General features: G+C 35.5%; 1 pseudogene; it reads left to right on the top strand.

The window, feature by feature from the left end:
* The first annotated feature begins 40,165 nt into the window (after nucleotides 1-40,165).
* On the top strand, nucleotides 40,166-141,436 carry LOC143383224 (large ribosomal subunit protein uL30-like; annotated as a pseudogene).
* The last annotated feature ends 2,743 nt before the right edge of the window (nucleotides 141,437-144,179 follow it).

Here is a 144,179-nt window from a genome sequence, read left to right as displayed (position 1 = left end):
GGTTCAATCCCTGGTACCAAAAAGTAAAAAAAATAAATTAAAAAAAAATACATGTGTATTTCAATATAAGCAGTGGATTAGTTTCCTAGTGATCCTACAACAAATTTCCACCACAAACTCGGTGGCTTAGAATAATAGGAAGTGTTTCTCTCACAGTTTTGGAAGACAGAAGTCCAAAATCAAGGTGTAGCAGTGTCACACTTCCCCAAGACTTTGAATGGAGTCCTTCCTTATATTTTAATAGTCTCTGGAGTTGACACCCCTTTTTGGTTTTCCGCAGCCTTCGGCTAGAATACCTCCATCTCTGTGTTCCTCTCCATGTGACATTTTTCCCTGATAGATTCCATCATCTTTTAAGGACATCAGTCATATAAGATCAAGGGCCCACTCTACTGAATTATAAATTCTTTTTTTTTAAATGGTACTAGGGATTGAACCTAGGGTTGATTTACCACTGAGTAATATCCATAGACCTTTATGTTTTGAGACAGTTTCTCACTAATTTACTGAGACTGATCTCAAACTCGAAATCCTCCTTCCCTGCTTCAGCCTCTTGAATTACTGAGATCAGAGGCATGAGCCTCTGGAACTGGCATGAAGACCTCATTTTCACTAATAACATCTGCATTGACATCACTTCCATATAAGCTTCCATTCGTAGGACCTCAATTTACCTTTGTGCAGGATACAACGCATATCAAATAGCCATAAATATCTATTATTCATTAACCACGGGTCAGGCATGGTGCAAGGAGTGGCCAACAGATTAGGTAAAGTGAGTCTCACAGACTTCATAGCCGGTGGGCAAGATAGACTTTACACAATTACTATGAAGAATCAGCTTATTAAAGTATGTTTTCTTTGTTTCGGAAAAGCACATGATCCTCTGGGAATTAGTAAGGAGTTCTAACTTGGTCCAGAATTCAGAGAAGGCTTCTCAGAAGAAGTAGCACTTAAGATAAACCCAGAGAGCCAGAGTACATTAGACACAAAGACAGGATAAAGAGTATCTCACAGAGAGAGAAATACATGTAGAAAGGACTGAAAGTTAGAAAGAAAATCATGTTCTAGAAATTCAGCATAAGCGCATGAAGAAAGATGTCAGGACATGTGGACTGAGAGGTTGGCAGGGGGTTGATTACGTAGAGATTTGCAGGCCTGCCTTGGATTTCAGGACACACCTTAATGGTAATATGAAGTCATTGAAAAGGTTTTATCTCACAGAGTGATATGATCCGAAATGCTTTTAAAATGGCCCCTAATCTGTGGAGGATAAATTGAGACTCAACAAATTGGATGCAATGTCATTCAAAAATTAAACATTTAAAACAAGTTATAATAGTCAATTGGATTTGAACAGTGTAAATGGAAATAGGTGAGGCTGAGATTGAGAAATAGGTTGGATACTGATTTGATAGCATTTAGACCCAGTATAACGGTAAGCCACTAGGTGAGTCAAAGCACCTTTTATTGACTTAAGAACCGTTACTGGACATTTGGTTTGCAGTGTGGGATGCACTAGAGTTTCATTTGTAACATACTGGGTTTTAAAAGTCTGGGAAATATTTCAATACTCCTATCAAATCAGGATGTGGTTACAAGAATCTCCATTTAAAAGAGGTGCCTGGACGGAACATAAATGTTTTTGAGTCATTAACATAGATGCTAATTTAAATTAGAGAATGAATGAAACTATCCAGGTAAGGAGGACAGATTTAGAAGTGTTCAAATTGGGCTCCGAGGAACTCCACCATTAGTAAGTCAGGCAAAGAGGAGATGCTGGCAGTGAGTTACAGGAAGGGGACGTTTTTGCTGACAGATACAATACCAGCCATAAGATGGGGGGTGACGACTGATGACAAGCTCTGGATATAGGGAGAACAAAAAAACAAAGGGCAAAGCTACAAGAAAGTTAAATTCAGAACATATTGTCAAGTTGATTAGTTTCCTTGATGAACACCATGTAAGAATTGATGTAGTAGGAAGGAAGCCTTTAAAGTTAGGGAGGAATCAGATGGAGAAAATCTTTAGCTCAAATGTTTGATTTTTTTTTTTATCTCATCAGTTTCATTTAAAGAAAATCACTTTAAAACAGAACGTTAAATAAACTGGCCCTGCAATCAACCCCTGGGGCTGGAGTAGTTAAACTCAGACTATTTTAATAATGTACTTTTATTTCAGTGGTGTAAGACTAGATCCTTTTCAGGAATACATAAGGTATGCCTGCTTCCTAAGCAGATCTTAGAAAGATTTTTATTTACTCACAATTAAATATCTTTATAAATGATAGAAGAAATATGCCTTTTTGCCTCCTAATTATACAAAGGCAATCCTGGGTAAAAACCCAGTTAAAAAATCTTTTGAAAATACAAATGCTGCAATCAACTGGCAGTTTCATTTCTGGCTTAACACACACACTCTAATTCCCTAAGGTGCGGTTTTCTTATTCCATTGAGCCAGTGTAGACCACCGTGGAAATCAGTCAAGAGCTGGAATTGACTCAGTACCCAGCACAGTGACCGGAGACATTAGCTACAGTGGCAACCTAATTGTAATGTAATTCCAGTAATATACGCAGTTAGCACTGAGCACAATTTAGGGTTCCCTGCCTAGAGTCTCAGGAAAGCCATGCTGTTATTGTAATGAGCCCACTGCTTTGCTGCTCCAGTTTTACTCCTTAGTTTTATTACTCAGGATGAGTTCTCAGTTCTTTCAAAAACTTGTCTAAAAGAAAGAATGGTAATAATCTATATGCCATGATCATATTACCTGGGAGGAAGACTTGATACATGTTAGCTATTACTAGTGATTTTGTAACTCAGGACTGTGCTTTTTGTAGAGATTATACAATTTCATATTATAATACATGTACATATGCTATAAGTTGCTTCCATAAGTTGCTAAAATTGCATCTCAAATTCAATGCTTATGACTATATATGTCATATATATGTTTATAAACATGTGTGTATATATATTTATATTTCATATATATATATATATTAAACAGTGATAATAAGATATTATTTCATGATCTTATGAGCAAGCATTCTTGTTAACTCCAAGGTTAGATAACTTGTTCAAAGTCACCCAGCTGTAGAGAGGTAGCAGGATTCAGAGCTTGACCGGACTCATATAGAGCCTAACCTATTATTAATGCCTTCAGATTAATACGCAATAGTAGCTTCATGTTAACTTGCCTCTCAATGAAAGCATACATTTCTCCTACAGTCTTGCTTTTGGCAGGTACTTTTCAGCCGCATTAAATAATTTTGTGTAGAAAAGAAAGAGAAAGAGCTAGAGACAAAGAAAGAAAGAGGGAAGGAAGGGAGGGGGAGGAGAGAGAGAGGGGGATAAAAGGAAGGAAAGGAAAGAGAAGAAAGGAAGGAAGAAAAGGAAGGAAGAAGAGAGGAAAGAAGGAAAGGAAGGGAAAGATATAGAAAGAGAAGGAACAGTCAATACAACAAAAAAGAACTAGCTAAAATTATAGTGAGAAATCTTCATTTCATTCATTTGACAATACATTTATATGATTACTAGGAAAAATGATAGCAATATTTCTTAAAATATTGATTTGGATTAATCCTAGAATATTCATCTAGTGTGTGTGGTATGAAATACATAGGAATAGTATAACCAAGGTTGAGACCTAACTATGCAATCTTCCATAAGTTGCTAAAATTGAATCTCAAATTCAATGCTTATAAAATGGATCTGACAGTATGCAAATTATAGAATTTTGATGCAGATTCTACTCTATAATTTGTGGGGAGGTTGATCAATAAGACAAATGACTTGAGCTTATCCCCTAGGAGAGCCACATATAATTGTCCATTTCTGTTTATCTGGAAGCACATGGAACTTCCTGTCTGCCTTTGTTCATCTATTCCATATGCTGGGAATAGCCTTCCTCAGAAGAGACTGGAAATGATCTCCTCACCACCATGCATTTGGAAATCAAACCCACCATCACAATATAGATTGGTAGGTTTTATGTTCCTATCACATAGATGTAGAAACTGAGGCTCGGTTTCACACCAAAGACTCAGAATATAAAACAAACCCCAAAATTATGGTGAATTATATTTTTTATTTTGTAAAGTACTTTATTTTCATCTCAAAACCTAACTTATGGGTTGCCACATTCAACACACTCTCTCTCTCTCTAGGGCCTGGAATAACATCTGCAACATAGATGATAATAATTATGTGTCTTCTCCTGCCGCCACACTCCCCTTTTTTGGTGTGTGTGTGGTGAGAGTGTAATGGAGATCAACCCAACGCCTAGGACATGCTTAGCACTGAGCTACTCCACCAGCTCAATGGGTATTGCTTTATTTGCCATTTAACAAATATTGCCATCTCTGAAATAGAAATGTACAGGCAAAAGGATACCTTTAATCAGACTGTTATAAAGAGGAATATCAAAATCACATTTTTCTTACCTCAGATATGACAATACTAAGTCTTAATTTACATCTGTAAGATGAAACTACTCTTTTTAAGACTCTGTCCCAAATCACACCCCTCTCTTTCCTGAATTCTTTTTTTTCTAGTCCCTTATCAATGATCTCTGAAATACTTTAATAAATCATTTCTACATAAATTCTGATATGTGGATTCTATTTTGTACTGTGTGATCTCAGATAAGAAAATCAAGACAAGATAAAGTAATGGTGCTTACTAATCCTATCTCATACGATGACTGAGCCAATTAAGAGAGACCAAGTAAGACATCCCTTGCTTAGAAACTGGAATATTCCAAAATGGTAACTAGCTTTAGTAACAGCTTCTCCTTATCACTCTGCACTTACCGTAATGTTTTTATTTATTGGATCTCATTTGACTGTTCTAAAACTCTGGCAGAATAGAGAACACGTTGTATCTTCATGCCTATTTTAGAGAAAAGACTAATAATTTTTAAAAGACAAGTACCAATCACCTCAGTGGTTGCATACAGTTTGACCAGGGTCCTCAGTCACTAAAGCCATGTGTCCCCACACTCCAGTAGACTTTACTCAAATAGATCATTCTTTGTTTTAAAAAATGCCTATATAGGGTCCAAAACTTGAAATTTCTCTAATATCCAGCAGTCCTATAACTCATTTTCCTCTCCAGGATGGACCCCAAAGGACTCCTGTAAATTCCTAAGGCTCTCCTGAACCCAGCTTGAAAATACCTCACTCCATCATGCTCAAGAAACGGCTCTGACAGGAACCCTGTCATCTTACAGCACAATCTAAAGGGGCTCAGCAGCCCAGGATGAAAAAACTCAATCACTTCCATCCATCACTAGTGAAAGGCAGGAAAACAATTGGATGGGTGTCCTGAGCACCTTGGTTTCTGCCAGCTCACTATATTTGATGTCATTACTAATGGAAGGAGGAGGAGTAAATGCCCTACTGTGTATAATATCAAATGCATGAGTCTTGATAGATAAATGTAACTTTTATGAAGTTTATGGATTAGCCATCAGGGAAAGCCTCCACTGTGTTTGCAGACAAGTTTTCAATGCCATGCTAGATAGCTGGGCAGCACAATAAGGAAAGCAAACACCTATGCTCAAGGGAAGAGCTGTAGCTGATCTTCAATGCTCCGGTCAGGGGAGACCTTCAGTTCAAAGGATGAAGAATGAGGTTCTATAGCATTTATGGTTTCCCTGTGCCAGGTACTTTCTATCTGTTATTGCAGGCGAGGCCTTCATTGATCTTTTCTCCCAGCTGTTATTTATTCTCTCCTTTTACCCTCAGCAAAGGAGGAAGATGAAGGGTCCGAGTACTTTGTCATTCTCCCAGTACTTCTGAACAGTGTAGCACTTTCTAAACAAGAAAACCAATAGCTATTTTCTTCAGAGCTGCTCTTTACATTGTGCTATCCTTCCAAATGCAAGGCCTGCCTCTTGGGTAGCAAAAGATTGAGCAGAGTTGGAACTGGGAATATACCTGAGTTTCTTTTTCTTTTTTTTTTTTTCTATTTCCTGTGGGGTCTGCATTCTTCAGTAACTCTGAACTAGTTCAGTTCCCCAAGACACAGCATGCTTTTCAGCTTCATGACTATTCCTTCACTTTTTATGTCTGTATCTCTTTCTTCTTTTCCTGCTCAATTTATTCAGTAGTAGGAAGGGACACCTTTGCAGCAGAGCAATTACAGAAGTACCACTTTGGGCATGAGAAAGGCCCATGTTCTAATCCCAGTTATGCCACTTTCAGCTGTGTGACTCAGGCCCAAGTATATATCTGTCCTGTGCCTCAGAGTCCCCTTCACAGAACAACAGAAACAGCACTCACTTTCTAAGATTCTTGTGAAAGGCAGGATAATAAGTATAAACAACTCAGTACATAGTCATCCCTCAGCAACTCAGTAAATAGTAATAATTATTGAAAGAAATTTAATTTTAATTAGGACTATAGGTTGCGTATTCCTTATCCAAAAGGTGTGGGACTAGAAGTATTTCAGATTTTGGACTTTTTCAGATTTGGGAATATTTGCATAGACTTCACTGGTTGAGCATCCCTAATCCAAAAACTTGAAATCCCAACTACCCCCAAAACCTGAAATCCTTTAAGTATCATGTCAGCGCTCAAAAGGTTTCATAATTTGGAACACTTTGGATTTGGGATTAGGGATGCTTGACTAGTAATAACAATAGCAATGCAGAGTTTGTATCCCCACCACCCCAGGCACCCTTCCTGATCCTACAATAACTTGATTTAGATGTCTTTCTCTAGGCTTGTCTGGTAGGCTGTACTTACCTATATCATGGAGTTCTAACGGTCATAAGGGCAAGACATATACTAGTAATTGTACATGCTCAACTCATAACATAGGACCAGCAACCAGGTCGAATAAATGATTCGTGACATTGTTTTCTTTGCTTCTTTCCAATATATCCATTATTACAAAAAGCATTTAATTTCATCAATGTGGTACAAGCACAGATGTGTTGGAGATCCATGTATAGATTAGACACAAAGTTGTCCAGGTAGAGAATGATTTAAAAACCAATCACTTCACCCTAACATAGTGTACCAAATGGCTGGGTGACGCCCAGGGAGCTCTAGGAATATGAACAGAACTCTAAAGCAGCTGAGGGTGACGAGGTGGATAGAAATGAATCATGAAGACCACCCAGTGAGGTGATGCTCAAATGGAATCTTAGAAGGAGAGGAGTTGTTTAGGCAAGTACCAAGAAGAGTGAGAGGGCTGAATCTTACAGGTAAAGAAAGTGGCTCCTGTGAACGGAACAGAAGTCTAAATTATGGAGCTAATGTAGGGAATATCACATAGTTCAACACTCCCCATCATAAATAACAAGGCAGGAGTAGCTGAGCCTTGAGAGATGATCAGAGGTCAGATCACAGAGGTCCTTAGGTGTCATCATGGTAAAATGCCAAAAGCCCAGAAGTACAATGAGATACATTTTTGAAACAATTCAGCACACAGTCTTGACCAGCTATTTAATATAAGAGGATGACCTATATATTAAAATCCTCCCCCTAAAGTGGCATAGGTAGTATTCAGCCGGGAGAGCAATTGAAGTGTTGGTATTCAAAGTACAGTTCCCATCACGAAACACCTTACAGGTCGGAGCCACAAAGCAGAGGAAATAACAAAGTGCATGGATAGCAAATTGCCTCAGTAGGCAGAGAAAATGGAGCATGAAGTTGGAATTGTTGCTCACCTGTCACAAAGTACATGACTGGGAAGAAAACTTACCTACCGTGAGGTTACAGGAGAATGTCAGCACATAGTAATGAAAATGAAGCTGGCGTGGTCAAACCTGGCATCCCTGCGAACCCCTAATTAAGGAAGTGTGAACTCCGCAGTCTCTTTGTTTAATGTGTGGCTTTCATTTATAATTAGAGACGTGAACTGAATTCTCAGATCTAATTGTTATGATGAATCCACCTACAATAAGGTTTGCTTCCACGTTGCCTCTCCCTAACATATCCATTATGAGTTTAATATTGAGGATTAAAATGGACATTTATAAGTTTACTGTTTATCTGCTTACTTCTGCAGCATCAATAAATATTGTTCATCGTCAAGATTTTTTTTCTAAGCAGTACTTCAATACCTAAAGGTCTTGGAAAGAGTACAGGCAAAATTAGAGTCAGAGAGTAGAGCTAATTGGCCAACTGTTTTCATAATTATAAAATCCAACCAATGTTGAATAACTGTCTATCACATTACCAGGCAGTATGCTTTAATGCATTTTTATTTTATTTTGCCTTATGACTGCAATAAATTCATGACTTAGATCTTAATATCCCCAAGAAGTCTGAGGTAGAGGGAAACTATGTAACTGGTCTGTGCCACAGTTAGAGGTGGAGACACAATTTGAGTTTAGACCTGATTCCAAAATGATGCTTTTCCAATGTACAGTTTTAGATGTTCCTATAGCAGATCCAGAAGGCACAATCAGGAAAAGAAGAGACTTAGAAGAAGTTTTTTTTCTGAAGCTGTGCAAAAACCCATTTCCTACAACATTGACACTGAGATAACCTTCAGCTACCATGCAAGTCCAAGTATCAACTAGACTCCAGGCTGAAGAACCACTGGTCCACTAAGCCATCATTATCTATCACCTTGCCCACTACAGTCGGAGGTGTTTGATCCCCCTGTATTCACTCTTACTCTTTTGTCCCAAAACATCCTCTACAGAAGCCAGTGGACCCCTTAAAATATGATCATGCCAAATATTTCTCACCACATTTAATTATATGTTTAGTAGAATTTATTTTTTAGAGTAGTTTTAGGTTCGCAACAAAATTGAGCAGAAAGTTCAAATTTACATTTGATGAGCCTACACTGACATGTGATTATCACACAAAGTATACTGTTTATATATGGGTTCACTCTTGGTTCTGTGGGTGTTAACAACCGCATCATGGCATATGTCTATCATTGTAGTATCATAGAGAGTCATTTTATGGCCCTAAAAACCTTCTGTGCTTTGCATGCCTGTGCATCTCTCCTTCTCCTTTAGCCCCTGTCAACCACTGTGTCATCCATAGCCCAAATGTGCCCCGGCTGTGAGTGGGTGCACAGAGGCCAATGAAAGTGGCTGGAGACAGCAGGGGAGACATATTCTTTTTGTTTTTTAAAGAGAGAGAGAGAGAATTTTTAAAAATATTTATTTATTATTATTATTTTTTCGTTTTCGGCGGACACATCTTTGTTTGTATGTGGTGCTGAGAATCGAACCCGGGCAGCACGCATGCCAGGCGAGCGTGCTATCCCTTGAGCCACATCCCCAGCCCCGAAACATATTCTTTATTGGGGAAAACTTAGAAGAGTTCAATGATGGCTCCAAGAAGAGTTCAGCGCTGGCAGGATGATAAATAGAACCTCCACCTCTCATTGTGCTTTGCCCAGCAGTGCTTCCTCTCCCTCATGGAGAGAGTGGCAGCTAGCTGGATGAGTGACACTTACCCTTTCCACAGTGCCTCAGTTCCATGCCCATCCCCACTCAGAGTGGTGACATCATCAGCATTAGCTTGCTTTTGTTTGCTTGTATGTCCAGCATCCCAAGGAGCAATTGTCTCAGTGTACATGCAAGAAAGAAGCTTTGTGTAGATAACAATCACTTGTCCTAGTTCCCACTGTGCATATGGGAAAACCTGTGTCCTGCAAGGTAATACATATCTGGACTTTCTGGCCCAGGTTTGCTCTCATTATTTCCTGAACTCACTAGATTTTTGAAGCAGAGAAGGGGCATTTAGGGACATGGTGTCTTACGATCCCCATTTGCTTTGGGGGTGATACGCCCACCATTGTTTATCATCTTCAAAATTCAGTTTTGCCTTTTACAGAATGCCATATTTAGAATCACATAGTATGTAGGCTTTGTTTCTTGTTTTTTTAAATAGTCCTTGCTTTACAGCTGTCATTCTAAAGACCCAAATCCTTAATTAGAAGAGCTCAGGAGATCCTACTACCATCTTTCAGTCACCTCCCCCATGGCAATCGCATGGCAGCACAACTGGTTTTCTTTCAGTTTCTTGGATGAACTTTGTTTCTTCCCACCAAAAGGTCCTAGCACATGCTACTTCACATGTCTGAAAGTGAAGTCGCATTTGCTCTTGAGACCTAAGTTGACTTGTCTCACTCACCTCTCAGACTAGGTCAACAGCTGTGTTATTTGCTTGCATCAACTCTGGCTTCTTCCCTCACTTCACTGTTGTCATTTTTTATTCTCATGCACTGTGAATGATGTGGCTCTTTAATCAGACAGTAAGTCCACATAACAGAGGTCTCGCCCTCACACCTTCCATTTCATCTCAGGCCTCGTAGGAAATCTGGCACGTGTTTGTGAATAAATCAAGAAATAAATGTATTTTTAAAATCAGAAATCTGTGCTTAGAAACAGAGTTGAAGAAGAAGACCAAATTCTTTGGAACCCGATCTTAGTTGCATCACCTTCAACTCTAACTAGCTGTGTGCCACTCGGTACTAGTTTTTGATGGATTACTTTTTTTTTTTTTCGTACAAATATTGAATTATAACTTTTTCTAAGAACTGGGCCAAACAGTCAAGATGCAGCATGGGTGAGGCAGTGCCTGACTCTTGGTTGTTTATATAATGGAGATTCTATTTTTTCTTCTTCTTTTTTTTCCAAATGAAATTTCTATTGATAAAACTGCAGATATACATGAAGTTATAAAAAGTAATAAAGACAGACTGTTTTTCTCTAGTAGTGATATTTTATAAAATTACAGGATAGTCTTACAACCAGAATATTGACATTAATACAAAAATGAAGTTTCTGAACAAATAATTTACATTGAAATGAGCTTTAAGACAGAGAAAGTTCACAGACTGGACGACTTCTAGAATAGCAAGAATAGAAGGATTCAGTGAAGGGAGAAGAATTAATAAATCTGGAGAATGAGACTCATGCTAGTTCATAGAGGCTCTTGTAATAAGACAGATGAAAGATCTGTGACTATATTCAATAGGTAATGGAGAGACATTGTGAGTTTTGAATGAGATAGAGAAATGCAGATGGATGAACATGGTGGGAATCCAGAGGACCACAGCACAATACCCCACTTCTAATTTCATATGATAAAGATCTTTTCACAAGAAAAAGAGAAAGTAGAAGACTCGGATAAGCTTCAACCTGCACTTACTTAATTACACATTTTAGTAACATATTGAGTAAAATCTCAATTACTGTCTGTGATTCACTATTTCTTGAGTTTAATCCCTTTATTCATGTTAAGGAAATCCCACAGCATCCTCTAGGATAGAACATGAGAATGCCACTTCCAAACATTCTCTAAAAATTGATAAAGAGTAGAGATTAAATTCTTGTCTCTATCCACTCCCAATACCTATGCCACTGGTAAAAATTTTTGAAAAATAGTAACATAGAAATTAAACTCTTTAGAACAAGAAAACATTCTTGTTGCATATTTCCAATATTACACTTAAAAATGAGCTGGGAAAATTAATCAGAATTTTTTTTGGGGGGGGATTGGCTGACTTCACTTAGCATTATCTTCTCCAACGCCATCCAATTACCTGCAAATACCATTATTTTGTTCTTTTTTAATGCTGAGTAATATTGCATTGTGTATAAATGCCACATTTTTAAATCCATTCATCCACTGAAGGACATCTAGGTTGGCTCCATAGTTTAGCTATTGAATTGTGCTGCTATAAACTTTGATGTGGCTGTGTCCCTGTAGTATGCTGTTTTTAAGTCCTTTGGGTATAGTCCAAGGAGAGGGATAGCTGGGTCAAATGGTGGTTCCATTCCAAGTTTTCCAAGGAATCTCCATACTGCTTTCCAAATTGGCCACACCAATTTGCAGTACCACCAGCAATGTATGAGTGTACCTTTTTCCCCACATCCTCACCAACATTTGTTGTTGTTTGTCTTCATAATAACTGCCATTCTGATTGGAGTGAGATTTATCTTAGAGTAGTTTTGATTTGCATTTCTCTGATTGCTTGAGATGATAAGCATTTTTTCATATATTTGTTGGTGGATTGTATATCCTCTTCTGAGAAGTGTCTGTTCAGGTCCTTGGCTCATTTATTGACTGGGTTGTTTTTTGTTTTTTGTTTTTTTTAATGCTTAGCTTCTTGAGTTTTCTCTGATATAAGGGGGGTGACTCAAAGTAAGGTAGGGAGAGAGAGCATGGGATGATTAGATTAATTCTAGGTAGGGAAGAGGGGTGGGAGGGAAAGGAAGAGGGAAGGGGATTAGCAAGGATGGTGGAATGTGATGGTCATCATTACACAAAATACATGTATGAAGATTTGAACTGGGTGTCAACATACCTTATATACAAACAGAGATATGAAAAATCGTGGTATATATGTGTATTAAGAATTGCAATGCAAAAAAAAGTACATGTTATACTGGCATAAATTGGCATGAACATACTTTATATACAGAGATACGAAAAACTGGGCTGTATACCTGTAATAAGGATTGTAATGCATTCTACTGTTGTCGTGTGTTTAAAAAAATTTTAAAAATCAATAATAAAATAAAATAAAATTGATATAATACCTGAAAAAAAATAAATAATTTTTTAAATGAAATACTGGTACATGCTGCAACATGGATGAACTTTAAAAACATGCTATGGAAAAAGCACCAAATACAGTAGAAGACATTTTATAGAATTCCACTTACATGTCCAGAAAAGGCAAATGTATAGAGACAGAAAGTAAATTACTATTGTTTAAGGACTAAAGATGGGAATGAAATCTAACAATAAACCAGTTTAAGGGATCCTGCTGGAATGATTAAAATCTAAACTACATTATAGTGATGTTTGACAAAAACTCAGTAAGTATGCCAATTTTTTTTTCAATTGTACACTGAAAATGAATGTTTTGGTAGATAAACTATACTTCAAAAAATCTGTTTAAAAATTTGAAAATTCACAAACTATACAAAAGAAGATAGAAAGTCAGGGAGGCCTTTTTCTCTATTTATTTTTAGTTGTAGATGGACACGATACATTTACTTTATTTATTTATTTTAATGTGGTGCTGAGGATTGAACCCAGTACCTCAAATGTGCTAGACAAGCACTATACTATTGAGCTACAACTCCAGCCCTCAGGGAGTTCTCTTTGATGAAATATAGAACACAATTTGTTTTGCATTCCTTATGTTTAAAAAATGGAAAGATCATTTCTGCTTAAGCTATCTCCAACTCCATTTCCCCCCTTATGGGACATAATGTGTTTCCCACTAGTGTATAAGGCCTGTCTACCTTGTTTGAACTGCTTTTCTTGGGCAATTTCTGAAACATAGATTTTCTGTTGTTTGTCCATTGACTTTTAATTCCTAAGTTCTTGACAATGGGGATTCAATATGTGCTAAAGATTTAAAAATACCAGATGAGACAAACAGAAATTCCTTACTTGTTGAATCTGACGGAGGCAGGTGTGTGGTTAACATTGTTGCCACAAGATAGAATTAAATGAGTGTCATTGAACTTTCTCTCAAACCCAGCTTTGGTTTTATTTCTCAAGCATAGATGACCAAGTGGGATAAAGGCATCATGATAATACTCTGATGCCCCATAAACAACAGCCAGTTTAGCAACTCTAAGCCACAGATAATGAGCCTTTTACAAGGAAGATGGAGAATAAAATTAAGCAGCAACCTCTAAATGAATGGTTCCCAAAGTGCAATCTCCAGAGAACTAGCAGCAGCTAGTTCTGGGAACATAGATATTTTTAGCAACATTTTTTAAAAAGTCATATTCCATACTTATTGAATCAGAAACTTTGGGCACTAGAGCCAGAAATCTGAACATCAGAGACTTCTACATGATTCTGATCCATGCTAAAATTTGAGAACCACTGCTCTGATTACAACAACACAAGTATGGGCATGAGCAGATGCAGGTGTAACTCATGGTACTGGACTCATCTTGCAGGCTGGATTTTTGTGTTATACGTTCAGTTTCTCTGAGCCTCAATTTCTTTGTTCCTTAAATAGTGACGATAGATACTACATTAATTTCCTGTTGCTATTGTTACATTAGCACAAATGAAATTTAAATAACACAGATTTATTATTGAGGTTTCCTTAGGTGAGAAATTCAGGCTCAGTGTAGCTGAGCTCATATCTCTTCTTAGGCCCTCATAGGCCAAAATCAAGATGTTTGCCGTCTAGTTACTACAGAGAAGCTATTCAGGATGAACACCCTTTCACACTCATTGTGGTTATAGACAGTTTTCAATTCCTTATATCATTGGAATTTGATCCTTAACTGCTCAATCTTCAAATCCTTCCTATGTTTTGAATCAAGAAATCCTTCTTATTACTCAATGTCTCTGGTTGACCCTCCGCCTTTCATTTCCATTACAAGTCAGAGAATTGGTCTCTGCTATTAAGAGAGCAAGTGATTACATTAGGGTCACCCAAGATAATTCAGAATAATTACCCTACATTTAAAGCAACTGATTGGTCATCTTAATTATATATGCAAATCCTCTATTGCCATGTAAGATAACATAGTTGTAGGAAGGATATCTCCTCACATGACCAAGGTGGGAACTTCTGGGGGGCCCATAACTCTGCCTACCACACAATTTATTTTGTAAGAACCAAAGGACACCACAAAACTATACAGATGCATTGGATATGTAGGAGTATAAGAACGTTATCAGCTACTAACTTCAATGATTTGATTTAATTCAGTGATTCCTTGAGAGAAGTAGAGACAGACTGGAAGCTGACTCCTCTGAAAGTATTACAAATAAAAACGCTTCCGGTGACAACTAGGAGTCACCTAATTCTTGGGGCTGTAGACCATTTCTGTCTCTATGTAGGCTAATATGTAGACATGGCTGGAGTCAATGCAGTTATCTAAAATAGAACCACAGCAAAGGATAAAATTTATGGTTGAATTGAAGATAAATGTCATTGGATAATGTCATGGATTGGCCTAAAAAGGTTCAGACCCGGTTCTCTCAGAGTTTAGGGTTAGATTCTCAATGGTCTCTAATGAGAGGTGATTCGCACTACCCAATCTCATAGAAAACTTAAGCTGAATCTAAGCAAGAAATTGTGTTGAAATATCAGACATATGAAATTGGAAATAATTTACTCAGTATTCTTCTTTTACAAACATACTTAATCACTGCAGTATACACACAGAGATAAAAGGATGAAAAATAAAAGATAGGATGAAGGACATATTATAAAATACAGAATTTCCTGTATTTTTTTTCAATCTATTATCTAGATAGACTCATTCCCCAGAGGGAATTAATTTTAATTTTTAAAAACTATTCCTTCTGGTGATTACTTTGAACATTCTTTTTCAACCCCCAAGTCAGATACTTTCATCAAGTGAAGGTTAATTTCATTTCTGGGATAATGGTAGAGCCATATGTCCTAAGTTTTTAAACTCCTTTTGCAAACTGTCTTCCTTTGGTCTCTGTCATTATTCCCCAACTGCTTTGAAACATATTTACAGAACACGTTACCAACGAAATGAATGGGGCTTTCTCAATGCTCTCCCAAATATGAAAACACAAAACTGCAAGCTGCCTCCATGCCCCGTGATAGAATGGATTCCCTTTGAAAAGTTTCAGAGATAATAACTTTTAACCATTTTTTATGTAATTTTTCAAGATATGCAAATATATATCTACAAAAAATGCATTCAACTTTGAGGCAAATGTAAAGAACTTGTCCTTAGGGTTATGTTATTTTTCACAACATTCTGCTTCAAAATACTCTTATTTGTGAACTGAACATTTACAATTCTCTTTTCACTGACACTGTGAAATTTTCTGTTTTTAAAGATATCTATTTAGCACTTACTAAATGCTACAGACTTTTGTAGGCATAAGGACTTAGCTGGAAAGGAAAGAAACAAAATTTCTGACCTGATGAGGCTTACATTCAGCATTGAAAGATAACATGGTGTGGGGGGAAATATACAAAATTCTTTTGCAATCTTATATCCCCCAATCATTTATCCAATTTGAGTTCTGGCATCCATCACTGATCTCCCATAGACAAAGTAAAATATCTCTGGTCTTTAATGCTCTGGAAGGCTCCTTTAACTATCTCCTTCGTTCAGGTAAGCATCCCGCAATTGAAAATAAAATAACATTTAAATCAGTTCCTAGAGTATTTTGGAAAGAAGGAGAATTAACACGTAATCTGAGGTCATTAGAAGTTTGCAGAGCTGACCTGCTCCCCTCATAAGTAGAATTAAGGACAAGAATCACATGATCATCTCAATCGATGCCAGAAAATAGATGCCATTTCTTTTATGAAATCCAGGATCTGAGTTACAGGGATAGATGGAGTTTATCTCAACATTCTAAAACCTATATATGACACACATAAAGCCAACTTCATACTGAATGGGGGAAAAATGAAAACATTCTTTCTAAAATCAGAAACAAGACAAGGATGTCCACTCTCACCACTCTTATTCAAGATTGTTCTTCAAAACTCTATCCAGAGCACTTAAGTGAGAGAAAGAAATTAAAGGGATACCAACAGGAAAAGAAAAAAAAAACATATTATCTCTGTCCAAAGATGACATGATCCTATATCTAGAAGACTTCCCAAAAAATCTTTACCAGAAGACTTCTGGAGCTGATAAACTAATTAAGCAAAACAGTAAGATACAAAAATAGTAGGGGTCTTATTTAAGAGGTTTGTACCTGTGCCAAAATGTTAAGTTTTGACCTAATGTTTTCTTTGAACAGTTACAAAGTTTATGGTTTAATTTCCAGTCCCTTAATACCCTTATAGTTGACTTTTGTGCAGGGCAAGACATAGGGATCTAGATTCATTTTTATACATATAGATATCCAGCCTGCTGAGAACCATTTGTTATAAAGACTATCTTTTCTCTGATAAAGATTTTGACACCTTTGTTGAGTATCAAATGACAGTATATAAGTAGGTTTGTCTCTGCGTCTTCTATTCTATTCTGTTGGTCTTCCCGTCTGTTTTGATGCCCATACCATGCTGTTTTTTTGTTGCTCTAAAGTATAGTTTGGGATCAGGTATCATGATGCCTACATTTGTTACGGTTTAGATATGAGGTGTCTCCCAAAAGTTTCCCAATCAATAGCTTTCTCGTAATCCAACAATGACAATGAATCTGTTAAGAAGTCAGAAAAACTATCTCATACACATTATCCTCAAAAAATTGAGAGTAAATCTAACTAAGAAGGCAAAACAGGTCTACAACAAAAAGTCCTGCTGAAGAAAGAAATTGAAGAAGGCCTCCAAAGATGAAAAGACCTCCCATGTTCTTGGATAAGTAGAATTAATATTCTCAAAATGGCCATACTACCAAAAACAATGTAACAATTCAATAAATCCCCACCAAAATACCAATAGCATTCTTCATAGAATTAGAAAAAAAAATCAATGCTAAAATTCATATGGAAGAATAAAAGACCCAGAATAGCTAAAGCAGTATTGAGCAAGAAAAGCAAAGTGACATTTTAATCAGTGTTTTTAGCCACTGTGACTTAAAGATCTCAGAACAGCAATTTTAGAGGAGGAAAACTTTATTTTGGGGTTCACAGTTTCAGAGGTCTCAGTTCATAGAGGGTGACTCCATTTCTTATAGCCTGAGATAAAACAGGACATCATGGCCAAAGAGTGTGGCAGAAGAAATGGGGTTCAGAACATGGCACCAGGAGAAGGGGGAGGTCTCCTCACTACAACAAAATCATATAACCCAAAGGCATATTCCCATTGACCCGTCACCTCCAGTTATGCCTTACTGCATACAGTTACCACCCAATTAATTATGTGTGGTAACTGTATGCAGTAAGGCATAAAAGATTAATTCATTGATTAGGTGAAGGTTCTCATGGTCATTTCATTGCTAAACTTTCTTTCATGGTCTCACACATAAACTTTTGGGGGACACCTCATATCTAAACCATAACAACTGTAGGCATCATGATACCTGATCCCAAACTATACTTTAGAGCAACAAAAACAGCATGATATTGGTATCAAAACAGACATGAAGACCAATGGAATAGAATAGAAGATGCAGAGACAAACCTACATATATACTGTCTGATACTCAAAAAAGGTGTCAAAATCGATATCAGAGAAAAGATAGCCTTTATAACAAATGATTCTCAGCAGGCTGGATATCCATATGTATAAAAATGAATCTAGATTCCTATCTCTTGCCCTGCACAAAAGTCAACTAAAAGGATACCAAGGACCTAGGAATCAGACCATAAACTTTACAACTACTTGAAGAAAACTTTAGGTTAAAACTTAACATTTTGGCACAGGTACCAACCTCATTAACAAGACTCCTAAAGCTCAAGAATTAAAACCAAGAATCCATAAGTGGAATGGCATAAATTTTAAAAGTTTCTACACAGTAAAGGAAACAATTAGAAACGTGAAAAGAAAACCTATAGAATGGGCAAAAAGCTTTTCTATCTAGAGGATTAAAATCCAGAATATATAAAGTACTCAACAAAACCCTCAAACCTCAAATAACCCAACTAATAAGTGGGCAAATGAACTAAATAGAGACTTCAAAAAATAAGAAATAGTCAATAGATATGTGAAAATATGTTCTACATCCTAGCAATCAGGGGAATATAAAGTAAAACTACATTAAGATTTTGTCTCTCTATAGTTAGAGTAGCAATCATCAAGAATCCAAATAATAATAATTGCTGGTAAGTATGTGGGGCAAGAGGTACACTCATACAATGTTGGTGGAGCTGCAAGTTAGTATAACCACTTTGGAAAGCAGTATGAAGACTCATCTAAAACTAGAAATGGAAGCACTACATGAATATCTATACTGGATCTATGCCAATGAATACAGCAGCTGAACTCACAATGCTGTGCTTGTATCTGTTGGTAGTTTTATGATATAGTAGAAACTAAGTGCTGAGAAACTCTTATTCTATAAAACCCTCAATAGGTAAGTCTGGGGCCAGAGTAATCCAGACAGCATTTTCTAGAATGTACATTCTTTCCTTACTGAATGAATGTCTTATTTTCAGAAGTGCTTAGAGAAAGAACAAAATTCCCTAGTGATTCCCCGCCCTCCTGAAAGACACAAATCTGAGACTTGATTGTAGGAAGCTGAGCTCCCTGAGCTCTCTTCTAAAATGCCACCAAAAGAGTAAAGTAAAATCCTGTGACCAATTACTACTATTGATGAGCCTCATTTCTCATATGCATTAAAGCATTGGCAATTGCATTATAGTCTACCAGTGCCTATTGATTATTCCCACAGTAATGTGGGAATTAATATAATCTAGAATATCTAGATAACCCAAAATAGCAAATTTGGGGAACTGATCCTGTGAAATGAGGAAAATGTTCTATTAGATTTTCAGAAACAGTGAAGTGCAAATACTTCATTTACTTTGTCCTCTTTTCGGCTTGCATTTACTATCAGAGAAGCATCCCATCAGAGCTTGAGATCCATGTTGGTGATTGCATAGTTACATTGCGTGCTCTGCTGTTTCTTGATTATAATTGAGTCACTTACACAAATCTGAGCAAAGGCAGGAAATCAACCATTTGTGATGAATAATTCCTGCAAATTGGATGCAAGACTACATTTTATAAATGCAGATTAGGTAATAGTTCAGATTCTTGTGAAGAACCCTACAGGTAGATGTATTATATGATCTCACTCAATATCATATTCATTATACACAGTTAGGGTGACTGCATGTTTCAATTTATCTGGGATAGTCCTGTCTTATGCTTGTTGTCCTACTTAGTAGTTGTCCTAGACAAAAGCATGTGGGTTCAGAAGATGCATTATATGGTCACCCTGTACAAAGTATATATAATATATGTAGCTCTCAAAAGTCAGTGCAACTTTTTAGAAATCATCTAGGTTTTAGAGTCAGGCACTCCAGAGTTTAAAATCTCAGCTTTGCAATTCATCAATTATGTGATCTTGAGCAAGATTTTTAACCTCACAGGAGTTCTGCTTCTTCATAAGTAAAATGTAAAAAAAAAAAAAAAAAAAAAAAAGTTTCTCTGACTTCTACATTAAGACTGTTGTGAAAACTAATTAAAATCTTTCATGCACAATGCCTGAAATATTACCAGGGATATATAGTTATTCATGAAAGATATCTATCTATCTATCTATCTATCTATCTATCTATCTATCTATCTATCTAGAATCCATAGAATTAAACATTAACCCATTCCAAGTCATAATCATCCTGTAATTGTCAATCCAATTCCCACTTCTTTTGTATTCTGTAGAGAAAGATACCCAAATCCACACAATAAAATTTTGAGAAGGAAATTTAGGAGAAAGAGGGCAAATCCTTATAGCCTATAGGTCAAAGTTCCAACACTGGATATAAAAAAGCTGCAGTATGTTCAGAAATTAGATGGGAACAATTTGGTCACACAATTACTGACAACAAAATAATTGATGATGTCCTGAACTATCCTATTAAATTATTTCCCCACAACTGCACAGTCAAACCATCAACAAATCTTGTCATGTCTGTTTGCAAAACAGATGCCAAGAACTTGGTTAAAGTTGCTATCCTCCCTCATTTTCTAATTTGCTTCCCTCCTTCGGTTCTCAATCCCCCACAGACTACTTGCAACAGACCATGGAAAGTGGTCTTTTTAAAATAGGATTCTCAGAATGCTTCCATAGCTCCTTGTCTTTCTCAGGATAGAAGTCAAACCTTTACTGCACGGTAGGCTCCCAAGGAAGAATGCCAGATTTTGTAAGTAAAAACACAGAATGCATAGTTAAGAAAGTACAGAGCACTTATACGGAACTTCAGCAAAACTTTGCTCTTCCTTTAGTCTCTTTTACTCAATGAGTTTTTACTGAAGGCTATGGAGGAGTTATCAGAGAGGTCTTTCCCAACTAGACTTTATCACAGCACTTACCTGATAGATAATCTCTCTCTCCATAAAAAAAAAAAAAAATGTAGCTCTAACAAAGCAGAGCACTTAATTTCCAACTGCCTTGTCAGTAACACCTAGAATACTGCTTGGCACAGAATAGATGCCAGTGACTGATTAATGATCAAATGCTTTCTCAGAAATTCAGATATAAGTAAGGAAAGTATTAAAAGTTTCAGTACATTGTCCAAAAGTTGCATTACTAGGAAAAGGCAAAGCTATAACCAGAAGTTAAATCTATCCTGTTAACTACCATCTTACCTTTGCTGTTATGTTTTAAGTGGGAAATAGAAGGTTCCTCCCTCTCCTGTCTAGCTCTGTGTTCTCTTATTTATGATGAAACACAATTTTTATGGAATAAGGAACTTATGAACTGAATTTTCCATTACTACTCCTTATAAATAAGTTCTCAGTTTTCGAATAATTCAAATGAATTAAAAAATAAGTAAACAATGATGATGGAAATTGAATGAGGGTGCAAACAGCCTTTTAAAATGCAGTTATAATGATTTTATATTATCTAACATAATAAAATTCTCATATATACTGTACCTGCTGCCCCAGATTTGCCTGCTTGGAAATTCATCAGAAGATGAATGTGGGGGTAAAAGTGGAAATAATTAGTATAATTCCATAATCATAATTCCAGGAAGGATGCAGTTATACTGACTTTTAAAGTAGTATTATTTCAAAATATTCTAATATAAAAACAAAAACTAAATTTTCTACTCACAAAATGAAACTAAAGTTTCTATTAACTAACTTTAATATCTCTTTGCCATATCTGTAAAATAGAAAATTATTTACAGTTAAATATACACTAATTCCATAAAGAATCTTAATTGATGGATACATGGTATTTCCTACCTAAAAATATACCTGAGAGCAAGGAGTATTGATTTCCTTATGACCACGTGAATGTGTTTAAATATCATACTCTTTTTACTAATCATTTTTGAATAGTAATGATATAAGAAAAAATTCATAATTTTTTATTTTTCTGAAAAAGTTATTAAAGAATGGGAGGTTTTCCTAACAACTAAAGGATCATCAAGCTGTGGTTTGTACCCCCAAAACACATACTGGAACTGGAGTTCAATCCCCACTGTGAGGTATTAAAAGAGTGCAAAAATTCTGCTGGGTGCAGTGGTATACACCTATAATCCCAGTGGTTTGGGAGGCTAATCCGGGAGAATTGCAAGTTCAAGGACAGCCTTAGCAAAAGTGAGGTGCTAAATAACTCAATGAGACCCTGTCTCAAAATAAAATGTAAACAAAGGGCTGGGGATGTGGCTCAGTGGTTGAGTAACTCTGGGTCAATTCCTAGTACCAAAAACAACAACAACAACAACAAAACTAAGCAGAAAATCCAGCTATGGTCCTTAGAAGTGTAGACTTTGTGAGGTGATTAGCATTAGATAAAATCATCAGTGTGGAGTCCCTGTGATTGAATAATGGTAAATAAATAAGGGAAGGGAGAGAGACCAGATACACACACACCCTCTCTTACCCTTGGTGCCCTGTGCCAACTTGGGAATTTGCTAGCAAGAAGGCCATCATCAAGAAAGCCAGACCCGAAGTGTGTGTTGAAATAAACCTCTTCTCTTCATAATTTATTCCATCTCTTATGTTATTAGCAAAACCAAAAACTAAGACAAGGCAAGACAGCGATTCCAATCTTTCTCTCTCTGTATCTTGTTCAATCTATTATTTGAGCAATATACTATATAAGGAATGCTTCTTAGGATTTCAAAATAAATATATTGAAATTTTAACCTAATTACATCCAAAAGAAGAAAAAAATTCTTCTTAAAAGGAGCCATAATCATCCATAAACAAAAACGTGCATGTACACACACACATACTCCCCCCACACTCACACTCACACACACGTACTTGGCCATCTGTATCTCTGAGTTCAACATCTGTGGGATTAAACCACTCCTGACTGAAAATACTGTATTTGGGGGGAAAATTACACCTCTACTAAGCATGTACAGACTTTTTTTTCCTGTCCTTATTTAATAATTATTATTTGCACGGCCTTTACATTGTATTAGATATGGTGGTTAATCTAGGGATGCTTGAAAGCCCACAGGAGGATGTGAGTAGGTTATGTACAAATACTACAACATTTTACATAAAGGACTGGAGTATTGGCAGATTTGGAATCCATAGGGGTTCCTGAAACCAATTCTTCACATATACTGAAAGACGAAGAGATATACATGGCATGTTTTATGTGCAAGAAGTTGTGGCTGGGAGCTATTGGACTAACGCAAAAATCAAGTGGGGACAGTTGAAGCTGGTGGATACAGCTGTGCAAGCATAGTCATGATGCTGTTGATGCTGCTCTGGTGTTACTTTACTGTGTAAGTGTACCTATCTTGTAATATTATTTTAAATAACATGAAATATAATGAATATAAAGCATTTTGCACTATTCTTGAAATATGTCTCAAACTCCATCATTAATATAGGAGCTTTTTCTTATGTCCAATTTCAACATTTTCTATAATATGGTGTGTTCAGAAACTTGCTCTAAAATTTTTGAGGGCTCAAGGTCTTCTTACGTAAGTCTTTCCTGGATTCTGTGGAAATGTCATCCTATCACCAAACTTTCAGTTTGGCTTCATAAAAGCATGTAGAATTTTTTTTATATCTATCATTTTCACTGACACATAGTATTTGTATATATTTATGGAATACACTATGATAATTTGATAATATATGAAATGCATACAGACGAAATCAGGGTAATTGTTTCCGTATTCTCAAACATTTCTCATTTCTATGTCCTACAAGCATTCTGTTTTTTTCTAGTTGTTTTAAAACATAACATGAATTGTATTGACTACAGAACACAAATTTTTATGCTACAAAACGCTAGAACTAATTTCTCCTATCGAACTATATTTTAGTACCCATTATCCAACCTCCTCCTATGTTTTCAATACCTATTAGTCTTTAGTGGACCACTAGTAAGAATGTGATATTTATCTTTCTTAGTTTACATAACATTACATACCCCAATTCCATCTATGTTGCTTTCAATGATCATATTTCATTCTGTTTTTATGAAGGAGTAACATTCCACTAAGTAAATGTATCAATTTTTCTTTATCCATTCATGCATAGATATACCAGGACTGATTGTATGCCTTTGTTATTATAAATACCAATATAATAAACACAGGAATACAGAGATCTCCTTGGAATAATGATTTAATTTCCTTTCAACACTTACCTAACTGTGGGATAATGATATCATACAATAGTTCTGTTTTCAGGTTTTTGAAGAATTTCCAAACTCTTCTCCACAGTGGCTGCACTAATTTATATTTCCACTCTCGGTGTGTAAGAGTTGCCTTTTTTTTACATCCTTACCACTCATTGATACTTTTTACTTTTAATAATAGCCATTCAATCTAGGATACGATGATCTCATTGCAATTTTGATATGCATTTCTCTGGTGACCAGTGATATTGAATATTTTTCCATAAACTTCTCAGCCATTTTTATGTCTTATTTTGAGAAATGTCTTTTCAGATTGTTCATCCATTTTTAAATGACATTGGTTTTTATTTTGCCATTAAGTTATTTGAGTTTCTGTATATTTTGAATTGTGATCCCTTATAAGTTGAATAGTTTGCAAATCCCTTGGATGTATGAGTGGTACAACATTTGTAGAATGTAATACATGTAATACAGAATGTAATAAATGTAATACAGTACATCAATAGAATGAATAAAAATCACTTGATGAACTAAATTGATGAAGAAAAAACATTTGATAATTTTTATCACAAAGAGGTGTCAAATCTTAACAAATTAGTTGTAGAAGGAACAAACTTCAATGCAAAAAAGACTATATACTGAAAGTGTTTCCTTTATGAAAAAAAATGTTCACGTTCACCATTTTTATTCAGTACATTAGTGGAAGTCTTACAGTAATCAGGCAAGGAAATGAAATAAAGGCCTCCAAGTTAGAAAGAAAAAAAGTCAAATTATCCCTGCTTTCAGATGACATGATTTTTTATATATAAAATCCTAAAGACTCCACTATATAATTGTTAGAATTGAAAAACAAATTCAGTGAAATAAAGCATTTTTATGCATAGATAATGAACTTATTGAAAAAGAAATTTTAAAAAATACCCTTCACAATAGATACAAAAATATCTAGGAATATACTGAAGAGGAGATCTCTAAAATTAAAATTACTAAATAATGATGAAAGAGACTGAAGAGTATAAACAAAAATGAAATGGAAAGACATCCTATATTCATGGATGACAAGAATTAATATTGTAAAAATGTTCACACTTCCCAAAGTTATCCCCAGATTCAGTACAACTCCTATCAAAATACCAGTGGCATTCTTCACAGTACATATAGCCATTTGAATTCTGTTCAAAATATATATTCGGATAATTGGGGTCAGCTTATGATATAATCTATGCATGTAACCAGCAGTGGCTATCCCAATTATGCCAGGTCTCTTCTGGTTGCTACTCCAGTCTCATTCGCTGCTTAAATTCTCTGCCCTGATCTTAGATTATTGGGTACCTTCTGATACACTTGATCTTAAAAAATCACAACAGTTCTCCTCGATTTTAGCTTCCTATTGAATTTGGTTAATGATGTCTTCCTTCAGAGACCCAAGAATGTCATTTAAGCTACTAAAGTCAGGATGTTTATTTCCCAGTGTTTCTCCCTATGGATAACCTTGAACTGACTGTATCCTTTGACCTGGAGTTACTGATTTCCAAGGGGTATTCTCTGTACCAGTATTTGTCAAACATTACCATGCATTCACATTTCCTTGAAAGTTTGTGAAAATGTAGTTCTGTTTCTGCATGTGTAAGGTTGAGCTGGGCATGAAATTTTTCCCTTTCTATTTAACTCCAGGTAAAGTGAATATTGCTATGGTATGGTTTGACTTGGAAGATTTTATATGACTGTCTCCTGATTTCAGATTTCCTCTTTTGTCATTTCCTTTCTATTACAAGGATAACATTACAATGGCACAATCCCTTAGATTCTTTCATACATTTATAGACTTTTTTGGAGTGGGTATTGGGGATTGAACTCAGGGGCACAAAACCATTGAGCCACATCTCCAGCCCTATTAGACACAGGATCTCACAGAAGTGCTTAGTGCCTCACTTTTTGCTGAGGCTGGCTTTGAGCTTGTGATGTTCCTGTCTCAGCCTCCCAAGCTGCTGGGATTAGAGATACGCACCACTGCACCTGGCCATATATAGGACTTTTAAACATTCTTTTTGAAAGGAAACTCAACATTCCTCAATTAGCTTATTGGTACCTTCTCTTACACCTGTAATAGGCACACAATAGAAAGTTAATGGTAATGGTTGACTGTTCATGACTTCAGTCTCACCATTATATAATTAGACTTTGGATATAGAAATCTTTATGCATTCTTCTATATAATGTTTCTGTTACTCCATAATACATGCATATATATGTATACACACACACACATAAATGTATACACACACATATACATACATGTACGTATATGAATACATTATTTAAAGTCATGAAAGAATGACAATATTTAATAGTTAAAAATAGTGGAGAACTAAAGCTATCCAAATCTTCTTATTTTTCTATGATAATCTATAAAATGGCACAGAAAACTGATACAAGGTAAAGTAGGCAGTTGCATAATTGAAATTGCTTAATTTAGGGAGAATATGACATTTTCCCTAGGCATGGGAAGCAAACAGTAGCAAGTCACACCAGTTGGCATCAGATCAGCAGTTTGGGAAACAATATGACATTCCAGAAAGTAGTCATTTAAAAACTTTTATATAATTTTCAAAAATAGCTGAACTGTAACATATGCTATCTAAGGGAATTCCTTTTCCTTCAGAGTATGTATTTAATTAATGTTAACATTTATGAAATTTGGAAATTCTAAACTCTTTTAAAAAGTGTATACACACATTAAGTAAGTTTGGGTATCCAAATTAGTTTCATTAACAACAAAATGTTCAGCAATGACTTAAGTATAGAAAGTCAGCTGAATTTGTTCAGCAAGTTCACTGAAATTTTATTGTATACTTAATCTCTGTCACACTCTATGACAGACTCGTTATCTGAGTTGAATTTTGTATGGTAGTCCATGAGTTCAAACCTCATCTTTATCACATAAGAACTAAGAAACACTTGGAAACCACAACTAATTTTTGGAAAGTACATTTTAAAAGCTAGTATAGGTGAAAATACCATTAACCATAAAGTGTGAGCTAAAACTGAGACTTTATATAAATATATAATATGCATGAGGTGTTTCCTGTGTATCTCATAGAAGATTAAAATTAAAATACTAGATAGAGTAAACTTTTATATGGACATACATCTTGATCTTATATTAACTCCTGCTTCCTGATTTATTTTAAAGAAGAGAGAAACAAGGAGAAATTGCTAAAGGAATACAGGGTTTTTTTTAAATGCCACCTTCAAAACCTGTTCCATCCAATTTTTCTTAATAGACTCTATTTCTTAAGAGCAGCTTTAGTTTTATAGCAAAATTGAGCAGCCAGTTCAAATAATTCCCATGTCCTCTTTGTCCCTATACTTGAGCATTCCCTACTACTACTACCAGACACCAGAGGGGCACATTGGATAAAATCAATAGACCTATACTGGCACATTATTAGCATCATCCAAAGTCCATTGTTTACATTAAGATTCACTCTTTGGGTTATGAATTCTCTGAGTTTGTTAAAAAAATACAGTAACTTGTTTTAATCATTATTGTATCATACAGAATAGTATCACGACCCTAAAATCCCTCCGTGCTGCACCCATATATCCTTCTGTGTCCTCTAGCCCCAACAACCACTGATCTGTTCACTGTCTCCACAGTTCTGCCTTTTCTAGAATGTCATATTGTTGGAATCATACATTAGAGTGTTTTTAAAAATCTCTTCTTTCATTGAGTAATATGCATTTGATTTTCTACCATTTCTTTTCATGACTCAATAACTCATTTCTTTTTAGCAATGAATAATATTCCATGGCCTGGATGTACTAGGTTATCCACTCAACTACCAAAGGTCATCTTGCTTTCTTCCAATTATTTTGGCAATTATGAATAACTCTGCTATCAACATTCCTTTGTAGGTTTTTGTGTAGAAAAATCATATATTAAGAGTATGTTAAGCTTTGTAAGAAACTGCCAAACTATCTTCCAAAGTGACCATACCAAATGAATGACAATTCCTGTTGCTGAATATTTCCTGATATTGTCAGTGTTTATAATTCTGCTGTTCTAGTAGGCATGTATGGGAATCTCATTGTTTTGTTTGCAAATTTTTAATGACATATAATATTGGTCATCTTTTCAAATGTTATTTTTCATTTATATATCTTCTTAGGTAAGGTGTCTATTCAAGTACTGTATCTATTTTTTAACTTGCTTGCTTGCTTTCTTTATGTTAAGTTATAAAAATTCTTTGTATATGATAACAGTGCTTTATCAGGTTTTGAATTTTTTCCCAGTCTGTTTTGATTCTCTCAATAATGTCTTGCATAGAGAAGTAATTTTTGATTTTAGTTAAGTCAATCTTATGTAGTTCCTTCATAGATGATGTCTTTACTATGTTTTCTAAAATGTCATCATCATAATCAAGGTCATCTATATTTTCTCCTTTGTTATCTTCTAAGAGTTTTTTTTTAGTTTCTTTTATTTTTACACTTTGGTCTATGACCCATCATGAATTCATTTTTGTGAAGGGTGAAAATTACGTGTGTACTTGCATTTTTTTTTGTGCATGTGTACAACCAGTTAATCCAACACCATTTGTTGTGTTTCACCCAAATTTTAGAGTTACTAAAAGATATTCTGAAAAAAACCATCAGCAACAACTTGGACTCCCACACATTATCTTAGTGCCTAATGAAACTAGCCCCATTCCATCTCCAAGGAAAATAACATGGTATATAGGAAACTAATATTTTATTCATTTGTTGAAGAAAATTTGAATACAAATGGAGAACATCCAGTAGCAGCAAATGAGTAAAAGAGAGTGATCCCAGATGATTATTACAATCCACACTACCTAACTATATTCATCCCACTCTGTATTTGCTGTGCTTGTAATAAAACTTGCTAATTTGGGATGCCCACAGTCCCTTCCCTAAAGCAGACCATGGTAGGAACTGCCATGGCAACCCATTTACTCATGGGCAACCTGGTCTCCCCATTTCTCTGAGCATGAGTGCTTACATTTTATGGGTTAAGGGTCTAAGCAAGCCAGAATTCCTTCCAGAGCCAATGCAAGATGAGGCTTCCATATAAATACTCAAATACGAATGGTTAAGGGGCAATGAAAATGTAACAATGTGATTTCAGTCAGCAACAAGGTATGATCATGAATTAAAATAGTCAGTATTTTAAAAATGAGATACCTTCAAATTATTTCCTTAGAAGAGTAGCCGGAGGAGACAATTCTTGTGAAAATCATTAATTAAAGATAGACTCCCAAGAAAGTGAGGCAAGCAGGAGAGAATAGAAGTAGCTAAAGAAATAGGTAGTGTCTACTGGAACGTAGTCTCAGCCTCATTCACTGAAAGCTTGGAATCCTAAACAGCTAGATGGTTTTGATCTACTCGAGCAAAGAGGGCTGAGTTGCAGAGTGTCACTCCACTATTCGACTGCAATATGACCTAGAAAAGGACATACACTCTCAGGCATTTTACAGTGATGTGAATTCCAAGGCAGTTCTCTAAAGAAGTAATAGTTTTGAGATGTCAGCAGTGGATGCATATTGCAGCTGAGGTATGAGTACCTTCCCCTATTAAAAGTGACCCTAAATGGGCACCAACAGCTGCAATGAGAGGTCACTTTTGCACCCCTATAAACAGTTCATTTTCTCTTCAGGCATAGCCTGTGATTCTGGTTGGTCACAACTTGGGGAGAAATTTGTAAGAGGAACATTGATGGGACAATTCCCTCTAGTCCTATCATGTTGTTTTTAGCACTTTTCTAATTTACCCTCCACCTTGGCTTGCCCTTCTACTTATCCAGATTGATATTTTTTTGTTTTGTTTTGTTTTTTATTAGTTGCTCAAGATAATACAATGATCTTGACATATCATACATTTGATTCAAATAGGGTATGAATTCTCATTTTTCCACGTGTACAGATTGCAGGATCACACTGGTTATACCTCCATGTGTATACATACAGCAATCCTAGTGTCAGCTGTATTCTGCTACCCTTACTATCCTCCCTCCCCTTCCCTCCCCTCCCCTCTCTTTGCCCATTCTAATGTGACGCTTACCTCTTTTTTTTTCCCTTCCCCTTCACACCATCGTATATGTATTTTGTGAAACCATGAGGGTCTCCTTCCATCTTCTGTGCAATTCCCCTTCTCCCACCCATTCCCTCCCACCTCTTTTCCTTGTTTCATGGTAATCTTCTTCTAATGCTCTTCCTCCCTACTTTTGAGTCACCTCCCGTATATCAGAGAAGACATTTGGCATTTGTTTTTTAGGGATTGGCTAACTTCGCTTAGCATAATCTACTCTAATGCCATCCATTTCCCTGCAAATGCCATGGTTTTGTTATTTTTTAGTGTGCTGAGTAATATTCCACTGTGTATAAATGCCACATTTTTTTTTTTTATCCATTCATCTGTTGAAGGGCATCTAGGTTGGTTCCACAATCTAGCTATTGTGAATTGTGCTGCTATGAACGTTGATGTAGCTGTGGTAGAGCCAATTTGGAGGGCAGTATGGAGATTCCTTGGAAAGCTGGGAATGGAACCACCCTTTGACCAAGCTATTCCCCTTCTCGGACTATATCCAGATTGTTAAGATAAAATACTGAGACTTTGTCCCTGAGGGACCCGAGGTTCTGATTATCATATCCTCACAGGCTATAGTTACATCAGTCCAAAGAGCTCTTACAGATTTTTTTTTTTATATATATAGTTCTATCTGGGCTTAGAAATATCAAGAGAGGGTTGGGGCTGTAGCTCAGGGGAAGAGCACTTGACTAGTACAGGTGAGGCACTAGGTTCAATTCTCAGCACCACATAAAAATAAACAACAAAAAACCCATTCTGTCCATTTATAACTACAAAAATAAAATAGAAATAAATACCAAGATATGCCCTAAGGCATCCCTTGTATACAAAATACATCCTTCCTTTCTAGGATTATATGGTGCATGGTCTTAATGCCTCCTGGCCTCCCAGCTCAAGGTTATCAGGAAGTGGATAGGAGTTGAGGTGCACTCTTACTATGTATTTTGGTAGGAGTCATTTCCATCTGAGAAGCTGGACCACCAGACCCACACAATGTACATTTGGGAAAGGAAAAAGAAGCCCTGCTACTTCAAGGGAACAATAGAAGTGGTTACTTCGACTCCCAAATCTTTTTTTCTCTTAGACTCCCAAATCTTTTCTCTCATAGTCGTTTTTCTACCCGTTGAAGTACCAATTAAAGATACATAGACCAAAAAGATGCAGCACCCTGAGTGTCAAGTTCCTACCTCAGCTATTTATTTCAAAGACAATGCCACTACCCTTTCAGGACAGTGACTTCTGGATGGTGTTGTTTGCCATAGGAACAATGATCTCAAAGTCCTATGCCCAGGGATGGTTCTTTGCCTTTCAGCAGGATCCTTGGTCTAAAGTGAAGTTCTGCAGCATCTCTTATTAACAGATAAGATGTTCTACAATTCCTCAAGCAGTTTCTAGGCACTGAGAGCAAGAAAGAGAAGCACACGTGGAAAATGAATCGCTACCTGTTTGAATGAGTCACTATCCTTAGGAAAAAAGGAGTCCAATGAAATCAACTTCCCACCCAGGGGCTGACTGGTCTTCTGGAAGAATGAAAGTAGGTCAGGAGCTCAGCGTAGCTCTTATCTGCCGATAGATTTAACATTCAGCCACAGCAGGAGCTAGATCAGAGTTGACAAGAGGAACCATGCTATGATGCCTATCTCAGGATTCAAGACCAAAGACTATTCTTTGCCATGATAACTATTCCTTTCAAAAGTCCATTGAACAATCCCTGGGTGGGGGGGGCAAGGAAAGAGGTTAGCTAACTCAGTGGTCTGAGTCACCTTGTATTCCCTTTCTACTGTGGTAGATGCTCTCTCTGGTAGGCAGCAACATGTAATGGAAGATTCTCACACTCTATACCAGCCTATTCATAAAGCGCCACGATCTCCTTACCTCAAGTCTTCTAATCTTGCTCTACACTGGTACTTAATAGGTTTGAGACATACAGAAATTAGGTTACTCTAAATGGAATAATAAAGTGGACCAATCAGAGAGTGGTTGACCCTTCTAATAGAAAAGAAAGAGTCAAAGAGATAATTAAATCAGATCACGAAATGCTGGACATCGACATTTTTATTTTAACTGGATTTATAACAGACATTTGTGTGGGTGTTTAAACCCTTCCTGGGTAATAGCCTAGAAGTGACTTAGTCAAAGATTATCCTGCAATAGGTATTGAATCAGAAGACAGGCAGATGAGTTGCGGGGAGGTGATAGTGTGGTGGCAGATGTCTCAGGTGTGATATAGAGTGAAGATTCATGGAAATAACAAGATGAATCCCAGAGATATTAAGGTGGGTAATCCAGAGCGGTGATAGATTTGGGTGTAATGTTAGTGGAGATTTATCTTTTTAAAAGTCCGAGGAGCTTGGGCACCATGCGATCTTTTGGGCCAACAGGATAATTCTGAATTCGGCATGTTGAAAAGAAAAATACAGATGGTTTCCACACCTGGTATTTAAAAGATCTTTTCTTCTATAATTACCACACTATGGATATTCCCTAATAATATTCTTGATAATTGGTGCAATATTGTTGCATTAGTTTTTGAAATGTGTTTTTTAGCTTCAAATATACTGAAGCACAACTTCATCTGCTTTAATTTTTTTTCTCCCCTTCTGGAAGTTAATAATGCTCCTGAAAAAGCAATTAAACTAAAAAAATAAAGCTTCATTTTGAAGAATAAGCAGCTTGCAACCTGGTTTAACGCTGAGGCTGCACTAATAACACAGCACTTATGATCTAAGGGAGAAAATGAAAAGTCTTTATTATTTCCCCAAATGATGAAACAACCAGGGCCTAAAGACACACTATCATCATTTATTGCTTTAGATAACGTGCATTTTTGTAAATGAAATGCTTACTTCTGAGCATTATATCCTCCACTTTAGTGATTTGGCTAAATAGTTAATTTGATCTCCAAACATAAAGAGCGCTAATGTCATTTCAAGAGTCGGAAGCCAAGTGGAAAGGTGAAAGGAAAACAGAACCAGGCAGAGGCAATGAAGCAGCCTCTACTTGGAGGTAACATGAAGAGACGTGAACACTCATTTGATTTAACCCGAAGAAAACAATCTTTGCATTTTAAGAGACAGCGACTGTAACAAAATCTTTTTTTTCCTCCTAATCCCAGTACAGCTTTTGACAAGACCAAGGGTAAGAAAGGCAAGTTATTTCAGTAAAATAAAAATGAAATTTGGCTTTTAACGGAGGGAATTACACATAGCTTGTCTATTAGCCTCCAAGAAATCAGGGCTGCTCTTGTGGTTGGCATGCTGGGTGGTGGTAGCAAAGAGAAAAGCCTTTCACAGACAGCCCTCCCAGGCCCCAAACAAGCTCTTCCTTTTCCATTTGACTCCCTGAGCCAGAAACTGCTAAAGAGAAAGATCCCTATTAAAGTAAAAGCAATATTAAATGAATGATTTATTATTGAAGTACCAAACATTCCAAAGCTGGCAATAATGTCACTGATGGTAGCAAGACAGTCACTCTGCTGTCCACTTCTGATGGTCAGGAGATGCCTGGATGAGGACCCAGAGGACACGAAGGTATCTCTAGTCATCATAGAAACCCTTATACTACCTTGGAGCCCAGAGTAAAGTATGTAACTCCTGTTTTATTGCTGGACAAACACTGAAACCTGTTGTTGACAGATGAGAAGGAATCCGTGCTTCCTCCCACTCGCACCCACAATTTTTCCCCAGAGACGATGAGGAAGCTTAGTTCTCTTGATAGCCCCTGTCTCATTTCAAATGCTTTCTAAATGTCCTCTCTTCTCTCCCTAAATTGTTCTAGGTATATTTTTAACCAAATAATTCTGACTTCCTTGAAGAACAATTTTTGATATTAAGTTTTCTTTTACTAAAGGTTTACTTTCACCTCTTGCATAGATAAGAGTTTACTTTTACCTTTGGGTTTGAAAGTAGCAATTTTGTGCAAAGCTACCAGAAAGGTTGAAGGAACCAAAGTGGAAATATTTATAGGAATTAAAAAAAAGGGTGAGCGTAGTTTTAATGCAGTTATCGTGTCATGGCTACTATCCCTGGACAGAAGTCTGAGTCCTAGCCAGACTCTTCTTTCTGTATCCAGTAAGCCTAATGGAGCTTAGAAAATTTCAATCACATCCACACAGTCAAGGGCCTATAAAGGAGCATATGTGAAAGTGGGGTAGGTGATGGTCATTTGGCACAGGTAAGAAGTTTTAGAAGAGCTACATGGCAATAACAATATTTTTTAAATGGATATATTTGTCTCCAAAATTTTACTTTTTGAATCTAAATAGGAATATTCCTGTAGGTGCTTAAATTAACGTACAGGGACAGGCACAGCAGACGTTTTCTAACATTTCACCATTCTTAAATAGGGAAAAAAACCCTACAAATAATTGACTGTGAAGTCAATGTTTAAATAATTGCAAGTATATATTTATACTAGGGAAGTTTACATAGAACATATCAGCTATGTAGGAACTGAAAAAAGACCTTCAAAGTATATTCTGAGCCAACCATAGTGGCACATGCCTGTAATACCAGCAGCTTGGGAAGCTGAGGCAAGAGAATCCCATGTTCAAAGGCAGCCTAAGCAACTTAGCAAGACCCTGTCTTAAAATTTTAAAAAGTAGCTGGGTGTGATGGCACACACCTATAATCCCAACCACTGGGGAGGTTGGTGAATTCAAAGCCAGCCTCAGCAAAGTAAGGCACTAAGCAACTCAGTGAGACTCTCTCTCTAAAATTCAAAATAGAGCTGATGATGTGGCCCTGACTTCAATCCCCAGTATCCATGCCCCAAAAAACATTTTTAAAAAATATGAAAGAGGTCTGGAGACGTGGCTCAGGTTCAATCGTGTGTGTGTGTGTGTGTGTGTGTGTGTGTGTGTGTGTGTAATTTTGTTTATAAATATTTACATATATTTTTTGAAAGTAAAAATCACAGAGAAAATAACTATGTTACTTTGGACAAATGTCTCCAAGTAGTTTTAATTATTGTATATATATTTATTTTCAAATTGTAGGCAAATGGAAAAAAAGAATAAGCAAGCAAACCATTTGAGAAGTAGGGAAGGTAACTATTTCATGATGCTAAAGTACCAGATAGTCACAATTTTCAAGCACTCATTATTAGAGTAGATGTCAATTCAGTCAAGTAAATGTCCTCCTGTTTTCTTGTACTTAGGAAGGACCAAGCTTTTTCTTTCTAAACTAAGTGCTAGAGTATTGGCTTCAGATAAGAGAAATTATAATTGTAGTCATATTGTTATTATTTGTAGAATTTATTAAGCACTGACCTGTATCCTGAAAATATGCTATGTGTTAAATTACTGGGGAATATAACGCAAATTCTCACATTGGCCATTTCATGTTGGGAAACTATAATGCCGCTTCCATAAAAGAAAAAAGTGAAAACAGGGTGAAATGTCTTACCTTGGAAAAACAACTTGTAGATTGACCCTATGACCCTTGCATTTGCCACTGTAAAAAACTATTAGAATTAAAGTGTGTTTTAAGTCACTGGGAGTCTTTGACCATCCTATCTGCCATTACCCTCTTGCCTATTAGGAGCTGTTCCTGCAGGAAGTGTTATTCAGGCCTACCACCTATTGACTTCTTGGCCAAGAAGACATCCTTACAGCTTTCTCTGTAGGTGGCTCTACGAGGCCAGCTAGGCCATTTTGTCACCCTTGAGAAGCCAGTGACTATCCTTTAAAAGCAGTATCTTTTACCAGATATTAACCCCAAATTTCCTACCTGAACCTCCCTTAGTTAAATGAATGATATCTTAAGTTTTTCAAACAAGAACTAAGGGCTGATGAAGGGATTCTGTGGCCTGACAATTGTGTGTGGGTGTCCTCATTTCACACTCTTTGCTTTCTCCAGTAGATAAGCCCAGATAACAACAAACCTTGACTTGGACTCCTAGTCATTTCCAAATAAATGGTTACCTTAAGAAATTCATTAAAGTTTCCAAAACAAACCATAAAACCAAAAAACAAACAAAAAATCCATTGTCAATTTGAACACATGGTACTTAGACCAAAAGTAGGGCAGGAAGTAAGACATCGCATAATGTACAACATGCTGATTCATCATAGTTACAGCATGAATATGTAGCTTCTGAATGTGTCCCCCACCCCAATCACAAACACACTGTGCTTAGTAAGATAATTCCCCTGTTCTCATGTGCCACTTCCTTGACACTATTCAAAATGAAGAAGTAGGAAGTTGATAGATTTGGCTCTTCTCAACATAAAAGAATGAAAAACAGGTAGGGGAGGTGATTTGTCCATGGTTAAAAAGGATGGTACTTTTTGTTTTGTTTTTCTCTTGTATCTGTTTCAGGGCTGCTTTTCTGATTCAGCAGAACTCTGACCTGGGACCAATAAGTCCATGAGTGCTATGGCTTCAACCTGCCTCTGACAGGCTCCCATGTCAAACTCCAAAAAAATCTGTTATGGAAAAAGAAATGGAGGTAAGAAATAGATAACTGATTGAGGACATTTAAGAAGTGAAAGGTAAGAAAATAATGCATTTGTAGTTTAACCTGAAACCCCAAATGGTATATAATGTGCTTTAATAATAAAAAAAAAAGATGGAATAATTGAAAGGAAACTGTCAACAACACTCTGTTAATAAGACTAGTGACCTTTTTAGCATACTTGAAGAATAATTATTCTTATTGTTTTAACAAATCAAATGGAACACACTCCTTTTAATTGAAGCTTACATTTAATCCCATCATTTGAATGACTATTGCCTATTTGGAAATGTGCTCATGAGCATTACCAAACCACCTTATTTTCCCCTCATTTCCTCATTTAGATTATAAGCACAATTGGTTCAACATTTTATAAAATAAATATGCCTTCAAGAGTTTTAAAACTAATTTATTGAAATATGATATCTGTAAGTTATAGGCAGATTTAAAATGTTAATTTTCGTGTTCAATGATTTTTTTCTATTGATAGATAATCAACTTTTCTGATATAATGTTTCATGACACTGAAGTGTAAAATTCTACAGTCTTTGGGCATAGAGAATATTTCTTTATTTATCTTTGAAAAGACTTATTTTTTTCAATAGCAAAATCAATTAACTGGACCTCCTATATTCAATACACGGCATTTAGTGTTAAGTTGATGCCAAAATGAAAAAAAAAAAAAAAAAAACACAAGATCTGTATTTTCAGGAGAATTATAGGAGCAAGCATTCTCAAGGTTACATTGGGCATTTCTCTTTTCAGTTTTGATAGCAGTTATAAGCATAATTTAGGTTTCTAGGTACATAATGGTGTAAAGAAGCATTTGTCCTGCCTGCTTTGAAAATAGTAGAAAATAGTACATGATAAAGAGCTTGTGAAGTTGGCATGGGACTATGTCCAGGCAATTTACAACCAGTACAGCAGGGAACAAATTGATATTTTTATTTAACAGAAGATACTTCAACCGCTCTAGATGGCACAGTATTTGTTAAAGAGGAAAAAGAGAACTATTGTAAATTGGCTTATATTACAGATTATGTGTCTATATTTGCCTTCTATACTACATGATTTAAATCGACATACATCTCCTTACATCTGTGAAAGAACTTATTACCTTGTCCTTTCTAGGCACTTTCTTTGAATTTCATTTATAGACATTCAGACAAATTTATGGGAGAGGCTTCTAAGTATAATATGCAGTGATTTTGAAAGTTGTATTTATGATCAAGCGGATGCTAGAGATAGGATTAATAAAGTTCCTGATTTTTTTCTAGTGACTTTTAAATAAAAATTGAGATGTGCCTAATTAATCACCACAATGTTATTTACTCTGTCAGTCAGTATTTTAAAAGTACCCAGAGGATGCATATTATGTGGGAAGAAGATGCGATAATTTCATTTACAATTAAGAATGCCTGGTATGGAAAAGTTTTTTTCATGATCCCCCAATGAAGCAGATGAAGCACAGCTTTGTAGTCATGGAGAGATAGAAATGAAGGAAAGGTTTCATTAACTCCACGTTTTCTCAAGGCTCTGTGGAATACATTATTAAAGAAAAAAAATTATATATAATTATACATTTTATACTGTGTTTTTACTTTGTTGTTACCTTCATTATAGAGATTTCTGGGAAAGATCTGTGTTTGGTAATAATGGATGAATATCCTGAAATATGGGAGAATTTTAAATGGGGAGTACTTTATATGTTTTTTTTTCCCTATCATCTTGGAGGAAAAATAGAAAAAGAATGATAATGTTTCTCAGAGTACTCCCCAGTATTGTCAATTTGCAATATGAGGTATTTTTCCTTAATCTAGTACCATGTTCTAAGTACTTAATAATTCTTGGTAATGCAATAGTTTTATTTTACTTTAAAGATTTTGTATTCTGACAGTGATGAAAATTCTTGTTAATCTAAATGTTTGCAATTTAAAAGAGATGTGGAAAGATTTGACAAGATGGTTTGTGCCTTATGTTGTATGAGATCAATGCAGAGAGTGATAATCCTATATTCCACATGTTTCCTGTCAAGATGTCAACAATCCATGGAATAATTCAGTTCTGATTCAGCTTCACAGCAATGTGTGCCATTTTTCCCTGTTGTGATAGTTGTCATTTAATGAAGATAACTAATTTCTATGCCACAGCTTTCAGCAAAATGAATTACATGAAGAAATTTGAACACAAGTGGTTTCTATAAGGAATTGTGAAGTTGATTTTAAAATCTGATATAACAATTTCTTTGTAAGTCAATGTTCAAAAGATCCTAATTGATTTTAAGTTATTAAAAGAAGCAAACCAAAAAAAATAATAATGCTACCTTGATATAAATGCACATACATGATCAATTAGTTCAGTTATGGTACTTGACATTTAAAGGTGATTTATCATAATTCAGCCAAATTATATTCAGTAATCTTTTTTTTCAGTTGGCTTAAATCAGTACATCAGTATGCATCAAGTTATATAGAACAAGGAAAGTTTAGATAAAGTCTTATAAGAAACCTAGACTAAACTCTTAGTGGTGATTCACTCTTGTTCTAGAAGGGTCCAAGATTCAGAATGAAGTAACAGGAAAAGGAGATATAAGAAACAAATTTAATGTAAAATAAATTTATGCCCTTTGTAACATATTACCTGTACATACATATTGAAAAAAAATACGTGGGCTGGGGCTGTAGCTCATTGGTAGAGCACCCGCCTACACGTGTGAGGCACTGGGATCTATCCTCAGCACCAAATAAAAATAAATAAAGATCTGGTGTCCAACTACAACTAAAAGAAATATTAAAAAAGGAAAGAAAATATGTTTTTAGGATTGCTATTTCTGGATTTTTAAAATCATAATCAAAATGAAATGACTGCCTGCAAATATATTATTCCTTTCAGACATCAACTTTGAGCAAGTTTGAAATACTTAATGATATTTCATTCAAGATTGAATAAAGAAAACTTTGGGCTACATATCTGTGACTCACCAAGTAATAGTTCTTTCTGCTCTTTTTGTTATCTCCGCAATTTTCAAGCTCCCTTTGAATTTCTTTCAGGAAAAACTTTTCTTGTCATCACTCACTACAATTTCCCAACTCTAATCCAAGCTCTTCAACCCTATCAATAACTCAGACCTTTGGACAAGAAAAAATGATTCTCATTCTCAGAGTGATTTGGTACACATCACCAAATGGGTCTTTAATTTTTCCATGCTAAATTTTTGTTTCTTCAATAGGAGGAACAGTGTCCTAATCTCATTTTCATCTCACACAAAGCTGGGCATATTCTTGATGCTTGTTGCACTAATAAATATTTAATAATTGTGGAGTTAGTTCATGTTTCATTCAGAAGCACCTGTTTTAATGGTGATGTCTTTTGAACTGAATGGATTCCATTTTTTAGGTTCCTATAGAGTGATTTAGTTCTGGTTGCTCTTACATACTTGAGTTCTCCCAACAGTATGGAGTTTGTTTCCTCCACAAGGATTGAAATTAATGAAAACCAGTTTTTCTGGCTGCATTATGAGGTAAGCATGCAGTATAATATATGGAAAGCTTTCCCTGGAATCTATTAACCCTCTATCCTTTGTGCTAATTCTCTTATCTGAATTTTAATTTCCTCACCTATACAACAGACATGTGTTGACACGTACTTTGAAAGTAAACTTACTTTTTTAGTACAGTTTTTAATTTCTAGAAAACTTGCAAAGGTAGCACAGAGTTTAATAGACCCTGCACTCAATTTTCTCTATCATTAACATCTTTTATTACTACGGTAAATTTGCAACAATTAATAGCCCAATATTGATGCATTATTTTTAGTTAACATTTCCTGAGCTTTTACCTAATATCCTTCTGCTTTTTTTTTTTAGGATCTTATCAAGGATATCACACTATGCTTATTTGCCATGTCTTCTTGGGCTCCTCTTGATTCTGACATTGTCTTGAGTCTTTCCTGGTTTTGATGACCTTGACAGTTTTCAGGAGTACAAATTGAATATTTTGTATAATATCCTCCTATTAAGCTTTGTCTAATGTTTTTATCATGATTAGACTGATAAGTTTTTAAGAGGAAGACTGTGAAGTGCCATTTCCATCAATCATACTTCATTAATTGTATGTCCTATCAACATGACTTATCATTACTAGTCTTGACTTTTCATTTTTGAGGTAGCCTTCTTCAGGGTGATTTACTGTAAAGCAATCCCTTACCCTGTTTCTGTACCATAGCACTTATAAACATTTCTATGTGCAATTGACCTTAAGGAGTAGGGAGTTATACTCTACTTAATTACATATGAAATAAGTACATAAGTTACTGGGAACAGTTCTATTAGGAATTTCTCTTCCATTTATATTTCAGTAATTCATTTATATCAAAACGGGCTCACGGATACTTTGTACTTTGAGTTACACTTTATGCGTTGAGTTACTTTATTTTATGGCTCATTGGAGCTTTTTTAGGTTGTTTCTGTATCCCTTAAACAAATGTCCTATTAATATTTTTTTTTAAGAATTTCATCACTGTTGGGAACTGTAAGATGCTCTAGGTTCATCCTGTTTATACCTTTCCTAGTGCTAGAAGCAGACCCCTTGTCTCCAGAAGCCCTGGTTGCTCTTATTGGAGAAGAGTATTAGAAAACAAGATTAAGGAATTACGTGCGATTTTTGCTCCTGAGGTGTTCATAGGAATTTTAAAGTTAAAAGTTCTGGTATGCACTCTATTACAAAATATGAAAATAGAAATAACAAGGAAAAACAAAATAAATACATATTTCAATCATCCCATTTTCCTTTATTTCCTCATAGCATTCCTATTGCTAACTCTGTGTACAGCAATATCTCCACACAGCCAAATCCAAGGGACCATTCTCTTATTTTATATTCATAGGCTCTTGCCAGCTTATGATGTGGTGCACCTCTCCTATCCATATGGAAAGTCTTTCTTCTTGTACTGACAACTCCATTTCAAGTTTCTTGCAATACTTTTCCACTTTTGTTCACCTTAAAGTATTCCAATCCTTTGGGATTTAATTAGCTCATGCTTTCCCCTTGACCCTGGCTTTTCATACCATCTATAAATGTATCAACTCAATGAATATCTTTTGTTCAAGACTTTTCCACTAAAGTCTAGACTCATGCATTCAAGTGTCTTCTTAAAACATCAGCTTTAGGTTCTCAAAATCATCTAAGACCCAACATTTCCCAAAGGAATTTTGGATTTTCTCTTTACCCATCCTTTACTATCCTAAAATAGCCTTGCTGTATAAATACAATGATGAGTTGTAGTTTAATTTATTCTCTCCATAAAACTTGTGAGTTTTAAGTGCCATTATATTGCATTTAGAACAAATTACAATTACTCATCCTGCTCCCCCATTTCTTTATTTATTCTCCCATTAAATTGCTTACTTGGATTCGTTTCTGATTTTCACATACTTTTTCCTTGCCATAAGATGTTACCTTACTCTTTGCTGTGCCTGAAACACCATTCCTCATATATCCAATGTCAGCTGTGACTGATTTTTTTTTTTTTCTTAATTTTAGGTCTTACACTGTATACGTCCTCCTCGGAGGGGGGGGGGAACTGCATGATTATTTTCTTCTATCACATCATCTTAGATGTTTCCATTTAATATACAAAAACAGACATTTGGTAATCCTCAGGCCCATTTCCCACTTATTTACGTGTATAATTCTTGGGTACATAAGCAGGTATAGGCTAGGAAGGCTGGAACTCTGACTTTTCTATTGATGAACTTGCCAGTGTCTAGCATAGTACCTGGAACTTATGTCATACCACAGAATATCACTTAACAGCTGAATGAACAGATAAAAGAAGACAGAGGAGAATATCACTGGACAGTTAATCTATGAAAATTAAGTGAAAACATACTAATTTCTAGCAATGAATTTGACACATTCCCTATTTTGAGAAATTCATATTCCATACATCCACTAAAATACATAATACAATAAAAAGAATCACATATTCAAAAAATAAATATATGAAATACATTCCCTAATTAGTATAAGAGAGAATAATTTAAAAATAATTTTTATGTCCTGGAGAAGTAGAGCCCAATTAGTTACCAAGTGTGTAATACTGAATGCAAGGCATTTCTATCAATTCTACCCCCTTACATGGAGACACTAGAGTTCAAGCTCAAATTATTTTAATTATCATCTGGTGTTGGCTTGAGTGAGTTACTATTTCACCAAATCACCATATTTTTATAAAGTGAAAAAAGTATAAAGTGTTCAATGAAGATAAAAATACTTTGAATGTCATATAATCATCTCTGTTAATATTCAAAACAATTCTCTGCACATTGTATTGAAATAAGGGTTTTGTAGATCAACATTCAATGTATGACAGTTTCTATGACCATTCTGTTATCATGTCCACATTTCTGAGGTTTCTAATATGTGAAAGGAAACAGGTTGTGTGTGTGTGTGTGTGTGTGTGTGTGTGTGTGCGCGTGTGCAACATATATTCTAAACATATATGTCATTCATATGTGTGTTCATGTATATATATTCATTCATATATATATGAATACACACACATATATATCACTTGATTCTCTAATTACTTGTCAATGCTATTAATTAACAGCTATGATTTTACACTTATATTGACTGTAACTTTTAGGTCAAATGAATTAAAATATCATTATCCAGTAAATTGTGTGTTGCTGTTGTTACAAGAATAAAATACACATTAGCATATCCCATGCAAATAAGTGCCTTCTCCTCGATTCTACAGAATGATAAATGGTATATTTAAAATAAGAGCAAAATGATTTCTCTTCAGAGATGACATGATGTGACATTGAGAAATTTATATCTAGGTATTTGACTTCCAAAGAAACTGGTGGATATGTAAACTTTTGAACTAGTTAATGCTTGTTTTTAATATTTCTTTTTTTTTAAAGAGAGAGTGAGAGAGGAGAGAGAGAGAGAGAGAGAGAGAGAGAGAGAGAGAGAGAGAGTGTTTTAATATTTATTTTTTTAGTTATCGGCGGACACAACATCTTTGTTTGTACGTGGTGCTGAGAATCGAACCCGGGCCGCATGTATGCCAGGCGAGTGCGCTACCACTTGAGCCACATCCCCAGCCCAATGCTTGTTTTTAAAACAAGCACAAAATATGAGTTACACTTTGCTATCTTAATATAAATATATCTGTTTCTTAGTGTAGTTAAGCACCTTTCTACAGTGTTGCCACTGATACATTTGGGGGGACTTGCCATTTGGGTACACTGGCCATTTTTAGTGGTGGGTTTTCTGTCTGCTTCTTACTGATGGGAAAGGGAAAGAGTGTTGCTTGCTTGCTTGTTGTTTTGTTGAACATTAATACTTTATTTCTTATAAAATATACATACATACTTCTCCCATTATATTGCTTGTCGTTTAACGTCATTTACATTATGTTATGTAGCACAGATTTTTTTTAAAAGCAAATAAACCAAACAACACTAGTTTATCATAAAAATATACAACTCAGAAACAGCCAGAAAGAAAACCCACATGAGATAAGGTACAGGAGTAGAAAAATATAATTTCTATTCCCTTTTGAGGATCCCCAACATCCAGCACCCTGGGATTCACTAATGCAGAAACTTTCTAAATCCAGCTGTTTACTTTTCCATGGATGCTTCATTATATAAGTATGATTGATAAATCATTGGCTATTGATGATCAAGTCAACCTTGAGGTTTTCTCTCTCAATGAAAATTCAAACCCTCTAGTCACAGGATTCTTCTCCTTGACAATGAGCCTGAGTCTCTTCAGGAACCCTCTCAACAGTAATCTCATTTGCATACTAAAAGATACTCACCATTTGGAAATTCTAAGGGTATTACAAGCTGTATGCCAAGAATGAGGGCTGAAACCAAATATATATTTCTTATTATGTCATAGTCTATGCCCTGATCTTTGGCCCCCAATCCTTTATAGCAAAATATCACAAAAATCATAAGATGCTCAGTAAATGCTAGAATCCTATTCAACCATTAATAATTAATCCAATTCATTGTCATATCATATGAAAATGCTGCACTGTGAGTTAAATTCAGTTTGCAAACTTTTACAGGGGATGTTATAATGGTCTATTTTGACCTGAAATTCTTTGCCTCACAAAATTCATATGCTGAAATCTAATGTTCTATGCAATACTGTTAAGAGGTAAGACATTAAGAAAATGATGAGGTCGTAAGGGTGGAGACCTTTTGAATATGATTAATGCCTTTAGAAAAGGGGCTGAGGGAGCTTGTTTGTCTCTTTCAGAATGTGATAATATCACGAGAAGGTACTATCTATGAAGAAAAAAGCAAACATTCTCATGACTCCAAATTCATTGGCACTATGATCTTGAACTTCCCGGGTCTCAAAACTCTGATATAGCTGTCTAAGCAGACTAAGACTCATTCTAAAAGCAGGAATAGTCTCAGTAAACTTATATTTCACCTTTTTGGACATCTAGTATCATGGAGTTAAAAGAAAATATATCTCCTATTCTGGTACACTTTAGAAGATTAATGTAGTATTAGATTTCCATCATTACAGAACTCACTTATTCACTCTTTACCCTAAGCCATTATTGTCCTTCTTTTTTATATTTAAACTTTCCCCCCTTGGAAGGGACATTTTATGGGACTGCTATGTGAGGGTCACAATTACAGGCAGCAATACTATTTAAGAAAGTCCCTCCCTCTAAATCCATTCTCATTCAGATAAGATTAGTTACAGGGCCAATGAGCTATTCTTACCACCAGGCTACATAGCCAAATTCACTGTCAAAAATATATAAATAATGTTTTGCTTAGAATCATACTTGTTTCCAGCATTGTAGTTGGAGCCCTGGCACTATGACCATTACATCCAACAGTAGTAGTAGTAGTAGTAGTAGTAGTAGTAGTAGTAGTAGTAGTAGCAGCAACAATAATAATAATGCTGGGATAACATGTAATCATGGACAAAACAGGAAATAAATGTATAGTCATTGTACCAGCGTCTTTTGGCAAAAATCTGCATAATCATGACACATTCATCTCCATTTCTTCTTCCTCAAATCTACCAGAAATGGAAAAAAATATATTCACAAAGGGCCCAATAGTGTGGCTCCACTTGTATGAATTGTGCACAATAGGAATCTATAATTTGTATTAATTGTGCAGAGTAGGAAACTATATAGAGAAAAGACGTTAGGATTGAGTGGGTTGGAGGAAAATGGGAAGGGAATTGCTAAAGGATATGTAAAAATAAGAGTAAAATTATAAAACTTCTAGAAGAAAACCTAGAGGTAAATATATGTGATTTGAATGGTAATGAATTAGCCATTGTACCATCTTAGGTATGTCATCTTAGACATGACAGGATTTCTTTCTGGGGTGATGAAATGTTTTAAAAATTGAGTATAAAGATGATTGCACAACTATGAATACAATAGTCAACTGTACAACATAGGTTAGCAATTGTATAGTATGTGAAATACATCTCAATAAAGTTTTAAAATGATATTTAAAGAGTTTTATTAAATGCCACATAAATAAAATTCTACCTATTAAATATGAAAGTATGGGGAAATCAATCAAAAATTCTGACTGTAAAACGAATTTCTGAGTATGCTAAGACAACGGTATATTTTATATAATAATAATAAATCAGCCAATTTTGTCAATTTTTAAAAAGTTTCTTTTTCATGGCTTGGTAAGGTAGCATTCACTCCATCTAAACATCATCATTCTCTCTTTTCAAAATATATTGGCCTCTACCCATTTAGTAACATAAACAGAGAACTCCAGAAACTTTGCCTACATAAATAAATCGATTTCAACTCTTGCTAGTAGTAACAATTCCCTTTGATTTACAAGTTAATCTGAACCACTCCTAGAAGAATATCCCCCTGATATTATGTATGTCTACTGGGCCAGCTCTGCTGGCACACCTTGTCTACCCACAGAAAATGAAGAGGAATGAGTGAGTAGGGACAAAAGATTTCAATTTATCACCCATGCCACATTGCATGCCTTCAAATCTCTTTCAAAATTAAAGGTTGTATTTTTTCACCTTTTTTCAGAGATTTCAATCAATACATAGTCATAATTTTACAGAAGAAATCTCTGGTGCTTTTCCAAATTAATTAAAACCTTTGGAATATCTTCTCTGCTTTGGTAATGAGTTCACTTATACTCTTAAAGTTACGCGTGCTAATCTTATACGTTTTCATCATTTGATTCTGCTATTTTCCATGTTCCTGATTTTATATAGAAAGTGGTTTTCTTCCAAGTTATATAATATGTCAATAACTGCTAATGTTTGTAATTGATGCTCAGATTTCCTAAACTTATTAATAGTAATAGATATACATTGGGATGCCATGCCTAAATTCTTGGATCTGGAAACTCCCTCTACCACTGTGAAACTGAATTAAAACAAAGTTAAACTGAAACCTAGCAGAAGCTCTTTCATATAACAGAATGAGCACAGTTTTTGTGATCTGAAAGACTGGTGTTAAAAACCAACAAATAAAAAGTGTTCATTCCTTTGTTATTGGACGACATAAGCAAAGTATTTAAATACCTTAAACCATACATTCATAATTTTTAAGACAAGGGGCCTTATATCTGCCTTGGATGTTTTGTAGGGGATTAAATAAAATTCTAAATAGGGAATTAGCCCTATGCCTTTAGCAGAAGCTCAGAAAATGTTTATTTCCTTCTCTATTTCTCTGTGGGTTTATAATACTGTGTTTCTTGTTTGCATTCAAAACCCACCTTTCAGAAGCTTACGATTCAGTGTGAGAATAGAATGAAAACTAACACTTATAAACCACCACCACCAACAACAACAACAACAAAACACATGGAATTCTATTCCAAGTTGGAGAGTGATGTAGAGATCAGGGTGAAAGACAATGCAGAACAGGTGAGAATTAAGCTCTTCAAAATAATTAACAAAGAGTAGGGAGGGTTACATTTTAAGCAGAGGGAATATAGAAGAAATCAAGAATAAAATGTATAATGAGTGTTCGAGGACAACAGGATCATAACTGAATGGCCTCCTGGTTAATCTGGGAGAGAAAGAAGTAGACTAGAGAGAAATGGAGGACAGAAGCAATTAAGAAAACGATCAAAGGAAAAGGCAATGACCATTTAAAATTTTTGAGTCTGATTAAAAAAGTGATGTTACCACTGAAGGGGAAAAAAACATGGAGGAGAAAAAGGGGCTAGTTTAGAGATGGTTATGTTAGCTTTCTTATCTTCTTAGATATCTAATGAATCCTGTAAAGCATGTCAGGTCAGGATCACATCAACCAAAATTCCTGTTATCTATGTTCTGTCTTATGATAAGCTACGTGTAATTGGGTCCACTTTTAATTTCTCAGAAGTTGTTCCGTTTCCTATACAGAGTGGGGATATAGTTCATTGAAATAGTTATTTGTGACAATCAATTAGTTAACCTAAAATGTTTGTCATAGTTTTGAGCCCTTGGTAGATACTTATCAATGCCAGAAATATTCTGAGTCTTTCAAAACCACGTATTCTTTTCATCTATTAAAGTCTCTTATGGGTAGGATTTGAAAGAAGGTTTAGTTTGTGCCACCCAATTTCATTATTTAAATGTCTGTTTACAGTAGAGTCGCTTTTCAGTTAAGCTCTGGGCAAAACCCCATGATAGCTCCATACAAGGGGAGTTAACCATTCTCTTAAATGGCTCTAAAGCTCTTTTCATCCTTCAAAAGTGCAAAGTTTGGTTTCAGGTACTTGGAGGATTCCAACAATGGTGTCTCCCAGCCAAATGCTCTGCAGCTAAATCACCCCTTGCAGTTTGGCAGTTTCTTTCAGGAAAAAAATATAAAACATCCCTCAAATTGTTAAACAAGATAATTAGAACTGCTAGAACTGGGCTGATAATAGGCATGGGAATTTTTCAAGGGCATCCATGTCAAAAACTGTATTTAATAGACGTCCAGGGTTTGTGAAAAGCTGTACAAAGGGAAATGTTGCCACTTTGGATCCCTGGGGAGTTCAGTCCTTTGCCAACATGAATGAACTGCATTGTGCACCATTCTCTGCTCCATTTCTAAGTCAAACATTGATGTGGTGAGTGTTAGTCTGTTTCTTATATCTTCACAGCTAGCAACTTGAAAAAGAAAAAGGAAAGGAAACGAATTCCGAGGCTTTTAATGTTACACATTCAGAACACTAACATGAGATTGCTCTATTGAAAAGAAAGAAAGATAGTTAAAATATTATGTAAATCAGCACTTCCCAAGGGGAACAAGAAAACATTCCACAATGGCAGCATGTCATAGCAGAATGATCTTTTCTTGTTTGTTTGAAGAAACACATTATTTTTAATTGACAATTATTTCCCCTTACTAAATAGTAAGTACTTTTCAAAATTATGAAATGGACAGAGAAATGAAGATCCCTTAAATAACCTCTCCTTTTTAATTTAAATCAGTGCACCTTCTGATAATGAAAAAATGGCTCAGCGTTTACATATATCTTAGTAGATATGTACAGCAGTGGGGACATTGAACAACCAAACGTTCCTTAGAATCAGACTGATGGGTAACACAGAGGCTTGGAAAACCTCAATTATCTCACTCTTTCTTCTTTGGTGATCAGAGAGTTAAAAGGTACAGCACATTCTTTTAACTATCTCTGAAGGAAAAAGTGCAATGTGTAAAATGAGATGCATTTCAATTAAATTGAGGAGGACACTGCCATTCTTTAGCAACTTCACCCCTTGCTATTCCCTATTATTCTTCAGCCCTAAATACAGCCCAGAAGATTCAGGCTGTGAAAGTGAGTTTTGAAGCTCCAAGGTTTTCATCTTAGATTTGTCTTTTACCCACACTAAATATGTCTTGTGAACCCTGACAAATCATTTAGCAATGCGGAAGTTTCATTTCACCTAATCTAAAGGTTCTTTATACGTTCAAGCTATACAAATATTCGAGACCTGCTGTCACTGATGCTTAGAAGAGAATTTATCTATGTTGGCCAAATAATTCAGTTCTTCTGCTTCTATAAACAAAAGAAGACTCCCTAAAGGAAGACTATTTCTTTAGGAATGCTGAATAGGTTCAACAAAATTTAATGGGAAGTGAATATACCTAAAATGGATTTCCAATTCTGGTGAAGACAGAGTTATGGATAAGCTAACATACAGTCCACCCATAAAACAACTGTATTGATAGATAAAATTTATGAGGCAGCTATTTGCAGGAAAGGGCAAGAGAAAGAATGAAACTGCATGATGTAAATTCTGCATCTCCCCTAGATTCTGGTGTGCTTTACAAATTATGTCATAGAAAAGTGTGGCCACACAGATAGTAATTGTCTGACTGGGCAGAAGAAAGGGATCAGAGCTTGGGACTATTAAACAGGAAGAAACAGGTGGGGCAGAGAAAGCTTAGTGATCTCCTTGAGTCTTTGAAAAATAATTCATCTAGGCAGGATGAGACTCCGTGAGGACTGGCAGAAAAGAGATTTTCTTTATGAAAGCCAAACAGTACCAGGAAGGCTTAAAGAGTTAATCAACCATACAAATAGATATCACTGAATACTCAGTCATTCAATTAAAATTCAGAAAGTCTTCTCATTTATAAATAGATCTGAGGTAGCCTCAGAATGAGTTACTCCATATCATTCCCAACCAAACCCAAAACTAGCTTGAACGTAAGGAAGCAGTTCAAAACAGTAAATTAGATTCAGGACATACAAAAATGAAAGATTTTGAAAAGGAAATACAGATTCTCACAGATATGGTATACACATGGTGCTGCTTAAAATATTACATCCCAGGACCAGGAGAAACAGACAGAATGATGACACTATTCTGGGACTTAGCAGAGTAGTGATTTCAAGTGGCTGTATAAATACATTCAAAGAATTAACAGAAAAGATGGATATAATGTAGGAAAATATATTCATGAAATCCAAAGTGGAAGAAAAGAAAGATATGAAACTTAAAATGTCTCCAAAGTTGATAGAAATATTAACCTAGAAATTAAAAAGCAAAACGAACCCCAAACACATAAATTGCAGCAATACCAGAGAGCAAACCTAAGTATAATATTGCTGAAAACACTAAAAAATAAAGAAAAATATCTTAAAGACAACCCAAACAGGGCTGGGTGGTGGCTCAGTGGTAGAGCACTCGCCTAGCATGGGTGAGGCCCTGGGTTTGATCCTCAGCACCGCATAAAAGAAAGAAATGCATTGTGTCCAACTACAATAAAAAATAAAATATAAAAAAAGAGGAAGGAAAACACAAGACAGTGTTGATAATGATAGGTACTAATGGTTCATTAGAGTGATGCAAATGAGAAGAAAAATATCTTTAACTTGCTAAAAATAAATATTCATTCTTGAGTTCTTTATATGGAGAAAATAGCTTTACCAGTGTAGGAAAATAAGGACATCTCCAGTTTTAAGTCTAGAAAATTTGACACCTGCATAGTGGAAGTAAAAAGAATGTTAAAATGACAATTTCAGTTTAAAAGAAGGTGATTTGTGATACTGTATAGTGTCACAAAAATAAACGAAGAGAGAGAGATACATAATTGAGTGTGCAAATATATAGGACTGACCTTATTTGAAAAATGTTTAGAGTATAATTGACATTAAAGGAAAATAATAACATTATAACTAGGATTTGTAGTAAGTATAGATATAGAGTAGAAAACACCTGAAACAGGAAGATGGTTACAAATTGGGTTTATTACTTTAAAGGTATTTATGTATTAAGTGATAAATCCACATCAAGGTGCAGTGTGGCTATTAAAATAGAATACTCTAATCCATGGATATGCAGCTGAAAATAAAACAAAGCTACAAAAGTGCATACAAGCGAAAATAGAGTGATAAGAATGTACTCAGCTAAGCCAAATGAAATCACAAAGATGAAATAAGGAAAGATATGACAAAACTGTTTTTTAAATGGTATAACGGTAGACAGAAACCAAAGCACAGCAATAGTTGTATTACATGAAAATTCATTAAGAGTCCAATTGAAAGAGATTCTCAGATTAGATCAGAAAGTTAGATGCAACTATCTGGTGTTTATCAGAGGTGCTACTTAATCATCTGTAGGTAGTTTAAAGGAAAGCCACAGAAACAAGAGGACAAAGCACTTGCGCCCATGTTAACTTCTGACACGGTAGAACTACAGAGCAAAAGCTTATCAGAGGCCAAAAGGACATTTCACAATGACAAATTCACAAGAAGGTATTCATGTAGTTGATAGGAGTAGAAAGAAATTCAGTAAGGATACAGAGATTTAAATAAAACTAAGAACCCAATTGATATTTATAGAATACTCTGCACAATAAATATTGAATATCAAGCAAATAACAATGTTCAACATGATAGACCATGTTTTGAACCACAATACTAGTCTCATGAATTTCAAAGTTTTGACTCTGTATGTTCCAACTATGACCGAATTAAATCAGAAATCAAAAGAAAGAGTTTTGGAAAATCTCAACATGTTGTAAAAGCCAGCACACAGTCATAAATAACGTGGTTAAAACAGGAGCTGAGAAAACTAGAAAATACTCAGAACTGAATGATCATTATAACAGCATGAAAAAACACTATAGTGGTATAAAAATAGAAACAGAAAATGGCATTTGACAAAAGTATAGCTTCAATTGCTTGTATTAGAAAAAAAACTTATAATTGATTATAAAAATTGCCTATCATAGTGCCAGTCAGAATGACCTAATTAATCCCCAATAAATAGTAGCAAATAATAAAATTTAGAGGGAAAATAAAAGAAATAGACAAACTACAGAGAAAAATAAATGAAATGTCCCATTATTTATATGGAAGGAGCATACTCTTCACACAATAAAATAAAGTAAAATAACCTTAATAGATCCATAACTAGATGACCAAGGGGGTAGGGGTCGGGAAGGAGAGAAAAACACAATTCTAGGAAATGAGGTAGGTAGTATCGGTACAGAAAATAATTATGAACAATATGTGAACAAAAATTTACTAGCTCACACACAAAGGATACATTCATTGAAAAATATATATTAACATACTGATACAAGAAGAAATAGTTAAAATAACTATTTCCTACAGATATTGAGTTTTTATAATTAACCATCAGGTACAGATGGCTTCACTATTGAATTCTAGAAAACATTAAAGGAAGAAATAGTAGGAATCATAAAGTCTTTCAGAAAAGAGGAGAGAACTCATTCTAATTCACTTTATGAGGTCAATATAACCTTGGCAGGAAAAATTTTAAAAGGATATGTTAAGAAAAAAATTTTTCAAATCAGTATCCTCAGGCATAATAAACAAAAATTTTTCATTAAAATCTAGCAATACATAAAAAAAATTAGAAAAACACATTATGACAAAGTTGAGTTTATCTCTAAATGGAAAACTGCTCTAACATTTGAAATCCATCAGTGTAGTCCACCACAGTAATGAAATAAAGGAAAAAAATAACAGTTATGTCAATAGACACAGAAAAAGCATTTGATAAAATTTAACTTGCATTCATAGCAAAATTTCACAGCAAAGTAGAGGCAGAGAGGGGAAGGAAAATTTCTCCAGCAGATCAGGGTATGTATTAAAAATCTTACTACTCTCATCAAGCTTAATATTAGAATAGTGATATCTAGTATCAGAAGTAAGGTAAAATTGGCTGCTCTGACCAGGGCTACTTAACATTGTCCAAGATATCTTATCTATTGCAGTAACAGAAGGACAATAAGCAAAGAACATACAGATTTAAAGTATAAGGTTAAAAAGACAAATGTTGTTTACTGTATATGTAGGAATCCCAGAGAAACATTAAATACTAGAATAAGTGAATGAATACATATCCTATAATAAACATATAATGAAGAATGAATAAGCCATGGTACAAAAAACTACAGAGACAAATTTTTTAAAATCTTCAAAATATTGGAAAGAATATTTCACGTTAATAGACTACAAGAGAAAATATTATTAGTAAGTAAAGACAGTTCCTAACAAAAATCTCAAGAAGAATTCCGATTTGAAATTAAAAATCCTTCTTTCTTTTTTCTTTCCTCTTTTTTTGTATTTTACCATTTTTATTACCGCTTCCTCCCAAATATGAGCATCTTATAATCAAATGATTGGTTAGGAATAAATATTTTGATCAATTGTTTGTTATGTAGTTTTCAAAGCACTATCTTTAAATATGGGAAGGAAACTAACAGTCCATACTATCACCCATATAAAAGAGTTATTTAAAATGTTCCCATATTATAAGCAATAAAGTGAAGACATGGACAAGCTTTGTCATTTGCCCAAAGTCACACAGCACAGAAATAGAGAAAGCAGGATTCAATTTCAGTTCCAGTCAAAGCCAGAGTTTTAGCAGGAATTACACAACTAGTAGGGCCAAGTGATCTGTAGCCTTGTCACAGAATCATTCATGGAATTGTTATTACTGAGTCAACATTTCTTTTTTCATCAAGTCCAAGGAAATTCAGTTACAATACAAGCATTTACCACAGTTACATTTTCATCATAACTAACACAAGCTAATATTCTGTATAAAATTACTACCATGAATTAACTTTATGTCTGCAGAAAATGGGATTGTATGTAATTACTGATTTCTATTCACAATAAAAAAGCAAATTATCTTCACCAACATAAATGCACCATAAATTGTTTTGAGGCATAATGAAGAAATGAATTTCTGAAGGAAATATGGACCAAATCTGCCAAATTATTATAAATGATAGCTCCTTTAAAATTAGGGCATGTAATTGCAATTGGAAAATGTTATACTCTTAATGGTTACATTATTATTTGGGTAGACCAATAATCCTCTTTGCTGATGTTCCATTTCTAGGGTATTGACAGCATTTGCACATGTTAATATCAAAATGTCATCAAATTTATATATAGAATGATTTACTGTTTTCAGTATCAGATTTGTCATAATGAAGTGTCACCCATAAGTGTAACATAATGACATTTTAATTGAGAGAAGATGCTTTGGTGAATTTAAAAAAAAAAAAGCTATTTTTCTTTGGATAGTTCTGAGATTGTTGACAATTTTCAGCTGAGCATACTTTCAATTCAAAAGATTGTTCTAACATATGGCCACATGCATTTAATCTTAATGAGTGAAAATAACCTTTACTACATGACATTTTAAATCAAATAGAATAATCAGCCTTATTTCGGCACAGTATTTTATAACAATTACCTACTATATTTTGCATAAGAATGGAACATCTGCATCACAAACTGTCACAGATAATAAAGGTGTGATGATTTTATTGTAAAACTCTCATATTATCTAATAGAAGGAACCATCTACGTTTTAGAGGCAATTCAGCTAACCAGTAGTACCCAATTAAAATATTTTAAAATCAAACTTTCATTGCATTCAGAGTAGCTAATCAGCAAGTGACTTTAGAGAATCAATGAATTAACAATTGACCACATGTGCACACTGCATATTCATTTAACTAAGAGATATGTGCAACGTTCCTTATCAGTTTGCTAGTATTTCTCCAGCATTCACTTCTCTGACCATGACTTTTCTATAAATGTATATCTATCCCCCTATATATACATATACATACACACACATACATCCATTCACACATGTAATATATAGGCAGGGACTGTGTTATAAATTGTGAAGCACCCATTTACGAAAATTCCTCTAAGTATGTTGTTTTTAAAAAGTATACATACCAGAATATTTTGAAATACTTCATTTAAATGTCAATGTAATGCATATGAATTTATAAAGTGTCCTCATTCTGACAAAAATGATAAAACATCATAGTCTGAGAGATTACCCTAAATTGAACAATGGCAAAAATAATTCTAAAGCATTCTCTCAAAATCATAAACGTGCAGACCATTGGAAAACAAATTGTTTTTAATGAAATAGTAACTTCCTGGTGAAGGAGTTAAAATATGCTATTTTGCCCTACTGACAACTGATGTCAAAGGCACTGGAAGAAAAGCAGGTGCAAGAAGATCGTTATAACTTTAGTGTTGTTTCTTAAAAGCAAAAGACAAAACTACCATGTGAAGAACACCCTCCCTATAGAAGAAAAGGCAGGCCTCTTATCCCCAAGGACTGAAGTGGAGACAGAGAAGCAACTGTGTTAAAATAACCTACTTCTTAAGCCTTCCCATATAATTTAGTTATTTGGTACGTTTTATTGTTCCTTGTTCAAGTCAGTGTATTACTATATGACCATGCTGTTTTGGATCTTCATTTCTTTATTTGGGCTCTTATGTCATGTAAAACTTGTATAGGAAAAATCTATAAGCTTTTCTCCTGATAATCTCTCTTATATCAATTAAATTTTCAGATGCAGCCACAATTCCAGGAGGATACAGTTAGAATTTTTTTTTTTTATCCCCAACGATGACAGAGAAACCTAACTAAATACATGGAAATCTAACAAATATATGCCCAATAATTCTATGGATTTCCTAATGGTGGGAAAAGTTTCCCATGATGGGCAGTTTTCAAGGAACAGATGTTTGTAACTTATTTGACAGAGGGAGGGAAAAAAGGCTATTTCCTAAATATATGGAAATCAGTTTCATTTTGTAAAAACAAAAGGGATATTGAAGGAAAATATATTTATTGTCTTTTAAAACTTGGATTATTTTAATATTATGGTACAGATGGAATTTTTGTAATGAATTATGGTAATATTTACTAAGTATTTACACTTCATTTGTTATGGTAATCTTTTATTATTATATTTTGGTGGGGGGAGATTGGATTTACTTATAAACTAAATTTTATTTTCCAAATCTCTATTTCATCTGAAATTCTACCTCCGACTCCCCACTATGTAAACATTTCCAAGCTTATGAAAAATGAACTAATGAAGAATTTATTTTAAGCCACTTATTTTCACCCTCAGCCTTCAAAACCTCTCAAGACTCCTACAAGGTTTAGAGGAAAAATAAAATCATCAGAAATAACACCTAGCAATATAGGAAGTTAGTACAACAAATTGAGCTTCATTTTACAAATCTGGTCAGAAATATGTCCACTTCAGTGGAAAATCTAGAGCTTTAGCAGAAGATACATAAAACAACTGGCATGCCAATAGTCACTTCTCCAAGTCTGTGAGGTCAGGACTCAAAACTCAAATTTAGTTTTGTAGAAGCAAAGGACAGCTCAAGGCAGAATGAAGTGTCCACTTCCACCTCGATTTTGACATAGGCTAGATTTGATTCATAATATTGTGTTTATAGGAACTTGTGCTAGCTCTATGTTAGGCATTATATATTTGATAAAAACTATATATTTCCCAGGAGGAAGAAGCAAATCAATGTCCAATGTCTGTGTCAACTAATTTAGTTACTTCTAAAATACACTATAAATACGAATAGCACATCTTGTAGCTCGTTGGCAACCACATTCAATTTGTGCTTTTTAATAGATTCCCATACGGGACTTCTTTCAGGAGGCACCTTGAACTTTGTCTTGATCAAAGACTTGGATAAAGATATGGAAACCACATGGATTTAAAAATCAACAAGAGGCCACTATCCAAAATAATCTTAATAAGATGTAGTAGGGAAAAAATTGACAGAAATTAATTTAGCAGGTGAAGGTCATCTTGCTTTTATATTTGATAAACCTCATTATCACTGTTCATCCACATCACATGGAAAGCCCATTTTATGATACTGCTCTCCATAAAGTCTAGAACTTTCACTTACTCACACTTAATAGGGGTAGAGCATCTAGTAAACTAGAGCCATTCAAAGAACACACATGCCTATCCTATCCCTTGGTCAAAAATTCACCACCAATACACTGGGTCACAGAGGGTAGTGAACTTGATTCTAAATCCTGGTTCCATGATTTACCACCCCTGAGACATTGTACCTGACCCATACACCTTTAGTTGGAACTGAAAAAGATACTGACCTTAGTTCTGTTAGTATATATGTATCATATCACCATTGATTCAGCATCTTGTATGAGCTAGAAGCCATTTGATTATCTTACCTTCCATATAAGTAGAAATAAAAATCAACAAGAAAATGAATAAAAATCTCCAAGGCCCTACTGCTAATAAAGCCATGATTAGAATTCAAATGGGGCTTTCAAACTCATGCTCAATTTAGCAATAAATGAAAATCTTTGTTCATTCTGAAGAAGTAAAGTATAGAACTATCTTTTTAAAAGTCTTTGCAAATTGACAGTTCTTCAAATACTTGTCTTAGCCTGAGTCTTTGATGTGCTATAATTCTACTTTCTGAGGCAATGTTCTTAGTGCAATCTAAAAATTCTTATGTATGCATTTAACAATAACAGTTGTCCGATAACTCTATAGATTTTCTAATGGTGGAAAAAGTTGCCCACGATGGGCAGTTTTCAAGAACAGATGTTGTAACTTATTTGACAAGGAAAAAAAAAAAAAAAAGGCTATTTCCTTTCAAAACATTCCAGTGACTTTTTGATGGATGACATTGAAGACTTGCAAGGAAATCTTTTCTGTCATTTTTTTCTTTGCAAATTGAAATTTCACTGTGTTGTGTGTTCCCCCCATAACCCCATGTCAGCAATCTCTGACAGCAGAGTAAATGGGGGGCAAGACACATCACACCCAGCACATACACACAACTCACAAACACAATGTGCACACAACACACCCATACGTGGTTTAAAGAAAATTTGGGAATGAGGAAAACAGATGATTAATTTAGCACTGCGAAAGCACTATAGTACAAAGAACAGGCAATAGGAATTAATGTCATTTTCTGAGAGGTGGGGAAGAAGCACTGTGTGCCAAAGAAAGTGTGCTATGCGTTTGATTTACTGTCACTGTAATTTTTCTAATGTTTTGTAAGTAGGTATTACTATTGTCAAACCAAAAAAAAAAAAAAAAAAAAAAAAGAAGAAGAAGAAGAAAAAGGCAAAAAAAAAAAAAAAACAAGCCAGAGTCTTTGAAGAATTTAAGTAACATGCTTAAGTCAAAGCATTAGGGCTGGGATCCAAACCTAAGTTTATCTGACTTCAAAGCTCAAACTTATTTTCTGAAATCAGGCCTCATCCCATCACCTGGCTTCAATACCTCGCCACTGGAGACCTAAGGTTTGTAATTTGTTAGTATCCTGTTCTCAGCAGCTTCGTTTCAATTCTGCATGCCAACCTCAAATTTGATTAGGAGATCTCTTTAGATTTTGAAAGAGGCTGGAACTCCAGTGTGCTTATTTCACCTGCATCCTTCCCACCCACTCATGTGAATTTGGAAAGTGACCGATATTGGGTTTCAATTCCTATCACTGAATTCCTTGTGAATAATGCTGTCCTAGTTAGCCTTAATCAAGCAATCAGGGAGGTGCAGTCCTGCGCTGCTGCTTTGCCAAACAAGGAAAATTCTGCAGACTCTTGGGGGATTCTGAGGACTAGGATATTATTTTATAATGAGAGAACAGTCATTCACCAGGATCAACATGAACAATATGCTGTTTGCCCCCAAGCAAAAGAAAAACCCGCTGGTGTGTAATGTTGAGACAAATAGTCAAGGGGATGCTGAGGAAAGATAAATAACATATCTACGAAAATCATCCGGAAGAGTGGATGCTCAGTACTGCATTAGAATCTGGAAGGATTAACTATCCATCTACTTTTTTTCCCCCTCTTTAAAACTGTAGAGAATTTGTTGTAAATTTTAATTTATTTTCTTGTATCTTTGATGATAATAAAGCAAACACAATTGGCTTTTAGGTCAGGCTGATATTTTTATCTTTTTTTCAGCTAAACATGCACTTATGTTACAATGATAGTTGCATTTTTTTCACGGAGTAAGTCATCTTTAAAGAAACAAGACTAAGCCAGGTGCAGGGTGCTGTAATCCCAACTACTAACGCAAGAGGATCATGAGTTTGAGGCCAAGCCTAGGCACCACCCTGTCTCAAAAAAAAAAAAAAAAAAAAATGGGAGAGGGAAGGGGGGGGGGGAGAGAGAGAGAGAGAGAGAGAGAGAGAGAGAGAGAGAGAGAGAGAGAGAAAGAAACAAGGCTATTTGGGAAATCTATCTGGAATGCAATTGAGCTTTAAGGCAGAGAAAATAATAATCTGCATTTTATTGTTATTCACATAATTTTAGCAAAAATCTAATGCATGGGTAGCAAAAGCAAGTTGCTAAGCAACTCAGCGTGACCCTGACTCTGAATAAAATACAGAATAGGCTGGAAATGTAGCTCAGTGGTCAAGCACTTGTGAGTTTAATCCGCGGTACCCAAAAGAAAAAAAAAATAAAGAAAAAATTGTCTATTATATGTAAAACCAGACATTTTATATTTTATTAAGGAGAATTTTAAAGAAATAGAATGGTCCTCCCCCCACCCTAGTTTTAATATAATTTTTAAGATGTCATTTTGATACATGACATGATTCCACTAAAATATCTTTCCAAGCATTTTTTTTTGTTGACGTTCTAAGATGATGAATAACAATACCCGCACAAAAATGACATTTAGTGTCCCCAAAATCTTTAAGAGAGTAAAATCTTAAATTTTTATCATCATAAAACTCCAATTGCTGGGCTGGGGATGTGGCTCAAGCGGTAGCGCGCTCGCCTGGCATGTGTGTGACCCGGGTTCAATCCTCAGCACCACATACAAACAAAGATGCTGTGAATGCTGATAACTAAAAAATAAATATTAAAAAAAATTCTCTCTCTCTTAAAAAAAAAAAAAAAAAAAAAAAAACCTCCAATTGCAGACTTCAAGGGTTAGTAGACCGCTAATGTAAATAAGCAGTGTACATACAATAGTCCTCTGGTTTCAACCACTATACTGCCTGAAGGTAACATATACATATCAAGCACCAGGTATGTCAGCTCAGTTTCAATCTGTTTACAAAATTCTGTTTAATTAGAATATATCAGTTGGGTCACAAATGGGTCTTTTCATCTCCTTATCATCTTCAAAGACATTTATTCATCCCTCTTTGGTAGGTCACAGATGATGCCAGGGTTTGTGTGAATAATAGAGAGGTATCAGCCTCCTTCTTCATAGGCTGGAGATAAGAACTGGAGACTCTACAGGCAGAAATCACAGGCCAAAGCCGATGAATGTCAGGAAGAGGTATGTTGACAAATCAGGGCTTAATAATAAGGAGAGTCTCTGAGGAATTTTCGTGTCCCAATTCTTTTGTTAACTAAATAATTGCTATTTTTTTTTCCCCACAATGAATACTTCAGACACAGGGAACTAAGACATTTTCTCTTTTCCTGTCACCCCATCTGCCTATGTGCAAGACTGAAGTTATTTCTAGCCTCATCAAAGGGAGATCTCTGTGAACAGGAGTGACTGATTGCATACATCAGGGACAGTGAGAAAAGCACAGGCCCTGGAAAGGGAAGGCAAAGAAGGGAGGGATGGAGAGACACAGAGAGCAAGAGCTCAGTTGGAAATCTGGATAACTGATAGGTGATATTAGTGGGGCTAAGGAAAGAGCTTTTGTTATACCCACACTCAAGGATTTTGGAGGTACTGTAAAAGTCTATCGTGTTAAGATTTGCAACATCTAATCTGGTGACTTCACATTTTATATTTTATGAATATCAGTTTAAAACTTTAATCCTCACAACTACTCCAGGCAGTAGATGCTCTTAAAAGTCCAATTTCACATATGAGAAGAGTGAGATCCAGACTGGTGAAGTTAGTTGTTGAATGACATCCTTTTACCGAGGGGCTAAACCATGAAGGATTCCCAAGGTGGTGAAGACGAACTTCCATAAATACTTCTATACTAGCATGCAGGGGTAGAGAATTTCACAAGATTGTCTTCAGTCAGAGAGATGCTTACCCTTGGAACAACATCCCATGTATGCTATACGTACAACTGGGAGACACACTGGGCAGGGTCTGCTGATGCAGAAGGGTTGAAAGTCATTTGGGTATCTGAGCTGCTCTGCATGAAGTTAGCACTAATAAAGCTAAGGCCAAATATCTCCACATATTGGGATAGGAAGACAAAAGTTTTGTTCCCTTGATTCCACAAAGATGAAGGCAAATGTCACGTAAGAGTAGAAATTTTGAAAGCTCTCCCAGGCTCAAGCTTCCCAAACACTCTTCTTTCTAGAATACAAAGGAAGTGATAATCTTAGGTAACTTCTGTCATTTTACAGAAGGCAGAACAAAGTTGGAACACTTAACTGATTCTCCTGAGGTAAGAGAACTAGCAAGGAGAAATCAAGAATCCAAACACAGATATAACACATTTCAGAGACAATGCTCTCAGTTCTATCCTTTTAGCTGTTACGTAACTGGATCAAATTACATGAGCTAAATTGGAAATGAATTGTAGCTATTACAATAAGCAACTGTTAAGATATATAGATGAATCTGTCCCTTTATATAAGTTTATATACAGATATAGCCTCCATCTCCTGCTGTGAAAATTATTCTTCTCTAGAGCAAGCATTCTAACACTCACAGAAATAAAAGGAAAGCTGTCTCTTAGTATTATTTCTACCCAAGTTTTCTTGTTGGTAGCTTTCCCTTCAAGCTTGACCAGAACAGAAGCTGATAAGCGAAATGGTTTAATCCACTAATTTTACCATTTGAATGAAGGAGCCTAAGAAAAAGATGGCTCAAAAACACTGAAAGATCCTCTACTCTTTTAAAAGACAGAAATATTAAGACCTTTGAGTGAGGGATATTTTCCCCTTAAAAATGCAATATTATGTGACATATGGACAAGACAAAGACTTTTTTTTCTGAAGCAGCTATTAAAGTCTTCTAGAGAAGCACCACTGACAGCTGCCATATTTACTTAAGGTTGGTAAAACACTTTCATCTTCAGGGATGAAGACACTGAAGGACTTAGTGGGGTTATCATCATATTAACCTTAATGACTATGATTCAATCCCTCATGAAGAATAAGAATGGTGTCTGCTGTTTCTATGTTGATTTTGTTAACTTCACAATAATTTTTTTCCCCCCGTGGAAAATAAGAAACATTTTCCCCTACTTTAAAAAAAAGTAGAGCTACCAAAGAGGTGGTTTGTGAGTGACAGATTGTAGGATAAAACACCATAATCAGTGAAAATGTATTATTTAGGGAAAGTAAATTCCTTTGGTTTCTGGTGGCTGCTCTAATCGTCTGAATAAAATAACAGTATGCAAATGCTTGCTCTAGAGTTTGACAAGGCTGTCACTTTCCCTTATCGGACACAGTGCTTTATCACCATGCAGTCGAAAGAAAGGAGGAAATGAGGTGGAAAATATTATTATAGGATTTTTAGGGAACTTTGATAGAAACTAGAGACAGCTGTTAAAACTACTGTATTTAAGAGCAAATGTGAGTAATGAACCATTAAGTGAAATATGTAAGGCAGGGAAATATTTCTGGCAATACATATGCTCCAACATAATTTTTACTTACGTATAATGATATTAAAGAGTAGGCTGAGGCTACATGGAGAAAGCTATCGGCCACTCAGAACTGCCACCTTGTTTACACATCAAAGCCTTCCTACTCCTTTCTGAAGAGTTGCAAAGCTGTCTAGTGTCATGTAATAGCAGCTATGTAATTCATCTCCCTCTCTGGCTTGCAACCTTCTCCCCTTCCCTGTTCCCCTCTGGCTCACTCTGTTTTTACTCCCTTTTTGCATTGACTGCCAGGAAGCACAGAGTGTGATATTCTGAGCAAATGACTCAACTCTGCTTCCAGGATAATTATCTTTTTTTTTTTTTTTAAATCAATGAATCTGTCTATTTTTGTCTGTGTCCCTACCATTTCCAGTGATATGCAGCTGATTTTATTGTAATTGGTTTCAAGCACCTTTAAGAGAAGCAGATTGTTAATTCAAAACAAACATGAAACAGACACAAGGGTTTTCAGTTAATTTCAAAGAAATTTCAAAGCATAAGGCAGAATGGCAATCTGATACTTTTCCTTTTGCTTTTTAAAAATTCTCTTTGCTGACTTTCCCATAAAAGGAGGGTATGCCAACAGTGAGAACACATTATTTTTTTGTTGGAAATCATTGCTAACAATGTTTTTGGGCCAATACACAAGTAGCAACATGAGTTGTATTGATTATCATTGCACAGTTTCCTCTGTTAAAGCATTATTATTTTCTGGCATTACCTGGGGAAAATAAAATTTTTTATTTATTATAAAAATATGCCTATCACTTAGCTGGGTGTTTTTCTCCCTAGATAATATTTTGAGGTTAGTGTGGAATAAATATTTAATAATTCAGAAAAAAGCCCACTGAATTGGAAATATTTGTTTTGATTTACAAATTGTTTTCTTTTGATGTTTTCCTACAGATGAGTGATACTAAGAGTTTTCACCTATTCAATGGTTGTTTTGCTTCTGAGTTGGTTTTTGGCTGTAAATAATTGTTGAGAGAAGGTAGTAAAATGTAAAGTTATTAATAATGGGTTTGCTAAACCTGAAAAGAAGAAGAGATGATAGAACGCTCACTCTTAGGCAAGTAGAGATGCTTTTGTTAAAGAGGGTGAAGCAACCTATGGGAAATAAAAAAATAAATACATATGTACACACACACACACACACACACACACACACACACGTCACTGGAGAAACAAAACATCTCCAATTATTCTCGAATGTTGAACTTCTTGGCCAAACAGCAAATCCTCCTTCCTGCAGAGAATTCTAAGGACAGGCAAACACAACACCTTTGGCTTCAACTCTGAAGAAAACTTGGCCCAGCGGTCTTTAAACCCTTGGTGGTTCACACTGAGAAGAATCTGGAAAGAAATGTCATGTCAGAATCAGAAGCACGCCCCTGTTTTGTAGGAGTCACAGGCTTGAACGCCCCACTGGGGTGGGCTGTCATTTGTTGCTCGAAAACAATTTTAGGTGCACAAAAGGGAAGACAGCCAGGCCTCATCTAGGTCAGGAATCCTCATCTCTGTCAAGTTCATCTGTTTTCTGTTACCACTGCTAGCGACAACATTTGTGTATGGCTTATATGTGGATTATGTAAAGATCAAGGAAGAGTTCTTTACGTGTTTTTTTTTTTTTAAATTTTTTGGATAAGCATATGTATTTTTATCAGCTATCAGAGAATTTATTAACCTTTAGTGTGACCATGTAATTTGCCCTCCAAATCCAGATATATTTGAGAGTAAGAGAGAGTATTATTAACAAATGTGCAGGGGTATTTAACCCTAACTTTGGCTCCTTCAATTTAAATTTTCATATGGGATGCAATCACCAACATTGTTTTGACCAGAAGTTTTCAAAGAAGTAAATGCCATGATTTGAGAGTCAGGATGTAGCTACCTTTATAGCTGACAGAACCACCAGGTATGACTGACACTGGACTAGTTCAGAATTTGGCCCACACCACTATCCCAAAGGTCTTGCTAGGGTCTTATAACTTGTTCATTCAAGAGTGAAGGGCTTCTCTAAGCCAGTGCCCTGAAAATTAATGTGTATATGAATCGTGTAGGACTTTGTCAGAACAGATTCCAATTCAGTAATCTCGTGGCAGGACCTGAGATTTTGTATTTCTAGCAAACTTTCAGGTGGTGTTGATGCTGCTGGCCTGCAGACCCCCATACTCAGTTGCAAATCTCTCAATTATTTCAGTCTACCCACAAATTTTGTTATCTCTAAGGTTGCTGTTGAGAGCCATTCCAATATCCTACTTAGCAATACACAACTCCATGCCAGATATTTGGTAAGTTTGTCAACAAAGAATTGAATGTTGATGGTAGATCAGAATTCCGAGGCTGGGCGTTTCTGTTAACCACTTGTGTATGTAAAATTCATTTCTCAGAGTGTCTCGTCTATGCAGTGTTTTTCATCTTCTTAAAAATCTTTTATTTTTTCTCTGATGTTTTCCTCTGAACTCAAAATGGTCTGTCTCAGAATTCTGTTTCCTTTGTTTGAAGGAAATAACTTCCATCCACTGTCTTCAATTTTGCTTCTAAACTTTCAGGACCAACTATATCCTCCTCAATAGAAAAATTCGTCTAGAACATCCATGACTCCTCTTATGACAAAAATTCAGACAACACTTTTTGGCCAACCCTGACAGATGATTACTTTTGTTTTACTTGAAATGAGGAAAAAAGCAAAGGAAAATAGGAGGCGCAGGGATTAGTAAGGGAAAAGAGTGTCTAGCAAAGTCAATAAAGAAGCTGCCAATCGCCTGCCTCCTTGTTAAGGAACATGCCATCTGCAGACAACCTCTACGTGTGCTACAAAACCATGCATATGAGATCTCGTCCCGTGGCAGTAATGCCTTTACTAACTCTTTCTCTTGTAGAATCTAATTTAGTCTTTGAATCTAGTCATTGTTTTTGAATACTTCAATCTTGAAAGCATACTCATAGCCTTTGTCCATGTATGGACAAAGCAATAGGGAAACAAAGAATGAATTGCTTAAAAAGTCATTTTCAGATGCTAGCTCCACCTCCAGTTAGCACATATTGAAAGCCTCCATAAATAAAAAGAATGTATCCCTTTCCTAAGAAAATTCATACTTCATACTGGGTGCACCTATTCACTTCTGCATGTCTGCGGATATGTACAGTCACTTGGACATATCCATATCTTCCTTTCAGGAAAGGGAAAAACACGCATGCATCATATATGAATCCCCACATTCCATGGGGTTAGGTTTCAGTACAATCAGTGCTAGGAATTTTATTAATTAACTTCCTTGCTCAGCAAATATTTATTCAGTTGTAAAGATAGAGAGCTGAAATATCTTCTTTCCTGGTAATTCAAAATAAACAATATCATGATGAAATGAAAGGTAAAACAGTCAGGTCAAGGAACTTTAAAGATATAGCTTAAGTACCTTGCTCACTGTCATTCCAATTTATAGTCAGAAGTGCAATGGATTATTGATCAGGCATGCCCATCAAAATTATTCATCACCAGAATGTTTTAAATTCTTCCAAATGTATTTGTTCTACACTCTTTAAACTATATACTGAATACTCTATTTTTCTTAACTTAAGGTACATTCATAAAATCTCATGATAACTGAAAAGTCTACTATTTTTTTGGGTCATTCTTGCTGACACTTAAGAGCCATAAGTAGGAGCTTGTATGCATTTTTAAGCCCGTGTGTGTGTGTGTGTGTGTGTGTGTGTGTGTGTGTGTGAACACACTTTAGTATGCCTTTGCAAAACTATTCTGCATAAAAATGAAGAAGAGATCAAGTCAGTACTTCTGCTTTGGTTCTATTCACAGTGGCAAAACACTATCATTTCTGAGATAGAAATAAAACATTTTAAAGTCAAATTCAATGAACAGAATTCAGTCATTCATTCATGAAAAACAGCGTATCTATTATATATTCACTTATATAGCAGTTTCTTCTGCATTTGGTATTTAAATTAATGGTTTAAGTAAAAAAAAAAAAAAAAAAAAAGGAAAAGGCCCACCAATCAAGTACAAGGTATGAAGAAATAGTCCTCTGGCTAATGTTTTTTTGTGATGGTGATTGATTATTATGATTAGAGATTAGAAGACATTTTCCAATAACAGTTTTCATTTGTAAAATATCTTCCATATGCCAGAATGTAGAGACTTTACATAAATCATTTGAAGTACTGTTAGCTGGGTTTTATTACCATATAATGGACAATAGACGTCACGATCAGAGAGGTTAAGTACCTTCTCCAAATCTAACAGCTTGTTACTACCAGGCTTAGAGTCACACAGGTAGATCCTCATTTGAATAATAACTCCATAGTATGTCCACATAATTTATATTTCCTTAGGAACTTCATGCTTTGAATGCACCCTGATCTTTTTTGTCATTTATATATATATGAGTATACATTAATGATTTTTGAAATCAAATGATTAAGAGGGAAAAAAAACCCTCCACTTCCCCAAAATATCTACTCTTTTATAGCTTAGGCTATAGATTTATTCTTATTTTGCACAAATTGCCCGTTCTCCATCATAATTACTTTTTGTGTTGAGGAATTTGTTCCATTATCATAGAAAAAAATTAGTCTTACCATTTGAATTACTACATATGTTCATCACCTTCATACGGACCTTTGTTGGAACAATTCAGTTCCACTTCTTATCATCACTTTCAACAGTCTCCTCACTGTTGTACTTCTGACACCCAGTGCTCCAGGATCACCCATTCATAACTACAAAAATTAGTTATTAACTAATAATGTGAGCAATTATTAATAATTAACAAAAACACCACACATGATAGATCACAAAACAACTTGATACTAGTGGCTCAGATGACCTTATTTAAGGGCCCAAGTCATTTCTAGGAGTAAAACCAAGCTGATTTGGGTCTTGCTTCAGAGATTGATCTTGTGTAAGTCTATGACATTCACACACTGAATTCCCATTGATGGCGTCCTTTCCAGATACATGCTGATCATTATTACAAATCACTGTTCCTGTATTTATGTATGATGTGGTATGTGATTATTTCTTCCTCTGCCTCTTTCATTTCTCTTTATTTCTTTATCTTCTAAATGGAATACCTCAAGATTAATGAGCGTGATTGATTTACTGTTGCCTACCTTAGTTATAGCTACATGTTTTGATCAGATATTCAATAGTCGAGTATGTAGGTTTATATCACCAATGTATTCACATTTATTAGTAAAAATATGAGGACTTTCATCCTAGTATACTATTAAAAAATATGCAGAAAATGAACCATTTTAAAAGATAAAGAAACAAAAAATAAATTCTAATACTTCCATTCCACATCTCAATAAATTACATTTCTTATCTCACTTTGGCTCAAAAGATAATATTTAACCTCTGAACCCTCCCTTTCAAGGTCTAATGTGAAATTTGTGATGCCAACATTTTCCCCTCCATCTTTTGTCACTCCAGACAGACATGTTTTTCTTTGCATGGATTTTGACGTGGGTCAGGGGTAAGCGGATACTGTGTGACCTGGAGCATCAATAACCCTTGAATAACAGGACATTTGAATAAGGAGTTCTCAGAACATTTTCATCTATAAAAATATTTTCCATGGTCTGATCAAACATCCAGGACAGAGAGGGATATGTGTCATAGGAAAATGTAACTTTGCATTTTGTGCCTTCTCTATAAAAATCTGAGAGCAATTCTTGCAGCCACTTGTACCTCCATATCATAATAAAAGACTTTTAGGAAGATAGGAAACAACCTCATTAAATAATCTTTGGAATAGCAATTTCCTTGTACTTTCTACTACCAGATGAGAAATGTGATAAATGGGACATCGGAATACTTCAAGTGAATAACTTATTTTACATTCTTCATTATTAAAAAACAATAAATCATCTGAACTTTCTATAATTGTCATAAAAATTAAGTAAAATCTTATCCATAGAAGCCTTAAGTGCTTTTATTTTCTACATAAAGAACATTAGCCAGAAAATAGAATGAACTTTAAGAAAAAGGTATTTTGAAAAAATTATATTAAAAAAAAATCTTCCTTTGTGGTAAGTGCCAACAAAGAACACATTTTACATTAATTGGTTGTCTCAGTCCGGACCATCTGTCTCCCCAAATGTAATGAATGCTGGCATTCTTATTGGTATGTACTCAATAGCTCAAATTGGGTCTGAAATAAACCTTGCTTGAAGTCTTGTTATAGCATCAACTTGTGCATTACAGAACAAATGGTAAGTTTCCTCTTATCAGGGTCCATCCCAGTGAAAAACTTAATTTCCACTGCATACAGTTAGGGTAGGGACAACACAGAGATACGTGTTGTAGCTGCATAGTTCCACTATGCATTGTGCACACTCTACACAATTCTCGTGTGTCTGTGAGGTTATGTAATGCAGCTGACTAGCATTTTACAAAAGGATTAATATTCAAGCATGCCTTTTTATGAAGTGTTTCCTTGGTTCCTGGGAAGCTCATCACATAGGTAAGCAATCATTATTAGCTTCATTTTATAGATGTCAATTAAGGCTTAGAGGCACTGCATAGTTTAACTGGTAGCTCTTTCTTTTATAATGCTTTTTTTTGTTGGTATCACCTATTCTGGTCATCTCATACAACACAACTTTTTTAATATTTATTTTTTAGTTATAGTTGGATACAATATCTTTATTTTATTTTTATGTGGTGCTCAGGATTGAACCCAGTGTCTCACGCATGCCTAGGCGAACGCTCTACCTCTGAGCCACAACCCCAGCCCTCATACAGCAAAACTTTCTTCCCATCCAGATCTCTGTCATTTGTGAAAGGGAGCAGTGGGAGAAGAAACTTCCGGCGATATCATACTAGGCATTTGAATCTCATATTAAATATTCCCCATCACCAAGAAATCTTCTATCTCAGACCAGGTTAGGCCTCTCTATGCTCTTACAGATACTTTCCTTTCTTTAAAAATACTTTCATAATGGTAATTCAAACAACAAGTATGCTCCCACCATAGAAAGTGAACTTCAACAAAACAGATATTTTTCTATTCTGCTGGCTAAATTTAGCAATGATACTCGTGTCCCAACAATGATTGGGTATTTAATTATCAGGTACCATGGTCATAGCACAATCTTAATAATTGTTAATTGGGAAATAGGGGATTTTTTTTTTCCATTAGTAGTCTTTCTGCACTTCAAGAAAAACAGAAAATGTAAATGCTACTAACTTCTATCAATACTGTCACCTGTTTTGGAACTAGTGAAAAGCTGTTGCAAGGGGAGGGGTCCATGTTGATCCATAGTCCATCCATGTCCTGGAGGTAAAATAACACCAGTCCCTCTACAGTAATTCTAGCTATTAATATTATTGAATGTTAGAAATATCTATTTAGATGCTAAGAATGATTCAACTCTTTAAAGTCATTGGGAATATATGCTTTGATTGTATAACAACAGACAATGATTTTTCTCCCTTCAGTGTGTGTGTGTGTGTGTGTGTATGTGTATGTGTGTTTTATAATAAGATACTAATCTTAAGTAGAATGTAAAAAGTCAAGATTACAAATGGAAATCCTGAATAGAGTCAGAGCCCCCAAATTAGCTTTTGGAGAAGCCTCAAAGAATTAGTGACTATTTTACTCTGTAGGTAAAAAATAATTACATTTTAAAAATGTGGGTCATTTAATCACAGTATCAAAACAAAAGGAAAAAGTCCACCTCACATTTCTAAGTTTAAAGCTGAGGACCAAGAGGCTACATTTTGAGAGCTATTTATGGTCAAACACCTCTACCCAGCAGTTATGAAGGAGTTCTAGATGTTCTGCTACCTTCATGACTGCTACCATCCTGTTAACCAAAACAGGAGTAGTAGAGAGAACACTGACTTGGTGGGGGCTGGGGGTGGTGAAGGGTAAAAGGGAGCCTCTACCTACATCATATGCCAAATGCTGAGTTTTATTCTATAATCTATCAGGGAACAAAATAGGCAGACATGGGCCTTGTCAATAGGAGTCTGTGAATCAATAAACTGCATATGATGGTCTTATCATTGCCTATGAGAAATACTATCAAAGAAGCTCTTGTTCTTTTCTCCAGTGCCACATTAGGAGGCAGATTTTAAGTGAGAATGACTAACTGAAACAAGGGTACACAAGTTCAGTACCTCAATCTCATATTTCTGAGTGACACTGAACTTAACCTTCACTGGAATACTGAATTTATTAACAGTAAGAGAATCATGGGAGCTTCCTTGGGCAGTTTGGCCTAAAATTTTATCTAATAAATATGTAAACTTTAAGCATATGGATGGATCCAGTTATGCTGCATTTAGAAAGTTCAAATTAACTTCTAAGGAGCTTTTGTTCATTATCCATTTGTAGAACTGAGATTAAATGTTGGCATTAGAAGTCAGCCAGCATCCTACACTTTCCTTGCAAGCAAAGACTAGCTTTGAAATTATTTAAGAAGGCTGACAGATGCTTCAAGATTAGTCAACCTGTTTTAGTAGAGAAAAACAGACACTACATTCCTTTTTTTCCCCACTTCTACATTTAAAGTGCATTCTAAAATTGACTACAAAATATCTACCTTTGAATATAGAGCTATTTATTCCAAAATGCCATGCTAGCGCATATGGTTTACATCAACTTGTCTTTTCTTCTACACATACACACACACAAACACACATGATAAAGTAGACTACGTTCATAGTAACATTCTAATAGTTGACAATATCTCAGAAGATATTATGTCATATGAAAAATCTCAGCTCCCATGGTTATATGATTTGTCTAAGGGCTTAAAAATGTAAAGGTAAAAAAAAAGTTACAGGAAGATTTACCTTTCAAAATAATAGAACAATGATGTTTTTCCAGGTATCCAGAAGAGACAAGTGGCTTTGAGTTTCATTGGACTGACAACTCCTTTTGAAACAATTCATGGTGAGAAATTGTGTGTCTCTTTAAAGCCCCAAAAATGTTTCCTAGTCTCTAGGAACAGGAAAACTAACATAGGTTGTTTTCTGTGCTGCTACCAACAAACATTTCATGCTTTGTGCTCTCTTAAAGTCATGCCCAATCATGTTTCAGACAGGCTTCCAACCTGGGAAAATCACACCAAAGCCTGTCTCCATTATCAGATACTGCAGTCCCAGAGGAGAGGACAGTTTCAGGACACTACACCCTGAATTGGTTGAGTAAGGCTCTCACCCTGCTGACTCTTATGGAAATGCAGTTATAAATATATGTTATAAAACATCTGGGCAGACATTTGCAAAAGTCATGGTCATCACTTTCCAAAGCCTCCGGAGAAAGGATGTCAGCCACGATGATTAAAATTCCATTTAAAGCATAAATCCTCATTAGATTTTTAAAATACTTTTAATTCATCGTGTCACACATGCTTAGGGAATTTTTTTTTTAAAAAACCCATTCTACATGCAAGTAACAGTTTTAAATTTTCTGCCTTTTATGTTTATTTAGGTTAGCTGAAATGCTCTGACTACACACTCTCTTCTGTTTAGATTTTTTTTTTGACACAAGAAACAGGAACATAATTTGGTTAGCTTTATCTCTCCATTCAATAGCTTAAAAGAATATGGAGTAGCTCACAGAAACAAATGTAAAGCTGAACACCTGGGCATCTAGGAAGAGATAAATCATGATATATATATAGGAGGGTATCACTATGCACAATCTCTGGATGATATTCCTGTTTGCTCTGTGATATTATGTTAGTCAAGAACTTAATTCCAGGGAAGGTTTTAATTTGGATGATAAGCTGGCACAATATAAAAGTTGGGAATGCTTCTCAAATGCCAACTAAGGTGGGTGCCATTACAAAAAAAACAACAGGCAGGGGGAATGCTCTTCACTGTTTCTTTGGTTGGTATTGTTTGCCTGCTTTGATTCGGGTTTGTTTATTATTGTGTTGTTAAATCTGTTTTCCTTCACTTTTTTTTATTTTTCATTCCCTTTTGAAGTTTCTTCAGGGAAACTACTCAAACACCCGCCAGTGGTGCAGTGAATAAAGTGTGTTTTATCTGCCCAATAGAATGTGATTCAGCAATGAGAATGTGCCTTCTATAACTGCACAAAAATATGAGTGAATCTCATGGCACACAACGCAGAACAAAAGGAACTAGACTAAACACAGAGCATGATGTCAATTAGGTAAGTTACAAAAAATGGGTGAAACTAATTTATGGTGTTAAAATGCAGGATTTTGGTAACCCTTGATGGGAAATGGGAACTGGAAGAGGAGACCAGGAAGCACTGGACATATAGCTCATGCCCTGTGTTTTTGATCAGAGCTCTGCTTTGGAGGACAGGGTTTAGTCTGTGAATATTTAAGGAGCTGTACACTTATGCACACTATGTGTGTGTACACGGCCTAGGGCGGCAAGGGACTTGATACCATCACAACACTGGTTGATGTTGTGTCAATCTTAGACTTTTTAACATTAGTTTTAATATTTTCAAACTACTGCATTCATATGTTATTTACTTTGAATACTAGATGTTTGATGCTTCCTGAATTTTCTATCCAAGTGGGTGCATCACTTGCCTTACCCTGATCCAGGCCCTGTCGCTTCAAACAGAAGAAATTAAAGACAAAGGGTCAAGGTCACAGAGAAAATGTCTTGTTCTTGGAAAGTACTCTCTTTGTTAGTCATAGACCTTTCTACATCTACCCGTCTCTTATCTATGTGGTACATACCATGGAATGGTTCATCCCAGTCTTCCTTCCCCCACCACCCCACAGTACTCAACAAGTATAAGTTACATTTTTTAAAAAAGTTAAAACCCAAGACAGACAGACAGACAGACAGACACACACACACACACACACACACTTCTTTGAACTCACCAAAATGTCAAAGGGAAACATCTATTTATTTTTTCTGTAAATGTCAGTAAATCAAGGAAATTCAGTTTAAATAAGGCCCAAGGTCAGACTAGCTCTTTGAAAAAAAAGGGAATAATAGATTTCATTTTTTAAAGAAATTTTCATTTGAAAGCCATTGACAATTTCTTCAAGGGAGAAGATCATAAAAGTCAATTACAGACAAAAGTTGCAAAGCAGAGTTATTATTTTCCAATTATGGCCTTACGTGGCTTTTTTTTTTTTTTTTACCTCTTATTTAATGATAAGTTGTATTTAATGTAACTTCGTTGTTTCTTTTGACACTTTAAAAGTCTATCCAGTACTTTCGCCACTCCTTTTGCCTTTGTTTTTTGCTTTGGAGTTTATGCTTCTGATTAACAAAAGCTCCAAAGTCTCTTATTTGGAATTCAATCAGAATGCAGCTGTTTAATAATGGTACAGTGAACAGCTGACACTTTGCAGGGCTAACATTTTTTGGACAAAATGATTACATCTATTGCACATCAATCACTTGACGTAACCAAAATAAAGCTGGCTTAATAGAACAATATCTCATGATAAATACCTTCCCTTGAAACTTCCCATCTTTGCCTCTGCATTTATATATTGATAAATGATATTCCCTCACCTTGATGCTCTCTTTCTCCGAGTAGGAGGCCCAGCATTCTGTGACAGCATCCTACTGTATCCACTACAACACCTACATGTTTAAGGCAGTTTTCAAGCAGAGACTTGTCTGTCTCAGTATATTACTAGTCAAATCAATAGACACAAAGAGATAGCCCAAAGTGGAGAATGGCAGCTGTCTCCCCTCATGCAATGGAACAAGGTAGAAAGCAAGATACCTGTTCCTTACCTTCTGTCATATTTATATCCTTGAGCAAAGTCATGAACTAATGTCAGGACCCTCATCTTTCTTTACCAGCTGCACAAGTCTCAGGTACACATGAACTCAGTCTAAATGGTTATAAATGAAAAACTCAAGTGAATTTATGAGAAACCCATCCAGTGAAATTATGTCATGTATACAAAACTATTTTTGAATTTCACTCATGGGGTATATTAGTCATTGTATCTTTGCTAGTTGGAAAGCAATATTATATATTTATTTTCTCTAATATAAACTACTGTTTTGTTGGCACTATATCAAATTCACATGAAGAGTGTGGCATAGTGACATTCGCCAGTAGCTCCAGCTACTCAGGAGGCTGAGTCAGGAGACTAACTTGAGTCCAAGAGTTCAAGGTTAACTAGAACAACATGGTGAGAGAGGGAGGGAGAGAGAGAGAGAGAGAGATATTTTAAGTGCAATATTATTAGCATTAGAGATTTCAGAATCTTAAGTCAGCTGTATCTGAGAAAAACAATAAAAAATAATATACATTATATTTCATGTGACATCTTCTTTGGTCTAAAGTATAAAATATTCATATATCCCATAATGCAAAATAAATATTTTATCTGCTTACTCTGGTCATCATTCAAGTACTTCTGGTTTATCTTATAATAAGGTTAAAAAAACATTTAGTCCACATAAGTTTATAACAATCTCATAAAGAAACAACTTAAAAGAATACAATTAACACCAAAGAACTTAGCACTGCTAATATCAGCAAAAAACATGCTTAAAATAATTCGGTTTACTCAAGGTTAAATAAAATAATACACATAAACAACTGCTAGAATAAAATCACTCTAGCAGTAGATATGGTAGTAGTTTTATTCTAGAGTTTAGTATAATATTCATTACTAATAGGAGGATGGCATACCCTTTTTTACAAATATTTTTTTTTTACAAAATATAAGAGCCTTATATTTTGTCATTTAACATTGTGAATTCTTATTTGTGTATTCTTTTCTGTCAATTTATCCATTTAAAGAAGGTTGTTTCAAAGACCAAACTGTACAATTATATTAACATGAAAAAAAAGAATGAAGGCCATTTTTAAAAATATTTACTGAGTATTAAAGTTTAGTAAAAATAGGAAAAATGGTACTAACCCCAAGATTCCAGTTGTCTACAAGGGGAGTTTGGAATCTCAATATATTGTAAGTAAAATACTTGCTTGAACAAACTCTTAAAGACTGAACTACCATTTTCTGTACTTTAGTCTTTTTAATTTTTATTTTTTTACTTTAAGTGGGTTTATAAAAACTTCAAGTATTGGTATTGAACTTTCATGGTTCACTGCCATAGGTGTAATTCAATAAATGTATGACAAATTTTTGTTCTTCTTTTTCCATTCTCTCCTCTGAGATCATCTCTACTGCAAACAACAAAACAAACTTTTGACAAGGTCATATAAATTGTCTGTAGTCAGAAAAGACAAATTTAGAACATCACTGTATCTGTTACCACCATAAACTCTCTTTGCCTAATTGAAGGTTTACAGTGAATAAAAAAAAATACATCTTGATAAAAATTGCTTGGGGCTTTTATAGTCAAGCTGGCTTGAAAACTTGGAACTATATTGTAGAATTAGGTAAGATTGTATAAAATTATTATCATCAAGCACTTAAAATAGTACATGCCCAAAATGTATGCTGAAAACACTATGACTACTATTATTAACAACATTATTACCACCATGATTATCTTTAAAGTGTTTTGTATTGTTAAGACTTTTATGAAGTTCAGTTTCTTAAAAGAAGTGCTATGGAAGCATTTTTAATTGATCTCTCTTATCCACAGCTCTGTTTTTACTCCTATCTACACAAATGTTTTAATTGAAGTTGACATAAGGGAAACGTTTCCTAAGTACAGGACCTTAAATAATTATAATTATAATCATAAACTAGGCCATGAAGAGGCAAAGTAATATCACATCTTTAGCTAATGTACTCTGTGTGCTCAGCAGTTTCCAAAGTGATATTGCAAACCTCTTAGCTTGACATAGACCTGAATTTTTTTTCAAAGAAACAAAATATCATTTCTCCTCCATATCAGAGGATTCAACCAGCTATAGATGAAAAATATTTGGAAAATGATGAGTCTGTACTAAGCATGTAGACTTTTTTCTTGTCATTATTCCTTGAATGATACAGTGTAACTTCAAGTTTACATTGTGCTGATTATTATAACTCTTCTAGAGAACTTTAAAGTATGCAGGAGAATGTGCATAGGTTATAGGCAAACACTGTTATGGTTTAGATCAGGTGTCCTCCAAAACTCATGTGAAAGACAACGCAAGAAAATAGAGAGATGAAATGAATGTGTTATAAGAAGTTTAACCTAATCAATGTATTAATTCCCTGATAGGGATTAACTTCATGGTAACTGTAAGCAGGAAGTATGTGGCTGGAGGAGGTAGATTCCCAGGGGTATGCCTTGGGGGTACATATTTTGCCCTAGTTAAGTAAAGCATTCTCTCTCTCTCTCTCTCTCTCTCTCTCTCTCTCTCTCTCTCTCTCTCTCTCTCTCACATACACACACACACACACACACACACACACACACACACCCTTTTCCTGGTGCCATATTCTCAGCTGCTTTCCTCCATCACACTTCTGCCATGATGTTCTGCCTCCTCTCAGGCCACAAGGAATGGAGTTGGCCATCTATGGACTGAGACCTCTAAAACCATGAGCCACAAAATGAACTTTTCCTCCTCTAATGGTTCTTGTCAGATCTTTTGGGTGACAAAAAAATATCTAACTAAATCACTCTCCCATTTTACATAAGAAACTTGAACATGCAGGACTGGGGTCTTTGATTCTATCCCCTGTGAATACCAATCAGCTTTTCATCACTGTAACCAAAATACCTGACATAAATAACTAAATGGAGGAAAGGCTTATTTTATCTCATAGTTTCAGATGTTTTAGCACATGTTGGCCAGTTCCACTGCTTTGACTCTGAGGGTGAGGCAGAATGTCATGACCCCATGGAAGAAGGATATATGAAATAAAAACTTTTCAGAAACTGTCACCCAGCAAGGAGAAAGAGAGGGGGTTCAGGGAGAAAGGGGCCAAGGACAAGATATAGACCCAAGGTCATATCCACAGGGATCGACTTTCTCTAACCAGGTTGTACCTACCTGTAGTTTCTACCACCTCCCAGTACTCAGATTAATCCTCTGATGAGCTAGGAGCCCTCAATGATCCAATCATTTCTTCAAACCCCCCTCTGGACACTGCTGCACTGAGGACCAAGTTTGTAACACATGAACTTTCAGATTTGGGGGATCACGCTAGACTCAAACCATAATACTAACTCCTTACATATATATTTAAATCTTTTATCTTTTCAAGTTGCTTAAAAATCCAGAATAAAGACAGTCATGGATCCCCCATTCAATTTTCGGCCCTCTTCCCTCCTCAGTTTCCTAAATACCCTTTTCCTGGGATGGAAAATATGAAACATTCACACACTTCCCCATATCTCTTCACAGTTAACTACTGATCTATCTTTTCACATATAAGGCTCTTAAAAAGAAGAAACGGTGTTGATTGAACTTGCTTTGCACATTGTGTAAAAGTACCAGAGCTCCAAAAATGTTCTTAATCAATTCTGACTAAGGATGATAATTTGAGAGGTGAAGGAAAATCTATGTGGATTTCTTTGGAAATGCCTGAACCATCAAAAACAAGATATCCATTTGCAGCTTAATCTGTTGTAACAAATTTATAACCAAATAATTTCTTAAAGTACACCAAGTTCATGTCAGCATATTTCTGAGTACCACAGCAAGTAGGGCACTGTGTTTGTTGCTTGACATATAATTGTCATTAAGGTACCTATTCTGCTCAGGAAGAACACTGAGAACAGTCTACAGTGACATTTTTCTGAGATATTTATTTAATGTATTTAAAAAGGAAGAGGGAGTCATTCAAACTTAAATACACAAAAGAAAACTTAAGACCAAACAGCCTGTAAATTCCCTTAAGACAATTATAATGGTCTCCTCGTGATACAAAAATATGTAAAACCATTACTGTTATGGTTTAGATATAAGGTATCCCCCCAAAAGCTCATGTGTGAGACAATGCAAGAATGTTTAGAAGTAAAGCAATTCAATTAGAGTTATAAGCTAATAAGAGGATTAATCCACTGTTATAAATTAACTGGATGGTAGCCAGAGGCAGGTAGAGTGTGACTAGAGGATATAAGACATTGAGGTTGTGCCTTAGGGTTTTTTATTTTCTCCCTAGTGAGTGAAGCTCTCTATTCTTCCTGTTACCATGTCCTGAGCTGCTTTCCTCTCTCACACTTTTCCTCCACAAGGCTCTGCTTCATCTTGGGCCCAGAGCAATGCAATCTGCCAACCATGAACTGAACCTCTGAGACCATGACCCCCAATCCACTTTTATCTTCTCTACATTTTTTTCTTTTGGTCACAGCAACAAAACGCTAAGTAATCAATTAGAAAATATGTTAATACATGATGAAAAGAATTTCTTTGATTTTAAGGACCAAAAAGTTAACACAACCAACTATTTATCAATAAGCATTTCAACGACTTAACAAAAATATGCATTATGTATATGGAGAACAAGGATGTATTAATGAGTGTGCATGGGTCTTCCAAAGACTGGTCATCAGCCCCGCTAGGTTTATCAAGCCTTTCATCACAGTGCTCAATGACTATCACACCCAAAGCAGCCTGGCTTGCATATATTGATGCTAAAGTCCCTGCCGGGTAGGAGAACATAAAGTTCATTTTGATCTGTTACCTTTTTAGATAGAAAAAAAATACTGGTTTCTCTTATAAATAATCTTATAAATATGCTGTAATTTGAATTTTTCAAAGATGAGGTTCATGTTCCATGGCCCACTATACATTTTATTATGTAAGATTAACTTTCCTCCTCATTAAGTTGGTTGATTGTTCAAACTTTTTATTGGGGTTGAATCCACAAATACTCTACCACTGATTTACATCTCCAGACCTTTTTGTTTTTATTATGAAACAGGGTCTTGCAAAATTGCAGAGGCTTGTCTTGAATTTTATAATCCTCCTGCCTCAGCCTTTTAAGTCTCTGGGATTATAGGCTTGCACCACCACACCAGGCAATTGTTCACACTCAATAAAGACAAAAATCAATGACAGTTTTTCTCCATCCATATATGTGTATACATGTAAGTGCATAATATGTACGAATATACATACACATATGTATGCATATATATGTAATATATTTCTTTTCTCTATACACATAATATATATTTGAACTCAACATACATGCATTTACATATACATGTATATACATACACAGAGATATTTAATTAATATTTAATTTTCATATGAATTATTTTAAATTAATTTGAATACTGATAGGTTCAGCTGACGTTTCGGCACTCAATTTCATAAAATTGAACATTGCAAAATGACATTAGCTGAAATAATAAAAATACTGTTCACACATATAAAATAAATCTGAATATAGCTAGTCCAGGTGGGTTTGTTGGCTTCACAGAGATTGACATCCTACTTGAGGAGGAGGGAGAAACTGGGAAAAAAGAACTTAAAAGACAGAACATTAGTTGACCTTGCCTCAACACAGACAATTATCTATCCAAGCATTAAAGAAGGAAAACCTGGAATTAAACTTTTTCTGCCTCTTTTATTTCCTCACTCATTCTTTCAGGCAAGCAATACCATTATTGATTTTCCTTTTTCCTGTGGCTCTCTATTGCCTGAGGTGTAAAGAATGCCATTCCATCACAATGGTAGACAGGGTGTTTGTTCACACAGTGCTTCCAATAGGGAACAGGAGTCCATAATCAGGACAAAGGAAAATACAACATCATGAGATAGGGCCAATACACAGGGAGAGGACTGTGGTAGTAAGTAGGCAAGAACTATTCATCCCAGATTCTACTTACTTTGTATAAAATAATTACGAATAGAGACGGGTAGGAGTCACACAAGTGAGACTGGAAATGTAAAGGAAAGTTTCAGTGCAGGAACAATTAAGGAGTAGCTCAACACCACAGAGATCATGGCATTTAAGGGATTTTAGGTCAGTGTATGCTGTGGTTGGGATATGGTTATCCTTCAAAGGTTCAGGTGTTGGAGATTTGATCCCCATTGTGGCCATTTTGGGATGGTGGGAACTTTAAGAGGTGGGGCTTACTGGGAAATCCTTAAGTCAGTTGGAGGCATGTGGAAAGATTTGGGAATTAGGTCAGTTGGAGGAATTACAGGATTCCAATCCTCTGGCCTCTTGTCTAGTGATGTAATCTCTCCTCCTTGTACTACTTCCATCTATTCACCATGAGGTCCTCAACAGAAGCTGAGCTAGCAGGCTGCCCAATCTTAGATTTGAACCTCCAGTATTGTGAGCTAAATAAAACTTTTTTCTTTATAAAGGTATCCTGTCTCCTGTATTTCATTATAGTGATACAAAATGAAATAATACAACATAACTATTGCCATAAGGAACATAACAATGAATATAGCAACATAAAAGGCAGAGACACAAACAGGGTTTAGTGAATCACTTAAATAACTCTTTTTCACAGTATTAGCTAACCAGTGGTACAAACACAAGAATGACCATATCAGCTTTGCCCTGGAATACTTAGGATTCCAAAGCCAAAAACTGGCATAACAGCTCCAACTATTTAGAAACCTGATGTTTTTCCACATTCCCTTTTCCAAGCAGTAGGATCATATTTTTTTGACTGCATATTTAGAAAGCAGTATGAAAAACCTATTGAAATTTTGTCTGTCTTGGAAAACCCAATTTCATATTTCTGTATTTATTGAAGAGCTTTATTTCGCATGATATGTGTACTGTTTGAAATCATACATAGGATTTACCATCACTTCCAAATTCAATTTAGATAGTTTCTAAAATAATTTCCATATCTTTAATGAGTTTTGTAAATCACCTCTGAGAACACACAGACTAATATTCTTTGTGAAGCTACTGGAAGAACGATACTCATAAAAGGAAGCTATGCTAATGAGTGAATTGCATTGGAATATTCTTTTCACTGTATGTTTTCCATTATTTTAATCAAGCCAGTGACAAAGAGAATCTCCATACTTATTGTGCAACAATAACAACACCTGCAGAAAAACGAGGACCATGACAGCTAACAAATGTGAAGCATCGAGTACATTAAAATGAGCAATATTTTATCAAGACTGAAAACAATTTCTCAACACTGCAAGGGGAATGGTTTATACTGTCATTCACAGCAGTTAAGCATATAATTATAACAGACCCCGGAATCCAGTCAACTTTATCAATGTGCCTTAGTTGGTCTGGGGTTGAAAATAAAAAAATACTATGATTACATTAGAAAATATTTTGCTCAGAGAGAATTATTAATCAGAAAGATGTGTTCCATTGAAAGAAAAAATGTTCTTACTAATGTGGAATAATTCTTCTATTAATTATGCCCATTGAGACTTCCTCAGTGACACAAAACTGGATGTGCTTATATGCCAAGTAATTATAATGTCCCCAAGAATGAGACATTACAAGTCTCATTCAATATGTGTTTTGGTACTCAGGCATCAGGACTATTGAAGAGTCTTTATCTTTAAGGAATGATAAAAGAGACAGAAATTTAAAAATAAACTACTGAAGATCTCAGAAAAACAACTTCTAAAGAATAAATGGTCCTTTAATAATCTTGACATAAGAAAGATACTTCTGTTCAGATTTGTCCATTCTACTCATTTAAGCAGCATCCAACTAGGTGGATATGAAATGATTCTTTAGCCCCTTTCAGAAAGCCTTTGTCTCTTAAAGGAAAATATAGAGTATAGAGCATATCTAGGATTCCTCCTTTTAGTAATTTTTCTTTCATACTTCCTTCAAATAGTAAAACTTAAGTTGCAGATCTGGAAAGTACCGAGACCTATTCAGTACTAAAGTACTATCAGAAGTCTTTAGAGCAATATTCTATCAAGACTGAAAACAATTCAGAGAACTAGAAAACTAGACATCCAAACTTTAAAAGAAAATTTGAAATTTTGATACAGAGAGTTGCTTAGTTGGGCCCGCGGGCGCACACCTATGATTCCATTGTCTTAGGAGGCTAAGGCAGGAGGATCTCAAGTTCTAGGTCAGCCGTGGTAATTTAGCAAGATCTTGTCTCAAAAAGGGATAGGGGTATGGAGCAGTGGTAGAATGACCCTGGGTTCATACTCTAGTACTGGTGGGAGGGGGCGGAACAAGCAAAACCATAAAACAAAGACAGTTTCTGAGGGAATTATTTTAAGACACAAAATGTGTGAATATACAAACTCTTAAATAGTTTCTATCTTCTTTGCAATCCTGTATCAGGTGTACCAATCAGAGATCAATTATCAATGTGTATGTAAACCTAAAAATGTGGATAAATAAGGTATAAAAATGGTTGTTTAGGACAATTTTTAACTCAATAAATTTACTCAAATTTTTATTTTTTTATTTTTTCAGAGTGGAAAATAGAAGTTTATTAAAGGATATCAGAAAAGACTTCTCCCGGAGGAAGAAGAGGACCCAAGAGATAGAATCCCTCAAATTTTTATTAATCCACATTAATATGTTGTAATCATTTTTTACACATATATTTTACTTACATATTTCATCTTTAAGTCCTCGGCAAGTGTAAGTCAGTGAACAGAGAGATACATATTCTAGTACATTGTGGTGAACAGTGACTTGGATCATGGTCTCTCACTACATGATGGCTGAGGCTGTGTTTCCACTGGGAACTTTCAGTGCAAATGTGCAGGTCAAGATTACCCAGTTTCTATGGTGGTGCTCTGCCTGAGGAAGCTTTGTGCAAAGGCATGTACTGTATCAGTCTTGACCTTGAGCTCAGACACCAGCTGCCAGGGATAGAGAATTCTGAGCATAACAAGATAGCCACAATGTCTCACAAGTGCTGTGACCTTCAAGTCTGTCTGCTTTGGAGAAACTTTCCCACAAATAACCTTTTGATGATAAAACCTGTATAATAAGTGTGCTATACTAGCTCTGGGTCACTGTTCCTCCATCAGAGGTCAATATCTCACCTGCTCCCAGCTTTCTCTCTATAAGTGTTTGTGTGTCTTTCTTAATCCTCCATTGCCCTTTGCTGGTTGTTAAAGTACAGCACATGAAGGTTAGAAGAGTAGCAGTATATATAAAATGTTCTGGAGGATTACAGAAGAAAAACTTTTCTCTGATTTTGTATGCTTAGGGGACACTCTAGGGATTCATCATTTTCTACCTTCCCCCGCACTAACCACCCACCAATCTATTTTTTTATTAAAAAAATTTAATTGATTTGACTATTACATGAGTATGTAAAGCAAAAATACAAGGAAGTCCCAGACAGCAAGACATTTTATATCAAAGTAAGTCTATCAGTGTCTTCACCTAAAAAAAAGAAGAGAATTAGATGTTTTCTCAAATTCTTGGCTCATGAGACACAGATTCACAATGGAGAAATGACTGATACTAAGAAATAAGAAATACCAAAACTGTCACTTGAACCAACTGGAGAACAATTTGAAATAAAAATTTGAGGGTTTTGAAAGTTAAACGGTCAATATAGTTAACATTCCATTCAAATTGTCCTCTGTGATCATAGTAGCTATTTCTTTCACATAAAATCAGATTGACTTGCTATGCATATGCCATCAATCTATCATTTAAGATCTACCTAGAAATAGATAAACATCAAATTAATTTCTATAAATTCTCACTTCACAGATTCTATGCATCTTCTATCCATGTTCATTCTCTCTTATTACCTGAGCTCTGCCTATGGCTGGGAACTTCTGGTAGCCAGCCTCCTTTTGGAATTGACATACTTGTATACTATTCTACATTGTACCAAGTTTCATTGGTATGATCAAGAGCATGGAGTATAAATGAAACTGTCACTTCCAAAACTCAGCTTCTGGTATGAACACTATCTCCTGCATATTGTCTCTGTCTCTTGCTTAATTTGCAATGTTGGATAGCCTATGAGAGGCCTTTAGCCAAGAGAGGGGTACAAAAGTGTGCCAACAACCATGTAAGTGAGGTTAGAAATAAGTTCTCCAGACCCAACAGAGCCAAAAATTTAACTACAAGGTGACAAGAGATCCAGAACCAGAATCATGTAGCTAAGTTGTTCACAGATGACTGATCAACAAACTTTAAGACAATAAATCTTGTCATTTTTAAGCTGCTAAATTTTAGGATAATTTGTTACATAGCAATAGCTAAATAATACAAATTTCAGACCTAAAGTCGAGTACTGCTGTACAAAACCCAAAATATGACAGCATCTTTGGAATTGGGAGGTAGAATTTAAAAAGCAGATAAGCAAAAGCCTTGAGCCTTGGAGAAGATGTTACTAGAAGCATCATGCTTTCTGGTAAAGCTGTTAGGGAGGGCTTTAGAGAGTGAGATAAACGTCAATGAAACTGAAGAAAAGGGAATTCTTGTTATGTAAAAGCAGAATTTTTAGCAAAACTATTTCTTATACCTCATGAACAAGGCAATCTAACTAAAGAAATCTCCAAATCAAATGCTGCACATGCCATGTGGCCTCCTCCTGCTGTTTACAGGACAATGTAAGAGGAGAGAGATAGATAAGATAAAAGAAGGACAGTCAAACCAAAAGGAACTAAAATGTGATGGCTTTGAAATTTTCTGGTATCTATAGATAGCAAAACATGATGCAAAGATAAAGGTAGGAGTATGAGTGTAAAATCTTTTTTTTAAGACCTCAGGAAGATCAAAGATACTATTGGATTACACAAAATCCCCTCCAAAAGAATTGAGGGTGTGTACATGTTTTCTGAATAAAATAGGGATTATGGGAAGTTTAAGGATGCTGTCCTTAACTGTCTTTGCAAAATGTAAAGGTGAAGAGATACTGAGATATTTGCAGGTGTAGCTTTTTGGTTTGGGGGTTTGTTTTATTTATTTATTTATTGTTTTTTGCTAATGGAGTAGATGACAAAAAGATTCACAGATCTCCGAAGTTTTTAAAAGAGCTATAAATGCTTAAACAGTCCGTTCGGACTGAAATGGATAAAGAGAATGCAAAATTGAAAAAAAAAAATATTTAGAGTCTCCAACTCTCTTGATAAGAAGGCGGCTGAGGAAACTGCTCATACGCAAAAACATAGCACTTCTCATGAAATAGGAAGGACCACTGAGAAGTAGCACTAAGACTTAATCAAAGATAAGCTAGTGTTTGAATATCTATAGGAGTCTTCTTTTTTTATGTAGAACATTTTATTTATTTTTCTATTTTCTTTAGTAAGATTTTATTTTTTTTATTAGCTACACATGACAGTACAATGATCTTGACAATTCATACATTTGAATCAAATGGGGTATAATTTCTCATTTTTTCTGATTGCACAGGTTGCAGAATCATATTGGTCATACAGTCACCTATATACATACAGCAATAATATAGAAGTCTTGTTAATGTGATTCATTGTTATATTTTGGGTATAGGGTTGCAGATTACCTATCTACTGCCATAGGTTAGAAAGAACCAAGATGAATGTACTCTAAGGAATTGCCCTTAAGAATCACATCCTCAGGTGGACTGACTTAGAGGATGAAATTCTAGATTTTGAGCTGGAAAAGGATACCTATATATTACAGATGGAGAGAGATGAATCATTGGTGAGGTCAGAGGATCAAATGCAATTCCCAGCCTGCAAGAAGGGCCATCAATTAATTTATTCCTGACATGTTATCCTCACACCCTGTGTATTCTCAGATTTTTACAGTCCTGTTCTCTGTGCTGCCAAAAGCATGTGGCAGAAGCCATCATCTCTCTCTTCTCAGAGTCAGTTATGACATCAGTTTCTGTCCTCGGTGGTCTGTTGTCCCCTGTTTCTCTCTCTTAGGTCCCTTGCTCTCAGGAAGACAACTGCCTGCCATGCCAAGTCAGTTTCATTGCCAACACATGGTAAGGGGAGAGGCTTCCAGCCAACAACGAAGGATTAAAGGCCAGCCAATTACAGTGTCAGTAATCTTGGGAGCAGATTCTCTAGCCCCAGATGAGCTAGGTGATGACTGCAGTCTTGACTAAAGCCTCATAAGAGACCTTGGGCCCTAACCACCCAGTTATACACCATTTCTGGTTTCGTGACTCTTAAAAATTATTAGATATAATATAATTATAATTAGATATAAATGCTTAGTTATGTGACAATGGATAATTATGTGGCAATGGCTAATTACTATGCTTTCCTAACCTGTTTGAAATGACACTTTTTTATTACGAGTAAGATGAAATGCTCAGGACTGTCTTGGAGTCAGGCCAAGTCAGAAGTAAAAGAGAAGCAGTCAGCATAGGTCCCAGTAGGATCTCTCCCAAGACAGTGGGTCCCTTGCAGACAGCTCTCTTTAACTTGCTTCAGGCTCTGTCCTTAGAAGTGGAAGTGTTTGATAAAGAAATAGTCTAGTCTTTTCTGACGCACCTACCCATTGCCTAAGAGCAGGATCTGTTATAGTCGGTACCTACATATTTCTGACTGTATATAAAACAATATCCTGGGAATATAATTTTAGTCTCTTTTTTGATGGTACTAGGGATTGAACCCAGTGGTCCCCTACCACTGAGTCACAACTGTCAAAAGCCCACCTCTTTTTAATTTTGAACACAGGTCTCAAAACTAAGCAACTAAGCTTCTAAGTTGCCTCAAATTTGCAATCCTCCTGCCACAGGCTCCTGTGTCACTGGGATTACAGGAATGGGCCACTGTGCCTAGATTTTAGTCTCTTTTGAGATATTTAGCTCTTTTACGAAAGTGATTAGAATCCTGGCAGAAGTCTTATCCTGGAAGTTGAAAATTAATGATTTTAGGAGCATTAACACTGAATTAGAAGTTTTATGATGACTACATATTCTTATGTCCTGAACTTAAATATAAGATATATCTTATAAACTAATATTTGAGTTCTGATATTGATCTGAAACATGAGCATTCACATTAAATAATAAAAGCAGCACGAATCTTTGGTTTTCTCTGTACCTCTGAGGAAATGAATGTAAATAATGAATATAAAGAATAGGAAATGGTCCATCTGTTAAGAGAAAGAAATTATGGAAAATTTGAGGGACATGAAATTATTTTTATTTGTTAGAAACAAAGAAGTCATCAAAAAGTCATCACCTGGGATAGTAAAAGTTATTCATGTTTGAATATGATCCATATAATAGTTTCATAATCTACTTCCCTATATTTTCATAATTTACTTCCCTATATTTTGTGATATGAGACCATATAAATTTCTTCAGACATAGAAACAAAAAGTTCTGAATTCTAGTCCAGTTGTTTGTTTCTCCACATAAATGTACTTAATATGTAGAACGATTTTCTAAAACTTTTATATTTTAATAAGCATATTTGTATTTCCTGTCCCTTGATTTTGGGAGGAATCACTTGAATACTTAAGCTTCATTCTTTCTCATTAGAAATGTAGAGAAATAAAGTTGGCTGCGTTGAATTGTATTGGGCCTTCTTGATTGTTCTGCAGTGCTAGGAATCAAACCCTGGGCTTTGAGCACACTGGGCAAGCGCTCTACCACTGAGTTACAACCCAGCCCTGTGCACTGAGCTTTAAAAGTAAACTTTTATTGCTTGTAAATCCCTTAAACCATAAAGTATACTCTGTACTGTTCTTTCGAAATGCTGAAATAATTATTTTTAAAAGAATAAAAGTTCATTCTAAAGGGCAAAGTAATTAAGATAAGAAAAGTGATATAAAAATCTGGCATTGGGAGTTGGGTGGCAGGATGAACCATGAAGGGGAAAGAGAGCCGGTGGATAGAAGCAGAAATTCAGGATTGGTTGAGGCTGTGACTATGAATGTGAGAGGAGAACACAGACTCAGGGGACATTAACAATGTTGGTTCCTCTGGGTATTTGTAATTGTATTGTCCACGTTCCTGCCCTACGGAAAGCTGGGACTGATAGTCATTATAGGGCTTCAACATCAAAAGACTGATAACTCATATTGATACTGGCATTTAAGTAAGAGCCTCTGTTACATTTTTCCAGTATAAAATAAATAATGGTTGATTTTTATATCTGTGAAAAAAAATTCCATTTAATGTACCCACCGATTTGCATGCTGGCTATAACTCCATCATTTTTCTTTCCTATTCAAGAAATTATCATAGGAATAGAAATACATTAGAGTGACATTAGAGATCTTGCTTGCTTTTGTACTAAAAAGAAATAATCTTCTATCATTGGTACTATTACCACTAATCATCACATCCTCAAGGTCCACATGATTAATACAGGACTATCAAGGTTATCAACCTTCAAAACACAAGAAAGGCACCAAAGAGATAGCCAATATAAAGGAACAAAGAATGATCCCAATAAGTGACCATTTCAATGGCAAAAATCATAGGGGCTTCAGAAGACAGATTAACATTATGGAAGGTTAAGCTTTTCTTAAAAAGAATTGCACATGCCCACGAGTCATAGAAGTTTCATCTTTTTCACCCTAGTTGGATCTTGGCAGTGTCTAGAAACATTATCATATTATTTTCCAGACATTCTTTGCAGCAAGGGACTATATCTAGCTTGAAATCTTAGACAGTTCAAGAAGGAAAATATTAAGCAAATATCTATAAGCATAAATGTAATAAATACCTTAATGTTAAATTGATCTTGAAGCCCAGTGCTTAGAACAGTGTCTAACACATGATAAGGACTAATAAATACATATTGGTAATGAGATCTCAGAATTGTTAAACTGGACAGTATCCAATATAACTCCTACAGCAGGCAATTCATTTGAAATATGGAGGAACTAAGCATGCCCCACCACCACCAATGACAGATTTAGAAAGGTAATTATAACATAGTCCCAAACCTACACTCTGGAATGGCTTAGCCACTTATTTACTCAATGGACTTGAACAAATGATTTGAATTCTATGAGCCTCATCCTCCCAAGCTGTAACAAATGATTGTGTTAAGTTCTAACATTTATGTAAAGGGCTTAAAACAATGCCTGACATATAGGGCGCATTCATTGAGTGATACCCACAGCATTAATACAGGAAGTTTCCAACAGACTAGGGAACGAGATGTATGTCTCTTGCATCCAACACTATTTTTAAATCTAATTTAAATTCTAATTCAACTATTATTTATTGACCTTTTATGCATGGTATATGTTAATTTCACATATGTTATTCTTAATATCACATCATGCTTCCTGAATATTAATTTCCCCTCTGATCTCTTTCTGTCAAGATTGGTGTATAACATTAAATGGCCCTACAACCGGCTCATTTTTTTTTTGCCGCTAATATTTCCCCTATTATAATTTCTGAACATTCCAATTTATCAGTGTTCAAGATAATTTCCTCCCCTCATAAAACATTAACATTCTTTTTTGTGTGACTAAGAATTGTCTTCGAGCAACTTCTTCCTGTCATTAATTAAAATAATGAGTAGTGTAATATTAAATGTGTAATTCTCTGACAAGCGCTCAAGTGTTTGTTGAGAAGTCCCTTTCTACCCCAAAACATCTGGAAAATAATATGGTAAATTAAAAAGCTGATACTTTAATATACTACAGGGTAATCCCCAAGTCTGGGTAGGCAAAGTGCCAAACCGGCAAAGCTCTTGCTGCTGGCATGGTGCCATGGCTACCTCCTTTTCCTTTTCTTGATGAGGATTTTGCTCAGCCTCTCTCTGTGTTCACCGCATTGCTTATCAGGAAAGAAAAATGACAACACATACATTCCAGCACAGGTTAGCTTTTCTGCTTGCGACAGACAGTGTCTCACACAGACCCAGTCATCATAAATATTTTAGGTACTCCGACAGACTTGGGAACAACCGTAGTTAGTAAAAATAGTTGCATGACTCCTGCCCCAGCAGTAAAAGCAAATTGTTCCTTCTCATTGGTTTTATGTCCTTCGCTAGATGCATTTTAATGGGCACTCAGATCCCCTTCCAAGAAGTTCTTCTGGTCCTTCCCTTGCTTTTTCCTCCTCTCTCGACTTTAGGTTTCCAGGGTGTTGAATAGTATATTAAGAGCTCCAAGCTTTAAAACTCAGTCATCCAACACTTTGTGAAATGAGTTACTTGATTTGTCCAAGACTTTACTGTCCTGATTACAACCCCTCACAGCCATATGATATTTTACAGTTTGTGAAAAATGGTCATATTCCTAACACCTCTGATCCTGAGATGTACACAAACAAGGATTCACTGCCCCCTTTTCTTTTGAGGAAAACCAAAGCTCACTGTGCTGAGTGATTCCTCTAAAAATCAAAGACAGAAAACGTACACTTGAGCTTTTTGAAATATGATAAGATTAAGATAATTAAGATAATCATTCTACATACTAGATAAACATGAGTAGGAAAAAAACTGGATTAGAATTTGAGGGGTTTTTTTGTTTGTTTCTCTTTTTTTTTTTTTTTTTTGTACTGGGGATTGAACTCAGGGGCACTCAACCACTGAGTCACATTCCAGCCCTATTTTGTATTTTCTTTAGAGACAGGGTCTCACCGAGTTGCTTAGTGCCTCACCATGGCTGAGGCTGGCTTTGAACTCAAAATCCTCCTGCCTCAGCCTCCTGAGCTGCTGAGATTATAGGTGTATGCCACTGCACCCCATAGAATTCAGATCTTTTTCACCCTGCATCCAGAGAGATTTCCATGGCAGCACCTTGTAGGAAGAAGTAAAATAGTGCCAAGTAAAATATCTGTGAAGAATCCTTTGCTTCTGTTCAATAATAATTACCATTTCCATCCAATAAAAATGACCCTCAAAAACCCTATACTATTTCTCTAATGGTGTGGACTATTTCCTACTTTGTAATTTCATTTTACGTGTTTTGTGTGTTTGGGCATATGGCGGGGGGTGGGGGTGGGTGGGGCTGTGTTTCCCATTCTAATCAGAAAGTCCTTGAGAATATTGGATTAATTTGTCTCAAAGTATTTTCCAAAATACTTTGCACTGTGCCTGGAATGCAGAAGGTGCTTATTAAACATTTGGCAAAAACCATCCTAGTTTATTCTTATTTTTCCCAGTTGAGATCCTGGCAGGAAGAGGAAGTGAAGTGCACCAGAGCTGGCTCCCCAGTGCAGTCACCTGTGCTCTCCATCATATTCAGGGGAAGGTGGAACCTCACCACAATGTAAGACTAGGAAAGCAGAAAGTCTAACTACATCCTTAGCCTCAGCATTTCCAGCACCTACAGTAGGCAAGGCACATAAAAGGGGGGTCATTTTTTTTTCACATTCATTTATTACATGCATTCATAACAAGAAGAAGTATTTCCATGATGTCACTACTGAAGTCACTATGAATCGGTTTAGCACAGGGATGAAGTGCTATCTTTCTGTATTTACATGGGTACTTTCCCTGAAACTACAAATCTGCTGTGCTGTTGCCATGATAGGTACCTCCTTTGATTCCTGCTACTGCAATCAACTTATCTTCTTCCTCCCTCTCAATGACCTGCTACTATAAGAACACAATGGTAACATATGCATGACATATTCGCTTATTTTTTCTGACCTCTACTGTAGTAAGTGCTTTACATACACTATTCCATTTCAATCATGACATCATTATGAGGTCTGCATTCTTCCATGTTCTTATTTTCCACTCAGGATCCTAAGAGGTCAATTCACTCGCTTAAGGCCAAAAAGCTAGTAAGTACAGGGCCAGGATCCCCCCTCACCTCTAGCAGTTTGTCTGCAAAAACTTTTTATTCACCCTGCTACGCAATTCAAACTCAGTACATTAGCTTAATCCATTAGCTTCTTCCACAAATTCACTTCTCCTCTCGTGTAATGATGAGGGTTAAAAGTCACCACCAATCAACTCAACCCAACTCATTCTTGGTCAAAAGTCACCCATTACTCACCATTCTGCATCGTGCACATCAGATTTCCAAGGACTCTCTGCAGCTTCAAATTTATCCTTCCTATTCTTGCTCTGAAGTAAGGACACCTGAGAAGCTTTTTGCTCTGAAGTTTCATTTATCCCTGGCTTCCAAAAAAAAAAAAAAAAATAGACTAAGTCCTTCCCTCTAAATGTTTCAATTTTACAGTTCCAAAACCAGGATATAATGCACTGAGTTGGACCAAATTGCAAAGGAAAACCACTCCTTCCCACAAGATTGCAACACTTTCCTGGCCAAAGCTTGCCTCTTTGCACCTATAAATTCTTTCGTCCCTCATGACAAGATACATGATGTGGGTGTTCTCTGTTGCAATAACCAGAAAGTAGCTTTTCTTTTGTAATTTGAGTCTCAGATATTTTTTTAAGTTTGCAGAATTGATAATCTCAAAGTTAAGAATATTTTTCAAAATTATTTTTTTTCTCGAAACATAAGAGAAAATATTCATTGTAAAAAATTCCAAAGAGGAAACAGGAAATGAGAATAATCACCATCTATACTCCTTCCCATAGCCCCTTGACTAAGATTTCTTTTTCTATTCATGTACTACAAAGGAAATATTAACAATTTCCCAGGGTCCACAAATCAGTTCTGAATTCTTCAGCAAAACTACTCTTCTTCAGCCACATTTCCAGTCCTCCTTTCAGCCTCACCAAGTCCATGCATCAAACCAGCTCAGTCATTACTTCTTGCCTCTCTCTAGCACTTTGAGCAAAGTATCTTTAGATATAACTCTCCAAGAACTTAATTATGTGGTGGATACTTAGACCCTGGGAATTTCACTGGGCTGTGCTCTCCAGGACAAGGGCTGAGGAACTAGGAGAAGTAGAGCTGATGGCAGGAGTGGATGAACCATGAGGTCTTGAGATACAGATGCTCCTGCCAAATGATGGCTTTACATCCTGATAAACCCATTGTATAAAAATATCTGAAGTCAAAAATGAACTTAATACACCTAACCCAGTGAACATCATGGCTTAGCCTAGTCCACTTGAGCCATGCTCAGAACACTTCACATCAGCCTACGCTGGGCAAAAATCACCTCATTCAAAGCCTAAGCTATTTTGTTATAGCCACAGGAATGAACTCAGTCAGTCAGAGTCTCTCTAAGTCTTCTCTACTTAATGTTACTATCTTCTCCTAGTAATTATTAGTAAGCCATTTTTGGTTATACATTTTTAAACTATTCAAATATTCTCTTATCAAGCTGTCATTCTATCATAGTTTTAATTCTATTGATGATTGTTAGAGTTTGGAGCTGGAATGTGCCCCCTGAAGCCCTTGAGAGCACAGTCCACACCTCTGTGGCAAGGCTCAGAGGTATGGCTTTTGGGAAATGATTGAATGGTGAGGGCTGTAACATCAGTGATTGATCCATTTGATAGACTAATAATTTGAATTGACTCCTGGGTGGTAACTGTAGGTGGATGGGCTTGGCTGGAGGAAGTAGATCCCCAGGAACATGGCCTTGGGGACTATACGTGTCCCTGGGCCTTCCCTACCTCCTTCCAGGTTGCCATGAGTGAGTAACTTTACCATGTTCTTCTGCCACAAGGTTTCTATGTTGGAGCCAGTTCACACCGGATTGAATACTCTGAAACCAGGAGCCAAAATAAATCTGTCTTCCACTAAGTTGTTCATGTCAGATGTTTGACCACAGTGAACAAAAGCTGAATATCACAGTGATTTTCCAAATTTACCATTCTTTTTGTGTTTGTTAGTTGGCATTCTACAGTAGGGAAAAATCTTCCTTTCTCTTTCATTCATTCCTTTATTATTTATGTACATTATTGCATACTCATGGATCCTTTTACTACTTAATGAAGTAGTCATCACATTTTTTTTCATTACTCTTATTTTTTTATTTTGATGCCCAAATTGTCTTGATTTGGGCCAGTAAAAGTTGTTTTAAGCTGCCTTCTATCACTTGATATTTACTTAGACTTTAGTGCACATCAAGAGTAATCAGACTGTTAACATTCCCTCACCCAGCTGTGCATCAGCTTTCCCCCAAACCACCCTAGCTCACTTTTAAAAGTAGTTGTATATAGAAAACAATATTCGAATACTATGTGTTTTCTTTGCAATTACTTTAAACCTCTTTCAGTGGAAAGCACAGAAACATTTGTGTGTGTTTCTATATCTACAGCTTTTATTATTATCATTATCATTATTATATCTTCATCTATTTTTCTGCCTCATTCTCTCCTTTCTTTTCCTTTGTCTACTTCAGCTGAGTGTATAACCCCATACTTAACTGAGAATCTATTTATTTCCCTTCGTTTTTTGTTCTTTGTTAAATTAATAAATATCCCTTGATTTCTCTTCAAATCACTAACTTTTTCTTCTACTTCTTCCACTTGGCTGTTAAGCCTTTCACATGAACTATTAATAACAAATGCTATACTTTTCCATTTTTATTGTTTTCATTTTACTGCTAATATTCTCCATGTGTTCATTCATCATGATCATCTTTTTTAAAACCTTTCAATATATAACAGCTACATTAAAGCTATTTTCAGACAGTTTGAGATGTCAGTGTCATTTGGCTGCAGCTTCTACTTACTGTCTTCCCTCCTGTTTATAGGTCTTATAGTTCTTATTCTTTGTATGTCTGGTTCATTTTATTGCATGTTGAACATTGTAAACAACACATTTTTGAGACACTAGATTCTTTCATTTGCCTCTGGAAAAAATACTGAAGTGATGAATCAACCAGTTAAACTTGCTAGACTCCAACTCTAAATTTCGTAGTGGAAGTAGCTGAACCTGATCTGTTCTCTAGTTTTTGCTATTACTGGGCTTGGGTTGTTTTCCTTCTGGAATTCCTCAGTTCCACACAAATGAGGAATTAGTAATTTGGATGGAGTTTGTCTTCGTCTTTTTGTGATTCCCCCTCCTCTAGTGTCCTCATTTCTAGGATCATTGTACCTGGTACTTCACTTTCAAGCGAAGCTCTTCTTTCACCATGGTAATCTAGAATAGACTCTTACTATGTGAACTGAAATTAGCATTCTCCCATGCAGGGAAATCCTGTCTGACCTTTTCAAAACAGAAGGCAATGTCATGTGACTCAGGCAAAGCCAAAATAAAAATATTATAAAAGGAATCTTAAGGACAATTAAACATTTTTTAAGAGATGTAGGGATACTGGGATATTTAATATTTCGTTTAAAAATGTCCCTGTATATGTGTGAACTGACTTAGGGAATATACTAACGTTTTTATCCTATGTTGCTTTTGCAGTTGTCTCTTTTGCTCATTTTCTTTTGCCTAAGATAGTTGCATGCCTTCATTCCATCCGTAAATAACTAAAATTTTGTTTTCTAAAAAGGCCTTTCCTTGTAAAGTACTGTCAATCTTTTTTGTTCCGTTTTGGTGATATAAAGATTAGAAATTCTATAAATTTTCCTTTTGTGCAAACATTTCATGATCAAATCATGCACTTTCTAGGAAATCATAGCATATGGACAGCTAGTACCCCCAAGCTCTTCCAACTAGTACATGTCCTTATCTAGGGGCTGAAATTTAGTGTTACTAATTTTGAGTGTAGTGCAATTCCTACTTCAACTGTCTCTCTTATTTTACTTCACTTGCTCTCTGGGTATAAATGATACAAATCCTTCCTCAACACAATGTTTCAGCCAAGAACCTCAGGGCAGCATATCAGCAGTTCTTTGGTTATTCATAGATATGACTTTACTTCCATCATTTCATTGAGATAGAAACATAGAAAAGTGCTCAGGAGAGGTCTTGTGTGCTGCTGCCTTAGTGAATATTTAATTCAATAATTATTATAACCTGGTACTATGCAAGACATTGGAGAAGAAGTGATAACTAAGACAGATTCTGTCTTCATAGAACTTAGTCTAATGAGGCTTCTGATAAATACTCTTCTAGAGACATAAAATATACAACAGAACAATGGTGGTAGTGGTGGTGGTGGGGAAGTGAAATACAGGCTGTTTGACCAGAAATTTTAAAGATATATATAGGATTTTTCTTAGGACAATTCCATCTCATCCTCAAACTACCCTTGCTATACAAAGTCCTGGCTCATTTGTCTTAATTCAGGACAATGTTGAATGGGAGTATTTATGGTATCTACAGAGAGTACCTGAGTTACCATGATTTGACTTAATGATTTTTGGACTCTACAATGTGTGAAAGTATGCCCTACCACTCTTTTATTTTTCACTCATATAATAAATTGCATGGAGGTGAGAAGTTCAAGACCAAGGGCCCAACATACTCAATGTCTGATAATGCATCATCTTCTGTTCCATAGAGAGTATCTTGGTGCTGAATCTACATGGGCAGAAGAGGCCAAAGGGACAAGGGAATGCATTAAAGCCTCTTTTATGAGGGCATAAATTCAATTCATGAAGGAAGAGCCTTTCTTTCCTAACGCCGAAAGTTCTACTTCACTATTGCTTTGCTGATGAAGTTTCAACATATGAATTTTGTAAAGACACATTCGGACTATCACACCAAGTAGTGAAAGTTGACATCACCAACACTGAGGCTAATAGACATCGTGTCCCTTATGAAATGATGCACTGAGAAGGATGCAGTACCACCTTGGTGATATTCCTTCCAGAAATGCATATATAAATTTAATCATTAAGAGAAACCAAATAACCACAAATTTAGACATTCTTCAAAGATTCACATCCAGCACTCTTCAAAATTCTCAAACAATATATATAAAATAAGGGCTGAACCAATGCTATAGATCAGAGACTATAAATCATGATCATTGAAGGTACAAATATGAAATATTACTGGGATAACCCAACATTTAAATATAAGGAGTACATCCACATAAGTTTTCCTAATTCTGACCACTGTACTATGCATATGAAAGAGAATGTCTTTATTCTTAGAAATCACACAATGAATTATTCAAAGCAAAAGAATATAACCATAACTTCTTTTCCAATATTTCAAAAAATGTGGGGTTTTTTTTGCAAAATTAGAACATGTAGCTTAGTTTTATATATCTAATATATATTTTACATACGCATTCAGAGAGAGAAAGAGAAATACAAGCACTTGGTAACCTGGGTACTGGGTTTCCAACTTTCTTGTAGGCTTGATGTTTTAGAAAGTTAAAAAATACAAATACAATATATGAAGACAGATAAAATATCCATCCATCTAATATATGTGTTTAATGTTTGGCCATATGTCCGTGCTATGTTCTATATCATAGGTTACTTGGCTTCTACTTTTACGTAAATACATTGGTTACTTTCAAAATTAAAGATAACAGAACAATGATAGGTCCGATGTTTTATTTTCCACATTTTGCTATTCAAAGACAAGCAATGTAAACAATTTAAAAGATATGTATGTTCTACCAGTAATTCACGGGCCAAATGTCAGAAAAATTTATCATGTTGCCCTGATAACACATATTGTCTTTCAAGGATGAACTCAAACTTATTTTTTTCTATGACATTCCACTAGATTCTACAAGTTGGTATTAATTGGACTAGACATTATTCTCATCTCTGAGTGTCCATAAGATCCACATCCAATTGAGCTCTCACAGTATCTAATGAGATATACCCACCCATTACATTTTAGTGAATGAATTTGTTTTCATACATTTACTTTTAAAAATTTTTTATATGTTCTTTTTAGTTACCCATGACAGTAGAATATATTTTGACATATCATACATATATACATGGAGTGTAACTTTCCATTTTTGTGTTTGTACATGATGTGAAGTTATACTAGTAGTGTATTTATATATGAACATAGGAAAATAATGTCACATTCATTCTATTGTCATTCCTTTCCACATCCCACTCCCTTCATTCCTTTTTGTCTAGTCCAATGAACTTCCATTATTCCCCCACACACACTTATTATGAGTCAGCATCCAAATATTAGAGAGATCATTAGGCCTTTATTTTGGGGTGATTAGTTTTTTTCTCTTAGCATGATAGTCTCCAGTTCTATCCATTTACTGGCAAATGTCATAATTTCATTCTTCTTTATGGCTTCTTTATGGCTAAGTAATATTACATTTTGTATATATATCATGTTTTCGTTATACATTCATCTGTTGAAGGGCACCAGGTTGGTTCCATAGCTTAGCTATTATGAACTGAGCTGCTATAAACATTGTTGATGTGGCCCTGTCATTGTAGACATACTTACTTTTTTGAGTTGTAAATTTGGAGACAGAGAAAGGACATTTTTCATCACTTGTCTTTCATGGTCTTTAGGATACAAGGCAAATAAACTGATAAAATCATATGAAGTATACTAGCCAGGCCTCTTTTCCATGAACTAGTGAAAACACACCCAGAATGGGTGCTCAGTTTGTTAGTCTAGAATGTTGGTTTAAAGCACGGGTTGGCAATACATATCTTTTAAGTTGTTTACATTGCTTGACTTTGAAATTGAATCCTAACTCTGTTACCTACTAGTTAAGGGACCTAGAGCAAGTGATTTAATTTTCAAATATGTGTTTAGAAAATTGAGTAATAAAAGCATATGTTTCTTAGGTTCTGTGGGAATTAAATATACTGGTAGACACAGAAGGATTTGAAAAATACCCGATACTTTCAAAGTATGTATGTTTGCTGTCAGCATACCATGTATCAATAAAATGGGACATGGGTATTCTATTGGGAATTACCTAGTTATCTTGAACCATGCCAACTGCGGCATTGTTAAAGATGTATAAAGCCTATTGTAAATAAGACTAACAGATCAGAGTGTGAATCCTGGTGCCACATCTTACTAGCCAGGGGACCTTGCATAAGTCACTTAATTTCTCTAGGCTTCATTGCTTATATTTGCAAGCTAGACTGAAAGTGACATTACAGAAAGATGGTGAACAAAATTGACCCAATTATATTTTTACATTGTGTGCATGTATGAATATGTAACAACAAATACTATATTTTAAAAATAATGCATCAATTTTAAAAGTTTAAAGAGAGAGAGGGTAGAGAAGAGGAAGGGAGAATAGAAGGAGGAAAAGAAGAAGGGGGATGGAATCTCTCCACAACCTCAGTGAGAAAGGAAATGACAGAGAAGACAGCGGAGAGAGAAGCTGAGACCAAGACATTGGGAAAAACATGAGGTAAAATTAATCAATGAAAATCCCCTAGGGGCATGTAAATGGTAATGTTCAGTTTGAAGCTTGCATATCGTAAAGAAATAAGCCACTCTGATATGTCAATGAAGTATTCCCAATTTTCAACAAGTATTTGAATTTAATGGAATCAAGAAATTGAGGAAAATGCTAAATTTTCTATCTTGCATAAACTGGTGAGGTTTGGATAAGAAAGACTGCATATGGAAGCATAAGTCCAAAAAACATTGAGAATACAGGTGACGCATTAATTTCCAGAAATATTCTTGATTAATTTAGACTTTCACAGAACAAATGGTAGAAGTTAACACAAGCACACGTAAATCTCAAAGGATCAGGAAACTGTACCTGTCATCTGAACCACATTATGTTGAGAAGGAAAAAAAAAATATTTAGAAATGTTCCTGAGAGTCAAACTCTAGTTCATTAAAATAAAGAGTACTAATATAAGATAATTGTAATTTTGTGGGTTAGTCTCTGTGTCCTCAATTCTGTAGCATTAGTCTACAGTCTGTTTTGGTGCCAATACCATGCTGTTTTTGTTACTACTGCTCTGTAGTATAGTTTAAGGTCTGGTATGATGATGTCACCTGATTCACTGTTCTTGATAAGGATTTTTTTTTAGCTATTCTGGGTGTTTTAATTTTCCAGATAAATTTCTTGAATGCTTTTCTATTTCTATGAAGAATGTCACTGGGATATTGATGGGAATTGCATTAAATTTGTATAGTGCTTTTGGTAGTATGGTCATTTTGATAATTTTGCCTATCCAAGAGCAAGGTAGATCTATCCATCTTCTAAGGTCTTCTTTGATTTTTTTCTTTCACATTGTGTAGTTTTTGCTGTCAAGGTCTTTCACTTCTTTCATCAAGATGATTCTCAAATATTTTTTTTAAGGTTATGGTGAATGGGGCAGTTTTCTTCATTTCCCTTTTTGAGAATTTGTCACTGATATATAGAAATGCATTTTATTTATGGGTGTTGATTTTATTCCTGCTACATGCTAAATTCATTTACTAGTTCTAGAAGTTTTCTGATGGAACTTTTTGAGTCTTCTACTTATAGAATCATGTCATTAGCAAATAGTGCCTATTTGAGCTCTTCTTTTCCTATGTGTATCTCTTTAATTTCTTTCATCTGAAAGGATCCATGATATACAATCAATCAACAAATATATGAAAAAAATGTTCAACCTCACTAGCAATTAGAGAAATGCAAATCAAAACTACTCTAAGATTTTATCTCACTCCAATCAGAATGGCAGCTATTATGAAGACAAATAACAGTAAGTGTTGGTGAGGATGTGGGGAAAATGGTACACTCATAAACTGCTGATGGGACTGCAAATTGGTGCAGCCAATTTGGAAAGCAGAATGGAGATTCTTTGAAAAGCTGGGAATGGAATCACCATTTGACCCAGCTATCCCTCTCCTTAATCTATACCAAAAGGACTTAAAAACAGCATATTACAGGGACACAGCCGCATCAATGTTTATAGCAGCACAATTCACAATAGCTAAATTGTGGAACCAACCTAAATGCCCTTCAGTAGATGAATGGATTAAAAAATGTGACACATATACACAATGGAATATTACTCAGAAATAAAAGAGAATAAAATCATGGCATTGCAGGTAAATGGATGGAGTTAGAGAAGATAATGCTAAGTGATGTTAGCCAATCCCCAAAAACCACATGCGAATGTTTTCTCAGATTCATAGTGGGGAAGGGAGCAGGAGCATAGGAAGTATACACGAACTCTAGATAGGGCAGCGGGGTAGGAGGGTAAGGGAGGGGGCATGGGGTTAGCAATGATGGTGCAATGTGATGGACATCATTATCCAAAGTATATGTATGAAGACATAAATTGTTGTGATTATACTTGGTATACAACCAGGGATATGAAAATTTGTTCTCTATATGTATAATATGAAGTATAATGCATGCTGATGTCATATATAAATTAAAAAATTAATAAAAAAAGAGTATTTGACAATTGTGTAGAAAATCATTGGTAGACTGGAAACCATTTATTCCAATTCTTGCTTGGAAAGATGACCACTACTTGGCATTTCTACAGAGGGAATTTATGAGGGAGGAAGATGAAGCTGATCTTTGGAGCTCTTTCTAAGAAAACAACAGAGAAAAGAAGCAAAACATAGAAAAAAGGCTCTAGAAAATGAACAAAACCATCAGCATTTGATAGTAATTGGTTCTGACTCCAGTGCAATTTTTAAAAGAATAAATTAAATCTAAATGATAGTGAAGAAAGGCAAGATTCTTAATTTCATAAAATTTTGAAAATAACAGACACTGGGTAGTAATGGTGTAAGAGTGGGGATGTGTAACATTTGACGCAGAGAGATGCTGGTAGCCTAACAGCGCCCTTAGGGCTGATTTTATGATATTAATATGAACTTGAAGCTAATAAAACAGAAATGTACCACAAAGAGCTATAGGAAATAAAAGTAGAAGCTATCATACAGCTCTATAACATGAAAGCAATGTGACAATTTCTACAGTCTGGGAAGTTATGAAAAAATTTTATATTTATTATGATTCAACAATTACTTATAGGACCCTCACTGCGCTTGGGGTCTTATACTTGAAATGGGGCATTAGGTAGATTATTCAGAGAGCCAATTAAACACCCAGTCATACTGTCGCTTGGTAATAATAAATATGTTTCATCCTGTATCATAGATATTTTAAAAAGAAGCACTTAATAGCTCCCTCATTTACTTACAACTTGACTATCATCTAGTAGCCTCCATAAATCCTCTTTTGGAGAAGTCAGGATATAATCAAATATTTTCAAATCCTCATATTTATTTCCATATTGCTTGGGACTCTAAATTTAAATGACCTTCCTACCGTCTTATGAGAGATCTTAGTCCATAAAACTTTTATTCCTTTTCATTCCACTTTCAAAAAACAATTATAAACAACAACTTTCACCTCTCCAGATTTCTACATTCTCTTTCTTCTTCAGAGTGTATGGTTTATTTAAACATTCCATTCCACTTCCTTTCCCACCTTAGAGTGGTAAACACTTCCAAATCCTTCATGCTTCAAATTAAAGCTCACCTTCTCTAGGACAACTTTCATGACCCCCTAGACTGTATCACTTTCCTTTTCCTGTGGTCCAACTCATTGCACACTTCATTGAAATTCCTTAGCAAAGCCATCTTTTGAACTAGATGTCAATAAAGTCCAAACAAGTTCTGCTGTCTGTTTATTCACGTGTCTCCATCACCACTGGGCCTCACATACAGAAACAGTCCTTAAGTGGAAGATGAGAAAATTATTGAATAAGCTGATAGACAGATGAATCAGAATTGAAATCAATAGATGTACATCTAATAGATACCCCTAGTGTTTTAGATGATGTACAGATAGAATATAGAAAGAAATGAGTTGTGGCCAATTACTTTTGGATGATAAAAACCTATACAAACAGATACATGTTCAAATGACTAATTTTAAGCCAAGGAATAAAACATGTGCTATCTCAAAAAGTATAAGCAAATTATGGCTGGGGGGTAAGAAAGGAATTTAAGTAGAAGCATCACACGAAGCATATTGGAGGGGTGGTATGAATTGATCAATATAATCAATAAGTCATAGTTACAACTATAAGGCAAGATAGAATAGATAACCAATAAGCAATAGACATAAGATTTTAACCATAGGATAAGTCAGTGAGTCAGTAGAGTTATAAATAAATACAAGCAAGAACTGTCATAGACAGGCCTAAGACTCCATTTTTCTGCCTTCCATAAAAAACTGTTGTAAGAGCTGTTTCTAAGAAACTGAAATGAAAGCTGATTTCTTATAAAAATTCTTTTTCCATACTTTGTGCCCCACAAATTGTGCCCTACTCAGGTTGCAGCTGATAGTTGTGGTGAGCTATATCCTGGGTTTTAGTGCCCTTATGGGTCTACATGACTTTGAAGTAGATTCTCGCCCTGCCAACCCCTGCCCAAATTCAGGATGCGACTGTCTAGCACCTGCTTGAACCCAGGACTGTGGTCAACTGAACTGCAGAGCTAATGCTTTTTTAGCTTCTGTTTATGGCTGGCTTGCTTGCTGACTGGAAAATTCCAGTCCTGCCTAGAGCCCACAGGTCCCACTTATTAATTGCCAGGGGGCGGCTGCAGCAAAATAACCAGGGGGTGACAAATAACTTGTGTACGTTGATGCAGCAGGAATAGGAGCCGTTTATTGTAGGATCTGAGCGATATTTATACATTTTACACAGCTTATCTTAATTAGCATAAACTAGATACAGCAGTCAACCAATCAGGAATCTTCACACTTAATGGCTCGCTTTTGTTACTTTACAAACCACTCCCTTTGGCATTTTGCCAGGCGCCATCCAGACTTGTTTACAGACTCTAACATATCCTCCTTTTGTTTAATTTAAATAATGACCATAGTGTTTTTTACAGAAACACCATAAATAACCTGCTAGAAACAGAAAGGGAGGATACAAAATGTTACAATACCAAGCCAATTGATGGCTCCATGTAAGAAGCCCTTGGAAAAATTATACCAGCAATGACACCGTTAGCAAAAATACTGAGTTACAATTTGTTGTAAATTACAGTTTGTTGTTTCAGTCCAGATAAAGCAGTGTCTCAATAGATTAACTCACAGTCCAGGTAAATCACAGTCCAGGTAAGTTCTGCAGGCAGCTAGCATAAGTTGTAGTAGCAGAAACAGCAACAGCTCCGAAGTCCCGTTGGGTTCTCAGCCGAAGTTTCCTCTGGTTCTCAGCAACACTGTAAATTCTTTCACCTTTGTTTTCACTGGCACTGGAACGAAGGCAGGAACTCCGGAAGGCTAAAGAAAGTCCTGTAGCATTTCACTAAGAAAACAACCTTCTGAACAATGTGGTACATTATTTCAAGTTTTTTTTACATTTGAAATAAGCCTTAATAGTGCTCATTACTCATTAGCTTCCAGGTGTGGGAGACCCATTGTAGTTACTGGCCTTGGAAATGATCAAACTTCAGAGAAGCCAGTAGCGTCTTCTGCCAGCTGTAGCATCCTGGGCAGCCCCAGATGGCCCTGGGGAGAGTCCCAGACTCAAACTGCTTCCGGGCACAGGGAGCAAGAGCCTGCGAGACTGTGCCTCCAGGTCAGGTCTAGATTTGGGTTCACAGTGGCGATCCGCTCCCCTGGGCAGGGGGGCGGGGAAGAGCCCAAAACTGCCGCTTGGAAAATTCTTGCTGCGCCATGATCGGCTTGGGCAGGTGGCAGCCACCTTGTCGATTCACGCACCCTCCGGTAACGAAAAGTATTCAGTAGTAGCCTTTTGTTGCAACTTTTTTCCTGATAATTCTTTTTCTTCTGAACTTTCTTTTTCTTTCTGACTAGAGTTTCTGGGCTTTTATCAACACATGCCCTAACTGTTCTTGGTTCCACTGGGGTGCCTTTTTCCCTTATCAATTTACTTCTCACCCCTTCCATATTTTCATCACAAAGACAATACAACATTTCAAGACAAAACAAGACACAAACATACTGTATCAATCTTCTCCATTTTCTTGAAATGGCCATTTTTCCTCTCGCCCTATCTGCCTAGGGACGAGCAGATTGCTCCCGTCCTATCTATGGACGGGCAGCTTTTTTCGTCACTTACCCCCGAGTGTCCCGGGGCTCCCCGTAACGGGCCACCATCTGCCGCAGTCCGGCTGCAGCAAAATAACTGGGGGGTGATGAATAACTTGTGTAGATTGATGCAGCAGGAATAGGAGCCGTTTATTGTAGGATCTGAGCGATATTTATACATTTTACACAGCTTATCTTAATTAGCATAAACTAGATACAGCAGTCAACCAATCAGGAATCTTCACACTTTGTTACTTTACAAACCACTCCCTCTGGCATTTTGCCAGGCGCCATCCAGACTTGTTTACAGACTCTAACAATTAATGTTTTAATTTCTGTGATTGGTGAGCTTATATGATGATAAGCAAGTCACTAAGTGGTGGTTTTTGTCCTTATATTCTCCTTGAATGCACCAGGAAGCTGCTGTCCTCCCACAGAGCTTGAGTCTCTGAAGTGGGAGACAGTCCCTGGCCAGGTAAATACGGCTGTCTTTTGATTTGAAATTCGGACTTCGAGTGCTTTCTGAGGCATCTCCCCATAACAGTGGCTACTGTTCCATGCTTTAGAACAGCACCTATCGGGGTTCAGAAGCTTGGTGAAAAATGGTGTTATCAGGACTGTTTAGTTTAGGCTTTGGTAGAGTTGAGTCCTATGAAGTGACTTCACCAGCGAAAACAAGGGCATGGGGCAGAACATGAATGACTGCAACAGTTAGGTAAAGAGTTTGGAATTTAGTCCATACGAAATTTGAAGCCACACAATTTCTTTGAAAAAAAAAATAGTAATGAGGATTTTAAAGGTATAATACCTGGTGGTAATACAGATAGTTCCTATACAAATTGAAAGTACCCACCTAAAATAGGAAGTTATTGGACTGGGGTTGTGGTTCAGTGGTAGAGAATTGCCTAGCAGGTATGAGGCTGCAGGGTTTGATTCTCAGCACCATGTATAAATAAATTAATAAAATAAAAATCCATTTAAAAATTTTAATTTTTTAAAAATTAAAAGTAGAAGCTATCATACAGCTCTATAACATGAAAGCAATGTGATAATTTCTACAGTCTGGGAAGTTCTGAAAAATTTTTCATTTATTATGACTCAACAACTACTTTTGGGACCTCCATAAGTAATTTTTTTAAAATTAAAAATTTTAAATGTAAAAAAAAAATTTTAAAGATTTTAATAGGAAGTTATTTAAATAATAAGAAATGAGGATACATGCAATATCATCTCATAAAACCATTAATATAAAGTTTTTGTGGCTAGTCTACTTGAAAAGCCATCCTCAATATATTTGTAATATGCATATTTATTTATGCCTAGTACTGATAAGCATAAAAAAGAGAAAGCACCAAAGTAGTATTTGCTGAAATTTATATCCTTGAACCAAATTTGAAAGGGGGCACACACCAAACACAGATTAAGACAACTGAGGTCATTTTAAGCGCTTATCTACTAATTAAATCAGTATTAAGTTTATACATGTGCCCATGGTTTATACATAGGAGGTTTATCAAAATTTGCCTTTAACATTATCATGACTTATTTTAATATCAATAGCCCATAAACTGAAATGACATGTTACATTTGGGGCTTGAAAATTTTCATGACATTTATATTGATTTGGGAACTTAGGCTTTCTATGGTGTGTGTTTTTCAGGTTATTATGGGGATTGGTGGAGGGTGGGAATGAGAAGAATGTGATTGAAGTCACTGTTTTGATTTTGAGGTTCTTGGATGTATTTGTTTGTTTCACCCTGATTAAGCTGCAGCTTGTGTTAACCTTGGAGAATGCATATCTTTTCCCTGATTTAATTGCGACTGCCTGGAGCTTCAATCTGCATCTAATGCTTTGACAGCTTCTAAAACAAACCAATACCAAAGGCAGCTGGGGAGGAAAAAAGTGAGAAGCCAGGGTTTCCATCCTAGGCATGTGATACCTTTGGTTAGCACAAACATTTCCCTTCTCAGAATCGACCTGGGTCCTCTTTCCCCCAAGCATTTTGAGTTTTATTTACAGAACAAGGTAAGGATGTGATTTTCAGGAACAGGTTTTCTAAGTGTTACCAACTGTGAAATGGAAGAATAGCTTAACTTGACACCTGAAAAACAAAACAACAACAACAAAAATCTTTCCTTCAGGCTCTGATGCTTAAAAGCTTGATGAACCAAATGACTATTTGGGCTTTCCAGTTGCTTATGTGCCCCTGATACAATTGTTCTCTTTGCAATCCAGTTTCCACCTGTGCCCTATAAAAGCTTGTTCATGAGGATGGCACAGGATAGAATGTCAAAGGGACATTTTTGAAAGGATTCTTACACGAGGCTGGTGAACCAGCCAGTCAAGGGGAGGAATTAACCAGAAATACGGTGGTGAGAAGTCAAAGTACATATTTAGACCGAGGTTCCTAGTGGCCATTACAAAGAATGAAAAGGGTGAAAAGCATAAATGATCAATATCCAGGTCAAAGACGAAGGGTTTGGGTGCAGCACAGATGCATCACCGGGCTGTTCTCAAAGCACAGTTAAGAAGGACTTCAAACTTCAAGGGGGCCAGAACTTCCCACCAACTTGGTGTTCTGGTACTTTGGGGAAGCACCCCACCTCATTATGGAGGGATCGCTAACATGACATTACACTCTGGTTATTGCAGAGAATGATTTGTCAGTCTGACCTCCTGCCTCTTCGGAAGCCCCCTTTCCTTGGCCTCTGTATGTTGCATTAGTCTGGATCTTGTTTTCTCTCTGCTAATCTCCTCCTCAGACTGCCCATGTCTAGGATCCTAGAAAAGTAAAATCAACTTGCTACAGAATGGTGACTTTTAGATGCACTTGTGGTACCTAAAATTAAGCAGGTCAATAGCTTGGTCCCCAAAACAACTCCTTTCCTTGATCTCCACAGCCTCTCAATAGCATCTTCAGCTCCCTGGCCCATATCCTCAGCATCACTTTTCCCCCATTCATCTGTTTTTCTTACCACATCACTGGTCTCCTCCTATTGCTTGTGTTGAATTTCAATTGTAGTTAGCATACACAGAACAGAGTTCAGGTAAGGATTATATTTTTGAAAAGCTAAAAATTTCCAATTATTTTGCTTTAAATGCAAATTTCCTATGTCTAGGGAATATCCTGTATGGGATTTTAGTTCTTTTTTCTAGAAATTTTCATTTTACTTCATTTATGTGTGGGACAGATGCTCTCATCGATCTCCTTCCATAGAATATTTTCTTGTGCTTCTTTAAGTTCTGTGTGTTTATCTGTAAGCATTAAGTTATTGCCTCTCTTGAAATTTTTGAGTTCTTATTCTCATTTGTGCTGATAATAACTACCTCAGAATCAACTGTAAAAAAAAAAATCCCTAAATGTAAAGTTTCTTCTAAACTTCCCTAGGTATATTAGGCACTGGATTAGTGCTATTAATGATGTGGGAGAGACTGGGAGAGACTGGGAGAGACTGGGACACTGACAGCAGATGTAACAACGTTGGTATCAATGCAAAACTCCTGAAAAGCAGCTGGACCTGTAATTTGAAAGATTTTACTGTTATTATAAAACAAAGTCAAGAGCTCATAAGACACAGACATATGCAGCCACTTAACACAAGCAAAATCTGCTTTTGCATCATTAATAGTCACTGATGGGACTCATTTCATCATGGTCTAATTATTGATACAGCAAGATCTGGGTCATTTAGAAAATAAATGTACATTCATCTTAACTTGGTTTAAGAAGACAATGAAGCATGCATGCCATTTAGAAAGGTTTAAATTGTTAATATTTTAAGGTTAAAAAGATGCATATAATTGAAACCATTTAGAAACCTGAAAGTAAAAGAAATCCTTGCATAAACATTAGTATCCTAAGAGAATGGCACATATGAGGAGAGAGGAAAAAAAAAATCTTTTTACCATAAGTTGGCAGCCTATATTTCTTCCTGCTTTGCATGACTGCTTGGTATGCAGGTACCAGGTCACAGGTGGAAGATGTTGAGGACCATTATACAACGTAAATGTTTATAATATATCATAATTACTGACACACCTGTGGTAAATAACTTTGTGAGATTCTGCAGCAAAGATGCTGAAAATGCTCAGTGGAGAAAGAAAAAAATTAAAACTCTTGTGTTTTTTTTTTTTAACCTACAATTGGATGAGATCCAATTTACATGTTTGGTGAGTTGGAACATCCACTTCCAAGACTCTGAAGCAGACGTCTGTCTTTATTGTGTCCAGCTCTCAACATGAGGCTGTCAAGAGGCTCAGGGGTTCTTTCCCTTCCCCATTTCTCTTTTCCAAAAAACATCTTGAGTTTAACTTTTCAAAAATCAAACCCATGAAGTTATTTATTGGAAAAATCAAGAAACTACAATTAACGTATAAAAAGTTATAATCATTATAAAACCTAAGTCAATAGTCTCAGTGACATCTCCAAGCATTAAACTGATATTTACTGTAACAGTCTCACAAATTAGTTTCACTGGCTCAGCAGTATCTTTTGCATCGGGTTTGACTTAGTGGTATCTCTGAAAGCAACTTGGTCCAAGATGGAATGTTCTAACAGATCTGGGATTGGCTCCAATCACACACTTAAGAAGATTCTGGGGGGATCAACACCATTAGAGAAGTTCAGAATACCTGCTCTAAGATCTATTTGTGGATTATATAAAACGAATAATAAACTAAGTGTTTAAGTATCTTTATTGTTTTCTTCCTTACAATATCCAGCCTCATAACATTTATGTTATTTTAAATGCATTTCAACCTATACTAATGAATAAATTTGAGAAAGATTCTTGTAAGTGGTAGTTATAGTACAAGGACATTTTTTTAAGTCCTGTTTTTGTTACAATCCATAATGTCCCCCTGGATACCACTGGGTACTGGAAAAAATGAAGCACAAATGATGTACTGCTGAATACATTTTTGTAAAAAAAATATTTGCTTTTCCCTTTTTTCCTTCAATGGGCATTGACAAAGCTCACAATCCCTCACTGGTTAAAAGAAAGTAGAGAGACTAATTTAAGGCCCACCACACAAAAGAGGACAAGTGTTTAAGACAAGCATGGTGGGTTCCATTTCCATTCCCATTTTTATTCAAAGTCTCTTTTTTCATTTGTTCTGATCTCTTCATCTATTTTATTTTTAGTTTACATGTTTAGACATAGCTAAAGACATAAACATTGCACAAATATGTCAATTTACTTAAAAAAAGAGAAATACCTAAGCTTTTCCCTTGGCCTATTTATCTCTTCCCACCAAGCAAATATGCTGTCTAATAAAAGTAACCTCAAATTATCAGCTTCCCATCCTCTGGAGAAATGAGATCAATAACAGAAGAGAAAACTTTCTCTTGATTGTGGAAAGTCTCATAAATAAATGTTGTGAATACCTAAGCCACATATAATCACATTTAATTATTTTTCACCCAACTTAATGCTTGAAACCTGACGCTTTTGTGGGTCAGAGATGCTCACAAAGGAATTGGCAAAAGCTGCACATCCCCAGCAAGGCTGAATGTTGATGAAGTTTGAAGAGATGGAAGAAAATCTCTCCCCCATGAACTTAGTGAGGAAGAAATGCTGCCTGAGGCTATATCAACAGGGAATTAATGAGCCACAGGACATACAGTCTAATAGAGAGCAAAGCATATTAATGAGCTCAAACCTCATGGTCACCCTCTACCAATTAGTCTGAGAAGACCTACCTGGTGTCCCTCTCTGATTTTTCCTTAATGCCTCATTTAGGTGGCTACCAGAGGTCAGCCAATTCTGCATTTCAGGTTCCCATCACCTGGAGAATGAAGTTCAGAATGTTTTGTCTAGCATCTAAGGTCATCCAAAATTAGATTAAAAGTTACCATCTTATTTGTCAAACGTTTTTCATGTTGCTCTCTAGCCATACATTTTGCCAAATGGCTAAGTAAATCATTCAATTAGAAGTTCCTTTGGGGTTTCTGAACAGAATAATTCTTTATAAAAATGCTCTTTCCATCATGCTTTGTTGAAATCCTAATCATTTTTCAAGATAAAACTCAAACACAAAATCCCCTCTCAAAACTCCCAACACGCATTCATCTGTATCTTCAGAGGTGCAATTTGTATCTTTATCTGTAGAAAACAATAAATATTGATTGCTCAGCACCTTAATAGAGAATGAAACTAAGCTAAAAACCTGAAGTAAGGCAAATATTAATGTTTGGTTCAAAGGGGTGCTTGGATATTAATATGGCAACATAGCTTCATCTTTCTTTCTGGATTCCATGGTAAGTACTTATACTAGTTAGTAGCAATTTATGAACTTTATACCTAAACTCTGAGTGATCTTTCACAGGTGAGCATACCTATACTGAAGTGTGATGCTATTTCTGTACTGCAGACTGTTTTCCCTTTGGTTTATTTACTTTCAGAGTCTGTCAGAGACTCACTTATAACAAATGAACACACTGGCTACATCAGTGGGGTGTCTTTCCCACTGTGTTTCAGAGACATTTGTGAGACCTATCCAAGTCTGAAGATGCAGGTACAGATGGTCATGGAACAAGGAAGAAATTAAGTAGCACAAAAGCTTGTAGTGCTTTCCCAAGCCACAGGGAATGGCTAGCACAAGATGGAATTTATCAGATTTGTTTGGAGTTTTGACTTTGCCATATGGGTTCAGACAAAACTGAAATGCAAAACAGAATTCTAAATCATTCAAAACTGTGAATGAAAATTGCCAAGTTTTAGAGTCTCAACTATGAGGTGGTGAAACCAGGGGAGAAAAGAAAGGTGTTCCACAGAGAGAAAATTAGATTAAAAGTTTCCATCCTGTTTGTCCAACAATTTTCAAAAGCTTGTAGTTTTTTCCCAAGCACTGCTTTCTTTATCCCAAGATAAAGAAAATCTGATTTTCTTTATCTCATCTTTAGTAAGCATGACGTATCATAAGATAGGTTGAAAAGATAGAGAGAGAAAACAAAGAAGCCGTCTCTTTTTTAGTCATACTGGGAATTAAATTATAATGGGTTGAGCTCAACTCTGGGAATGAGGACATGCATATGGCTCCCTCACACTTCATGCAATAATTATGAGGTCCTAGGCAAGTTAAATTGCAGTTCAACAAACATGAGTTCTATGTCTTCTTTGTGGCAGGTTTTTTTGTTTGGTTGGTTTTTTTGGTAGTATTTCAGGATTCTGACATTAAGTATCATAATGATACTTGAGTCATAAAAGGTAGTAGATGGCCTGATTATCATGAACCTTGCATGCGATCTTTTAAAAACATAGGGTTTTATGCATATGGTCACATGTATCTCTTTGTAAAATAAAAAATATCAAGTGGTTTCTAGTTTTAAACATTGACGCCCAACTTGATTCTCTCATTTTTAATATCAGCATTTTTTTCAATTTCATTAAATATGAAAAAGTGTCCATTATTCTAATTATATGTGTACACAGCATACAATTTAGAGCATACTATCACTTGTTATGTGGGTTTTAAAATTTTTTACTGTAATAAACAATGAAGCACTTCATGTTTTTGAAGTGGCACAAAGAATAAATGTGTTACTGTATTTTATATGTATAAATATTTAATAAAAATCTTACTATATAAGAGTTTTAGTCAACACACCCTACACAGGTCTCTCCTGTTAATATGTCATCAATTTGGAACAAATTTGGAAACTAATAAAACCAATATTGATATGTGACAATTTACTAAAATCCATACTCTATTCAAAATTCCCTAGTTTCCTGTTTCATATTTTGTTTTTTACTTGGAAGCAATCATATTCATGTGTAGTTGTACCCAATAACAGATCCCTTGAATCATTCATTCAGTTTCACTCAATGGTACCAACTTGCAAATCTGTATATCACCACCACAACCCTGATCTTGACATTGAGGCACTCAAGACAATGCAGAACAGTTACCATCAACACAAGGATGCTGATCACCAAAATCACATCTGCCCTACCTCTCATTTCTTCTCCATTTCGATAATTTTGTCATTTCAAAAATCTTATGGTAACTAACTTTGTGGGACTGGCTTTTTTATTACTCATAATAGTTCTTGGGTGACGTATGCGGTTTATTTCATATATCTAATGTTTGTTCCATTTTATTGTGAGTTGCATTTCATGGTAGGGATGTACTGCAATTTATTCACTTGCTGAAGGAATTTGGGTTGTTCTCACTCTGGGGTAATTATAAATAAAGCTACTGCACATTTAGTTATGAATTTTTGGGTGAATGTAAGTTTTCATCTTTCTGTATTAAATGCCTAAGGGGTCAATTGTATAGTAGGTTCCTGTTTAGAGTTTAAGAAATCATTCAATTTTTCCAAAATGGCTAGGCCATTTTGTATTCATACCAGCGGGGTCTTAGTGATCCAGTTTCTCTCCTCTCCCTTACCATTTTGATAAGGGAACCCACAATTTCCTTTAAGGACCAGAAGACCTCCCACTAGACTCCACCTCAATTTGATTCTATCTTTGTCAGTGAACATACTCTGTATGGTTTTAATTTTTTAGTTTCCTGAATTTTGTTTTGCTGCCTAGCATATGGTCTATCTTGGTATGTCTAACATGGAAACTCGAAAATTTTTATATTTACTTTTTCTGGATGCAGAATTCTATAAATATTGACTAGATAATTTAGTCAATGATGCTCTACATCCTTCCTGATTTTCTGCCTACTTATACTATCAATTATTTAAAGAGGAGAGTTGAAGTCTCCAACTACTGTTGTGTACTTTTCTATTTCTCCTTTCAATTGGATAAGTTTTAACTTCATGTATTTCACAGTTCTTTGGTACTTACACATTTAGTATCATTATGTCCGCTTGATGGAGTGAACCATTTATCTATAACTATGTATTGTTCTTTTCTATCTCTGGTAATTTTCTTTGCTCTGAATTCTACTTTATCAGATATTGATACAGCCATTCCTACCTTTTTGTTTAATATCTCTGTTATATCATTTTCCTTTTTTTTCATTACCTAACTATATCATTACAGTGAAGTTATACACAACCATAGATAGAACATGTTTTTTTCAGTATGTTGTGCCAATTCCTGCCTTTTAATTATTATATTTCATAGTGCAATATTATTAGAATCCATTCTATTATGTTTATGGTGATTTTATGTATATCTTTTTGCATAGCTTTTTATTTGTTCTACATATTGAACAGAAAATTCACAAATCACGGAATTCAGTCTACTGATGTCATCATTTTACCAGATTAAGTACAGTATAGAAAAGCTACCTCCATTTTAATCCTCAAATATGTTCTATATAAACAGAACTACATAATATATTGTTATATGTTTTCTTTCAAATGCCAAACATAATCTAGGTGACTCAAGAAAAGATGGAAAATACCTTTTAGTTACCCACATTGTGACTCTTTCCATTATTTTATCTTTATTTCTGATGTTTCAATACCCTAAAAAGCATTTCATATCTGTTTAGAAAACTCCCTTCAGTCATTCTGTGAGAACTGATCTACGGGTGACAAATTCTCTTAGTTTTCCTTCACCTGAGAATGTCTTCATTTCACTTTCATTCCTGGAGGTTATTTTGCCTACTAAGAAAATTCTGGGATGACAGTTCTTTTCTTTAAGTATTTGAAAAATACTGTCACTTGCTTTTGGCGTGTGGTTTCTCATGAGAAATTCACTGTAATTTATACTGTTTTAACTCATACATGAAGTGTTATTTCCCTCCTTTTTGAGATTTTTGTCTTTTCAGAGGTTCAATTATGTGTTTTAAAGTAGATTTGTTTGAATTTATTCTGAATTTGATGCTTGAATATTCAGGTTTATATATTTTGCCAAATTGGGGAAGTACATCAGACATTTTTCTTCAACTATTTTTTTTTGACTCCTTTCTCTTTTCTTCCTTTGGAATTACAAACCAATGACATCAATGATAATCTTTTGTTACAGGCCAACAGTACTCAAAACAGTTTTTTAAAATTTTTATTAAAGACAAACTGGGTAAATTTTATTTTCCTACTATCAAATTCACTTATTCCTTCTTTGGTCTCTTCTATTCTATTGCGGAGACAACCTATTGTGTATCTTATTTATGCTAGTAGATATTTTAGGCTGTCTTTGGATATTCCATTTAATTGTCTTTGGATATTCCACATTTTTATTAAGAATTTCTAAGTCTTGTCATGACTTTCTACATGTTTTATTTTGTTTCAAGCATGTTCGCTATTGTTAAAGCACTTCTGTTTTATCTGCTTTAAAATGTTTGTCAGGTAATTCTAACATCTGAATCACATCCATGTTAGAATCTATTAGTAGTCGTTTATACAACTTGAGATCTTCCTGATCCTTAGAAATACAAATATTTTTATTGAAATCTGGACACTGTACTATACCATAAAACTCTGATTTTTAAATTTCTGTTTCAGCTGCCTGCTTCTGACACTGCTCTTGTGTGAGAAGAAAATGGTGGTGCTTCACTACTGACAGCTGCACGCAAATATCCAGATGGCTCATGGGTTCCATTGTTACCTTAAAGGGAAATAGCCTTATCACTGCTTAATGGGAAGAGGAGTCGTGGCTTCTCACTAGGTTTCCACTGAGACTGCTCTTGATTGACAGAGTTGATATGCCGTGTTACTTCTCCCTTTATACCAAGATTGAGGGTGTGGCTGTTTTATTGCTGGGCCATGATGAAATGCCTAATTATTCCCTAGACCTTCTGTGACATATGTCAATATAGTAAGGGAGAGAAAGCCTTCTATTACTGCCAAAAGAGGAGGAAATTCCAGTTTCCAGTTTCCCCATTAGGTCTCATTGCAATGGAAAGATTGCTCATTAGCACTGGTAGGGATAAAAGATGCAGTTCCCTAAATGGGTTTCTCTAAAAACATCACCCCACCAATGGGGTCAAGGTACCTTACTGCAACCAGACCAGGATAAAAGTCAAGGTTCTCCATTCGGCTCTTACTTGCTGGAGTCGAGGTGAGGTTACAGCCTTTTTTCTGGTGTATTTGGCTAAAAATGGAACAATTATTGTCTAAGAATTTTCTGTCTTGTTAAGCTGTTCTTTTCTTTATCCTTTGGCTAGAGAGAGCAAGCTATTTTTGTTTGCTTGCTTGCTTTTGCCTGTGACTGTTGGCATTTCTGGATTGCAGGCTTCTTCAGCTCCATGTCTGGGGTATGAGAGGCAAAAAGACAACCTGGGGAACTCACCACCATGGCATTTCTTGGATCTTGAGGTTTTTAGTCAGCATGCCTCCTTATCTGCAACTTTCAGAGCCTCATGTTTATCTTACGTGTAATATACAGGATGTTTAGTTGCACTGAGTAAGAGAAATAGGGAAAATACATTTATTCAATTTCCTAGAAGTGAAATTTTTCTAATTTAAAATGCTTCTGCTCTGAAGTGCATTTCTAATGTTTTCAATTATATTGGTCTGTAGAAAAATCTCAGAAGTTTGGTTTTTGTTGTTTTAACTTTTGCTTGACATAGACTTGGCTTGAATTATTATTCTGGTTTCTGTTTCTTCACCTTTAAAATGAAGATAAAAGCATCCACCCAGAAGGCTATCAATGAAAATTAAATAATAGTATGAATGAAGAATTTGGCAGAGTATCTCATAGATAGTCACTCAAAAATGATAGCTATTGCTATTTTCATTATTAACAGGCACAAGCAGATTAAAATAAAAGCTACATAACATTAATCCTCAGTTAAAAAAATAAAGAAAATACCATCTAAACTACAAGAGTATCCTTGGCTTAGGACAAAAATATATGAAATATATATAGGTAACCTAGAGTCCGAACTGGAGAGAGGGAATATGATTGGAATTTAGAAATAAATCTCAATTACAACAATACATTTTAGAGTCCACCAAAAGTTCCAGTCTGAGGATCACAGTGAAGCAAGACAGCTCATATATTTAGTCTTATGATAAATGACTTCATCCTGAGAGGATTCCACTACAGTATTGAAAGTGCATTATATTATAGCAAAAAGGGAAATGTCAAAACTGTTTCCCGGATTTGAGGAGCCAATGTGCTACATCATATGTCTTGATCATCCTGTCTTTCTACTGAATCTCTGAATATTGACTTGAGGGTACTCCAGTAAATGTATTTCTTTCCAAGGCATAGAGAATGTGCTTAGGACAGAATCTTCACTATTGCTAAAAATCTAAGGGTTTACTATTTTATGTTGAAAAGTTCTGTGCCCTGATCCTTTCAATCCACCAAGCCAAGAAGCCAATATAGGAAAATACAGTTCTTAAGAAGGACCTTGGATCAGCTTATAGGCTGTCAAGCACTATGTGTTTTGGCCAATACCAATTCAGTGGTAAGACCAGAGGATGCTCCCACTGCTCTCCTACCAGACAAAAAAGTAAAAATAATTCAAAATTGTCAATCATAGTTTTGAATAGTTCATATTACAAAATTTGAATCAGAAGGTTATGATATGGCTGATTTTTTTTCTCTACTTAACTGGAAACAGGAAACCACTCTATTATAACAATCTTTCACATGATTTTTTAGTGAAATTCTAGGCCTTGGAATTTAACATTTATCTGGGGAATAAGGATCAGGGAAAATGAAATTCTTATCAGACAGGACTTTGAAAAACAAAACCAAAAAACAGCTTTGCAATATTGTTTTCTTCCAGAACACATTTGATGAATAACTCTTCTGTGTTTTTATGTTCACTTTTTCTTTCAACCACATAACTTCACTTTGAGGCAAGGGTAGTCACCTTCATTTTAGAGATCAATCTTCTAGGTTTTGAGACCTGTCAGAGCTGGGATTTCCATTCAAGTCTTTGTGTATTTATATCTTAGGTGTTTCCTATTCTAAACGAACTGACTTCTTGGGCTATTCTTCCTCAGTTTTAAGTTCCAAGCCAAATGTCCCATCAGCCAAATTGATAATCCTTTCAAAGATATTTTGAAAGGAGCACAGTGCATCCCTGTGGCCAGCAGTGTAAACAGCAGGAATCAAAGTTTGAGAATTCAAGGGAAAGTGATTTAACAGCTTTTAACAGTGGCTGCCTCACAAACACCTGAAGTATGTTGTCCTTTAAGTTCTTAGAGACTCATAAAAAAGGCAGTTTTCTTTTTTAAGACGATAGTTTTATTAACATTTTGGGTTTTGTTTGAGTGTGTGTGTGTATGTATACTTATTTGCAAAGAGATTTTTAAAAGCATTCTCCACATGACAAAACAGCATGAAGCCTTTTGTAATTTTATTTAACCCTCACAACGGTCCTATGTGATCAGTCCTGCTAATTGCCACCATTCTCCATTGCATCAGTAAGGAAATAGAAGTTCAGAGACGTTCTGGTAACATGACTGCTAAGTTACGGAGCCAGGATTCCAGTCCAAAGACTATCAGACATGAAGCCTAGACAATTAACTACTTTCTTTACTTTTATCATTGATTTTATTTTCTCTTTCTTAGTTGAAAAGATAAAAGTATGACTATTGGGAGTTCTAATAAAATTAGTTGAGGGTTTACTGACACATTTGATACAACTGTATGATATCTCTTTAGCCTCAATTCCCATGTTGGCTAGCTATACTCATGACAAATGTTGAGCCCCTGAAGCCCTTTAATGTATGACCAATGAATTTCACCTTTATCTCGTCACCTTTTACCTGTCCACAGAAATTCTAGGCCTGAATCTCAAGCCCCTTGGAATACATGCAATTCATTAACTTACTACTAATAGATTGTTTTGTATCATTGTTCCATCAGATATCATCCACTGGATATTTTACCCGTTTGCTAGAACAGGTAAAAATGCCTTCCTCCTTCTGAAAAGAAAATTGAGAGACAAAACAATGACACCTTTGGTCCATCTCAAGCAATATAATGGAGCTGATTTGATTATCTCCCCTTAAATGGTGGTTTAAGGAGAGGGCAGGAGAGGCTGGGGCTGCTCAGTCTAGACCTTTACCACACTCAGCCTGGTCCTCAGAGCAGCAGCACCAGCATTATCTGAGAGATTGTAAGAAAACCAGGATCTCAACCTGCATTACAGATTTAAGGAATCAAAATCTGCATCATTTTTATGGTTTCTATATATATATGAAATTCACAGACACCAGACACTGTTATTTTTTCCTAAAACAAGATGGAGGAAAGACACTACACAAATTATTATTCCATAAATCTACTCCAACATGAGTTAGGACATTTTTATCTTTTTGTGATTATGAGATATAGCTAATTACAATATTGCTTGAGTTGATGGGAAAGAATTTAAAGATTAACTCAATATTTTACCTTGAATATATTCTCTAGGCAATTTATTTTCTGCAGAAGTAAATAAGATTTTTTTTTCCCTTTAGTAAAAGGGTAAAATGGGACTTGGTACAGGGATTGAAGAGTAAAGAAATGACTTGAACAGTAGAAGTTTAACCCATCTGACCATAGCTCAGACAAAATTGTGGTCAACAGATTAAACTAGAGGAACCAGAATTCAAAGAACAATAGACTATAGAAATACTGAAATTGGAAGAAAGCTACATATATTTGCTTAAAGAATATTCTGATGACTGGCATGGTGACACACACCTGTAATCCCAGTGATTTAGGAGGATGAGGTAGGAGGATTACAAGTTCAAGGCCAGTCTCAACAAATTAGAAAGGTCCTAAACTATTTAGCAAGATCATGTCTCAAAACAAAAAGTTAAAAAGCTGGGGATGTGGTTCAGTGGTAAAATACCACTGGTTTCATTCCCCAGTATGTGCAGGGGACGGAGGGTCTTCAGATGAACAGGTAGCCCAGAGGGACTGATGGTTTTGAGTAAACCTAGAATGATTGTCTTCCATAAAGACACACAGTCCACAGGTAGTTAATTTGTCTCCATATTCTATATCACCAGTTCTTTTGTTATGATAAATACCCAGTTTTCTTAATTGCTAATTTTATCCAAGATTGTTAGAAAAACAAAAAACTGGACATCTGCAACAACTCAGCCAGAAAAAGATATTGGTCATTTTCCTTTCTTTCACTTTTTTTTTTTTTTTTTGCCCAGTTTATTATCTTTGTCAACTATTCATTTTCTTTCAATTTCCTTTATTTCTCCTCTGGCTATCTTCCTCAATATTCCTTCCACTTATTTAAAAACTTCAAAGGAAATTTGTATATGAATTTAGGATGAAATAATTAGTCAAGAAGACACCAATAGCAATTTAATTCAATAATCCCTACCATTGCCAAATACAGACGATTTTGCCTGAAGGCTCTGGGCCAGGTACTCTATAGCATGTTTTAATGTGTACTCTCCACTTCAATCCCCAACTCCATTTCAATAGATAAGAAAACTGAAGTTCACAAAGTGAATAATTATATGACTTTGGGCTAATTAAGTAACAGGTTCAAAATCAAACCCTTATCTTAATGCATCAATAAATATATTTGTTGATGTGAATGGCTAGGCAGGAAATTTCAGGAGCAAGCTCCTATATTTGTGAGAAAAAAAATCTGTGGCATATTTGACACTTTTTTTTTTGGTTGTTGTTATTGTTTGTTTTGGGTTGTTTCAGATAAAGCCCCCCAAAAAAACCCATAAGAAATTAGCCAAAATCTTGGAGTCATTCTTCTTGGTGACCTTTGAACTTCACTGATGGTATCTCATTATAATGTTAAATTCTGTGTCCAGAAGGTATTTCCCTCTTCCACTTTGAGCATGTATGAAGAAGCATGATCCTGGGCTTCAGAAGTGTATCCACCTCTACATGGGATGAGAAGCCTTTCCAATATGAATATGCATGAGTCATGCCAATAAAATCCTGGCGCCTCCTATTTTCAGAGACACTGCTTTCGTAGTCCCAAGGCTCTCTTTCTACCAGTAATAAACCATTCCTCACTCTACCACCTAGCTGTGCTTATTGGCTTTGCATCCACCAAGGGGCAAACTCACTAGGGGCCATTGACAGTGACACTAAGATGATTCTAAAGTTCTCGTTGGGAAGTATTTCTTACCAAGTTGCCATTTTTATGAACATTATGAATTCATAAATGGATAAAGAAAACTAACAGCAGATGAGGCTATTTCTGCTCTTTTTGACCATTTCCATTTTATTAGAATTTTAAACATATTAATTACTAATTAGACAAATCTAGATGATAATCACAGTGATTCAATGTAACCAATATCATTTATTGGAGCAAGAGATTCATCACTTGGAAATGATAATTAACTCATCAAAAATGTTTTTGGATTGCAAGAAAAAAGGAAGTACTCAGGAGTTATGCTAAAATAAGCAGCTGAAATTCTCATGGTTACTGAATATACTGATACAAGGCAAGACAGACTTTCAGTAAGTACCCTGTTTGCAGCTCCAAAAAAGGAGCCTTCGTAAAGCAATCAAAATAATAGAAAAATCTTTGGATATTTTAATGCCTTAATGTAAATTTAAGTCTGTGAATATTGGGTTTCCAATGCCTTATGTTTAATGAATCTACATTTAGCCTAAGAAAGCCTCAGTACTTGGATACTCCAGTCCTTGCATAGGGACTGCAATCTAACTCGGTTTTTAAACAAACTTAAAACTCAATTTAGCAATCTGCCTTTGTAACAATGAACTGAGTCTCAACCAATAACAGCAGCCAAGCTTTAGTCAAACCAGGTTCAAATGAGGCAAATGTCAAGTTGTAACCAAACTGTCATTACATCTCAGTTCCCTTTTTCTGCATGTCATTTCCTTTTTTTCTATCCAGAAATGTTATCCAGGCTTAATGAAGTTCCAGAGATCTACAGAACCTGTCTGGGTTCTAGGAACTGCCTGATTCTGTTCTTTGCACAATTACACTCTCTTACATTTAATGAGTCTAATTTTCTTTTTTTCTTAAACACTAATCAGAATTACAAATTGATTTTCAAAGTTCTTTTCCTTTTGCTCTTATTTTTGTTGTCTTCTCTGGAAGAGATTTTATGTTCATGGCAAGGCTTTGCTGGTGTTTGTTCATGATATTCTATTTCATATTCCTATCTCTGTAACAAACACATAACACAAATAGTCTGAGTCACTGCTAACATCACAGAGCAGTTAAATGGTAGTTTTTTACATTGTCATGGGAAATATGTGTTAAGATTTAGATATCAATAGTAATAAGAATCCTGAGTTTATCAAGGATAAACTACTGCCTTTATAAGATCCATAGGTAATACTTAATTGCGTCTGTTTCGTAAGAGATCTAAGTCTGACTGCATGATGTGTTAAGAAAAAACAAATATTTCAAGAGTTCGATTTTCTTAATTACTTGCAAAAAATTCTAACAGAAACAGAACTTTTCATTAAGCAAAAATAAATCATCTTTAAAACTGAAAATGAATAAAAGCAGAAATGTGTGTGTGTGCACATGCACATGTGTTTTAATCTCTAGGTACAGGAGATCACGACAGATGAACCTGCATTGTTATCCAAGATGCTTCTCCTCCTAGTTGTACAAGTAATGGAGTCCATACCTTTTGAACACTTACAGATTCCTCTTCAAAAACACTTGAGTTTTCTCAGCAGTGATATTCAAAGACACTCTGTATATAGTGACTTTTTTATTATAAATTTTGCATATAAACACTTTGCAAGTTCTGATTTAATAAGGACATTCAGTGCTTTCTTAATACTACTGGAAGTTTCTCCCCTAGGACTCATTTGATTGCTCAGAAATATCTTTGATTCATTTCCATGTGCTAATTCTGGAAACCATGAGGCCATTTTCTGAACCTCTTCTAAATTCCTGATACTAAACCCTAGGGAGACAGCAATAAACAAGACAAATGAGGTCCTTGCCTTCACTAAGCTTGTAATCCACTGGCTAAAACATATTTTTGAGGGAGTGATTATAAGAATGTGAATTTAACAAAGAAGTCCAAGGCATAATGCAAATATAAATATTTTATACAATATAAAATGAACATGTGCCAAATTGTTAATATAATTTGTTAATTAATGAGGGAACCAGAAATATGAAAATCGGTTCAAACGAGAATTTAATTTATAGAGATTTATACTCTCTGCCAAACAAAAGTTAGACTCATTACTATGAGCAGTAATAATCTGCATTGGTCTGGACAGGAAGCATTTACATTACTATCAATTTTCTTAAAGTCAGCTTTTTCTGCACAATTGTGAAAAAGCTGACCATAAGACAACTGAGACATCCCTAATGGCATCAGATAACCCCAGAAGTTTACCAGGTCATGCCTATCATTCCTCCAAATGGAAACCCAGTGATCTCCTTTGCCCATTTTTAAGTCTTTGACATTTGTCCCAGTAGTTTAAAAGGGAATACCTGGAGAGATGGTCTGTAATATTGGGTCAAAAAGACAGTCACCATGTCCCTACAGACCCAACAGAAGGCACTGCATAAGCATTGAAGAGCATTATAGAAATCTTCAACCAAGGTGGACAATGATAATAAACAGAAATTCACTTCCAGACACGTGGCACCTTGCTTTATTTACAGGAAAGGAATTGGCAAAAAAAAAAAAAAAAAAGACCTGATTTCCTGTGACTTGGCATACTGACCCATAATTTTATGCCAATAATCCTTATCTATTAATATGGAGTTATTCACTTTTCAAATGCAAAATATGTGTGATGGAGAATTTTTTTTGTCAATGGGACATGGAGTGCCCATATATTTGATTAAACATTATTCTAGATGTTTCTGAATAACTTCAACATTTGATGACGTTACAGCTAATTGTCCTTCTCTGTTACAGGGCCTTGTTGCATGCAGGGCAAATACTCTACCATTATGTCTCCCAAACCAAAGCCAATTGAGGATGAGTTATATCCCTAACTCAAAGCAAAGTGCCCATTTTAATGTAGGTAGGGACGATCCAAACTACGCAAAGCCCAGATAGAACAAAAAACTGACCTTCCTCTAAATAAGAAAGAAATAATTCCTGCCTTACTGCCTTAAGCTGAATGTAGGGTTTTTGTGCTTGGAATTGAATCTGAAACATGGGCTCTTCCTGGGTCTTGAGCCTGCCAGCCTTCAAACTGTCACTACAGAATCAGCTCTTCTCATTCTCAGGTCCTCAGACCATTATCTCTCCAAATTGCTGACTGCAAAACTTGGGACTTGTCACTCTCCATAATTGGGTGCAACAAATTCTTGTAATAAATCTTTTCCTATTTGGTTGTATTTCTCAGGAGAATCCTTACAAATACAATGTGTATTTGTATGTTCAAGATCTGAATGTCTATTCATCATCGTTTCCAATTTAGCTGTATTCCAATTAGAACTCTCTTGAGTTTTTGATGAAAAGTTGACTCCAGTTTCACCTCTGGGATGTGACCTTCAAGTTTTTCTGTGTGTGTGGTGGTGTGTATGTGTGTGTATTTTTTAAATTTATGCTTGTTTATACAGTGTGGGGGAAAAGTACACAATACCATGCATTTAAAATTGGTTGAAAACACACAAAAAAACTTGCAGCTATTAAAATAAATATGTACTGCAGTTTATTCAACCATTCTCATTCAGTTGGATATTTGTTCACAAATCTAATAATCGGTAAATCTGTTTTATAGACAATAACTGGACCTAAAAAGAATGTGGATGTATAAGTCATTTGAGGCACAATTTTGTCAATTTATCATTTTGATTGTACATTTCTAAGTTTCTTTCTTCCTCCCTTTTTCTATCTCTAATTGGATTAAATTTTTAATTGAAAAAAGCAGAATTTCTCTTCTTCCTATTAAAAGCAAATGAAAGTTTCTCCACATAAGAGCAGTTTCGTGCCATCATGATTAGGGCTGAGTAGGGAAAATGCCCTTTGAGAGAACATTCCTCCTCCTTTTCCCTGTTGGCGAGTTGCAAGAAAACTCATGAAGAATGGTGATTGTTAATAATTTAGAAGAATCCAAAAAGGAGAAAGATATGCTTCTTAATTTAAAATGAAAGGGTGGATGCATAGCCACTAGATACACTTCACTAGAAACGAAGACCATTTAAATCATTCATGCCATAAGGAGGGAATATAGATCATTTTCTTATGTCCTCTTCAGTGGTGTTTTACAAACTCAATCACTTGAGCATTAACTTTTGAAGTCATGCAGCCAAAAAAAAAGGAAGATTGTCCATCTTTAGATCCCAGTTTTTAAAAGAATTTTGAGGCAGCAAAACAAATTATTATTTGGCATAGGTAGCACATGACTATAATTTCTTTTATGGAGACAGTGACAGGAGGAGTGTATGTGTTCAATCATTTAATGTGCAGGATCCCCGTAATTATAGGCAGCCAGGAATATACATATTCTTTTGGGTTATAAACTAAAATGATGGGTCCCCTCAATCTACTTGTCCAGATGAATTTTTGATTTGACTCATGCCAACCATCTGTCTTCTTCTTCCTCCTCTTTTATTTTTCATGTTTTCTGCATCCTATGAACTCATTGTGTAGGATTATTATAGCACACAATTTTTGGGGGTGGTGGGGTAGTGCTGCTTGATGCATCATGTTCTTTCTATACTGAAAAATGATTTAACATGATTTACGATATTTTTAAAAAAGGAACTTGGCTAAATAAGTGAAGAAGACTTGCCTAGGACTAGTAATACAGTATTCATTACATTGATTTTTTTCCTTTATTCTGTATTTCTTAGAAACTAAAGCAGAAAGGCAATTTGTTCAATTAAATGAGTTTCATTTTATAAAATAAGGTAGTATTATAGAGTAAGTTTGTAGTTTTGCTGACAGTGATATATGTAGCAGAATTTAGTGGCAACTTATTTAAGAAACAAGAGGTAACACAAAACTCTTTGTGATTTGATAATATTCTTAATTTATATGCTGATTTAATTTCTATTATAGTATAAATATATATTAAATATAATACAGTTTTATTTTATAATAGCACCTGAAAACTTGATTTGCATAATTCTATTGCATTTCCTCATTATTTGTGTGCTCACAACAAGAAAAGGAAACCCAGTTTTGTTGTATAGTAGATATCTGAATGAAATATCTTTTTGTAGTTAATTTGAGGGAACAAAGAAAAAATTATCCTTTGGACTCTTCCAAGATACTTTTAAAATGTCAAGACTCACTTGAATAGGGTATTAAAGGCACCTCTGAGCAAGTATAAAACAAAGAGAGAAAAACTGTAATTCAAAATTAGTCTGAGAGTTCATAGGAAGATTTTTATTTTCATGTCTTATGTTTTTATTCATTTCATTTGTCACTTGGTCAGAAAGAACAAGCTGAGTAAATAAGATAGTCAAGGAAAATAAGGGTTACAGTTAAAAAAAGAAGAAGAAGAAAATTGAGGAAAGAAATATAAATGTGTTACTTCCCTGGATTTGCTTGTCTATTTCTTTAATCATGCTTTATGACTTTCTCTCATCTGTGCTCCTCCAACTCCATACAAATTGACAAGAGCCATGTTCCTTCCAGGTTCCTGAATATGACAAGCTCTCTTGGGCCATTTGCCATGAGATTTTTAACAGACAAGGGCAGGTGTCATTATCCAAAAGATGTTTTCAGTTATCTTGCTGGAGAATGTAAGCTCAATTATCTATGATGTTGCCCAAGATATTTCAATACCTAGACACATTTAAATTTCTACTTCTACTTGGCTAGGGAAATACTATCCTTTTTGTTATAAAGAAAAGATCTCCCTTGGATATTTGATGTAAATAAAGGTAACACATGAGCTAATTTCTATACAGTGTGAATGCAATTTCTGCATGTGTATGCACTTATTTATTATCTATTCTTGGTAATTTAACAATTTAATCCATACTACCATAACTGTTGGTTATCAATATATAGATACTGCACAAAATAGTAAAGAAATAAAAATTATTTTATAACTCAACCAAATACACATTAACCAGTTTTTAAATTATATGCTCATTTTCCTATTTCCAGCACAGCAGGGATGTAAAATTATAAAGACATAGGGTTTCTTTCTAGTTTTGTCATTCTGTAGGTGTATGATAATGGAAATATCATCTAACCTACTGAGCCTCACAGTTCTTCTCTGTAAAATGGATGATAATGCATACTTCATCAACACTATGAGGATTACATTATATAACATGGCAAAGAATAAAAAATCAGTTCCTACATGTTTTCTTGTATGTAATTTCACTTGTATTTCATGGTACTTTTGAGTACTACACAATAGTCAAATTATATAATATATGAACTGAGTTGAATAAATTGAGTTATGATGAATTAGAGGAAATCAAGATGATTTAAATGAGGTACAATAGTTTCTCATAGAATTGGTTCTTGAGATAATGCAAGTGGAAATCCTTTCACACGGACTTTGACAGGACTTATAGTCCTGGGCATAGTAGAAAATGGAAGAATCCAAAATGGTTAATCAAAGTCTCAAATCCTGATTGCTATATTATGCTAAGCAAGGTAGATGCTGACTTTTGTTTACTTTGTTTTAATTAGTCTATACTAATTTATCTCATGAACAGTGGGCTTCAGGTCTTTTTGTTATTTTATTTATTTGGTACTGGGGATTGAACTCAGGGGCATTTTACCACTGAGCTACATCCCCACCCTTCTACGTTTGAGCCGGGTCTTATTAAATTGTTGAGGACACTTAAATTTGTGATCCTCCTGTTTCAGTTTCCCAAGCCACTGGTATTATGGGTGTGTGCTACCACATCCAGCCAACTTCAGGCCGTTTAAATCTTACCAAGAAAAAGAAATGTACCATCTTGCCCTCTTTTCTCCCTCTTTTCCTGTCCTTCCTGTCCCCTTTTGGAGGGTAAGATTTTCCTTTTCAATTAACTTTACTTGGACATACTTTAAACATAAATAAAATATATCCATGTAAGTGTCAATTGGGTGAATCTTGACAAATATATTAACAAGTGTAACCAAAACCCCAATCAAGATTTAAAATGCCTGCATCTTCCTTAAAGTCTTCTTGTGAAACTCCTTGTAATAAAACCACTCGCATGCTTTCTGTGACTATAGCAGAGTTTTGTCTATTTGGAAATTTCCTATCAGTAAACTTATTCAGCACATATCCATCTGTATCTGCAGAGGATTGGTTGCAGGACCCCCTATGAATACCGAAATCTGTGGGTACTCCAGTCACTCGCACAAAGTAATAGTTTTATATACCCTATGCATATCCTCCTATATGATTTAAATCATCTCTAGATTACTTATAATATCAAATCCAATGTAAATGCTATGTAAATAATTGTTACAATGAATTATTTAGAGAATAATGACAAGAAAAAAGAAATCCATACAGGCACAATGCTTTTTCCAAAAACTTTCAATTTGCCAATTGTTTGAATCCTTGGAACCCATAGATACAGAAGGCAAACTACATGTGTAGTTTGATTTTTCCATATTATTGTTAAATATCTTTACAGGGTCGCTATTGTTCAGTGTGCGTATATAAACATTTTATTTTCTCATCTCTCATTGATGGGTTTAATTTTTATTTCCAGTATGTGGCTATCGTGAATAGTGTTGCTGTGAACAGTCATGTATACATCTTTGTGGAGATACTCATTTTCATTTCCCTTTTGTGGTTGCCTAGGAGTGGAACGTTGGGTCAGAGAGTAAGTGTACATTTAATATTTTTGAGAAATCCCCAAAATTTTTTCCAAAGTGCTTGTCCCATTTTACATTCCCAGAGTAATGTATGTGGGTCCCAGTTGCTCCCCATCTCCACCAACACTTCATATCGTCCATCCCTTCAAGGTTAGCCTTTCACACCCCTATGCAGTAGAAAGTAATGGCTACTAAATGTATATATCACAGAGGATCTATAATGCTGATCTTTTCATGTTCGCTGATCATGTCTCAAATATACTATTATTTAACTTTTTATTGGAAAATAATTTCAAGCACAGCAAAGGTACAAAAGTAGTACAAATATTTTCCTCATTTATGCTTTAACCCAGCCTCACCATTTAATTACATTTGCTCTACCATTTGTTCCTCCCTCTCTTTCTCTAACCATGTGTGTGCATTTTTATATTTTCCTTAAGACTTTTGATTGTAACTTTCATAGGCTGTGGTCTTTTCTCAAAATCTTTAGGGTGTATTTCCTAATAAAATACTACCTCATTTAACTCCCACAGTACAATTATTAACTTGAGTAAATGTACAGTTCTTTTATGCATTTTTGTAGACATTTTTTGGGGGGACCAGGATTGAACCCAGGGACATTTAAATACTGAGCTATATTCCCAGCCCATTTTTTAGTGTTTGCTTTGATACAGGGTTAAGTTGCTTAGGGACTCATTAATTTCTGAGGTTGGCTTTGAACTTGCAGTCCTCCTGCTGTACCTTTCTGGGCCACTGGGATTACAGGTATGCATGGGGCACATTTTTATAATTTTTATTATGGCTTTGTTGGGACTTAGTTGCATAGTTTAACATTAAGGAATGTTTGCTTAAGATGAAAATAAAGTACAATTTAACAATATAAAAATAATACTAATAGGCAGAGCCACATTTTTATCACCCACACAAGATTCCCTTTTAATGGTGGTTCTTCTCATCTTCTGCTTACTTATACGTGCATGCACATCACAATTCTATCCAAGAAAACCATCAAGAAATCGTTACATAATTAATAATATAGTATATAAATGTTGCATTCGAGGGAAAAATGTCTACATAAAATGTAGAGGAACCCTTTAATTATCAGGGTGTTGCTAGTAGAAGGAGAGAGTAGAGAAGGAGATTCAAATGGAGGGAATAAGGTGCTTTTTATATTCCACTTTCTCCTGCTTTTTACCTAACATACCACGTATTTTTCAGTTTTGTCAATTTGCCTATCATATTAAGCCCTCAATATAGCAACCTGGTATATTGCTCCATCTATTCAGTTTTAACAATTGTTCTCAGTACAGTTTAAACATTCTCATCATACTTTAAAAGTTTATTTCTGTGTATTTCACATTTATTTTAAATAGTTTACTTATTGTTCTTTGTTAATAACTAGTGTATAAATATATTCATTATTTTTAATACTGACCTTGTACTCTGACAGTACAAGATTAATATTTTATTTTTAATAGAAAATTTTAAGTAATTTATAAATCAGCTAAGTACGTGATCTAGTTTTCTGAAAATAAAGACAATTTTCTTTCTTTCCAGTCTATATGCTTGCTTTATTTCTTTATTTTCTATGTCTTGCCTCTTGCATTGGCTAGGTCTTCCAGTACAATGTCGAATACCAGTCTCAAGGGGAATACCTTTGCTTTGTTTCTGGTATTAGATCAAAAGCAATTAGTTTCATAGTAAACACAATGTTAGCTGTAAGGGATAGTTTTTTTAAAATTTATTATCAAGTTGAGTATTCTACTCCTAGTTTGCTGTGAATTTTATCTTCAATACATGTTGAATTTTATTAAATGCTTTTTCTGAATTTATGGAGAAAATGTTAAAATTCTTACTTATTGTTAATATGGTTAAATATGTAATGGATTTCTAAATGTTATATCAAACTAATTTTTTTTTAAATAAACCATTCTTGGTCATGATTAATTATCCATTTTTATAGTTATTCAACTTGCTAATCTGATGTGAACTTTTTGCATCTGTGTTCATGAGAGAGGTTGGTTTATTTCAATTTTTTTGTAATGACTTTGCTTTTGTCAAATTATTTACAACATTTTCCAATTATTCCTTTTATATCTTTAAGATGTATAGCCATGACTTTTCTCCTATTCCTAGTATTAATAGGTTGTGTCTTCTATTTTTTTCTGGTCAATCTACCTAAAGGCTTATCAATTTTATGGACTTAACAAGAAAAACAAGTTTTTAAATTTTTTTTCTGTTTTCTATCCGCTTTTTAAATGACTCTCCTTCATATTTGCTTTCACTTATGTTTTTCATTTTAATTTACATTTCCTTTTTTTAGGTTTTTGCAATGAAATTTTATATCATTAATTTTAGCCATTTCTTTAATTTATGTTTGAACTTTTAAATTCCTGAACTTCTTTCAGTATGGCTTAGCATTGTACCTTATTAAATCTGACACGCTCTACTTTCATTTTCATTCAGTTTCAAAATATATTCTAATTTCCCTTCTGATCTCTTCTTTGACCCATGGGTTATTTAGAAGCCCAGTATTTAATTTCAAAATACATAAAGGTTTTCTAGATATGTTCCTATTACTGACTTTTATTTTAATAATGTTGTGGTAAAACAATGTGCTTTGCATAATATTGGTTTTCAAAAATTTGTTGGGACTTTTTGACCTAGAATGTACTCTACCTTGATAACCTTGTGGACACATTTGAAAAAGATATGATTTATTTTTCTGTTACTGGGTGGCATTTCTGAAGAAGACACTTAGTTCAAGTCTGTTTATGATAGTCACAGGCCTTCTATACCCTACACATGTCAATTATTTCATATCAGTCTCCAGGATAGTCACATCTTCTCTATCTCTACTGCTTGTCTGCCTACTTTTCTATCAGTTTCTAAAAAAGGGATATTAAATATTCCATAATGAATGCAGAGTTGTCAATTGCTCCTTTCTCTTCTATCAGTATGCTCTTCATGCATTTTGAAGCTTCTATTACTCTGTGCATAACTTAAATTTTTTAACTCTTTGTGATGAACTGACCCCTTTCTCTTTATCAAATGTAACCTTTATTTCCAATAATATTTTTCTGGTTTTTATTTTTATATTAACAGAACCAACTCGACAGTTCTTCGGATTAGTGTTTCTGTGCTTCTACTTTGAGACTTTAACGTTTAAACTATATGTGCATTACTATTCAAATGAGTTCCTATAGAAAACACAGTGTTGGTTCTTGCTTTATACGCTAAGTACTTATAGTTAGCTTTTTAATTGGAGTTTTAGACAATTATATTTACTTTCTTACTGTTTGTTTTTATTTTTTCCATCCATCCTATTCTTTCTATGACTTTACTCTCTTTTGGATAGAATATATATGCACAACTTAACCCATACTCAGAGTTTATTTTATAATCATCATTGATCTAGTAGCTAGTCCTACCTGATTGATTGATTTAGCATTTGCTCTAAGGTTTGTAATATTTGCCAGAGTCTACTTTCAGATATTATATAACTTGACTTTTATATAAAATCTTTATTCTTCCATCTTCTTGCTCCTAACACTTTATTATTTGTATTTATACATGCAAATTAATATATATATACACACACATAATGCTCTTATTCTTATTGGACAGTCTTTTAAATTAAAAGCATTATGCCAGGTGTGGTGGCACATGCCTGTAATCCCAGTGACTCCAGAGGACAGCAAGTTTGAGGCCAGCCTCAGCAACTTCATGAGACATGGAGCAATTTAGTGAAACTCTGTCTCAAAAATAAAAAGGGCTGAGAATGTGTCGCAGTGGTTAAGCACCCCTGGGTTCAATTCCTGGTACAAAACAATAAAAATAAAACCCCCTCAAAAAAATGAGCCTTGTAATTGCCCCTTCTGATACTTTTCATTAATTTTTGCATGTACATTTTAATGTGGTATCATTTTTCTTTCTACTTAAACATACTTTAGTACTTTTAATACAAATCAGCTAGAAAAAAATACTCTCAGCTTTTTATTTGTTTGTAAAGTCATTAGTTTACCTTCATTCTATATATATACATAATTATTATTTTTAGGCACTTTAAAAATGTTATTCTAGCCAGATGTATTGGTGCATGCCTGCAATCCCAGTGACTCAGGAGTTTGAGGCAGGAGGATCACAAGTTGGAATCTAGCCTCAGCAACTTAGCAAGATCCTGTCTCAAAATAGAAGAAAAAGAACTAGGGACCTTGCTCAGTAGCAAAGTACCCCTGGATTCAATTCCTGCAAACAAATGTTTTCTACTTTTTTTTTCTACTTGTATTTTGTTCTAATGAGAAAAAAAAAACAAATATAAGAATGATTCATTTACGTATGTAGTATATGGTTTTTAACTGTAGATATTTCAAAGATGTTTTCTGCATTATATTTTTTCAACTATTATGATGTAACTCAAGGGATTTTTCTTGTGTTTGAAATCTTGATTTCCTTGAGCTACTTGGATCTGAAGAGTTATAATTTTTAACAAATAATTTTCAGATAATTAACTTCTACTGTACCCCCATTTTTCCTGAGATTCCAGTTATGCATATTTTAGACTGCTTGATGGTGCCCCACATAGTTTTTTCCTCTGTGCTTTAGTTGAGAACAGTGTATACTTTTGTTATTGTTTTTTTTTATTTTGCAATGTCTTATTTACTATGCATCCATTGAGTGACTTTTTCATTTCAGAAATTATAATCTCCATCTCTAGATGTTCCTTTTGATGATTTTCTTCTTTCATTTTTTTCCTAAGTTAATTATTTCCATTAAACTTTGGAGCACACTTAAAACTGTTTTCTTTCTGGATATAGATCACATTTTACTGTTTTTCACAGTTTGATAGGATACACGACATGGTAAATTTTAACAGGATGTTTTACATGGTAATTTTACATGATTAGGTGCTAGATAATATTGTTGTATTTTAAAATATGGCAGACTTTGATAATAGGCAGTTGTCTTTGGATTGGTTTGACTCATTAAAGCTTTTTTTTTTTTCCTCTAGATCTACAGAATCCTTCATCTAGAGAGACTTTTGTCCTGCCAATAAGGCTGGACCCTCTGATATCTCTACGTTTAACTCTGTTTTATTTCTACTAAAGCAAAAGTGAATGTGGGAGACCTTGGGATCCAGCTTACAGATCTCTGGTATTGTGAGTCCTTGTGGAGGTTCCCCCACGCGTGCTTAACGTATTCAGCAAGGGAATCAAGGAGACCTGTAGGCAGATTTCCAGGCTCTTTCTCTGCATAGCTCCTTTCTCTCTGGCTCTCCACTACTTGTGTGTCAGCTATGTGTCCCTCCTGGACTCCTGTTTCTGTTGTCTCAACTCAGAGAGCCACCGTGCCCTTTTTGGGGTTTCCCCTCTAGCATTAAGGTCCCCAGAGTTCATCTGGGAAGGAGACTGGGGTGATGACAGCATTCCCCCTGCAATCCCCTTTCTTGAGGGTCATTGTTACTGTATTTTGGATGTTGAATGTCCCCCCTCAAAGGCCCACGTGTTAAAGGTTTGTGCCTCACATGGTGTTACTGTGAAGTGGTGACTTAGAAGGAGGTCTTAAGTCATCGTGGGTATCCCTTGAGGGGAATTGTGGGACTCTAGTCCTTTCCTCGCTTTGGCTCCTGGGCTTGAGGTGAGTGGTTTTGCTCTGCCACATGTTCCCACCATTAGAGAAGCTGGCTGAAAACCATGGGGCCAACTGATCATGGTCTGGAACCTACAAAACTATGAACCACAGTAACCTTTTTCTCTTTGTAAGCTAGTTATCTTGGGTATTTGTTATAGTAATAGAAAGCCAGCTAATACAATAGCCCTGTGCTTCTTGCTATTTTCTATTTTCTGGAAGTAGTTATTACATATATTTTGTCCTATGTTCTGCATGCTTACATCAAGAAGAAAATTGGTCTTAGCTACTCTGTCATGACCAGGAAAGGAATTCCCATTTTGTGCACTATTTTCCCAAAGGTAAATTTAGTTCCAACAGAAACTTCCCCAGCACTGTGGTATGACAAAACCACGCAGAACATAATGAGTGCTATTGATCCACAGGTGACCTCATGGTCTCATCTGCCTAAAGAGTACACATCATGAAACAATTGATCATCAAATTATTTATGGCCACACAGAAATGAGTGAAGTGACATTTTTATCTCATTAAAAAGTACTGCCCCAAAGAGTTTATGGTTTCTCAAACTGCTTTTTCAATGAAGAAACATAGAAACTAGCTGGTTGTCTTAGACCTAACAAATTACCTTTTACACACACACACACACACACACACACACACACACTCCCTCTCCCTCTCTCTCTCTCTCTCTTCATAAAAGTTCCTAAGCAAGAAAATAAAACCATCTCCTTAAATATTATAAATTCTAATATATATAAAGGGTAAAATGATTCCCACAATGAGTACTGATAGTATAATTGTCAACTTTTGTTCTCATTATCATGTATGATAAAGAAACTGAAATCCATCCAGTGAGATTCCATAACTGTAAGATACTGTGTGGTGAATCCAAAGGTCTCCAGTTGCTTATTCTGGCCTTCACTCTATGCTGTCTCTACCATATTACACAAGCAATGGCATGCATTGGGTGTATGAAAGTCTGCTAGGAGAATGCTTACTGGACAGCAGTGGTCTTCATTCAGTGAATTAACCTGTGGATTTATTTTCTAGTCAATTCCCCATTTCCAATATTGAATTCTCATGAAATGACCCAGTAATAAGAAATCAGTCTTTGGTGTCAGAAAACTTGGTGCCAAATCTTAGCTCCATCACTTCTTGTTCACACAGAAATTTCCTAAGCTTTAGTTTTCCTCAGTTGGTAGGTATGAACAATAATAGTGCCAAACAGACTTTTTTTTTTAACAGTAATAAGTTACCAGACTTAGTAGGCGCCCAATAGATATTTGCTAAAGATCATATGTGAAAAGCTTACTAATGACCAATACTCACTGATGACCAATAGGTATTGATCATTAAATTACTACTTTTAAATTCAAATATTTTCAGCTTGATTTTAAGAAATTGATTTTTTTTCAAGGTAGCATTTTAAACTGAAAATAGGAAATCTTAAGAGCACAGTCAGGGCTCCACCCAGGGCTCCATCTGTGAGACTCACCTTGGTTTTATGCCTTCCAGAGGAAAGACATAATCTTGTGCCTGCCTAGGACTCGACCTGCTTCCTAGAAGCACCAGGAAAATTCCATTTAGCTATTGTTGTTCTAGATGAACAATGTGACTAGGACCTGACAAGTTATGTCCTTGAATGGAAAGACAATGTCCAAAGAACATTGTTTGAAAGGGGACTTTCCTACCTCCTCCTCCGTGCACAATGATTTTATTCCTCCTCCTCTGTGCACAGGCTGATAGTCTCTTCCAATTTACACATCTCCACCCCTTTGCATTTTCATAGAGGCCACCGTTTAGCCTTCTTGATCTGGAGTCACCTCTCTTTTTAGGTGACAGCACCAATGGTTCCACATTCAGAACAAAACTGCCATACCAGGTTCTGTTTCATCCCATGATTGAAAAGCACAAGGGTAACTTCTGTATTATTTCAAACACACAGAGCTATTCATTGGCTGTTTGAAGTGATTCACTTGATTCAGAAGTGTGAGGCATTGTAACTCCTAATTACAATGGGAATGATGTGAGGATCCCAATAATAATTTAAGGAGAAAAATAATAAGATCACATTGGCTGTTGTTACAAGTTAGGAGGTAAAACAGTAACATTTTTACACATAGTGAAGCATCTGTAAAAAGTATATGGATTGACTTTGATACTGACATTCAGCACCCAAGCTGTCATCCGCTCACCAGTGAACTGCAACATGTGGGAGTCTGGAGTCAAGGAGAAACTCAAGTTCAAACACAGTGGGCCATGCTTGATGGTCACATAGATTCTCCCTCAGGGAGGTAACTCTTCAGTGATGTTTGTGGGGTAGAAACAACAAGACAGCATATTTCTTATTCTGAAATATCTGGGGAATAAATCCTCATATTGTTTGTGATCAAAATGTCATTATGCATGCCTTTCATCAGAGTCATTATCAAACAATATAAAAAGTTTCTCTTCTCTTCATAGGCTTAATTGGTTGACTGGAATGAATTATTTAAAATATTTCAAAGACTCTTAATTCGTGCGGTAATGATACTTTACAATTGGCTTATATATTTGACAGTTAAAATTGTTTGGGGCTCAAAAAAATTAGAAAGCACTTCTGAAGCATCACACGTGGGTTTGCATCCCATCTTTCTTATAGGGAATTTTAAAGCCCTGGAATAAGATCTATCATAATGTAACTACGCTAGGAGACTGCGTGCTAAGTGTTCTCACCACAAAAAAAAAAATAATTATATGAGTTAATGCATGTGTTAATGAGCTAGATTAGCCATTCCACACTGCGTATATACTTCAAAACCTCAAATTGTACATAATATAATTTTATCTGACAATTTACAAATAAATAAACATGATAATTTATCTGGTTTGCTCACCATTTTAATCTTGATAGTAGCACAATATATAGCTAGCAGTCATAGTCAATATTTGCCATGTGAATGAAAGATCCAATTTTTAAAAATTCTCTAACATCTGATTTCCCCACCCTGAATTTCTTTCTTACTTTCTCCAAGAATGTTAATGGATGAGGAAGAGATTGGGAGAAGTTGAAGCAGAAAAAGGAGAACCAAAAAACTACCACTATTTTCAAAGCTTGTTATTTAGAAATCAATATTATCTTTTATATTTGAAGTGGGGGCTATCACATGAGTTAATCTAGGTGCCAGTAACTGAAGTGTATGTGAGAAATAAAATAAATTTAGAAAGATAAACTAATACACTCAACAGGACAAATATCCAACAAAAGAGGAAGAATCAGCATTTCAAATAGTCTAATAAGGGGGGAAATGCTTTTGTATAAATAAAATATGATTTGAAGAAAACACACATTCTTGCACAATAGTCAAGGTTATTTGATAAATTCACATAATCAAATTTGAATGTATGGTGATAACATTTAGATGAAAATGAATGTACTCATTTTACCTGACACCATATAAAAATTCCCATGAATTCAGAAAAAAAATAGAAACCGTGTGATCTATTTTTCCCAGTGAGGAACAACAGTGTGGTCGTGTAATTCAAACAACTCTAGTTCCTATGTTCAAATCCACTTTTTTTTTTTTCCATTTCTTCAACATATGATATTGCTCAGCCTATCCTGAAGGATGGTTCTGAAAAGAGAAGTCAGTATATAATAATATTAAACTTACTTTTTCTAAATTGGAGAATCCAATCGGAACTCCATTGGAGCTGGAAACTTTTAAGAAATTTAAGTCTACGTAAAATTCTTAAGGGCCAGAGGGACTCCATGCTGTAGTTTGCTATTTTCTCAAAGTTTTAGAAGACAAAGATCATCACTGTATTACTTTACATAGATGAGATCTAACTGAAACATTAAGTATTTGTCTCTGACAAGAAAGAAACAATTTTTTTTTTTTTTTTTTTTTTTTGGTACTGGAGAGTGACCCAGTGGTATTTAACCACTGAGCCACATCCCCAGACCTTTTTTTTTTTTTTTTTTTTTTTTTTTTTTTTAAATGTTTAGATACAGGGGGAGCTCCCTAAGTTGCTCACGGCCTTGCTAAGTTGCTGATGCTGGCTTTGAACTTGAGATCCTCCTGCCTCAGAAATTTTTGTCTCATCATGGTCTACTTTGGTGATTTAACTTGATATTCTAACTGGATAAGATGAGAAGGTAAGAAAAAGAAAATAAAGACTTTCATCCTCTGGATGCAGTGAGAGTGAATGTATACTTGAAGCTTGCAGATGGAGAACCGACTGACGCATGTGGCCTTTGCAGTATTTATTTTGAAACGAAACACTGTAGTGCATAAAAATCCTGAAAAAAATCATTTTTTGAAAACATAAGCATTTAAAACAAACATGTCTCTTGCTTCAGTGAAGACTCAATAGCCTAAATGTTATAATTGCTTTTAAGTGCCAAGGAAGTTGAAGAAATAAAAGATAAAATTACAGTCACTACTTCCCTCATGAAAAGTCATTCTTTTAGTAATTCAGTAAACAAAGGGGCTTATATAATACTGTTCATCTGTGAAAAATACTTTATTTATGACAAAGATGTTTCTGTGATAAGAATTAATTAAGACCGACCATCTGGTTTGAAGAGTTTTTTTCTCTAAAAGAGGACAAAACAGAATTCTTGAATTTTTTAAAAAAGGTAACTTTTTATTAAAGATAGAAAAATAAATAATATAATTTTGTTTACTTTAGGAAGAAATGTGTGTGTATGTTCAGAAAAGGAGGAGATTACCTGGCTCGGATGAGAATAAAATAAATCTATCTAGAGCTGTAGATGTTTCAATCTACATCTATATGTATGTACCATATGTGACTTAAAATATCACTGTTTTAACTTTGAATTTAGACTTTTAAGTGGAATATGTGGGAACTCTGAAAACTTTTGTGTTTAGAATAAAATTTTCACCCACTTCCTTCACCTCCAATCCCATGCAATAGTAAGCTTTTAGAAACTTCTGCCTGTGCTATCATCTTCATTTTTTTTTTCTTGAGTTCTATTGAAAGTTTCACAGAAAAACTATCGAGTAGCTGGGCATGGTGGTCCATGCCTATAATGCCAGCAGCCCAAGAGGCTGAAGCAGGAGGATCTCAAGTTCAAAGCCAGCCTTAGCAACTTAGCAAGGTCCTAAGTAATTTAGCAAGACCCTGTCTCTAAAAATATTAAATTAAAAAGGCCTAGGATATAGATAAGTGGTTACTTGTCCCTGGGTTCAATTCTCACTACCAAAATAAATAAATAAATAAATCATCACTGAATGACTACTTTGTCATGAAATTCTTTTTTCTGCTTAATTCTAAATCTTCATAACACCATTATCTTGTTCTACTGCTATGGGTAAAGATATGATCTGTCAGAGTGAGTGACATTGGCCCAGCATTGCATGAACATATTTCTCATCAGGTAAGAGGGGAGCAGGTGGCTTCCCAAATCCAGATTTTTCTTAATCCACTAAATAGATCTGGATTTAAATCACTGTTTTCTTTTCTAGTGATGTGCCCGTAGTCCGTTTAACATGACAGCTATAAATTTCCATCCTATTTCTCATGACAATCTTGCTAGATGTTTATAGAATTTCAGCACAAAGTCTAGTATAGGGAAGGTACTCCATCATGTTAGCCATGTAATCACAAGAGATGCTTTTGAAGGAAATTTCCCGTTACATTTCTTAATTTGTCATCAAAATTTCCTGTGAGCAACATGTTGTGTGGATGGTCATGTGCATCAATGCAAATATACACATGCTAACTTCAGTGCTATCTGCCGCAGTCCGGCTGCAGCAAAATAACCGGGGGGTGACAAACAACTTGTGTACATTGATACAGCAGGAGTGGGAGCCGTTTGTTGTAGGACAGGAGGGGTATGTATACATTCCACACAGCTTATCTTAATTAACATAAACTAGATACAGCAGTCAACCAATAAGGAATCTCCACACTTAATGGCTTGCTGGCGTTACTTCACAAACCACTCCCTCTGGCAAAATGCCAGGCGCCATCTTGACTTGTTTACAGACCCTAACAGTTATCTTTTTAATTATATATGATAGTTAATGCTTATGATGCTATTAATGAAAAGAAAATTCAGTGTTTTGTTTTTCCCCCCACATCTCAAACTACTCCAAGAGTTAAAGTTCGGGTGGGGGGTGGAAGCAGGTTCCTGGTGTACCAGATATCCTTAAGAAAAACCAAAGGAATTCTGTAGAGCTGATCAAGTCCCTGAAAGAGAAATTTGCCCCAAAGCTGCTTCAAAAGGCAAGGAGGAAGCTTATATATGAAAAAGCTCAGCACTGTCACAAGGGATATAGCAGATAAATAGAAGTGAGCTTCACTTGTCTAGAATGACAAGAAAAACTCAAGTCTTCAATGCTTTTGCACAACTCAAATTGTCTTTTGTTATCAGGATTAGAGGTATGTTATCAGGATTAGAGGTATCATTGGTATGAGACTAAATACCCATCAGGTGTTGTAGCTTCTTTGTTTCTACCAGATCTTCCATGGCACCTTTGTTAAGTGCAACGAGGCTTCCATTAATATGCTGAGCATTGTGGAAGTTTGGGGGTATCCAAACTTGAAGACAGTAAATGAACTAACCTACTACCATGACTATGGCAAATCAGTAAGAAACAAATTATCTTGACAGGTAACACTTTGATTTCTCCAACTGTTGGCAAATAAGGCACCATCTGCATGGAAGATCTGTTCCAAGAGATCTGCATTGCTGGAAAATGATTCCAAAAAACATGCAACTTCATGTGGCATTTCACATTACCTTCTCCAGGAGATCAAAGGAAGAAAAAGAAGCAACCACTTTGTAGCAGGTAGAGATGCGGACATACCATATCAAAATGCTTACTAGAAAGATGAACCAAGATATCTACCATGATATTTTCGTAACATGGTCAGTTCATAAACAGTGCCTGCTCTCAAACTGGGAAAAACAAAAAGCAAATTTAATACCTGTAATATTCATTGTATGTATCAATTTGGCTGACCTTGGAGTGAGTAACACTTAGATTAGCTTTTAATTCAGAGGACTCAAAATAACCAGATTGTCCTTCCCAGTGTGAATGGGCCCAATTAAAACAAAAGGCTGAAGAAAGAAAATTTCACTGCAGAAATACCTCCTGTCTGCCTAAACTAAAACATCTGCCTCATCTTGCCTTCCCCAGCCCTCAGACAGATTTATACCATCAACTCCTCTGATTTCCATACCTTCTGCCTTAGACTAAACTATACCACTACCCACCAGCTTTCCTGAGTCTCTACTTTGCAGATAGTATATCTTAGGCTCATAATCATGTAGCCTTCCTCATAATAAATCTCTTTCTCTTTGAATACACAACACACACACACAGTTATCCCTTGGCATTTGCAAGCCGTTGGTTCCAGTACCTCTGCAAATGCTAAGAATTCATGAATGCTCAAGTCCCCTCTATGAAATGCTTTGTGTGTGTATATAACCTACACAATCCTCCCATATCAGATGACCAGGATCTAAAAATATATAAATGCTATATATATATATATATTTGTTTAAATTGTATCGTTTAGGGAATCATGACAAGGAAAAAAAAGTCTGTACATGTTATCTACAGATGTGATATTTGTTCAAATATTTTCCCTCTGTGGTTCGCTCAATCTGTGGATATAGAACCTGTAGATTTGAGATACACATTTATCAGCTACTGCTTCTGTTTTTCAAGACAACCTTGACCAAGAAAATACTCATTTCCACAAAATCTGAGACTTGGAGTGAGTGAGTTGGCTCTTCCAGAGATGAGAATTCACATATTTGTATTCCAGATAATGACTATTCAGAAACTTGTAACAGCTCTTTGTGTCTTTAATAGAACATATGATTTCCTGGACAGATGTGCTTTGTGAGCTTAGGGTTTTTCCTTTCTGCAGAATATTCCTTTTAAGGAGAGTGGTCTGATGAATGTTCTATTGAAACAGAAGAGTATGAAATTTCTAAAATTATGCCCAATATGCAAATAGCCCAGGTACAACAGACAAGTTAATATTCATTGTAAGTATTTGAACTGTGAGGGCATGAGGAGACTGGATAAAAACTGCACTGGGTAAACTGTCAACATCGCATCCGGGTAGAACTAAGTCAGGAAACAAGAGATGATAGGTTCTTTCTAACAGAGAAGATTTCATGCAAAGTATTGTTAACTAGGTGTTAGCCAACTGAAGAGTGAGATGATAGCAGCAAAGGATCACAGAGGGCATAACTTCAGGGGCAGCTACCATTCCTAGGTGTGGGAGAACAGAGAAAAATGTTAATAAAAGATAGATGCTTGAAAGTAGAGCTTTTTTGCTGCTGAGACTCAAGCCTTTTTGAGGGAGTGTGGGACAGATGGTGCTGGAATGTCTCTGAGCTGAAAAGAGCCCCTGTGCTTGAGGGCTAGGTAGATGCCAATTGTTTGGTTCTGCTGCCCCTGAAGTGAGAGGAGGGGAAGGGATGAGGCCGATTCAGCAGATGTTGGAAAATTTAAAGCCTGAAACCTTGCTGGGTTGACATGGGAAGGAACCCCAATAGAATAAGGAAGAAACAGGATTAGTTTTCCTCCTCCTCCTCTTTCTGCATTCTAGCCTCCCTTACTAATCCTGAGGATACAACCTTACTGGTAGCCACCTGGCAAAGCTACAAGGTCATTTAGAGAGTACTTGACTTAATGGCTGACAGATCATTAGTAATACAGTTTTATTTTGAAGACAATTAGAATGTTTTGCTACTAGAAATTCAAAGATAAAACAGTAAATAAACAGAGAAGAAATGAAGTTAAACTCACTTTTAAAAAAACCCTTAAAAAGATAAGGGTGGCACTAACTGCAACGTAAGAAAGGCACATGTAAAGAAAGGGGGAATTTATGTAACTGAGATCAAGTAGTATATACTTCATACTGTGTCCTGCTTTGTGTGTGTGGTTGGGGGCAGGGAACTGGGGATTGAATCCAATGGTACTCTACCACTGAGCATCATCCCCAGCCTTTTTTTTTTTTTTAATTAATTGTTTGAAGTTTTGAGACAGGGTCTCACTAAGTTGCTGAGGCTGGCTTTGAATTGCAATCCTCCTGTCTCAGTCTCCCAAGTTGCCTGCATCACAGATGTGCATGACCACGACCTGCTGCATCCTGCTTTTCTCAAATGGTCCCCCTGCCTTTTCATTACATTTGGTAAGTTTTGAGGCGCAGAAGTAAATGCTGTCATTTTTGTGCATATCATAAAAAACTCTGAATAGAAATCTGAACCCAGCTCAGCCCATCAAAACAATTTATTCCCACAACTCCAGCTGATGGACACATCAGTGTTCCTTTGTTGTTCTTAATAATATTTAAACTTGGAGTAAGAAAAGATATGAAGCTTCAGTTCTTCTCCGTAAGTGTAGGAAAACGTGAATATTGATGCTGCCAATAACCACGTTTCCACCCACACCCCCAGCCAACCAGAAAGTGATTCCAACCC

The sequence above is a fragment of the Callospermophilus lateralis genome, chromosome 18, assembly GCF_048772815.1.
Source record: "Callospermophilus lateralis isolate mCalLat2 chromosome 18, mCalLat2.hap1, whole genome shotgun sequence".
Classification (NCBI taxonomy): domain Eukaryota; kingdom Metazoa; phylum Chordata; class Mammalia; order Rodentia; family Sciuridae; genus Callospermophilus; species Callospermophilus lateralis.
The sequence above is the reverse complement of the archived record's forward strand: the minus strand, read 5'-3'. Positions and strand labels throughout refer to the sequence as shown.